This window comes from Oncorhynchus kisutch, linkage group LG4, assembly GCF_002021735.2.
Source record: "Oncorhynchus kisutch isolate 150728-3 linkage group LG4, Okis_V2, whole genome shotgun sequence".
NCBI lineage: Eukaryota > Metazoa > Chordata > Actinopteri > Salmoniformes > Salmonidae > Oncorhynchus > Oncorhynchus kisutch.
This window is the reverse complement of record NC_034177.2, coordinates 23,502,190-23,646,368: the sequence shown is the minus strand read 5'-3', so window position 1 is coordinate 23,646,368 and position 144,179 is coordinate 23,502,190. Positions and strand designations below refer to the sequence as shown.

At 42.3% G+C, this 144,179-nt stretch overlaps 5 protein-coding genes, 3 long non-coding RNA genes and 1 pseudogene across 14 annotated transcripts; 3 read left to right on the top strand and 6 right to left on the bottom strand.

Annotated features, from left to right (window-relative positions):
- Positions 1 to 773: 773 nt before the first annotated feature.
- Positions 774 to 32,486, bottom strand: LOC109888560 (fatty acid 2-hydroxylase-like). Its single transcript, XM_031822684.1, has 7 exons — positions 32,090 to 32,486; positions 12,010 to 12,087; positions 5,942 to 6,084; positions 5,396 to 5,496; positions 4,708 to 4,880; positions 4,331 to 4,583; positions 774 to 1,566 (listed from the first exon to the last, which is right to left on the bottom strand). Exons 1-7 carry the CDS (start codon positions 32,369 to 32,371, stop codon positions 1,418 to 1,420), a joined length of 1,179 nt encoding a protein of 392 aa, XP_031678544.1. The 5' UTR covers positions 32,372 to 32,486; the 3' UTR covers positions 774 to 1,417.
- Positions 32,487 to 43,532: 11,046 nt separating this feature from the next.
- On the bottom strand, positions 43,533 to 47,949 carry LOC116373973 (uncharacterized). The gene is made up of 2 exons (XR_004209681.1): positions 45,036 to 47,949; positions 43,533 to 43,978 (listed from the first exon to the last, which is right to left on the bottom strand). It is a non-coding gene; the product is annotated as an uncharacterized LOC116373973 (long non-coding RNA).
- Positions 47,950 to 60,860: 12,911 nt separating this feature from the next.
- On the bottom strand, positions 60,861 to 86,406 carry LOC109889262 (casein kinase II subunit alpha'). Its single transcript, XM_020480569.2, has 12 exons — positions 85,313 to 86,406; positions 66,761 to 66,872; positions 66,408 to 66,509; positions 65,573 to 65,623; positions 65,231 to 65,290; positions 64,592 to 64,675; positions 64,120 to 64,230; positions 63,857 to 63,958; positions 63,499 to 63,599; positions 61,622 to 61,770; positions 61,433 to 61,515; positions 60,861 to 61,191 (listed from the first exon to the last, which is right to left on the bottom strand). The coding sequence occupies exons 1-11, from the start codon at positions 85,414 to 85,416 to the stop codon at positions 61,439 to 61,441; spliced, it is 1,053 nt and encodes a 350-aa protein (XP_020336158.1). The 5' UTR covers positions 85,417 to 86,406; the 3' UTR covers positions 60,861 to 61,191; positions 61,433 to 61,438.
- Positions 86,407 to 87,781: 1,375 nt separating this feature from the next.
- On the top strand, positions 87,782 to 94,168 carry cfap263 (cilia and flagella associated protein 263). 2 transcript variants are annotated; one of them, XM_020480566.2, is made up of 8 exons: positions 87,782 to 88,001; positions 88,131 to 88,269; positions 89,159 to 89,320; positions 91,404 to 91,559; positions 91,753 to 91,989; positions 93,386 to 93,493; positions 93,628 to 93,783; positions 94,051 to 94,168. In XM_020480566.2, exons 1-8 carry the CDS (start codon positions 87,871 to 87,873, stop codon positions 94,126 to 94,128), a joined length of 1,167 nt encoding a protein of 388 aa, XP_020336155.1. In that variant the 5' UTR covers positions 87,782 to 87,870; the 3' UTR covers positions 94,129 to 94,168. The 2 variants fall into 2 exon arrangements, with proteins under 2 accessions (XP_020336155.1, XP_031678542.1); XM_031822682.1 differs by lacking the exons at positions 87,782 to 88,001; positions 88,131 to 88,269 and adding an exon at positions 88,856 to 88,991.
- A 4,771-nt stretch (positions 94,169 to 98,939) lies between these two features.
- Positions 98,940 to 107,740, bottom strand: LOC109889259 (zinc finger protein 319-like). Of its 5 annotated transcripts, none has more exons than XM_020480563.2 (3): positions 107,376 to 107,740; positions 104,673 to 104,705; positions 98,940 to 104,445 (listed from the first exon to the last, which is right to left on the bottom strand). In XM_020480563.2, exon 3 carries the CDS (start codon positions 104,400 to 104,402, stop codon positions 102,597 to 102,599), a length of 1,806 nt encoding a protein of 601 aa, XP_020336152.1. In that variant the 5' UTR covers positions 104,403 to 104,445; positions 104,673 to 104,705; positions 107,376 to 107,740; the 3' UTR covers positions 98,940 to 102,596. The 5 variants fall into 5 exon arrangements, with proteins under 5 accessions (XP_020336152.1, XP_020336154.1, XP_020336151.1 ...); XM_020480565.2 differs by having other exon boundaries at positions 107,450 to 107,717; XM_020480562.2 differs by lacking the exon at positions 107,376 to 107,740 and adding an exon at positions 106,746 to 106,900.
- A 13-nt stretch (positions 107,741 to 107,753) lies between these two features.
- On the top strand, positions 107,754 to 120,234 carry LOC109889258 (uncharacterized). 2 transcript variants are annotated; one of them, XR_002255257.2, is made up of 6 exons: positions 107,754 to 108,608; positions 108,783 to 108,950; positions 109,067 to 109,246; positions 109,423 to 110,599; positions 113,350 to 113,433; positions 119,162 to 119,710. It is a non-coding gene; the product is annotated as an uncharacterized LOC109889258 (long non-coding RNA). The 2 variants fall into 2 exon arrangements; XR_004209679.1 differs by having other exon boundaries at positions 109,067 to 110,599; positions 119,162 to 120,234.
- LOC109889256 (group XV phospholipase A2-like) lies at positions 119,796 to 125,444 on the bottom strand. Its single transcript, XM_020480560.2, has 6 exons — positions 125,119 to 125,444; positions 124,066 to 124,222; positions 121,959 to 122,077; positions 121,741 to 121,839; positions 121,174 to 121,398; positions 119,796 to 121,021 (listed from the first exon to the last, which is right to left on the bottom strand). Exons 1-6 carry the CDS (start codon positions 125,264 to 125,266, stop codon positions 120,510 to 120,512), a joined length of 1,260 nt encoding a protein of 419 aa, XP_020336149.1. The 5' UTR covers positions 125,267 to 125,444; the 3' UTR covers positions 119,796 to 120,509.
- Positions 122,876 to 128,911, top strand: LOC116373971 (uncharacterized). Its single transcript, XR_004209680.1, has 4 exons — positions 122,876 to 123,169; positions 125,605 to 125,688; positions 126,969 to 127,382; positions 127,481 to 128,911. It is a non-coding gene; the product is annotated as an uncharacterized LOC116373971 (long non-coding RNA).
- A 205-nt stretch (positions 128,912 to 129,116) lies between these two features.
- LOC109888559 (phosphatidylcholine-sterol acyltransferase-like) lies at positions 129,117 to 133,439 on the bottom strand (annotated as a pseudogene).
- Between the last annotated feature and the right edge of the window lie 10,740 nt (positions 133,440 to 144,179).

Genomic DNA, 144,179 nt, shown 5'->3' with positions numbered 1-144,179 from the left:
TTCGGCTTGCAAGCATCACTCTTTTTCCTCCAAACATAACAATGGTCATTATGGCCAAACAGCTCTATTTTTGTTTCATCAGACCAGAGGACATTTCTCCAAAAAGTACAATCTTTGTCCCCATGTGCAGTTGCAAACCATAGTCTAGATTATTTTTATGGCGGTTTTGGAACAGTGGCTTCTTCCTTGCTGAGCAGCCTTTCAGGTTATGTCGATATAGGACTCGTTTTACTGTGGATATATACTTTGTATCTGTTTCACCCAGCATCTTCACAAGGTACTTTGCTGTTGTTCTGCGATTGATTTGCACTTTTCGCACCAAAGTACGTTCATTTCTAGGAGACAGAACACGCCTCCTTCCTGAGCGGTATGACGGCTGTGTGGTCCCATGGTGTTTATACTTGCGTACTATTGTTTGTACAGATGAGTGTGGTACCTTCAATTTTTTGGGGGGGCTGATTTCTTTTGATTTTCCCATGAAGTCAAGCAAAGAGGCACTGAGTTTGAAGGTAGGCCTTGAAATACATCCACAGGTACACCTCCATTTGACTCGAATGATGTCAATTAGCCTATCAGAAGCTTCTAAAGCCATGACATCAATCTCTAGAATTTTCCAAGCTGTTTAAAAGGCACAGTCAATTTAGTGTATGTAAACGTCTGTATCACACTTCCAGTGGGTCAGTGAATTATAAGTGAAATAATCTGTCTATAAACAATTGTTGGAAAAATGACTTGTGGCATGCACAAAGTAGGTGTCCTAATTGACTTGCCAAAACTATAGTTTGTTAACAATACATTTGTGGAGTGGTTGAAAAACAAGTTAATGACCCCAACGTAAGTGTATGTAAACTTACAACTTCAACTGTATATAAGGACAACTATAATCTCTAACTTTCACCCTCCTAAAAATCACTCTTTATCCTCTCTTCCACATTCACACTCCCTCTCTCACTTATTCGAGGTCCAGAGCCTGCTGGTTTTCTGTTCTACCTGATAATGAATTTACCCCACCTGGCGTCCCAGGTCTAAATCAGTCCCTTATTAGAGGGGAACAATGAAAAACCCAGTGGAACTGACTTCAAGGTCCAGAGTTGAGTTTGATGGCTATACGGTCTCTGGCGGGATGTTGACTGTTATATCCTGTGACTGCATGTATCATCCTCCTTACTACATTATAGTCATACAATCTTCATTTGATAATGTTGTCGATTATAAACAAAACATACAGAATCACCCCAAACCTCCATCTCTCCAGTTCTGAAAAGATACCTTTCTTCTCTGACTGACAGGTAGAACATATTGGAGAAGTGTGTGTTGTTTTGTTGTGTTTTGTTCGAAGCAGCCAGAGCCAGCCAGAGACAAAGACAAGGACAGACAGACAGACTATAGGGACAGGCTGGGGTCAAAGGGTGTGGCGTCATTGAAGGGGTTGATTGACAGGTCTAAGAGGGATGGGTGAAGGTCGTCCCCCAGTGGAGAGTAGAGTAAGTTGGGTCTTCTGAAAGGTCTGTTCAGGGATCAGTGTGTTGAACGGATAGTCCCACAATGTGGTGCTGATTCCAAAGCCTGCAGAGGGAAACCAATTTATGCCATCAGTGAGAGGACAGAGTCAGAAATATTTTTGCACACATACAGGAATCCAGGTATAATATTTATGAGAATCATACACAAAGCTGAACTACAGGAAATTACAGAGACATATGGACAGTCTGAGGTAATATAATCAGTGCCTGACTTGGGCAGGAGCTCAGCGGAGATGAGTACCAGCACCTCAAAATGTTCTACTGCTTGAGATCCTGCTCCTGTTCTAGAATATTAGCTCAAAAGTACCAGCACCTATTTCAGTCCAAGACAAGCACTGAATATAATACTTGATCTTGTTCGTCCCCCATCCTCTTTATCAGAAGTCACTGTAACAGAAGTATGGTGATACAAAGCTATTCAAATCAAATTGCATTGGTCACATACACATTTTTAGCAGATGATATTGCGGGTGTAGAAAAATGCTTGTGTTCCTAGCTCCAACAGTGCAGACCGCACCACCCTCTGGAGAGCCCTGCGGTTGCGGGCAGTGCAGTTTCCGTACCAGGCGGTGATAAAGCCCGACAAGATGCTCGCAATTGTGCATCTGTAAACGTTTGTGGGGGTTTTTGGTGACAAGCCAAATTTCTTCAGCCTCCTGAGGTTGAAGAGGATCTGTTGCACCTTCTTCACCACACTGTGTGGGCGGACCATTCCAGTTTGTCAGTGATGTGTACGCCAAGGAACTTGAAGCTTTCCACTTTCTCCATTGCATCCCCGTCGATGTGGATAGGGGCATTCTCCCTCTGCTATCTCCTGAAGTCCACGATACATTCTTTGTTTTGTTGATGTTGAGGGAGAGGTTATTTTCCTGGACCACTCCACCAGCGCCCTCACCTCCTCCCTGTAGGCCGTCTCATCATTGTTGATAATCAGGCCTACTACTGTTGTAGTAGGTGATTGAGTTGGAGGCGTGCCTCAGTCATGGGTGAACAGGGAGTACAGGAGGGGGCTGAGCACACACCCTTGTGAGGCCCCTGTGTTGAGGATCAGCAAAGTGGAGATGTTGTTTCCTACCTTCACCACCTGGAGGCGGCCCGTCAGGAAGTCAAGGACCCAGTTGCACAGGGCGGGATTCAGACCCAGGGCCCCAAGCTTAATGATGAGCTTGGAGGGTACACCCGTATTGAAGGCTGAGCTATAGTCAATGAACAGCATTCTTACATAGGTATTCCTGTTGTCCAGATGGGGTAGGGCAGTGTGCAGAGCGATGGAGATCGCATCGTCTGTGGATCTATTGGGGTGGTAAGCAAATTGAAGTGGGTCTAGGGTGTCAGGTAAGGTAGAGGGCATATGATCCTTAACTAGCCTCTCAAAGCACTTCATGATGACAGAAGTGAGTGCTATGGGGAAATAGTCATTTAGTTCAGTTACCTTTGCTTTATTGGGTACAGGAACAATGTTGACATTTTGAAGAAAGTGGGGACAGCAGACTGGGATAGGGAGAGATTGAATATGTCCGTAAACACTCCATTCAGCTGGTCAGTGAGGATGCGGCTAGGGATGCCGTCTGGGCCGGCAGCCTTGCGAGCGTTAACACGCTTAAATGTCTTTCTCACGTCGGCCACGGAGGACGAGAGCCCACAGTCCATGGGAGCGGGCCGCACCGGTGGCACTGTGTTCTCCTCAAAGCAGGCGAAGTAGGTGTTTAGCTTGTCCGGGAGCAAGACGTCGTTGTCCACGATGTGGCAAGTTTTCCCTTTGTAATCCAGGATTGTCTGTAGACCCTGCCACATACGTCTCGCGTCCGAGCCGTTGAATTGCGACTTCACTTTGTCTCTGTACTGATGTTTTGTTTTGCCTGTTTGAGGGAATAACTACACTGTTTGTATTCAACCATATTCCCAGTCACCTTGCCATGCTTAAATGCGGTGGGTCGCGCCTTCAGTTTTGTGCGAATGCTGCAATTTATCTGTGGTGTCTGGTTTGGGTAGGTTTTAATAGTCACAGTGGGAACAACATCCCCTACACACTTCCTGATGAACTCAGTCACCGTGTCCACGTCATTGTTAATCTCAGAGGCTACCTGGAACATATCCCAGTCCATTTGATTAAAACATCCTTGAAGCATGGATTCCGATTGGTCAGACCAGCTTTGAATAGACCTTAGCATGGGTACTTCCTGTTTGCGTCAGACTTTCTCTATGTTATCAGAACCACACCATCTGTAGTTAATCATGAAACATACACCACCGCCCTTCTTCCTGGAGAGTTCTTTATTCCTGTCTGTGCGATGTACTGAGAACCCAGGTGGCTGTATGGCTGGGGACAGTATATCCCAAGAGAGCCATGATTCAGTGAAACAGAGTATATTACAGTCCCTGATGTCCCTCTGGAAGGAGATACTCGCCCTGAGCTCATCTACTTTATTGTCCAGAGACTGAAGATTAGCGAGTAATATACTCGGAAGCAGTGGACGGTGTGCCCGCCTCCTGAGTTGGACAAGAAGTCTGTTCCTAACAACTCTTCTCCGCCGGCGGCGTCTTAGAGCAGCCTCTGGGTTAAGTTCAATTGCTCTAGGGGTACGAACAAAGGATCCAATTCGGGAAAGTCGTATTCCTGAACGTAATGCTGGTGCATGCATTACCATCGCTCTGATATCTTTCTGGCTGTATGTAATAACACAAAAAAAAACATTCTGTGTGAATAATGTACGAAATAACAGACACAACAAAATACTGCAAAGTTGCTTATGAGCTAGAAGCAGAGCGGTCATGTCTGTCGGCGCCATCTTATTGGTCCTCCTCACCTGCTCTTTGGTTTTCAAAGTGGTGCTTGACGTGGTATGCCTTGAGGCTGTACAGGTAGGAGTTTTTCTGGGGGGAGCCGTAGTGAAGGTAGTAATGGATCATGTCGTACACCACGTACCCAAACAGCCCCCCCACAAACAGGGACACCCCTAAGGCCTCAGGGAAGGACTTGGTCAGCAGCAGGTAGAAGCTGCCTATCACCACTGAGGCCAGGCAAGGAGGAAAGACTAGGCGGGAGCCATCGTAGGGAGACTGGAGGGGAGAAATCACCATGGTGTTAGTATAGGAGCACATATCAGTTAAAAAAAAGACGATACATTTGAAATGTTAGTGAACAATACTCTGGAACTCTCTTCTGTTTATGTCCGTGTCTCACCTTATGATGCTGTCCGTGCAGCAGGAAGTGAATGGTGATGAGGTAATAGTTGTGGGCGGGCGGGCGCATGTGAAAGACGAAGCGATGGACGCAATATTCGATGAAGGTCCACGTGACCATGCCCATCACAAAGATGAGCGGAAAGCTGTACTTGTGCACCAGGACAGAATAGTCTGCAGAGGCAGTGGATGGGACAGATACAGGCTTAAACAGGAATCACATTTCTACTAGACTGTACATGGGAACAAGCATGAATTTGCTGGACAGATGAATTAACAAATAAATGTGGCCGGAATCAACTACTTCTATTATTTCTTATTTGTCATGTTTTTTATTTTATTAGTTATCCTATTTTGAGTTTGAATACTGCACTGTTGGATAGGGCTTGCATGTTAATCATTTTACTGTACAAAATTTGTTTTAAATAGTCTACTATTTGAAAGTATTTTCAAATACTTATTTCCAAATACATTATTTCAAATAACAACTGCATGGGTGTATTTAAGTATTTGTATAAATACTGTGTATTTGACTATTTTCAAATACATGCCAATACTTTACATGTGTATTTCCAAATATTGAACTACTTACATTTTCAATTTTTTTTATTTTTACAAATACTTACTTCCAAATACTTACTACCCTAAATAGTATTTTAACCCAGATTTGATGATTGTGTCTTTGTTACCTGTGCTGGCGAATAGTCTGGTTGTCTCCTGAGCCAAGGTGGTGTAGCAGTACCAACTGAGATAGAACACCAGTGGCATCCACACAGCAGGGACCATATACCTACACGCAGACAATCATATGGACTTATCAAACAGCAGTTTCTGAGGTAACATGCAAGTGTTAGGGTGGCAGGTAACAAGGTAGCAAGGGCGGCAGGTATCCTAGCGGTTAAGCTCGTTGGGCCAGTAACCAAAAGGTCGTTGGTTCAAATCCCCTAGCAGACTAAATGAAAAAAAATCTGCAGATGTGCCCTTGAGCACACAACCCTAATTGCTCCTGAAAGTCACTCTGAATAAGAGTGTCTGCTAAATTATGTAAATGTAAGTGCTTTCCTACATTGTATGGGCTGGTTTTCCTGACAGCGATTAAGCCTAGTCTGGACTAAAAAGAATGCTTAAAGGGAATGTTTGGGACCTCCCCAGAGTTTAAGAGGCTCAATTGAAAATGCCTTTAAGTCCAGGACTTAATCTGTGTCTGGGATGCATGTACATATCATCTCTCTTACCAGGATGTCTTGGTGCTGGCCTCCATGAACTTGTTCCCAAACAGGCGAATGGGCCGATTCACAGGCTGGTGCACCCAGGTCTCGTATTTCTCTCCCAGGTTGCCCACCTGCCAAGCCAGGGGCTTCCGCCAGTCCACCAGGTCCTGCAGGCATAGCAGGGAAGACACAGCTCAGGTTACAACACTGCACATACAGTAGCTTAAGCCTTACAGCACACAACAGTTAATTACAAGATGTCTATAGAGTGTCATAACCTCATCAGTACTGCTTCTGCCTAAAACCTTCAATTGTCAAAGGACATATTGTTCTTGTAGAATCTAGATACATGGAAATTGGACTCTAAAACGTATTTCAGTCATAGCTTTAGTGTGATCAATCAGTCTGGGCCCTTCTGTAGGTGTTGTAATTGTCCAGCAGGTGGCGGTAGAGAAACATATGGCCAGAGGAAGGAGTTATCCCAATTTCTGTGAAGGATCTGCAGATTGTATCTCTGTCCATACCTTTTACTAAATGTCTCCTTCACCATGACCTTAGATCAAGACTAGGCAGACAGATTAGCTTGTTCTCAGAGTCATGGTCTCTTATACATTATCATAGATTATAGGGCGGGTACTATATTAACTAGACCACAGAGCCATGCATGGAATAGCTTTTTGCTATAGTTGACAATATTGGATGAATTGAGGCAAACAGAAATCTAAAATCATTCACTGGGGACGTCGATTGTCTTGGAGAGTTGGTTAAAAGTGGAGAATGGTTCTCAAAACATACCTGAAACCCCAAAAGATAACAATGAGTGACAAGTGTCATTGTATTCAGGACACATATTCCCTCCACTGTGTAAGTATGTATGGCTGAATGAGCTAGGAGGAGACAAGCTGCACTAGGTACAGTGCCTTCAGAAAGTATTCACACCCCTAGACTTTTTCCCAGGTTGTTGTGTTACAGCCTGAATTTAAAATGGATTGATTTTACATTTTGTGTCACTGGCCTACACAAAATACCCCATAACGTCAAAGTGGAATTATGTTTATAGATATTTTTACAAATTAATAAAGAGTGAAAAGCTGAAATGTCTTGGATCAATAAGTATTCATAAAGTTGCATTAACTCACTGTGTGCAATAATAGTGTTTACATTTTGTTTATGACTACCTACCCCACGCATACAATTATCTGCAAGGTTCCTCAGTCCAGCAGTGAATTTCAAACACAGATTCAACCACAAAGATCAAGGAGGTTTTCTAATGCTACACAAAGAAGATCACTTATTGGTAAAAGGTTTGTTTTTTTAAGTAGATATTAAATATCCCTTTGAGCATGATGCAGAAATTAATTATAATTTGGTTGGTGTATCAATACATCCAGTCACTAAAGATGCAGGTGTCCTTCCTAACTCAGTTGACGGAGAGGAAGGAAACCACTCAGGATTTTCACCATGAGGCCAATGTTGACTTTAAAACAGTTACAGAGTTTAATGGCTGTGATAGGAGAAAACTGAGGATGGATCAACAACATTGTAGTTTCTCCACAATAGTACCATAAAAACGAGTGAAAAGAAGGAAGCCTGTACAGAATAAAAAATATTCCAAAATATGCATCCTGTTTGCAATAAGGCAAAATGTGGCAAAGAAATTAACTTTATGTCCTGAACACAAAGTGTTATGATTGGGGCAAATCCAATACAACACATCACTGAGTACCACTATTCATATTTTCAAGCATGGTGGTGGCTGCATCATGTTATGGGTATGCTTGTGTCCAGAAAGGACTATGGAGTATTTTTAGCATAAAAATAAATGGAATAGAGCTAAGCAAAGACAAAATCCTAGAGGAAAAGCTGTTTCAGTCTGCTGTCCAACAGACAAATTCACCTTTCAGCAGGACAATAACCTAAAACACAAGGCCAAATATACACTGGAGTTGCTTACCAAGACAACATTAAATGTTCCTGAGTGGCCTAGTTACATATTTGATTGAAAATCTATGGCAAGAAATGTCTGTCTAGCAATGATCCAGGGGTATGAATACTTTCTGAAGGCACTGCATGTGATAATCAATGTCAAGCCTTATGCCATCACCCAATGTATCAAAATGACAAACACACACAGAGCTGGCCCTCACACACACACAGGTGGCCCTCACACACACACACAAACAGGTGGCTATCACACACACACACAGGTGGCCCTCACACACACACACACAAACAGGTGGCCCTCACACACACAGGTGGCCCTCTCACACACACATACACACACACACACACACACACACAGGTGGCCCTCACACACATACACACACACACACACACAGGTGGCCCTCACACACACATACACACACACAGGTGGCCCACACACACACATACACACACACAGGTGGCCCACACACACACACACACACACACACACACACACACACACACACACACACAGGTGGCCCACACACACACACACACACACACACAGGTGGCCCTCACACACACACACACACAGGTGGCCCTCACACACACACACACAGGTGGCCCTCACACACACACACACAGGTGGCCCTCACACACACACACACAGGTGGCCCTCACACACACACACACACACACACAGGTGGCCCTCACACACACACACTCAGGTGGCCCTCACACACACACACTCAGGTGGCCCTCACACACACACACAGGTGGCCCTCACACACACACACACACACACACACAGGTGGCCCTCACACACACACACACACACGGCCCTCTCACACACACACACAGGTGGCCCTCTCACACACACACACACACACACACACACAGGTGGCCCTCACACACACACACACACACACACACACAGGTGGCCCTCACACACACACACACAGGTGGCCCTCACACACACACACACACACACAGGTGGCCCTCACACACACACACACACACACAGGTGGCCCTCACACACACACACAGGTGGCCCTCACACACACACACACACACACAGGTGGCCCTCACACACACACACACACACACAGGTGGCCCTCACACACACACACACACACACACAGGTGGCCCTCACACACACACACACACACACACACAGGTGGCCCTCACACACACACACACACACAGGTGGCCCTCACACACACACACACACACACAGGTGGCCCTCACACACACACACACACACACACACGTGGCCCTCACACACACACACACAGGTGGCCCTCACACACACACACACAGGTGGCCCTCACACACACACACACAGGTGGCCCTCACACACACACACAGGTGGCCCTCACACACACACACACAGGTGGCCCTCACACACACACACACACATACACACACGTGGCCCTCACACACACACACAGGTGGCCCTCACACACACACACACACACACACACAGGTGGCCCTCACACACACACACACACACACACACAGGTGGCCCTCACACACACACACACACACAGGTGGCCCTCACACACACACACACACAGGTGGCCCTCACACACACACAGGTGGCCCTCACACACACACACACAGGTGGCCCTCACACACACACACAGGTGGCCCTCACACACACACACACACACACGTGGCCCTCACACACACACACACACACACACACACGTGGCCCTCACACACACACACACACAGGTGGCCCTCACACACACACACACACACACAGGTGGCCCTCACACCACACACACACACACCACACACACACACACACACACACACACACACACACCACACACAACACACACACACAGGTGGCCCTCACACACACACACACACACACACACACACACACACACACACACACAGGTGGCCCTCACACACACACACACACACACACACAGGTGGCCCTCACACACACACACACACACAGGTGGCCCTCACACACACACACACAGGTGGCCCTCACACACACACACACAGGTGGCCCTCACACAGACACACACACAGGTGGCCCTCACACACACACACACACAGGTGGCCCTCACACACACACACACACACACAGGTGGCCCTCACACACACACACAGGTGGCCCTCACACACACACACACACACACAGGTGGCCCTCACACACACACACACACACACAGGTGGCCCTCACACACACACACACACACACACACACAGGTGGCCCTCACACACACACACACACACAGGTGGCCCTCACACACACACACACACACACAGGTGGCCCTCACACACACACACACACACACACGTGGCCCTCACACACACACACACAGGTGGCCCTCACACACACACACACAGGTGGCCCTCACACACACACACACAGGTGGCCCTCACACACACACACACAGGTGGCCCTCACACACACACACACACGTGGCCCTCACACACACACACACACATACACACACGTGGCCCTCACACACACACACAGGTGGCCCTCACACACACACACACACACACACACAGGTGGCCCTCACACACACACACACACACACACACAGGTGGCCCTCACACACACACACACACACAGGTGGCCCTCACACACACACACACACAGGTGGCCCTCACACACACACAGGTGGCCCTCACACACACACACACAGGTGGCCCTCACACACACACACAGGTGGCCCTCACACACACACACACACACACGTGGCCCTCACACACACACACACACGTGGCCCTCACACACACACACACACAGGTGGCCCTCACACACACACACACACACACAGGTGGCCCTCACACACACACACACACACACACACACACACACACACACACACACACACACACACACAGGTGGCCCTCACACACACACACACACACACACACACACACACACACACACAGGTGGCCCTCACACACACACACACACACACACACAGGTGGCCCTCACACACACACACACACACAGGTGGCCCTCACACACACACACACAGGTGGCCCTCACACACACACACACACAGGTGGCCCTCACACAGACACACACACAGGTGGCCCTCACACACACACACACACAGGTGGCCCTCACACACACACACACACACAGGTGGCCCTCACACACACACACACAGGTGGCCCTCACACACACACACACAGGTGGCCCTCACACACACACACACACAGGTGGCCCTCACACACACACACACACACACACACAGGTGGCCCTCACACACACACACACACACACAGGTGGCCCTCACACACACACACACAGGTGGCCCTCACACACACACACACAGGTGGCCCTCACACACACACACACAGGTGGCCCTCACACACACACACACAGGTGGCCCTCACACACACACACAGGTGGCCCTCACACACACACACAGGTGGCCCTCTGTTGCAAAGCAAAGGTGACTGGCTGCTATCCACTAGTCAATCCCAAAATATTCCTAAAGCCTGAGGAAGACTGCCCCTGTTCTGTCATTGAAAACATAGCAATATCTCCTCTGAGATATGGCACTTTTACACTATGACATCACTCTGTGCATACCATTTGCTGTCTATCTCTACTGAACACTGATAAACCTGCCACATTGTCGATCTACTATAGACTGCCAGAAATGCCCACGAAACCACTCCCACACGGTCTCCAATGAGTAGCTGTGAAAATTGGTGACCACACAGTTTTTAGCAAAGCTGGGTGAATGACCGTAAAAGTGGTCACCTCTCGATCTTCTCCCTCTGTGTGTCAATGCAGGAGTGTACTGTAGCTCACAGGCCTCAGTTGAGGAGCGCTGAACTCAAGGGCCTTGGACCAGACACAGGTAGAAAACCCTGCCTACCTGCAGCAATGAGAGCTCTGCTCTGTAGGAGACGCAGTGCCACAATGTTGGGCCAATGACAGTCTCAAATACAATACGGCTCTGGCATCTGAGCTCTACTTTGACTTGTAGTTAAACCCCAGAACATCCCCTGATTAGATCACCAGGCTGGCTGGCTGGTCTGATGCAGTGGTTGGGTTTTAATGCTTAGACAGATCTAGATGATGTCCCTTAACCGGAAGAAAAAAGACTAAGATCAGGCTTTCTTTCTGATTCTCTCTCTCCCACTCTCTTTCTCTGGTTGTGTTTTTCTCTCACCGTGTCCAGGTTGACTTGACTGCATTTGCTAATGGGTGAAGTCTCCTCATCCACTGTCTTCTTCCTCTCCCTCGCCGTCTGTGGAACAACAGGAGACAATGAAAGGGATTGTGAGCTCCAAATCCAATTGCAAACATGGTCAGGATATCCATTAAGGCAACCTATTCACAATATAATGTTACCATGGGGATATAATGTGGTTAAGATTTGTCTGTGGCTAATCATGGCAGGTTATTTGTTTCTGCACATCCTCATGGCTATACTTCAGATTATTATTATTATTCACTCTTCAAAGTTGTAATAATAGAATGCACAAAGTGCAATTTAAAAAGTGCACCATTAGTTCCTCTTGTCATGTTAGACATTGCATGCCTTAGAGAGCCACTTAGAACTTGTCAGAAGTGTCCAGATCAACAAGCCCATTTATTTATTTTTAATTTAACCAGGCAAGTCAGTTAAGAACAAATACTTATTTACAATGCCGGCCTACCCCGGCCAAACCCGGACGACGCTGGGTCAATTGTGCGCCACTCTATGGGACTCTAAATCACGGCCGGATGTGATACAGCCTGGATTCGAACCAAGGACTGTAGTGACACCTCTTGCACTGAGATGCAGTGCCTTAGACCGATGTGCCACTCGGGAGCCATGTCAGTTAAGGTTTTATTATTTACGTTTTTTTAGGGGCACGGGATGTTCCAGCCAGAGTTTTTTTTAAAGTTTGGAAACCCCTGCCTTAGAGTACCACAGTATGAGTCATAATACCCATAAAACCTGGAGGTCAAACAGGGGAACGATTCCAATCATTTTCCCACCATAAATTCTTCCCAAACAGGGATTTTGGAAACAACCATGGCGTAACATTTTGATAACCGTGTAAATCTCTCTAGGACAAGGCGACTTTTATCAATACAGCCAACTGTATTTACCCCCCAAAAGTACATGCAAATTAGCTGCTAATGTGGCTGTCATAGAGAACTACAAATGCCAAGAGGATCTGGAAGAGACTGCCGAATCCAGGCAAAGTTAGAATCTCTGGATTAACTATCTAATGTTAGCTAAATGTAGTAATTAGTAACAATATTTTTAGCAATTTTTTTCTTGTGCAAGTTTAAAATTGACACAATACCTGTTAGCAAAGGTACTACTGTATCAACTAGAGATTATGTGCAGGGGCTTGCAGTCATTTCTAGTTTTGAATGTCTACTTTCACACTAACATTTTCGAATCTGGAGAGTAAATAGAGGCGAATATATTGAGAAGTCACCTTGTCCTAGAGAGATTTACATGGTTATCAATACTTCACACCAGAGTAAGCCTACACCAAACACAGACCTTGTTTAAAGTGCTTATAAAATCCACTATGGGAAAAATTAATGGTGGAAAAACATTTGGAACCATTTCCCTGTTTGACCACTAGGTATTATAACGCCTCCACTGTGGGGCTCTAATCAGCCCCATTCAGCGATACGACACACTTCAAATTCAAATACTCCGGCTTCATGCAGCATTTTCCATAGGAATATGTAGATGACGTCAGCGCAATCATTATCTCCTGGTTTCAATGTCCATATTTTTATGTTTAAGGGCACATTACATGAATGTGTGGGTTGGTACTCAGGACCAGGGAATCTCCTCAAAGTGGAGTACTATTAGCTGATCATCTATATTCTAGGATGTCCTAAAAACTAAGTGGGTGAAAATTACAGAGAGGTGAGGGATAACTAGATCCTTGGATAGCCAGGCTGTCAAGCTTGGTGATATGTGACATGAGGAGTTTGTACAATTAATACGACCAGGCAGTGAGGCATGCCTCAGCTTGTTACACAATGACATGCGTTTAAAAGTGTTGACTATTTAAAACAAAGCAACAAAGTACAGTATATTGTTGTGTCTTTGGCTATGCCGGATTAAGTGATATGACATGCTATTCTATAAAATCCTTTCTCCGTAATTAATATTACCTGATTGAGCTAATCATGTTAATGTAACGAAATAATATTTATAGAGCTGTTATCTTCCAAATAAACTCTTTAAAGACCTAGTAATATTTTACATCAATAGCAGTCAATATTAATAGTCACCTTATTTCAGTCTCATCTGAAAGTTGTAAATTCTTGGTTATCGTCACGAACCCTGGCTAACAAGTTGAATCAGCAATACAAAATTGGGTTTAATTATGTATTTACTAAATACCTAACTAATCACACAGATTTACATATACACAGAATGAATCATACCTTGATTACAAATTACGTCATAAAGGAATGACAGCTGGTTATACAAAGAAAAGGGCGATTGGTTTGAGTGAAAGAGCGGGAAGACTGAGGAACAAAGGGAGAAGCGATGTCTCTTTCTTAAATACAGTATCCTATGCATTCTAAATTACCGCCCATTTGGAAAAGGAAAATGCAATAAATATTTACTCTGAGCTGTGCTTCGGTAGGTTGGTGGTAGATGGAAGGCCGTGTTGCCCAACCAAGTCCTTTGAAGAATGTCTCTGGTGGTAAATTATATACGTTGTAGAAACGTTGTTGTGTGGTAGATGGGATACTCTGTCTGTTCTTTCCTAGCCCACATTTGCAGCTGCTGTTGCTAACTCAATGGCTAGGATGTATCACTTGTGTAGTGAATAAAAGTTCAAAGTTCATACCATTCGCAACCAAAGCTCATGCTGAGGTTCACTTAGTTCTGTAGTTGACATGTTAGTCCTTTTAACACAGAGGCTGCAGACCTCACGTACTTGGAACAGGAGGTTATATTGTCGTCAAGGCTTTATATAGTGGAGCGAGAAGGGTGTGTTTGAAAAGTTTTATAACCCAGGTCTCTTCACAGGGGCGGGCGACTGATTGAGCAGAGCCCTAACCTTAAGAAAACCCAAATCTCTCATTTGCAAGCTAAAATTAAATGTAATCTCTTCACCAATACTTTTATATTCAAACATTTAAATTGAACAACAATTCCAATAACTACAATGTGCAGACTTTCCACTGTAGAGTTTATGTCATCCTATCATTGATGAGAATGTCTCATATGACAACCGAACTGACATCATATTCATTAAGTACCACCACATTAATTCAATTGGTCGGATTACCAGAATATAGTTCATTTCCCCCCCCCCCCCCCCCCACCTTCTGATGTTCCCAGAATCTCTATGTTAACCAAGGGTCACATCAGTAGGGTAGAGAGGAAGAGGTATTTATGACGGTCATAAACCTACCCCCAGGCCAACGTCATGACAATATGAAACAACTGAACATGCCATCATTTACTATTCAACAATTACTTTTGAATTCTTCATTCATTCATTCTTGTAAAATGTCAGGTGAATATGCCAATAAGAAACCCATGCTCATTTCTGAAGGTAAATGACATACAGTAGCTCAAGTTATGAGTGTGTTACGAGATGGTTTCACTTACCCTCTAATAATAATACATTCTATAGTCAATTTAATTTAAGAACAGGTAGCCAATGGAGATCAGCAAGGATGGGGTGATATGGGCAGACTTTTTTGTTTGTGTCAGAATCCTTGCGGCACTGTTTTGGATGTAGTTTATGAATCGAATTTTCAGGCAAGCCCCCCCAAGTACTGCATTCCCATAATCAATTCTGGAGAAAATTAATGCATGGATTAGCTTTTCACCGATGTGGTGAGAGAGAGACTTAGGCGGGAGATGTTATTTTTTCACCTGAAGAACGTTTTTCAGACGTGATCAATGTGGCAATTAAAAGGAGACCGCAGGGTCAAATTTCACCTTCAAATGAAGGGGATGACTTGGCCATCTATGACAGGGCGGATGCTGCAGGAGTTGGTGATCTGCTGGGGGGGGGGGGGGGGGGGGGTCTTGCTGCTATTGATTTGGGGGAAGTTGTTCTGCATCCAAGATTTGACCACTTCCAGACAATGTTGACAGAGCAGATATTGTGTCAGGCTTAATGTACACCTGTAGTCTGCTTAGCAGTGGAATTGGACACTGTGTAGTCTGACAATCTGGCCAAGCGGAAGCATGTAGAGCAGGACGAGGATAGGACCTAACATAGAGCCTCAAAACTGGTTAGCACCGAGTTGTGACTGAAGTGTAGTTGCCACTAGGTCCACACTCGGTGGTGGTAATGCAACTTAAAGTTGGTTGCCAACTGAAATATAAAGTCCACAGAAGAAGACAAGGAATACTACTGAAGGAGGAGTGGTTACTAGAAACTATTCATTTCCCCTTTTATCGGTGGATTAAATGTCGGAGTAGAGAACATACTATTGCGTGTGACTCAACATTCTACAAAGATCCAGAAAAAAAATGACATTTAGCATTTCAGTTAAAATAACAACACAATATTTATATGCCAAGACAAATTCACTAGCAACAGCAAGCTATATGTCCATGAATGTTTCATGTGTTTCAACCTGTCCCCAAATTAATATAGTTGGTTCAGAGTATGTTTTAATATTTCAAACAGACTCCTGGAATAGGATGTGTCAAGGGACTTAATGTTTCTGAATTTAATAGTGTGCTTGGTACGGAGCTGAATTGCAGGGGTACTCAGACATTTTCATGGCCAGGTACACCCATCTCATCTACATCCAGGTATGAGGCCGGGACTTCTCCAGTGATGAGGTCTAGTGTATGCTCATGCTTGTGTGTGGAGATGTTAACATGCTGTACCAGATTGAGACAGTCAAGCATGTTCAGGAAGTCAGTAGCAGAGAAACATTTTGATGAATCAATGTGAATGTTGAAATCACCTAGGACAGTGGATCCCAAACTTTTCATAGTCCCGTACCCCTTCAAAACATTCAACCTCCAGCTGCGTACCCCCTCTAGCACCAAGGTCAGCGCACTCTCATAATGTATTTTTTTTGCCATCATTGTAAGCCTGCCACACACACATACACACTATACGATTCATTCTTAGGTTTAATGAATGTATGTGAGTTTTTGTCACAACCCAGCTCGTGGGAAGTGACAAAGAGCTCTTATAGGACCAGGGCACAAATAATAATATATTAATCAATAATCTTGCTCTTTATTTAACCATCTTACATATAAAACCTTATTCGTTCATCAAACATTGTGAATAACTCACCACAAGTTAACGAGAAAGGTGTGCTTGAAAGGATGCACATAACTCTGCAATGTTGGGTTGTATTGGTGAGAGTCTCAGTCTTTTTCCACACAGTCTGTGCCTATATTTAGTTTTCATGCTAGTGAGGGCCGAGAATCCACTCTCACATAGGTACATCTTTGCAAAGGGCATCAGTTTCTTAACAGCGCGATTTGCCAAGGCAGGATACTCTGAGCGCAGCCCAATCCAGAAATCTGGCAGTGGCTTCTGATTCAATTTTCACAGAACCGCTTGTTGCAATTTCGATGAGGCTCTCTTGACTATATTTTTGGCTGTCTTCCATGTCTTCTCCTTGGACCTCCTCAATGTCCACCTCTTGAAAATGAGACTCTGAGGCCTCATCTTCACTGTCATTTTCCAACCTTGTTGAGGATGGCTCCTTGTCAGGTTCATAAAGACTCAAATTTGCCCGGATGGCTACCAATCATTCAACCCTTGTATTGGTCAGCCTGTTGCGTGCTTTGGTGTGTGTGTTTCTTGTTGATCTCTGCACCAGACAGGATGCTCTTGCCAGCATACTTGGGGTCCAACATGAAAGCTGTGGCGTGTATGAGCTTCAGGCAGAAGTCTTCACGCTATTTGATGCATTTCAGAACTGCAGTATCCTCTGCTTGTTGCAACAGTGAAGTGAACATCAGACAGGATGACATTTCCTCCCTTAATCCATGCAATGGCTACTGCTATAGGTTTCAGGCTGTTTACCACTCCCTCCCAAAATACATCATCCAGGAGGATCTTCTTGATGGGGCTGTCCATATCTGCAGACTGCTATGGCCATTTCTTGGAGAGACTCCTTCCCCTCCAGGAGACTGTCAAACATGATGACAACACCACCCCAATGGATGTTGCAGGGCAGCTTCAATGTGGTGCTCTTATTTTTCTCACTTTGCTTGGTGAGGTAGGTTGCTGCTATAACTTCATGACCCTTCACATACCTAACAATTTCCTTGGCTCTCTTGTAGAGTGTATCCATTGTTTTCAGTGCCACAATGTCCTTGAGGAGCAGATTCAATGCATGAGCTGCAGAGCCAATGGGTGTACTGTGAGGGTAGGACTCCTCCACTTTAGACCAAGCAGCCTTCATGTTCGCAGCATTGTCTGTCACCAGTGCAAATACCTTCTGTGGTCCAAGGTCATTGATGACTGTCTTCAGCTCATCTGCAATGTAGAGACTGGTGTGTCTGTTGTCCCTGCTCTTGTAGAATACTGGTTGAGGGGCAGAGATTATGTAGTTAATTATTCCTTGCCCACAAACATTAGACCACCAATCAGAGATGATTGCAATACAGTCTGCTTGCTCTATGATTTGCTTGACCTTCACTTGAATTCTGTTGAACTCTGCATCCAGAAAATGAGTAGATAAAGCATGCATGGTTGCTGGGGTGTATGCTGGGCGAAGAACATTCAGAAATCTCTTCCAATACACATTGCCTGTGAGCATCAGAGGTGAACCAGTTGCTTACACAGCTCAAGCAAGAAATTCATCAGTATTTCTCTGACTACGTTCCTACATTGTCAAAAAAAACTTCTGATTCCAGGAGGATTTTCCTGTAAAGATTAGAAAATTCGTAAAAACAATTCCATGTACAGATAAATATTTAAGCAGTTAGATTAAAACAACTCCTTCGTAAGAATGTTTTAAAATGAAACATGTATGGAAACAGGTGAATCCGGGAGCGTAATCATAGCCTCAAGTGCATTACCATAACTTTTCCTATTCATGAAAATCGAAAATGAAATGAAATAAATATATTCAAACAAGCTTAGCCTTTTGTTAACAACACTGTCATCTCAGATTTTCTAAATATGCTTTATAGCCAATGCTAGACAAGCATTTGTGTAAGTTTATCATGGCATAATGCTATGCTAGGCTCTGCTGGCAGCAGGCAACATTTTCACGACAATAAGAAAAGCAACCAAAATAAATCATTTACCTTTGAGGAACTTCAGATACTTTCACTCAGGAGACTCCCAGTTAGATAGCAAATGTAAATTTTTTCTCAAAATAATATTTTTGTAGGCGAAAAAGCTCCCGTTTGTTCATCCTGCTTGGCTGAGAAATCGACCGAAAAATACTTCAACTATAACACCCAACTTTTTTCAAAATTTGCTCCATAATATCGACAGAAACATGACAAACGTTGTTTAGGATCCATCCTCAAGGTGTTTTTAACATATGTATTCGATAATATATCCGTTGAGGCAATTGGTTTCTCCTAAGAAGCAATTGGAAAAATGGCTACCTCAGTATTTTACGCAAGATTTTCTCCGGGAGACACCATGTGACCACTCGCTATATATGGTCCCTTACAGCCATTCTCCAATGGAAATGCCTAAAAAGACGTCACAATGCTGTAGACACCTTGGGGAATGCGTGGAAAACGTAAGCTCATTCACAGCCATATAAGGAGTCATTGGCATGAGGCGGTTTCAAAAAATGCGGCACTTCCTGATTGGATTTTTATCTGGGTTCTGCCTGTAACATCAGTTCTGTGGCACTCACAAACAATATCTTTGCAGTTTTGGAAACGTCAGAGTGTTTTCTTTCCAAAGCTGTCAATTATATGCATAGTAGAGAATCTTTTCGTTACAAAATATCTTGTTTAAAACGGGAACGTTTTTCATCCAAAAATTAAAATAGCGCCCCCTATATCCAAGAGGTTATTAACACTCCTCAGTTAGCAGGGTCAAGTAAGCTAAAACCCACATGGTATCAAAAAACTAACTAGCAGAAATTGTTAACAAGTTAGAATTGATTTAAAAACACACTTTGCTGTAGGCTACTATTTAACAAAAAAATTGTGTATGTCATAAAATATATTCACCCCACCCAGTATTGTAATTAAAAAACTTACCAGAAAGCATGTAGTCCTTGGCTCAGACAGTGAAGTAGTGTGGGCTCAATAGCATCTCAGTCTGCAAGATCTTGAAAATCAGCTTCACATGTGATGGAAGAATGCACTGTGCATGCAGAGGTTTGCAATTCCATTGAATTGGGGATAGTTTAACCAAAATATGTCACAAGACCTAGAATTGCCTTGTGTATCCCACAAATAAGCCTCAATGTTATAAGCTAACTTCAATGAATTTAAGCAAAATTAACTTCCCATGGAAAATGTCCTGAAAAATTCCGGAAATTTACCAGAAAGTTTCAGATCCTTTGCAACCCTAAATCAGGACACAATCTCAACTATCACACAAACAGACTAATAGTTATGCTAAGTCCAGGCTGTTGTGAAAGATTATGGATGGATAGCTTGTTGTATAAAGGAGCAATAAGAGAACGCAGGGAGTTTCTTAGAACAGTATCAAGCAGATTATTCAAGTGTTTGCAAACAGTTGCTGGGTTGGGCTGTTTAGTCATTTCCAATGGATACAGGTTCAAAGTTTACACTCACACTATTGGAGTCCTTGAGCTGAGCAGTTTGTTAACAAGAGGAGACAAGACAAATTCAGTGTTACTCAAATACATGAGTACTTGAAAAAGATCATAAACATCTACCTCAAGATATTAATCACATCTAAGCATATCTGAGGAGCAATGAGGACCCAGTCAAAGACTCTATTAAGCATATCATTATATCACATTAAAAAAAGGTGTCCCCCAGACGACATCAATAGTTGTCGTCTGGGGGTCATGTGACTCATCTTGGTTAATTGTTAACCATCACTATTATATATGTGCCAGGGTAAACAGTCAGACGGCTACATAGTTGAGAGCAATAAGCCACACACACACACCCTTAATTGAGTGTTAACTAAAACATTATACATCTCATTCAGTGGAGGCTCCTTAGAGGTGGTCCATCCTACTCAAGAAATGTCAGAATTGTTTTAATAATGAAAACATAAAGTTGTCATTTTTAGATGAAACTATGCTAAATATACTGCTCAAAAAAATAAAGGGAACACCAAGTCAATCACACTTCTGTGAAATCAAACTGTCCACTTAGGAAGCAACACTGATTGACAATAAATGTCACATGCTGTTGTGCAAATGGAATAGACAACAGGTGGAAATTATAGGCAATTAGCAAGACATCCCCCAATAAAGGAGTGGTTCTGCAGGTAGTGACCAAAGACCACTTCTCAGTTGCTATGCTTCCTGGCTGATGTTTTGGTCACTTTTGAATGCTGGCGGTGCTTTCACTCTAGTGGTAGCATGAGACGGAGTCTACAACCCACACAAGTAGCTCAGGTAGTGCAGCTCATCCAGGATGGCACATCAATGCGAGCTGTGGCAAGAAGGTTTGCTGTGTCTGTCAGCGTAGTGTCCAGAGCATGGAGGCGCTACCAGGAGACAGGCCAGTACATCAGGAGACATGGAGGAGGCCATAGGAGGGCAACAACCCAGCAGCAGGACCGCTATGTCCGCCTTTGTGCAAGGAGGAGCAGGAGGAGCACTGCTAGAGCCCTGAAAAATGACCTCCAGCAGCCCTCAAATGTGCATGTGTCTGCTCAAATGGTCAGAAACAGACTCCATGGCGGTGGTATGAGGGCCCGATGTCCACAGGTGGGGGTTGTGCTTACAGCCCAACACCGTGCAGGACATTTGGCATTTGCCAGAGAACACCAAGATTGCCAAAATCCCCACTGGCGCACTGTGCTCTTCACAGATGAAAGCAGGTTCACACTGAGCACATGTGACAGACGTGACAGAGTCTGGAGACGCTGTGGAGAATGTTCTGCTGCCTGCAACATCCTCCAGCATGACCGGTTTGGGGGTGGGTCAGTCATGGTGTGGGGTGGCATTTCTTTGGGGGGGCCGCACAGCCCTCCATGTGCTCGCCAGAGGTAGCCTGACTGCCATTAGGTACCGAGATGAGATCCTCAGACCCCTTGTGAGACCATATGCTGGTGCGGTTGGCCCTGGGTTCCTCCTAATGCAAGACAATGCTAGACCTCATGTGGCTGGAGTGTGTCAGCATTTCCTGCAAGAGGAAGGCATTGATGCTATGGACTGGCCCGCCCGTTCCCCAGACCTGAATCCAATTGAGCACATCTGAGACATCATGTATCGCTCCATCCACCAACGCCACGTTGCACCACAGACTGTCCAGGAGTTGGCAGATGCTTTAGTCCAGGTCTGGGAGGAGATCCCTCAAGAGACCATCCGCCACCTCATGAGGAGCATGCCCAGGTGTTGTAGGGAGGTCATACAGGCACGTGGAGGCCACACACACTACTGAGACTCGTTTTGACTTGTTTTAAGGACATTACATCAAAGTTGGATCAGCCTGTAGTGTGGTTTTCCACTTTAATTCTGAGTGTGACTCCAAATCCAGACCTCCATGGGTTGATAAATTTGATTTCCATTGATAATTTGTGTGATTTTGTTGTCAGCACATTCAACTATGTAAAGTAAAAAGTATTTAATAAGAATATTTCATTCATTCAGATCTAGGATGTGTTATTTTAGTGTTCCCTTTATTTTTTTGAGCAGTGTATATTCACGTCACCAAATTACTGATTAAAACATACTGTTTTGCAATGAAGGTCTACAGCACTCTCTAGGGTAGCACCATGGTGTAGCCAGAGGAAAGTTAGTTTCCGCCCTCCTCTGGGTACATTGACTTCAATACAAAACCTAGAGGCTCATGGTTCTCAACCCCTTCAATAGACTTACACAGTAATTATGATGACTTCCGGAAATGTCGTCCAACCTCTGAGCTCTTGCAGCAAGAATTGACATGTTGTCCATGCAATCAAAAGGATCAGAGAATGAATCAGTACTGAAAGCATAAGCTACAGCTAACTGGCACTGGAGTGCTTAAACTGTGGTCAGTAGTTGACTCAAAGAGAAAGAAAGAACAGTTTAATTAATTTCTTAAAAAATATGTTTTCATTAAAAAAAAAATAATCTTAGTTTACATTTCACTTACTTAGCTAGCTAATGCAACTATTTTAGCCTAAACAACAACCTGACTCAAACAGAGAGGATGCTATTTATGTTAGCTAACTGGCTATCCAACACCGCAACTCTTCCAACTCAAGGTAAGCTTTCGGTTTTATTAATTTATTGCCACCAGGGCCCGCCGGTGTAACTGCTAGCTATACACTGTACTGCATGATTGTACACATGGATTGGTTTGTGGGTTTACTAACACGTGAACGTAAACTCACCCCATTCCGTACAAATGTGCGCAACCGCAACATTCAAATGAAAACTAATGGGACTGTAGCGACTGTGTTGACTTCAAAATCTGGGGTATGAACTACGTTTCTATTCAAGCATTGATCGACATGGTAATAGCTCTATAGTATTGGCTCTATAAAAACTGACCCTCCGTTACATCGTGAAGTGTCATGCCGTAACGTACAGCACGCATAAAGCAACTATTTCTGTCTTACAATCGCTCTCCACCAGGTGTAGCACTTCTCTCATCGTTTAAAAACAAGAAATGGACAGTGACAGGGGTAAGGGGATACCTAGTCATTTTTTTGCGTCATCACTGCATGTGATCATCATTCTCAAAGCCGCGGTTTACTTCTGAAGATCACTTTAGCACCGCCCTCAAAATCCGATTCAAATTCGACACAAACCTTCAACTCTTTATAGTGTTTTATTTACATTTTAGAGGCAATAAGGTGATAAGTTGGACAGATCGAGTGAAAAAAAAGCTATTTTCCCCACACAACATCTCTCCTTCTCACTATCACGCATTAGTTTCGCTTCCCCGCCCGCCATTTTTAAAAAGACCTGACGGAGCTCATTGCCTTGTTGAATTATGCAGAAACGGGCAGTGTATAGGTCATCTAATTGATTATGTTGGAAAGGGGAGAAATTGTGCTTTACAATGGTATTGACATTACATTTGATCTGGAAGTATTTCGTTTTTGGGGTGCTAAAATAAGGTCAGTTGTACGGACCAAGGCGATGTACAAAAGTGAGTGAGTTTACATTAGTTCTAGTAGCTATGTTGACTATGACGTTAGCTAATATGATGACAATGATGTAGGTTATGTAGCGGTGATGTATGAACATTTGGCTTGGAGTTTTTTTCCCACCTGTTCACAAACAGCTGTTGTGTAGTGCACTGAAGTCCACAAGTAAAGGGAAAAGGTGAGAGGAGGAGAGTGTGTTGATGTCAGAAGGAACTAGACAACGAGCAAAGTGACGATGCTGTATGTGCCTGCTATGAAAGTCAACTGTGTGTGAAGGTGATCAGGGGTGTGTTCATTCAGCCGATTCTGTTGCAAAATGAAAATCGTAATGAAACGGGATGGACCAACCTGAACTTGTCCAATGGAAACTCTAGTTTAAGTTGCAAAACAGAACATTTTTCAACTGTTTGTACTAATGATCACACCCCAGATCAGCTAGATGCAAGCAAGAGTTTACAAGGCGGTATTGAATGCCTCACTGTCGGTCACCTTGATTACTCCGATTTGTCTCAACCTGTGCACCGACGTTATAAACTTTAATTTCTAGGCTAGGTTGTAAAATGGCACCAACCGCCACTGACCTCATTGTCAGATAAGTCTCATTCACATCAGTTGAAATGGCTCTGTTGAAATGTGTATGAGCAGGCTCTCTCGCTTTCTCAACCCAGGGCCTATTGGGTATGAAACTACCACCTTGTCACATCTCGGCTGCAAATTGCTAATTGCAGCAAGTGGGTAATGAAGAAATTAAGGTTGACTTAATTACACAATTAAAGTAACTTACGGCACATGCATTCAAGTGACAACAGTCACCGTGCACAAATGTCACCTCAGCTGTTTATTAAAGTGTAAAAACAGTCCCAGGCAGGGTGTTTCAAATTTTAGGAATTTGTCTGCCATATAACAATGATTCCATTTAGGGGAGTAAGATGTCTTTATAAAAGTGTGACTTTTCCTTGTGGAAGACATTGTGGAGAGAAACAGTAACAGGGTATGGTGGTGTGAGCCCTCTCCCTCTCCTCAAACACACCGAGGTTTAAGTTAGGATAGCAGGATAACTCAGCTCCTCTCACTAATACATCCAGTCAAACCTGACTGGCAAGAAATCAAGATAATTTGTGTGCGTGTTGTTTGTGAATGAGAGTCATCTTTCTTTCAGTTGGGTGGATAGGGATGGTACTACAAGCAGAGAGAGAAACTGTAGCTGGATACGTTTGGGACTTGGTATCATGTTACTACATGTACAGTTAGACAAGATACTGACATTATTTTCCCACAATATCCCAGAAAAGCCCTTATAGATTTCAAACACGATATGGACATGGTGACCAGTGAGTTGAGCTAGATTCAGTCTGAGCAGCAGGCAACCACTGAAAATCTCTTGCGGGGGAAACTGGGAAGACTCTTCAGTATACAGATTCATATTTAGTAGGTAGAAAATTCAAAGCTCACAGATTGGGAAAGACAGGTGTAAGGGTATCTCCACATATACCAACATGGTCTCAGCATTTCGTATTATTCTGTACGTAAATCCGAGACACTCCATTTAGTATGATATGTTAGATTTTGTATGGTATGTATTCATTTGTGGATGTCAATCATTAAAGTTGTATGTTACTAATTACAATTTGTATGATATGTTACAGATTACAATCAAGGTTAGCTAGGTGGCTCGGTTTCTAACATTAGCTATCTGGCTAACATTAGCTAGACTTGGGGTTACAGTTACAGTTAGGAGTTAGGTTAAAGGGTTAACGGAAGGATTTGCTAATATGCAAAGTAATTGCAAAGCAGCAAAAAAGTAATAAAAGTTGTTGCTAATTACAAAAAAAAAATCTAAAGTTGTCCGTGATGAGATTCAAACACACAACCTTTCGGTTGCTAGACATTCACGTTATACGTCTACCCATCCACACCAACCAACTCCTTTTCATTTTTTCTTTAAGTAACCAACCATAATTTATCATACTACATTTCAGTGTCCCGGGTTTAAGTTTATTATGTTACATCTAGTCTGTATATACATTTTAGCACACATGAACATCATAAATGACCAGGACAATTTTTACCTTTATTTAACCAGGCAAGTCAGTTAAGAACACATTCTTATTTTCAATGACGGCCTGGGAACAGTGGGTTAACTGCCTGTTCAGGGGCAGAACAACAGATTTGTACCTTGTCAGCTCCGGGGTTTGAACTCGCAACCTTCCGGTTACTAGTCCAACGCTCTAACCACTAGGCTACGCTGCCACCCCATGCTGACATGGGCCTTTGCAGACCTAAATAACACTAACATCAGGAAGTAGGCATAGAAAGATGATTTTATATGTTCTTCGTGCTTTTAGCTCAGCATAAGATGTTAGTCTCTTAACTGATACAATAGGTTTGAGGAAGGCGGCTCCCCCCCACTGGGCAAAAACTGGTCATTCCAACAACAAAAATGTAATGTGATTTGTTCAACACTTTTTCAGTTACTACATGACTCCATGTGTGTTATTTCATAGTTTTTATGTCTTCACTACTAATTCTACAATGTAGAAATTAGTAAGAAATAAAGAAAAACCACTGAATGAGTAGGTTTGTCCAAACTTTTGAATGGTACTGTATATTTATTATTTTCATGAGTAAGACACGTAGTTTGGACACTTGTGAAGTTACACATGTACATTTTAGATGTGGTCACCCTAATTCCATCAGAGAAAACATTGCTACTGCAACATGCTAACACCATATTTTCACATGTGAGGAGAAAAACATTATTTCAACCCCACATGTGAATCTCCAATTCCACATGTGAAAGTGAGATTTTCACAGATGGAGTTCTTACATCTGAACCTGCAAATTAGATTTTCACATGTGTACTTGTAAAAAAAACATTCACATGTGTACTTGTAAAAAAAACATTCACATGTGGAATTGCATTTGAAACTGAATATCAGATTTTAACAAGTGAAAGTTAACATGTGAAACAGCCTGTCAATTGAAACTAAACCCGATGGTTTGAATTGAAGTGAGAAAATCAGACTTTCACAGTGAGATGAACATGGTTGAAATGACATACTAAGGCATAACTAATGACGAGCACAAGGGAACAGTTCCAAGTGTTTAACTGTGGTTAAAACCCCCATGCAGTTATTCTTTTTTTTAATCATCACTGTATGTCTCAAATCACTGTGTGTTTGTTTAATGAAAATAACTAAAAAGTATATTGTTTTATCATTTATTTCCCTGACCCTCCTTTGAGCATTTCAAGGGCCAATCTGACCATATAGGCATTAGCAAACAAATTTGAAGATATTTACATACACCGCCCTGATTGCCTGATAGGATAGTTGAGAGCCCACCCCCTTACCCAGATTAACAGTCATTGGTCTATTATAAATCAGATGACATTGTGACATCATGATGTGGGCTGAAAGTTCCATCCCACTTGAACAGGCTGAAATTCAAGGCATTTTTTTTTCAAACCGCTCTTACACACAAAAAAAAATATATACATTTCAGAGTGTTATTTTAACCTCATAGTTTGGAAATATAAAAAAACAGGAAAAGCAAGTGTTCAATTGCACTGCCCCTGTAAATTGCAGTCTGGACACAGACATGCCAAACGTAGTCAATAAGCTCCTCCTTAAAGGCAGAAGAAAATAGAGCCCGGTGTGTAACTGTGGTAAACGGGATCAAGACAGTGACACAGTGTTTAACTGTGGTAAAACGGGATCAAGACAGTGACACAGTGTTTAACTGTGGAAAACTGGATCAAGACAGTGACACAGTGTTTAACTGTGGTAAAACGGGATCAAGACAGTGACACAGTGTTTAACTGTGGTTAACAGGATCAAGGCAGTGACAGTGTTTAACTGTGGTAAAACGGGATCAAGACAGTGACACAGTGTGTAACTGTGGTTAACAGGATCAAGGCAGTGACAGTGTGTAACTGTGGTTAACAGGATCAAGACAGTGACAGTGTTTAACTGTGGTAAACGGGATCAAGACAGTGACACAGTGTTTAACTGTGGTAAACGGGATCAAGACAGTGACACAGTGTTTAACTGTGGTAAAACGGGATCAAGACAGTGACACAGTGTTTAACTGTGGTAAAACGGGATCAAGACAGTGACACAGTGTTTAACTGTGGTAAAACGGGATCAAGACAGTGACACAGTGTTTAACTGTGGTAAAACGGGATCAAGACAGTGACACAGTGTTTAACTGTGGTAAAACGGGATCAAGACAGTGACACAGTGTTTAACTGTGGTAAAACGGGATCAAGACAGTGACACAGTGTTTAACTGTGGTAAAACGGGATCAAGACAGTGACAAAACCACATGCCCCCCCTTTGCCCACACTAGGTACTGGAGGAGAGATAATCTGTTTTATCCTATCTTCATTTTCTGGTAGACATTGTTTTCAACTCCGTCTCCAACTAAACCTGCATGTCGCCTACCACCATTAGAGTGATGGAAAGTTTCTCTCAAATTCGCTGACTATGTTATGGGTCATACAGTACTCTGCTTGCATAGTGGGTCAAATCTGACTCAGACAGACAGGATTGACCAGTTTTAAAATACAAACACAGTGAGATTCTGAAAGGAATTGCCTTTCTGACAAAACCTTTGTTGCAAGTAATACACACAAAACATTTTTTTTTTTATAAATAAAAATAATTTAAAAAACACACACCATCTTTCGCTCTTTTGATTATGTTGTCATGGTAACATGCCTGAGAGTCTTTTTCTACTTTGACAACGCTCTTTAAAATGTCATCAACTCCGCACTGATAACTTTGGCTTAAATAAACTCCGCAAAAAATAACCGTCCTCTCACTGTCAACTGCGTTTATTTTCAGCAAACTTAACGTGTAAATATTTATGAACATAACAAGATTCAACAACTGAGTAACAGACATGGGAGTAACAGAAATTGAATGTGTCCCTGTCTCCCTGTCTTAGGCGTCTCACAGTACGGACATTGCAATGTATTTCCCTGGCCACATCTGCAGTCCTCATGCCTCCTTGCAGCATGCCTAAGCCATGTTCACGCAGATGAGCAGGGACCCTGGGCATCTTTCTTTTGGTGTTTTTCAGAGTCAGTAGAAAGGCCTCTTCAGTGTCCTAAGTTTTCATAACTGTGAACTTAATTGCCTACCGTCTGTAAGCTGTTAGTGTCTTAATGACCGTTCCACAGGTGCATGTTCATTAATTGTTTATGGTTCACTGAACAAGCATAGGAAACAGTGTTTAAACCCTTTACAATGAAGATCTGTGAAGTTATTTGGATTTTTACGAATTATCTTTGAAAGACAGGGTCCTGGAAAAAGGACGTTTTTTTCTGAGTTTAGTTCAGTGTTGTACACCAGTGGAGTCCGGTGGGAGGAGCTATAGGAGGACGGGCTCATTGTAATGGCTGGAATGGAATAAAAGGAAAGAACTCAAACGTGTGGTTTCCATATGTTTGATACCATTCCAATAATTCCATTCCAACCGTTACCTCCAGCCCGTCCTCCTATAGCTCCTCCCACCAGCCTCCACTGGCTTGTATGCAGTCTACAGACACTAAGATACAACGTAAACACTATACAGAAGATACAACGTCAATCCTATGGGTCCTGGTTAAAAGTAGTGCATTATATAGGGAATAGGGTGCCATTTACTTCCTTCAACAAAGTAGTGAATTATATAGGGAATAGGGTGCCATTTACTTCCTTCAACAAAGTAGTGAATTATATAGGGAATAGGGTGCCATTTACTTCCTTCAACAAAGTAGTGAATTATATAGGGAATAGGGTGCCATTTACTTCCTTCAACAAAGTAGTGAATTATATAGGGAATAGGGTGCCATTTACTTCCTTCAACAAAGTAGTGAATTATATAGGGAATAGGGAGCCATTTGGCTCCTTCTCCATGAGATCAGACCCAGGACATGAAATCATTGATCGTTCCAAATGGATGTTTTAATAGACTGTCTGTTATGATAGCAACAAATCTCTGTTCTACAGAACAGGAACCACCCCCTTTCAAAAATGTTCACCTTTTGTTGCCTTCGAGCCTGAAATGAAAACTAAAAATCTGACTTTTTCACGGCTTTATTTACACACATTAACCCACAATAGCCAAGTGAAAAGAATGTAACCTAAAAAAAAACTTCAGCAGATGAATTAAAGTAAAACACATTATTTGGATAAGTGAACACCCCACCTTACAATTGCAATTACAAACTTGCTGAGGTATAACCAACCAAAATTGAACTTTTTGGCCTGAACGAAAACGATGTCTGGCGAAAACCCAATAAATCTTTCCACCCAAAGAACACCGTGCCTACAGTAAAGCACACCGTGCCTACAGTAAAGCACACCGTGCCTACAGTAAAGGACACCGTGCCTACAGTAAAGGACACCGTGCCTACAGTAAAGGACACCGTGCCTACAGTAAAGCACACCGTGCCTACAGTAAAGCACACCGTGCCTACAGTAAAGCACATCGTGCCTACAGTAAAGGACACCGTGCCTACAGTAAAGGACACCGTGCCTACAGTAAAGGACACCGTGCCTACAGTAAAGGACACCGTGCCTACAGTAAAGCACACCGTGCCTACAGTAAAGCACACCGTGCCTACAGTAAAGAACACCGTGCCTACAGTAAAGGACACCGTGCCTACAGTAAAGCACACTGTGCCTACAGTAAAGCACACCGTGCCTACAGTAAAGCACAGTGGTGGCGGCATCCTGTTGTGGTGGTGTTTCTCTTCAGAAGTGACTGGACCACTTGTCAGGATAGAAGGGGAAATGGACAGTGCAAAATGCAGACAGATTCTTGAGGAGAACCTGCAGCCATATTCCAGGAAGTTGAAAATGGGAAGATATTTCACGTTTCAGCATGATAATGACCCAAAGCAACTGTACAGTGGCTGAAGGACAAGAAGGTGAATGTCCTTGAGTGGCCTAGTCAGAGCCCGAACGAATCGAGAATCTGTGGAATGACTTGAAGAGTGCAGTCCATGAGCTGTCACTGTGCAATTTGACTGAGCTTGAATAATTCTGCAAGGAAGAATGGGCACATATTGCACAGTCTGGGTGTGCACAGTTAGTAGAGATGTATTCAAAGAGACTCATGGCTGTAATTCAAGCAAAAGGTGATTCCACCAAGGTTTAACTCAGGGGGGTGTTCACTTATCCAAGTAGGGTATTTTAATATTTGAATTGTAAATCATTTGAGGGTTTTTTTCTCACTTGGATATTGTGGCTTACTGTTTTGTAAATAAAGCTGGGGGGAAAAAAGTTGCATTTTGTGTTTTCATTTGAGGCTGTAAGGCAACAAAATGTGAACATTTTGAATGGGGTTGGTGACTTTCTATGCCCACTGTATATGGGCATAGTATATTCCTTCACATTCTTAACAACAATATTGTTGTGCCATCATGTCCTAATGCCTCCACATTAGAGAGTATGATGAATGACAAACTTAGCCTCTCCTCTATTTATTCAGGTTCAACGGGCAGCCAATAGAAAGCAATTGCGGCTGGCAGAGCAAGCCAGGCAATTTTATCCTTCAAGAAAAGCCCAAGTATCCAAAGTTGCCCCTGCCAAGAGTGAGACAAGTGGAGCCACACAGAGCTATCTTATTCCTCACAGAAGAAAACTAGGGGGAATTAAAGAAATGCAACAGGCCAAACATCAAGCGACAATACAAATAAATATATATATATATATATATATTTGTAACTCAGAAAATGCACTTATTTTTGTGAAAATCCACTCCTATAAAATACTGTCTTTACTCATCTAATGTACTGTAAGTTCGATCAACATTCATGTTTACAAAACACATGCATGTGGTTTACAAATAGGGGAAATGAGAGAATGATAGATGCAAATAGGAAATGCGTCTCAAAGCAGATGTGAAAATCACACCTACATGTGCAGCAAGTTCCGTTTTACCATGAGAAAATGAAGCATATCCTACTTTACTGTAGTCTACTTTCAGTCACAGACAATAAACTATGCTTGAGTTAAAAGTATCTGAGATATACTTGTTATTCTTTTTGAAGGCTTTTCATTGGCATATAGGCTGCACCTGTATTTCATCGGCACTACCGTCTGTGTCCAGCTCTCCGATGTAGTACTGTTCCATCCACCGCCTTGCGTTCTCCGAGTGCCGGTGTGGGGGTCCCGCCATCTCCATCTTGATATCATTCCCTGACCGGCTTAATATTAGAGCCTCTCCACCCGGGTGAATACGAAGGAATCCCGTCACATCATAAATTCTCGTCCCCGTTAATACCCAACATGAGTTTTTGGTGGAATGATTGGCTACCTCCTTCTCAGAGAAAAACCGAGTTGATTCCGATGGAGACATTTCGATGTTGAAGTATGCACAAAAAAATAACTAAAGGAATGGGTCAAGCCCCCTTGGCATGCCGACTGACCGCGTACTGACTTCTAGCTCATCTCAGCACTGACTGATTTTACCCGATCAACTCATTTACATATCATGAATTATTCACTGCTCAAGACTGTTCTAAACTCAGCATTTGATCTACCTGTTGCGCGCTAGCTTTTTACCTCCAATGTTTACAGCTCTAATATAATTATTCCAACGTTAATTAGGGGTTGAAGCCAGCGTAGCTGGGTGAAACGCTATTGTATTTGTTGGGGTTCAAGCAGAATATCTGGTGAAACCATATTGCATTTGTTGGCGTTCATTATTATACATCTTCTGCCAAGGAAAGCTGACATGAACATTCCTGTAAAATCATTTCTATGATGATGCAAAATCGCATGATGGTAAAGGGCCATTGGCCTTATCCTCTCATGCAAATGCCATGCCAATTGGCTGTATGGTGGTGCTATAACAAGCAATTGAAAATGCTAACTTTGAAAGGTCACGCCCCACCCGGTGTGACATATAGTCCAGAAATTCGGCCCTTCTCCTCCACAATGAAATAATTTGCCTCAAGGACCTATAAGGTCTGCCATGACGGATTTTCCACGAATTTTTATTTTGTGAAAACTACATCATATGCTACTCCTCTAGCACCGAATGACCGATCTGCAAGAATCTGCAAGAAACTTGATATGTGGCATCTATGGACCAAGCTCTCTCAACGCATTTTCCAGACTATTACCTCGAACAACATGTCCGCTACTGACCAATAAAAATGAACGTGGGTGTGGTCTGGCACATAAACACATAAATTAGACATGAATATTCATATTGTAACAAAACGGGTTATATCGAAATGCTGTCAAGACTCAACAAATGCAAGCACATTCAGATCATCCACACGGTGGCGCTATAAATTAGACATATTTATATATCTTGACGGTTTGACTCAGAATGCTGGAATTTGTCACACATGCTCAGAGATATGAGTTCAGTAAAACTGTAAACGTATGCTTAAGTTTGGCCGCATGGTGGCACTGTTGGGCAGGAAAAACGGCCAGTATGTTTGAGTTATGGTAAATGGTGTACATTTTTCTACATTTTTAAACATCATCTTCTCAGAAACCACTAAACCGATCTCTCAAAAACTTGTATTACAGTATAAATTGCAAGATCTTTAACTGCATTGTAAATTAAGTTGATATCTTTAACGTTATGGCCCTAATCCAGAAGCTAGTTCAGAAGCTAGTTAGCTCCTTTACTGGCAAATCGTTAGTATCCAGCTAACCACGGTTTGTGGTCATCAGCTATCCTTTAGCTCGAAAATCTATCGCCAGTTCTGTACGGCGCAGCGCGGCTCGGAACGGAACATACCGGACCAATTTTTCTCTCCATGTCCCTGGATTTCGACTGCTCTCTGGACATTCATACCCGGATCTCACAGCTAGCTAGCTGCTATCCGTGTGACTATCGGCCTTCGTCGATTCCGGAGCAAACATCAATTATTCCGGAGCTAGCAAGCTCCGTCAATCACTCCTGAGTTCCATCAATCACACCTGGGCTGCAGTCACCTATCCGGACCCGTTTTACTGCTTTCGCGGAGCCCCACCGGGCCTTCACAACTGGACTGCCGACGTTATCTACCCGAAGGAGTTATTTGGCTGGCTCCTCCGTCGCGACGTTACCTGAACGCCCATCTGCGGCCTGCTAACCGTTAGCTGTCTTACCGGCTGCTATCTGAATAGACAATCGGACATTTTTTTTTAAATATATTTATTTTTATTTTTTTATTTTTTTATTATTATTATTATTATGTTTTCTTCTTGGGCCTCTATAACTATATCTATTGTTTTTATTTTTGTTGTTGTTGTGTGATTTGGATTAATCCCCTCTACCACACGGAACCCCACTAATCTACTGACGCAAGAGGTAGCTAACAACAGACCTCCATCCTATGCTAGCCTGCTACCGATGCCCTGGCTAGCTGTCTAAATCACCAACCAACATCTCCACTCACCGGACCCTTTTGATCACTCGACTAAGCATGCCTCTCCTCAATGTCAATATGTCTTGTCCATTTCTGTTCTGGTTAGTGTTTATTGGCTTATTTCACTGTAGAGCCTCTAGTCCTGCTCACTATACCTTATCCAACCTATTAGTTCCACCACCCACACATGCAATGACATCTCCTGGTTTCAACGATGTTTCTAGAGACAATATCTCTCTCTTCATCACTCAATACCTAGGTTTACCTCCACTGTATTCACATCCTACCATACATTTGTCTGTACATTATACCTTGATGCTATTTTATCGCCCCCAGAAACCTCCTTTTACTCTATGTTCCAGACGTTCTAGACGACCAATTCTCATAGCTTTTAGCCGTACCCTTATTCTACTCCTCCTATGTTCCTCTGGCGATGTAGAGGTGAATCCAGGCCCTGCAGTGCCTAGCTCCACTCCTATTCCCCAGGCGCTCTCTTTTGACGACTTCTGTAACCGTAATAGCCTTGGTTTCATGCATGTTAACATTAGAAGCCTCCTCCCTAAGTTTGTTCTATTCACTGCTTTAGCACACTCTGCCAACCCGGATGTTCTAGCTGTGTCTGAATCCTGGCTTAGGAAGACCACCAAAAACTCAGACATTTTAATTCCAAACTACAACATTTTCAGACAAGATAGAACTGCCAAAGGGGGCGGTGTTGCAATCTACTGCAAAGATAGCCTGCAGAGTTCTGTCCTACTATCCAGGTCTGTACCCAAACAATTTGAACTTCTACTTTTAAAAATCCACCTCTCTAAAAACAAGTCTCTCACTGTTGCCGCCTGCTATAGACCACCCTCTGCCCCCAGCTGTGCTCTGGACACCATATGTGAACTGATTGCCCCCCATCTATCTTCAGAGTTCGTGCTGCTAGGCGACCTAAACTGGAACATGCTTAACACCCCAGCCATCCTACAATCTAAACTTGATGCCCTCAATCTCACACAAATTATCAATGAACCTACCAGGTACCTCCCCAAAACCTTAAACACGGGCACCCTCATAGATATCATCCTAACCAACTTCCCCTCTAAATACACCTCTGCTGTCTTCAACCAAGATCTCAGCGATCACTGCCTCATTGCCTGCATCCGTAATGGGTCAGCGGTCAAACGACCGCCACTCATCACTGTAAAACGCTCCCTGAAACACTTCTGCGAGCAGGCCTTTCTAATCGACCTGGCCGGGGTATCCTGGAAGGATATTGATCTCATCCCGTCAGTAGAGGATGCCTGGATATTTTTTAAAAATGCCTTCCAAACCATCCTAAATAAACATGCCCCATTCAAGAAATTTAGAACCAGGAACAGATATAGCCCTTGGTTCTCCCCAGACCTGACTGCCCTTAACCAACACAAAAACATCCTATGGCGTTCTGCATTAGCATCGAACAGCCCCCGTGATATGCAGCTGTTCAGGGAAGCTAGAAATCATTATACACAGGCAGTTAGAAAAGCCAAGGCTAGCTTTTTCAAGCAGAAATTTGCTTCCTGCAACACTAACTCAAAAAAGTTCTGGGACACTGTAAAGTCCATGGAGAATAAGAACACCTCCTCCCAGCTGCCCACTGCACTGAAGATAGGAAACACTGTCACCACTGATAAATCCACCATAATTGAGAATTTCAATAAGCATTTTTCTACGGCTGGCCATGCTTTCCACCTGGCTACTCCTACCCCGGACAACAGCACTGCACCCCCAACAGCAACTCGCCCAAGCCTTCCCCATTTCTCCTTCTCCCAAATCCATTCAGCTGATGTTCTGAAAGAGCTGCAAAATCTGGACCCCTACAAATCAGCCGGGCTAGACAATCTGGACCCTTTCTTTCTAAAATTATCTGCCGAAATTGTTGCCACCCCTATTACTAGCCTGTTCAACCTCTCTTTCGTGTCGTCTGAGATTCCCAAAGATTGGAAAGCAGCTGCGGTCATCCCCCTCTTCAAAGGGGGGGACACTCTTGACCCAAACTGCTACAGACCTATATCTATCCTACCGTGCCTTTCTAAGGTCTTCGAAAGCCAAGTCAACAAACAGATTACCGACCATTTCGAATCTCACCATACCTTCTCTGCTATGCAATCTGGTTTCAGAGCTGGTCATGGGTGCACCTCAGCCACGCTCAAGGTCCTAAACGATATCTTAACCGCCATCGATAAGAAACATTACTGTGCAGCCGTATTCATTGATCTGGCCAAGGCTTTCGACTCTGTCAATCACCATATCCTCATCGGCAGACTCGACAGCCTTGGTTTCTCAAATGATTGCCTCGCCTGGTTCACCAACTACTTCTCTGATAGAGTTCAGTGTGTCAAATCGGAGGGTCTGCTGTCCGGACCTCTGGCAGTCTCTATGGGGGTGCCACAGGGTTCAATTCTTGGACCGACTCTCTTCTCTGTATACATCAATGAGGTCGCTCTTGCTGCTGGTGAGTCCCTGATCCACCTCTACGCAGACGACACCATTCTGTATACTTCCGGCCCTTCTCTGGACACTGTGTTAACAACCCTCCAGGCAAGCTTCAATGCCATACAACTCTCCTTCCGTGGCCTCCAATTGCTCTTGAATGCAAGTAAAACTAAATGCATGCTCTTCAACCGATCGCTGCCTGCACCTACCCGCCTGTCCAACATCACTACTCTGGACGGCTCTGACTTAGAATACGTGGACAACTACAAATACTTAGGTGTCTGGTTAGATTGTAAACTCTCCTTCCAGACCCATATCAAACATCTCCAATCCAAAGTTAAATCTAGAATTGGCTTCCTATTTCGCAACAAAGCATCCTTCACTCATGCTGCCAAACATACCCTTGTAAAACTGACCATCCTACCAATCCTCGACTTTGGCGATGTCATTTACAAAATAGCCTCCAATACCCTACTCAACAAATTGGATGCAGTCTATCACAGTGCAATCCGTTTTATCACCAAAGCCCCATATACTACCCACCATTGCGACCTGTATGCTCTCGTTGGCTGGCCCTCGCTTCATACTCGTCGCCAAACCCACTGGCTCCATGTCATCTACAAGACACTGCTAGGTAAAGTCCCCCCTTATCTCAGCTCGCTGGTCACCATAGCATCTCCCACCTGTAGCACACGCTCCAGCAGGTATATCTCTCTAGTCACCCCCAAAACCAATTCTTTCTTTGGCCGCCTCTCCTTCCAGTTCTCTGCTGCCAATGACTGGAACGAACTACAAAAATCTCTGAAACTGGAAACACTTATCTCCCTCACTAGCTTTAAGCACCAACTGTCAGAGCAGCTCACAGATTACTGCACCTGTACATAGCCCACCTATAATTTAGCCCAAACAACTACCTCTTTCCCAACTGTATTTAATTTTTATTTATTTATTTATTTTGCTCCTTTGCACCCCATTATTTTTTATTTCTACTTTGCACATTCTTCCATTGCAAAACTACCATTCCAGTATTTTACTTGCTATATTGTATTTACTTTGCCATCTTGGCCTTTTTTGCCTTTACCTCCCTTCTCACCTCATTTGCTCACATTGTATATAGACTTGTTTATACTGCATTATTGACTGTATGTTTGTTTTTACTCCATGTGTAACTCTGTGTCGTTTTATCTGTCGAACTGCTTTGCTTTATCTTGGCCAGGTCGCAATTGTAAATGAGAACTTGTTCTCAACTTGCCTACCTGGTTAAATAAAGGTAAAATAAAAAAAATAAATGTGAGCAATTGAAGTTGAGTAAGTTTGGGCCTGACAATTCAAGTCATTCTTGGAGGGCAGTGGTGTAGTGGAGAGTATGTGCAGGCATGTGGCCCTTATACCCACTTATACTGAACAAATACAAATACAACATGTAAAGTGTTGGTCCCATGTTTCCTGAGCTGAAAAAAAGATCCCAGAAATGTTCCATTCACACAAAAAGCTTATTTCTCTCAAATGTTGTGCACAAATTTGTTTAAATCCCTGTTCATGAACATTTCTCATTTACCAAGATAATCCATCCACCTGACAGGTGTGGCACATCAAGAAGCTGATTAAACAGCATGATCATTGCACAGGTGCACCTTGTGCTGGGGACAATAAAAGGCCACTCTAAAATGTGCAGTTTTTTTCACACAACACAAAGCCACAGATGTCTCAGGTTTTGAGGGATTGTATAATTGGCATGTTGATTGAAGGAATGTCAACCAGAGCTGTTGCCAGAGAATTTAATGTTAATTTCTATACCATAAGCCAGCCACGGACCTTCACCTGGGAGATCGTCTGAGACCAGCCACCCGGACAGCTGTTGAAACTGAGGAGTATTTCTGTCTGTAATAAAGCCCTTTTGTTGGGAAAAACTCATTCTAATTGGCTGGGCCTGGCTCTCAAGTGCCCTCCCAGGCCCACCCATGGCTGCCCCCATTTCCAGTCGTGTGAAATCCATAGATTAGGGCCTAATTCATTTATTTCAATTGACTGATTTCCTTATATGAACTGTAACTCAGTAAAATAATTTAAATGTATATTTTGTCCAGTATATTTTTCAGTGTGCACTGTGTACTCAGTTCTTAATCCCCATGACGCGTATCAAAGTAGTGTACTTCCTGCTGAATGTGGAACGAGGGAGAGCTTGTTTAGTTTACTGTGCCCTCTGTTCCATGCCAGCCAACCTTAGGCACATTCTCACTGGGTGTAAAACAAGCCTCACCCAAGGACGCTACACTTGGCGTCACAACCAAGTCCTTAAAAACCTTGCGTCCGCCCTGGAGGACAAGCGAGCTGCCACCAACTCCCTACCACCCCCAGCAGCATCACACCCCTTACGGACAAACTTTGTCCGCGAAGCGTGGCTCGACACCATTAGAGCGAGACCAGCTGCGCTTGGCCTGCGACTGGAAAATGCTAGCTGACATTGGCCGGCAACTTGTGTTTCCTCCGGAGATTGCAACCACCACCCTAAGACCTGACATGGTGCTCTGGTCCCGTTCGCTCAAGAAGGTCTTCATCATTGAGCTCACAGTACCCTGGGAGGACTCAGTAGATGAGGCTTATGAGCGAAAGCATCTGCGCTATGCCGATCTAGCTGCCGAAGCACGGCATCATGGCTGGAACACAGAAGTCCGACCAGTGGAGGTGGGCTGCAGAGGTTTTGTGGCAACATCTACAACCAGACTGCTTAGAGACCTTGGAATTAAGGACCAGAGCCAGCGTTCGGCAATCAAAGCTGTATCGGAGGCGGCAGAAGGCAGCAGTCAGTGGCTCTGGATGAAGAGGAAAGACCCCAGCTGGGCCCCGAAGTGAGAGGGCCAGGAGGTATGCGGTCAACAATGCTTGACTCAGGGAGGAGGACGCCCCTGCCATGCATAGTCCCATGGGATGTTGGCTATCATCAACAAGGCAACTCCTATGACTAATTGGGAATGGGACGCAAGCGTAGGATTGATCACCCTGTCGCTGGCCGCCTTTGGGGAGGGTGTAATAGTGTGAAAGGCCGAAACACCCTAGGAACCAAAGGTACACTACTGACGATGCGCTCCCCAAATTTCACCAGGCTCACTGTTCATTAACTCTTGGAAGTGCTTGCACAAAGGATAGTAACATCTCATCCTGTGTTCTTGGAATCAGTTGTATTGGAAAGTATTTAAAGTCTCTGAAAAATGATTCTATTGAACATGCTTTGTTAGTAGCTAGCTACCTTTTGAGTTTGGATACCGTGACATGTTTGTAATGCTTAGAGAAGATCTCATGTCAAGTGTTATTGAAGTGTTGTGGTTGCAGGTTCACATGCCTCATCTAAGCCTATTATTTTGGGGTGTTGCTATAGGCCACAGTCAGTATCTAAATAAAGTGTGTGAAATGTATGTGGTGTAAGTGTATGTGGTGTAAGTGGGCAAACTTAGCCAGGAAATGCCAACAACGAACAGTGAGCCATCGTATTCATGCAAAAAATATCAAATAATGAAAGAAAAACATTGTAAGTTTGAATTTTGTAAAGTTAGTGTGGGAGAAGTGGAAAAATTATTGTTATCAATCTATAATGGCAAATGGCATCGATCATTTAGATGGAAAGCTACTGAGGATGATATGACCACTCCTATCTGTCACATCTTTAATCTGAGTCTAGAGGAAGGAGTTTGTCCTCAGGCATGGAGGGAAGTCAGTCATTCCGCTACCCAAGAGTGGTAAAGCGGCCTTTACTGGTTCTAAGCACACTGTTGGAAAAAATTGTGTTTGACCAAATACAATGCTATTTTTCTGTAAACAAATTGACAACAGACTTTCAGCATGCTTATAGAGAAGGGCACTCAACATGTACTGCACAGACACAAATGACTGATGATTGGTTCAAATAAAATGATAATAAAAAGGGTGTAGGAGCTATACTGTTAGATTTCAGTGCAGCCTTTAATATTATTGGCCATAACCTCTTGTGGAGAAAGCGTAGGTTTTATGGCTTTTCAACCTCTGCCATATCGTGGATTCAGAGCAATCTATCTAATATAATTCAGGGGGTTTTCTTTAATGGAAGCCTCTCTAATGTCAAACATGTAGGATGTTGTGTACCACAAGGCAGCTCACTATGCCCTCTACTATTTTATATTTTTACCAATGACCTGCCACTGGCATTAAACACAGCCTGTGTGTCCATGTATGCTGATGACTCAACCATATACACTACCAGTCAAAAGTTTGGACACACCTACTCATTCAAGGGTTTTTCTTTATTTTTACTATGTTCTACAATGTGTAATAATATTGAAGACATCAAAACTATGAAATAACACATATGGAATCATAAAAGTGTTAAACAAATCCAGATGCATTTTAGATTTTAGATTCTTGAAAGTAGCAACCCTTTGCCTTGATGACAGCTTTGCACACTCTTGGAATTCTCCCAACCAGCTTCATGAGGAATGCTTTTCCAACAGTCTTTAGGGAGTTCCCACATATGCTGAGCACTTGTTGGCTGCTTTTCCTTCACTCTGCGGTCCAACTCATCCCAAGCCATCTCAATTGGGTGAGGTCAGGTGATTGTGGAAGCCAGGTCATCTGATGCAGCACTCCATCACTCTCCTTGGTCAAATAGCCCTTACGGAAGCCTGGAGATGTATTTGGGGTCGCTGTCCTGTTGAGAAACAAATGATAGTCCCGCTTAGCACATACCAGATGGGATGGCTTATTGCTGCAGAATGCTGTGGTAGCCATGCTGGTTAAGTGTGCCTCGAATTCTAAATAAATCACAGACAGTGTCACCAGCAAAGCACCCCCACACCATCTACCCAGGGCTTCAAAGTGGGAACCACACATGCAGATATCATCAGTTCACCTACTCTGCGTCTCACAAAGACACAGCGGTTGGAAACAAAAATCTCAAATTTAGACTCATCAGACCAAAGGACAGATTTCCACCGGTCTAATGTCCATTGCTCGTGTTTCTTGACCCAAGCAAGTCTCTTCTTCTTATTGCTGTCATTTAGTAGTGGTTTCTTTGCAGCAAATCGACCATGAATGCCTGATTCACGCAGAGTCCTCTGAACAGTTGATGTTGAGATGTGTCTGTTACTTGAACTCTGTGAAGCATTTATTTGGGCTGCAATCTGAGGTGCAGTTAACTCTAATTAACTTGTCCTCTGCAGCAGAGGTAACTTTGGGACTTCCTTTCCTGTGGCGGTCCTCATGACAGCCAGTTTCATCATAGCACTTGATGGTTTTTGCAACTGTGTTGGAGGAAACTTGCAAAGTTCTTGACATTTTCCGCATTGACTGACCTTCATGTCTTAAAGTAATGATGGACTGTTGTTTATCTTTGCTTATTTGAGCTGTTCTTTGAAATGCAAATGACATTGACAGCTACATGCATCCATAGATAGTACCAGCGAACCGTAGTAATTTGGAAACATTTGTGAACGTAACCAAGACTAAGGAGATTATTGTGGACTACAGGAAAAGGAGGACCGAGCACGTCCCCATTCTCATCGACGGGGCTGTAGTGGAGCAGGATGAGAGCTTCAAGTTCCTTGGTGTCCACATTAACAACAAACGAGAACGGTCCAAACATTCTAAGACAGTCGTGAAGAGGGCACGACAAAGCCTATTCCCCCTCAGGAAACTAAAAAGATTTGGCATGGGTCCTGAGATCCTTAAAAGGTTCTACAGCTGCAACATCAAGAGCATTGGTTGCATCACTGCCTGGTACGGCAATTGCTCGGTATCTGACCGCAATGCACTACAGAGGGTAGTGTGTACGGCCAAGTACATCACTGGGGCTAAGCTGCCTGCCATCCAGGACCTCTACAACAGGTGGTGTCAGAGGAAGGCCCACCCCAGTAATAGACTGTTCTCACTACTATCTCATGGCAAGCAGTACTGGAGTGCCAAGTCTAGGACAAAAAGGCTTCTCAACAGTTTTTACCCCCAGGCCATAATAAAATGGCTACCCAGACTATTTGCATTGTGTGCCCCCCCCCCCCTCCCCCACCCCTCTTTTACGCTGCTGCTACTCTTTGTTTATCATATATGCACAGTCACTTTAACAATACATTCATGTACATACTACCTCAATTGGGCCGGCCAATCAGTGCTCCCGCACATTGGCTAACCGGGCTATCTGCATTGTGTCCCGCCACCCATCACCCACCACCCCCTCTTTTACGTTACTACTAGTCTCTGTTCATCATATATGATCATATATGCATAGTCACTTTAACCATATCTACATGTACATACTACCTCAATCAGCCTGACTAACCGGTGTCTGTATGTAGCCTCACTACTGTATATAGTCTGTCTTTTTACTGTTGTTTTATTTCTTTACTTACCTATTGTTCACCTGATACCTTTTTTGCACTGTTGGTTAGAGCCTGTAAGTAAGTATTTCACTGTAAGGTCTACCTGTTGTATTTGGCACACGTAACAAATAAACTTTGATTTGATTTGAATACGGACTAAAAAAAACTTCATAACCAGGTGTTGACGTAATTTCACATTATTTAATAATAATAATAAATTATTACATTAATAATATGTATTTTTTTTCTTATAAAAAAAGAACAATACAGACATTATTGAATAAAGCATACTTCAAATTTCCATAAAGGCAGTCAGCTACAGTACACTTGACAGGTGACACCACTACACTGTTCCATCTCAAAGCAGCATAACAAACCACTGAGAGTGCGATTGACTTTGTTCTTCTTAGGAATGCAGATTGTGAACCCTGGGTGACCCTCAGTTGTAATTCCTTGATTCCTCATGTCCTCTCTCTTTTCCTCCTTCTCAAAATGCATTAGAGGAGAAGATCCAATGTCCCTACCTTCAGACCTTCTCCACCAATGCATTTCTAGAAGGAGACAAGGAAATGGACACACGGGATCAAGGAAAGACAAAAGGAGAACCACCACTTGTGTTCGTGGGAGGGGCGGTAGAGGGCGGGTTCACCTGGGGGCGTGTGGGAGAGGGGCGGGCCGTTGCAGGATAAATGTTACCCCACCTGACGAGTGTTGAGACGGCTCCACCTCTTTGATGTCCATGGCTGGCTTTAGAGCTCCTCTGCTTTCTCAAAGTCCCCCTCCTCATAGCTGGAGGAAAGAGAGGGAGGAGGCAGGAGAGGAAGATGGACAGAGAAGAGAGAAAATAAGGATCATAAAGAGATATGGGGACAAGCTCATAGTACTGTATATACTGTATGAACAATAAGACTGCGTTTGTGTGTGTGTGTGTGTGTGTTTGTGTTAAACCGTTCGAGTCACACAAAATGGAATATAATGTTGCGGATAAGTTAAGAATGACCCAATTTCATGTGACAAACATCTAAGACCAGCGTCACTGTAATCATTTCCATTTAAAAATATGACATATTTGGGTATTTTTGGGGCCTTTGTTCATGTTCTGTTTGACACCCCCATTTGCACAACGTTGGGGTAGGTTGGTTGGGGTAGGTTTTGCGAAAGCATGTGAAAATGCAAAAAAAACCTGTCTGTACACTTCTATAGCATGCCATTTACATCAAAAATACAGATTTGGTTGTAAAAAAAAGTTTACTTCTCCTTTCAAAATAAACTTAAAAAAAATGTTTCGTCTAGGACTTGTCTTAATGGTTAATATGCAACAGCCCTCTGGTGGCTTTGTTGGAAACTTTCCATCTCCTCAACCTACTCTGTGTTTGTAGAGCTTTGTTAGAAACTTTCCATATCCTCTACCTACTCTGTGTTTGTAGAGCTTTGTTAGAAACTTTCCATCTCCTCAACCTACTCTGTGTTTATAGAGCTTTGTTAGAAACTTTCCATCTCCTCAACCTACTCTGTGTTTGTAGAGCTTTGTTAGAAACTTTCCATCTCCTCAACCTACTCTGTGTTTGTAGAGCTTTGTTAGAAACGTTCCATCTCTTCAACCTACTTTGTGTTTGTGGAGCTTTGTTAGAAACTTTCCATCTACTCAACCTACTCTGTGTTTATAGAGCTTTGTTAGAAACTTTCCATCTCTTCAACCTACTCTGTGTTTGTAGAGCTTTGTTAGAAACTTTCCATCTCCTCAACCTACTCTGTGTTTGTAGAGCTTTGTTAGAAACTTTCCATCTCTTCAACCTACTTTGTGTTTGTGGAGCTTTGTTAGAAACTTTCCATCTCCTCAACCTACTGTGTGTTTGTGGAGCTTGGCCAGGTGTTTGAGGATGTAGGCCAGGGAGGGGTGGTCAGGGGACAGGGCTCTCATCCTTATGTCCAGGGCTCTCTCATACATGTCCTCTGCAGTCTTGTACTCCCTCCTCTCTGTGTGTAGGGCAGCTAGATTGTTGAGGGACTGGGCACAGTTCTGGTAGTCCGGCCCCAACTTACACTGACGCATCTCCAGAGAATGGGTCAGGCACACTTTGGCTGCCCTGGAAAACACAGCAGAGATGGACATAGAACGTTGTCCTCTATTTAGGGGATTTTGAGCGGTTCTAGGCCGGTTCCGACCAACATTTGTGTGTACAGAGCGCTCTGTGAGGGGTGCAACATTAATTGCTGTGCACTCCTTGACAGTTCTGATTGTCACGCTTCGCATTCCGTTCTTGCAGTTTATGAAATCTGACACCTAATTTGCATAGGGAGCAACACGTCACATTTTCTGGCCTATCCAGACAAAGGTTTGAAATCCCCTGTCTGTGAACCTCGCAGCTCGGCTTACAATATGGCATATGAAACAGGAGACTCTTGTGATTAAAGCAGTCTCATCTCGCTGTGATACTCTGATGGATTTAGAGATCTCAACATGAAAAAATACTAAATAATGTCATAGAATTTAAATAAGACTACTTTCTCTTGGTCACAGAGGGACGAAATCACCTTGTGCTTAAAACTGAAGTTGTAACTAGTCAGCAGGCATTTGAATGGCATCTGGGCAGAAAATACTCTGTCATTAGTTATATGAAATGTTGCCAATTTTGTACTGTCACTAAATATGATCATATTTGTTTCAAAGTTAGAAGAAAGGTAAAATATTATAATCCATTTTAAAATAAGGCTGTAACGTAACAAAATGTGGAAAAAGTGAAGGGGTCTGAATACTTTCCGAATGCACTGTAACTTACTGTATGTGTCCTTACCTTTATCTATGCCAAGTTCACTGATGATGTGAGGCCCCAAACAATTGCCTGAGTTGCCTAATAATAAGTCTCTACTGCGTGGTGTGGTCATACTGGGGATCTTCTCACAGTCCAGACAGGGCCCACTGCTTCTGAAGTGGTAGCATGGTTTACAGCTGCACAGTGCACACGCTTGGTGAAACAGCGAGACACATACTCCATCTCTACAACACAACACCCCACTAGACACACACACGTCATGACTATTCCATTTTCACAATGATCTTTTTGATTCTAAAAGGAGCTGTGAAAACTAATTATAAACATGGAGGGGGCATAGCACTCTGAAAACTCATCCATGCAGTCAGTTTCATAACAATTCAAGAGTCTCCCAGTAGGTGGCAGAAGAAGAGGAGAGGATCGGAAGCTGTTTCCTCACCCATACAGAAATAGGATCGGTGGGTCCCCCACGGGTCAGTTGAGCTAACATAGGCTAATGCGATTAGCATGAGGTTGTAATTAGCAAGGAAATTTCCCAGAACATAGACATATCTGACATTGGCAGAAAGCTTAAATTCTTGTTAATCTAACTACACTGTCTAAAAGGGGCGAAAAGTGGTGGATCCTTAAGAGGTTCATTTAAGCCAGTTTCCTACAGAAGGATTCAAATATCCTGCAGCAACAGGAAATGTGAATTATTATGTGGATTATAATTATTGGACATATTTGTAAGGTTTGATAGATTTGTTTGTATGGTAAAATCAAGTCTGAAATTTCAAAGTGGAAATTACAAACTTCAGAAGTCTTTTTAAACCTCAAATACACTACAAGTTTTACATTTCCTGCATTTCAGGAAAGCTCTCCCGCAACATGGCGATCAAATTAAGATCCTACATCTGTAGATACATATGATACATTGGAAAGAGCAGGTGTCCCATTTGTCAATGTAACGTGTGTGCGTGTGTGTGTGTGCGTCCACCTCTGAGCTGTCTCTGCTAAGCCCAGCATCCTTTCCCACATCACTGGTACCAGAAGAGCAGGGGACCACACTGCCTGTGCTGGGCCCAGCAGCATCCTAGTTGTGAATGAATAAACACAATTATTTGATAAAGAAGAAAGATTAGTGAATAAATGCCTAATAGATGGCCCTTGATGGCCCCATACTGGATGGCCGCCGTTTTGCAAGCTCCAACCCAATTTAGCTATTTTGTGATTCTTTCATCAATTATTTTGACTTATTTTCACTAAATGTATCCGCTATCATTTCTTACAACCGACAAGAACTTTTGAACATCAGATCGGCAGTTACTTACTTCAATTCCGGGTTCAACTTCGACGTTGACTCATCTGCCCTGGATTCTTTCTTTAATTCCAATCCAATTTTCGGGCTACCCAAGAGGAAACGCTGGTGTTACAGAGGCAAGAAAGGGGGGAACCTGGTGAGATTAAGGCAAAGGGAAAACCGGCCACCTCTTCCCTCATCACTTTATAATAAGATGAATGCCCTCCGATCGTGGATTTGCTATGAATGGGACTCTCGAAACAGCAATATTCTCTGCTTTTCTGAAAAAATGCTCTCGGATTTGATACCCCCCATGGCTATCCAATTTGATGGATTCTCCAGTCCCAATGCGGACCTGACAGTGGAGTCAGGGAAATCAAGAGGGGAGGGGTTTGCCTCTTGACTCGAGCACGGTTGAAGCACGACCCATCTACCTCCAGAGGGCGTTTTCAGCTGTTATTGTGACTGTCGTATACATTCCACCTCAGGACAAGAAGAATAACAAGCTGCCACTTAATGAACTATACAAGGCTAAACAAAGAGGAAGACATACTTATTCTGGTTGCCAGTGATTTTAATTCCGCATCATTAACCTTTTACTCCTGAGCTCCCAAGTGGCGCAGTGGTCTAATGCACTGCATCTCAGTGCAAGACGTGTTACTACAGTCCCTGGTTTGAATCCAGACAGTATCACATCTGGCCGTGATTGGGAGTCCCATAGTGCGGCGCACAGTTGGTCCAGTTTGGTTGGGGTAGGCAGTCATTGTGAAATAAGAATTAGTTCTTAACTGACTAGCCTAGTTCAATTGACAGGTCTCTCAGCCAATTAAATAGGTGGGACTTTCCAGCCTTCAGTGCAGTGCCTATGTAATGTAAGCCAATGCCAGAGTCACTTGTTACTACAGCTCATAAACTCACTTGATGGGCTGAAAAGACTGTGAATTAAGAAGCATTGTACACTGCTCAAAAAAATAAAGGGAACACTTAAACAACACAATGTAACTCCAAGTCAATCACACTTCTGTGAAATCAAACTGTCCACTTAGGAAGCAACACTGATTGACAATAAATGTCACATACTGTTGTGCAAATGGAATAGACAACAGGTGGGAATTATAGGCAATTATAGGAAATTATAGGCAACACTCCTTTATTAGACACCCCCAATAAAGGAGTGGTTCTGCAGGTAGTGACCACAGACCACTTCTCAGTTCCTATGCTCCCTGGCTGATGTTTTGGTCACTTTTGAATGCTGGCGGTGCTTTCACTCTAGTGGTAGCATGAGACGGAGTCTACAACCCACACAAGTGGCTCAGGTAGTGCAGCTCATCCAGGATGGCACATCAATGCGAGCTGTGGCAAGAAGGTTTGCTGTGTCTGTCAGCATAGTGTCCAGAGCATGGAGGCGCTACCAGGAGACAGGCCAGTACATCAGGAGACATGGAGGAGGCCGTAGGAGGGCAACAACCCAGCAGCAGGACCGTTACCTCCGCCTTTGTGCAAGGAGGAGCAGGAGGAGCACTGCCAGAGCTCTGCAAAATTACCTCCAGCAGGCCACAAATGTGCATGTGTCTGCTCAAACGGTCAGAAACAGACTCCATGAGGGTGGTATGAGGGCCCGACGTCCACAAGTGGGGGTTGTGCTTACAGCCCAACACCGTGCAGGACGTTTGGCATTTGTCAGAGAACACCAAGATTGGCAAAATCCCCACTGGCGCCCTGTGCTCTTCACAGATGAAAGCAGGTTCACACTGAGCACATGTGACAGACGTGACAGAGTCTGGGGATGCCGTGGAGAACGTTCTGCTGCCTGCAACATCCTCCAGCATGACCGGTTTGGCGGTGGGTCAGTCATGGTGTGGGGTGGCATTTCATTGGGGGGCCGCACAGCCCTCCATGTGCTCGCCAGAGGTAGCCTGACTGCCATTATGTACCGAGATGAGATCCTCAGACCCCTTGTGAGACCATATGCTGGTGCGGTTGGCCCTGGGTTCCTCCTAATGCAAGACAATGCTAGGCCTCATGTGGCTGGAGTGTGTCAGCAGTTCCTGCAAGAGGAAGGCATTGATGCTATGGACGGGCCCGCCCGTTCCCCAGACCTGACACCAATTGAGCACATCTGGGACATCATGTCTCGCACCATCCACCAACGCCACATTGCACCACAGACTGTCCAGGAGTTGGTGGATGCTTTAGTCCAGGTCTGGGAGGAGATCCCTCAGGAGACCATCCGCCACCTCATCAGGAGCATGCCCAGGCATTGCGTGAACCAGGCATTGTAGGGTTGGTCATACAGGCACGTGGAGGCCACACACACTACTGAGCCTAATTTTGACTTGTTTTAAGGACATTACATCAAAGTTGGATCAGCCTGTAGTGTGGTTTTCCACTTTAATTCTGAGTGTGACTCCAAATCCAGACCTCCATGAGTTGATACATTTGATTTCCATTGATTATTTTTGTGTGATTTTGTTGTCAGCACATTCAAATATGTAAAGAAAAAAGTATTTCATAAGAATATTTCATTCATTCAGATCTAGGATGTGTTATTTTAGTGTTCCCTTTATTTTTTTGAGCAGTGTATATACAGAGGCTCAGTGGAATCGCACCCCTGGTCACAGAGTAATGACAGAGTCCTCTGATGTGGTCTAAGTCAAGAATGAGTGCCAGGGGCCCATTCAAACCATTAAAGTATGACACAAAGTGCACCTGCTACTAAGCTTCTCCCTCATCATTCCCAGAATTACACTTCAATTCACACCCCTCTGCTTCTGAATTTACCCCCAGGGACAAAAGCCTTCTTAATAATTAAAAGCTTTGTGGTGCTGATTTTCTGAAACATGAGACATCCTCTTTGCTGTGTTCTGTGTGTGGAGTGTGGGTGCATAAAGAGCAGTGAGCTCACTGGGTGATGTCAGAAGTGGGCAGGTCTGTTTTGTATTGACTGGAATGTAACTGGCCCTGCCCTATTCAGCATCACTGTCTCAGAAAGCTATAAGAAGGTGGCATGTCCGCAGAGTGGCTCAACGTTACCTTCTTAGCTGAACTACAGCACTTTGAACAGATCAAGCAGTCTCTCCATCTCAGTCCATGGCAACTGTAGTACCTGTGAGTATTTATTTATGTGTTTGGGTCATAATAGTGGTTTGTGAAAATGTGGAGAATTTATGAACGATCCTCAACAGAACTGGATCAGCAGAAAAGTTTTTATGAAATGATGGTTATTATGTTAAATAGACAAAGGGAAATAAATATGAAATGTTGGACAGGAGCCTCAGTTGATAAACTCCTATGTGTCACTGTACCCATGGAGGGGCTTCAGTTCAGCTGTGTGTCTGTAGCAGACTAGGTTATCTGGTAGTCAGAGTGAGGATGTTCAGCCAATGTTCTCCATGAAGATCAGGTGTCAAGTAAAATAATCTGTTTGTCTGGAGTCTCACTGTGAGGTAGAAAGAAGGATCCAGTCTGTGTGTGAGTGCTGGTCTTGGGTTTCTGATGGAGAGGGGGATTTTTTTCTCAACTTCTCAAACTGTTTACTGAAATTCTGGACAGAGACAAAACAGTTTGCATTGTGTGAAAATGAGGAAATGAATGAAACAATGTTCACTGTGTAAAACTAAAATGAACAGAATTGTTTTTATTTTTGTGCTTTTGAAAACAAGTTTTGAATGATTAGGGTCCTAATTAGTTTTTATTTTGGCACTTAAATCCACAAAATAGACTTGACATTGTGTTGCTTCAGAATGCTGAGCAAAAACCTGTATTTTTCTGTCCCCATGTCTCCTCCAGTTTGCTTCCTGTTATGGAAACAGCACTCTCCATCAGCCTCTCCAACTCTTTGGGAAGGGCCCCAAGTGTGGTTACATGTCCCTCATCGCCTACCGCGGCCCTCGTAATGACCCCCACCCGCGTCTGGCATGCAATACCCCTAAGTTGACCCTACGTCAGATCTACAGAATGCTGTGTGTGATGCGTTATGAGGCTGCTGCTGCAGCCAACAAGAGGTGAGGCCAAATCCCACTGCTGTACTACAGTGCAACATCTCTCTGGATGCACTGTTATCAGTCTTATTTCTCTTCAAGTCCTGTGTGTGTAGGTAGCATATACAGTGCATTCGAAAATTATTCAGATCCCTTGACTTTCTTCACATTTTGTTACGTCACAGCATTATACTAAAATGTATTAAATTGTTTTTTCCCCCTCAACAATATACACACAATACCCTATAATGACAAAGCAGTCAACAATATACACACAATACCCTATAATGACAAAGCAGTCAACAATATACACACAATACCCTATAATGACAAAGCAGTCAACAATATACACACAATACCCTATAATGACAAAGCAGTCAACAATATACACACAATACCCCATAATGACAAAGCAGTCAACAATATACACACAATACCCCATAATGACAAAGCAGTCAACAATATACACACAATACCCCATAATGACAAAGCAGAAACAGGTTTTTCACATTTTTAGCAACGTTATTGAAAATTAAAAGCTGAAATATCACATTTACATACTGTAAGTATTCAGACCCTTTACTCAGTACTTTGTTAAAGCACATTTGGCAGCGATTACAGCCTCAGGTCTTCTTGGGTATGACGCTACAAGCTTGGCACACCTGTATTTGGGGAGTTTCTCCCATTCTTCTCTGCAGATCCTCTCAAGCAATGTCAAGTTGGATGGGGAGGGTCACTGCACAGCTATTTTCTGGTCTCTCCAGAGGTGATTGAGATGGGGAGGTGTCATACACGACGCTTGGCATTCAGGCCAAAGAGTTCAATCTTGGTTTCCTAAGACCAGAAAATCTTGTTTCTCATGGTCTGAGAGTCTTTAGGTGCCTTTTGGCAAACTCCAAGCAGGCAGTCATGTGCCTTTTACTGAGGAGTGGATTCCGTCTGGCCACTCTACCATAAAGGCCTGATTGGTGGAGTGCTGCAGAGATGGTTGTTCTTCTGGAAGGTTCTCCCATCTCCACAGAGGATCTCTGGAGCTCCTTCAGAGTAACCATCGGGTTCTTGGTCACCTGCCTGGCCAAGGCCTTTCTCCCCCTATTGCTCAGTTTGACCTGGCGGGCCGCTCTAGGAAGAGTCTTGGTGTTTCCAGGCTTCTTCCATTTAAGAATGATGGAGGCCACTGTGTTCTTGGAGACTTTTAATGCTGCAGAAATGTTTTGGTAACCTTCCCCAGATCTGTGCCTCGACACAATTCTGTCTCGGAGCTCTACGGACAATTCCTTCGACCGTATGGCTTGGTTTTTGCTCTGACATGCACTGTAAACTGTGGGACCTTATATAGTAGTTGTGTGCCTTTCCAGATCATGTCCAATCAATTGAATTTACCACAGCTGGACTCCAATCAAGTTGTAGAAACATTTCAAGGATGATCAATGGAAACAGGATGTACGTGAGCTCAATTTCGAGTCTCTTAGCAAAGGTCTGAATACTTATGTAAATAAGGTTTTTATGTTTAAAAAATATATATACATTTGCTAAAATGATTCAAAAATGTTTTTTCTTTGTCATTATGGGGTATTGTGTGTAGATTGAGGAAGAAAAATATTTATTGAATCCATTTTAGAATAAGGCTGTAACGTAACAAAATGTGGATTAAAAGGGTCTGAATACTTTCCGAATGCACTGTATCATCTAGCACTGTCAAAATGTGCTATATTCGGGGTAGGTGATACACTCTCAGAAAAAAAGGTTCTACCTAGAACCAAAAAGGGTTCTACTATGGGGACAGCCAGAGAACCCTTTTGGAACCCTTTTTTATAAGAGTGTGGTTGTTTTGTAAGTTGTTTTGTCAATTGAATGATAAAACAATCACCTTCTGAATATTTTAGAGGATGTAGATGTTAAATTATTACCTCCATTTATAGATCTCTGCCTCATGGTCAAACTCTTTGTGTTTCAGGAAGCAAGCATCTTCTCCTCCGCCACCTGGTTCTCCGACCAAGTCAGACAGGAGATGTCTGCCTTCCTGCTTTCGTCGCAGACGTATTACTCCTAACATTAAAAGATTTGGATGATAATGGCACCTTAAGAGTCCCCCCCCCCCCCCCATTGGGAGCTACGATTCATTTGGGGATGAGCCCCCTTTACGTCTCCACACAAACCAGTACATAGTGGCACAGACACCATGTCTCCCCCATGCTTCCTTTGTTGATGGGAGGGAGGACACTCCTGAGAGACAGCACACCTGTATTTTTTCCATCTGGAGTGGTCAGAAGTGGAGTAGTGACTGATAGATTTAGCTTCATGTTAGGGCCCAGTGGGCAATGATTCACCATTGATACAGAAAATCTACTATTTTTTCCTTTCTGTATGGCAACCACAGCGATTTTATTTTGTCTTATATATGTAATTTCAGCAGGTGAGACTATGCTCACTGGAAGGTCCAACAGTAAATAAACCTGTGGAAAGTTACCACCGGTCAGGAAAGGGGACTTCACTTTTTCATGTTCCTCTGTTGTGGGCTGGGGGGGTTAGGTGTTGGGTTGTTGTCTTTTTTAGGTGTGTTGAAATCTGGGTGTACATTGCTAAATGAAAGGTGTAATTGACTTACATTTGCACTGTGAAGATTTAATAAAGCTTTGACTCTTTAGATCAACTTAACTCCTTGTCTGTTGTATTTTGCTGTTGTGATGTTACAGGTTTGTGTTTCTGTGTACATTTGATCAAATAGATTTCTGTCCATCGAAGTGTATGCTCTGGGTTACATAGACACTGTATTTACAAAGTAACACACATAGTACTATCACCTGTATACTTGTGTCATACATCATTTAAAGCATTTGCCATTCATTCCAGATGGAGGTAAGTAATTACCATAATACAGTAATTATTGGCTGGGGGGAGGTTTTACTGACTTACTTCTCAATCTTGTTCCACCCCATGTCAGATCTTTTAGTATCTGCTTCTAGTTCCTGCCTCCAGGTGTTTTTTCGGTGCACTGTTTTTCGTTTTCCTTGCAGGTTCCAGGATAGAGCTGGAGGGAAGTTCAGACATAATCATGAGAAAAACATGATGAATTGTTATGCTGTTGAGGTTTCATTGTTTAATTGAGAACATGAATCCAGAAGACTCACATGAATGATCCTCTTTCGCACAGAGGCAGAGAGACAGAAAGAAAGGGGAAGAATAGGTAACAATTAGACACACCAGACAGTAGGCACTTAAAATAATAAAATAGACTGGACACTTTAAAATAGGCTACAACGCTACGCTAGACACTTAAAACAATAAAAAGACACTGGGCCCTTAAAAACAACACTAAACACCTAAAATAAGCCCTCCTATCAATTCCAAATGATTAATATGGTTGTCAAATGACATAGAAAACCCCGCTCACAGTCCCTGCTGTAAACACAGATTCCTGTTCTCTCTCTTGACTACTGCCATGCTGACCGGTCCACAGCTGACCAGACCCGGGCCCCAGCTGATCTGACAAGGCCCCTGCTGAAACATTGATGGGGAGAGATGTTGTCTGAACGTGAGGAGCAGAGGAGTCAGGTTGTAGGACAGGAAACTCGCTCTCAGGTTTCATCTTGAGGAGGAAGTGGATATTTCAGTCATGCTACCCTGGGATTACACACGTGCATCTCCTTTAAGCTGCTACTGTGCGTGCAGGTGCATGGAGCAAACACCTTGTCCTTCACTCAGGGTCAATTCTCATAGAAATGGTGATCATAGCTAACTCATTCAGAAACATGGAACAGTAGGATTTTACACTAAAACACAACTCCATAGTCCAGCCACCACCGCCTTGCACAGAATGGTGAACAGGGCTCTGAGGTTGGGCTACACACTCATAACCAAAAACAAGACGTGATGCAGCTGCACATGCAAAATCAAAAATAGGTCCCAATGGCATAGCTAAACATACACAGATGTAGGATCTTAATTTGAACCAGTTTGCTACAGTAGGAAAATAATCATGCAGCAAAAGGAAATGTGAATTATTATGTGGAATATAATTAATGGACAAGTTCTCCTGCAACAGGGTGATCAAAATCCTTCATCTGTAGAGTCAAAAGCAAACCCCTATGGTGCAGACACTGGATACACAATCAATAACAACGCATCTCAACAAAAGGTTCTTCTAAAGTTAGGTCTGCGCAGGAGGGCTCCATGTTGTTACTGATAGAAACACACATTTAGCTCAGTGGCTGTTTGGCTCCAGCACCAGTCTCCGGTTCCTTTGGTGGAGACATACTAATTAAATGGTCAATGGACCCCCTATATAAGTCAATGTAGTTTGCTACATTTGAGTTATTTAGCAGACCCTCTTATCCAGAGAGACTTACAGGAGCAATTAGGGTTAAGTGCCTTGCTCTAAGGCACATCGACAGATGTATCACCTAGACAGCTAGGGAATTTGAACCAGCAACCTTTTGATTACTGGCCCAACCCCTTAAATGCTAGGGTACCTGCCACCACATAAGCCTTGCTCTGCAACTCGGGGTGTGAGAGACAACCCACTAGGCACAGACATCAATTCAACGTCTATTCCACGTTGGTTCAACATAATTTAATTGAAATGATGTGGAAACAAAGTTAATTCAACCAGCGTATGCCCAGTGGGAACAAGTTGATGTATGTGGTCTGAGAAGGACACCAGATCTGTACTGTACTATACACGCACATCTTCTCCATCTCACCAAATGTTCTTCCTCCTGTATTCTGACATTGAGGTCAAACAAATTAAGGAGCCAATTAGTGTGACCTGGTACTGTCTCACCACAAAGTGTACTGCATGGTGTCCATAACACTTACCAAGGTTACACAAGAATACCATTAGCCTACATGTATCAGCTAAGCTTGCCTCATTATTACAGATGTACAAAGAATCAGGGGCTCTGATTCAGATAGGTGGACATTTTGGCAGAGGATAAGTGTTGTGGAGAAACCGCATCAGTTCCTGAGTTGATCACAGACACTTGTGAGCAAAAGTGAAGGACATTGCATTAGGTCACATGCCCTCCCAGTAATCCCATTCACAAGAGCTCCTCCTGTGGAACAGGGATGGGGCTGCGCCTTATGCACTCAGGCGCAGCAAGTGTCCGATGACAAAGCTTTCCAGTAGCACTGCTCTACTTACAGTAAGGGTCACAGCATGAATGCATCTACAGTACCTTCATAAAGTATTCATCCCCTTGACTTATTCCACATTCTGCTGTGTTACAGGCGGAATTCAAAATGGATCAAAAATAAAAACTTCTCACACCTGTGCACTCAATAGCACATGGAAGTGAAAACATGTTTTTAGAAATGTTGGCAAATGTATTGAAAATGAAATACAAAAATATCTAATTTACATAAGTATTCACCAGGGCAGGACTAAGAGATCATAGGCCCGGGAAGTTATTTTTTTATAGGCTACTCTGACAAACTGAGATCAATCTGGTCTTGAATTCAAACAATAGTCCAGGCCATTATAAATATATGTTTTTATTATAGGCTACAGTAGGCTACTAAATAGTTTCCAGTGGCACACGGACTCACCTAATGACGAAGATGAAGCCATAGGCTACTACTCACGGAGATGGCCGGTGCGCTCCTCTTGGCAATAGTCAGTCACTTCTATGGATGATGTCTATGCAGTGGTGTAATGTACTTAAATAGTACTTTAAAGTAGTTTTACTGAAGTAGTTTTTGGGGTACCTATACTTACTATTTTTTTTATTTTTGACTACATTAACTCTACTACATTCCTAAAGAAAATCATATACTTTTTACTCCTTGCATTTTCCCCTGACACCCAAAAATGTCTAATTCTTAGCAGGACAGAAAATGGTCCAATTCAAACACTTACCAAGAGAACATCCCTGGTCATCCCTACTGCATCTGATCTGGTGGACTCCCTAAACACAATTGCTTAGTTTGTAAATTGTCTGAGTGTTGGAGTGTGTCCCTGGCTTAAATATATGTTGAAATAACATTTACTTTTGATACTTAAGTATATTTGAAACCAGATACTTTTAATCTAGTAGTATTTTACTCTGTGGCTTTCACTTTTACTTGTGTCATTTTCTTTTAAGGTATCGTTACTTTTACTCAAGTATGACAATTGGGTACTTTCTCCACCACTGTGTTTATGGCCACAACACAACAAGCTGTATTTTTGGTGAGCATGCTGCCCAAATTGCAGCCTTTCTGACTGTAAGCAAACGGTAACTGCCCAAATGAAGGAAACACTTGAGTAAATTTCACGAAGCTGAACAGATTACTCACTCAGTGAATGAGCACTGATGGTTCACATTGGATTGTCTGTCAAAACATTTTCTCTGTATCTAGGGTGAGTGTGTTTTGGAGCCAAGCCCATTAAGGGTTGTGGTAGCAACTTGGGGTCAAGACAAGACAAGACTTTGTCACATTCCTCAGCAATTAATGGCATAGATGACCCACTGTTAATTGACCACCAGATACTGGGGTTGTTTGTGGTTGTCTCTCTGAATAATTACTGTAAGACTGTCTGAACAACAATAAGTAAGATAAAAATGGAACACACCATAACAGGTAGCCTAGTGGGGCGGCAGGTAGCCTAGTGGTTAGAACGTTGGGCCAGTAACGGAAAGGTTGCTAGATCGAAACCCAAATCTGTCGTTATGCCCCTGAACAAGGCAGTTAACCCACTGTTCCTAGGCCGTCATTGTAAATAAGATTTTGTTCTTAACTGACTTTCCTTGTTAAACAAAGGTTACATAAAAAACAAAGGTTGGCCGTGTGCAGCTGTCCTATCGCCTCTGACCACAGAACTGTTGCAGTCATTTTCTTTGACATGTTGTTAAACCACCGTTCGTCAAACACCCAACACCCAGCAGGCCATACTGCTCATAGCAAATACATTTTCACCCAACACCCAGCAGGCCATACTGCTCATGGCAAATACATTTTCACCCAACACCCAGCAGGCCATACTGCTCATAGCAAATACATTTTCACCCAACACCCAGCAGGCCATACTGCTCATAGCAAATACATTTTCACCCAACACCCAGCAGGCCATACTGCTCATGGCAAATACATTTTCACCCAACACCCAGCAGGCCATACTGCTCATAGCAAATACATTTTCACCCAACACCCAGCAGGCCATACTGCTCATGGCAAATACATTTTCACCCAACACCCAGCAGGCCATACTGCTCATGGCAAATACATTTTCACCCAACACCCAGCAGGCCATACTGCTCATGGCAAATACATTTTCACCCAACACCCAGCAGGCCATACTGCTCATGGCAAATACATTTTCACCCAACACCCAGCAGGCCATACTGCTCATGGCAAATACATTTTCACCCAACACCCAGCAGGCCATACTGCTCATGGCAAATACATTTTCACCCAACACCCAGCAGGCCATACTGCTCATAGCAAATACATTTTCACCCAACACCCAGCAGGCCATACTGCTCATAGCAAATACATTTTCACCCAACACCCAGCAGGCCATACTGCTCATAGCAAATACATTTTCACCCAACACCCAGCAGGCCATACTGCTCATAGCAAATACATTTTCACCCAACACCCAGCAGGCCATACTGCTCATAGCAAATACATTTTCACCCAACACCCAGCAGGCCATACTGCTCATAGCAAATACATTTTCACCCAACACTCAGCAGGCCATACTGCTCATAGCAAATACATTTTCACCCAACACCCAGCAGGCCATACTGCTCATAGCAAATACATTTTCACCCAACACCCAGCAGGCCATACTGCTCATAGCAAATACATTTTCACCCAACACCCAGCAGGCCATACTGCTCATAGCAAATACATTTTCACCCAACACCCAGCAGGCCATACTGCTCATAGCAAATACATTTTCACCCAACACCCAGCAGGCCATACTGCTCATAGCAAATACATTTTCACCCAACACCCAGCAGGCCATACTGCTCATAGCAAATACATTTTCACCCAACACCCAGCAGGCCATACTGCTCATAGCAAATACATTTTCACCCAACACCCAGCAGGCCATACTGCTCATAGCAAATACATTTTCACCCAACACCCAGCAGGCCATACTGCTCATAGCAAATACATTTTCACCCAACACCCAGCAGGCCATACTGCTCATAGCAAATACATTTTCACCCAACACCCAGCAGGCCATACTGCTCATAGCAAATACATTTTCACCCAACACCCAGCAGGCCATACTGCTCATAGCAAATACATTTTCACCCAACACCCAGCAGGCCATACTGCTCATAGCAAATACATTTTCACCCAACACCCAGCAGGCCATACTGCTCATAGCAAATACATTTTCACCCAACACCCAGCAGGCCATACTGCTCATAGCAAATACATTTTCACCCAACACCCAGCAGGCCATACTGCTCATAGCAAATACATTTTCACCCAACACCCAGCAGGCCATACTGCTCATAGCAAATACATTTTCACCCAACACCCAGCAGGCCATACTGCTCATAGCAAATACATTTTCACCCAACACCCAGCAGGCCATACTGCTCATAGCAAATACATTTTCACCCAACACCCAGCAGGCCATACTGCTCATAGCAAATACATTTTCACCCAACACCCAGCAGGCCATACTGCTCATAGCAAATACATTTTCACCCAACACCCAGCAGGCCATACTGCTCATAGCAAATACATTTTCACCCAACACCCAGCAGGCCATACTGCTCATAGCAAATACATTTTCACCCAACACCCAGCAGGCCATACTGCTCATAGCAAATACATTTTCACCCAACACCCAGCAGGCCATACTGCTCATAGCAAATACATTTTCACCCAACACCCAGCAGGCCATACTGCTCATAGCAAATACATTTTCACCCAACACCCAGCAGGCCATACTGCTCATAGCAAATACATTTTCACCCAACACCCAGCAGGCCATACTGCTCATAGCAAATACATTTTCACCCAACACCCAGCAGGCCATACTGCTCATAGCAAATACATTTTCACCCAACACCCAGCAGGCCATACTGCTCATAGCAAATACATTTTCACCCAACACCCAGCAGGCCATACTGCTCATAGCAAATACATTTTCACCCAACACCCAGCAGGCCATACTGCTCATAGCAAATACATTTTCACCCAACACCCAGCAGGCCATACTGCTCATAGCAAATACATTTTCACCCAACACCCAGCAGGCCATACTGCTCATAGCAAATACATTTTCACCCAACACCCAGCAGGCCATACTGCTCATAGCAAATACATTTTCACCCAACACCCAGCAGGCCATACTGCTCATAGCAAATACATTTTCACCCAACACCCAGCAGGCCATACTGCTCATAGCAAATACATTTTCACCCAACACCCAGCAGGCCATACTGCTCATAGCAAATACATTTTCCAAAAATCACACAAACACATCAATCTAAATAAAAATCTTTTATTTTCATGAAGATTATTATCATCATTCTACCTAGAGCAGAGAAACAACCACCATGCCACTTCAGTACTACAGTGTGGAGGCTGAGCTCAAGTCTGCCGAGGGGCTGAATACTGAACACAGACGGACAGACAGACCGAGGGAAGGCGGGGGCAGGCTCACGCTCCTTTTTCATTCTTCATGCTTAGTTTAACGAGGGGGGGGGGGGATAATGACAGGAAAGTATCCTTTTTTTCTAGTCTTTGAAACTTTCTGTTTACCTAATGATAAGAGGAAGGGGGGCAGAGGTGAGACATCAAGCTCATTGGTCTGGCTGCTTCACATGTAACTGGGGCAAGCCAACCATGGACTGACACAGAGGAGGGTGTGAGTGTGTTCATGTATGTGTGTGTGTGTGCCCGTATGAACATCTGAGGGTATTACTGGTCGGCGGTGCTTTGATCCATTGTCACTGTACACTTGAAGAGGTTTCTGCCACAAAGGGGTCAAAATTTGAGGTAACAAATGTTCTTCTGAAAGACAAAAAGGGAAGAGAAATGATACTGTTGATGCTTATTTATCTTAAGAAATCTAAAAGTGATTTAATAAAAAATATTTAAATAGCAGCGTTAACCCAGAGCAATAGAATAATTGAGAACAATGGAACAATTTCAGTGAACCTGCTTGGACACCTGACATGGAGCTAAATTTCTCTCAGACCAAAAGAATGTCAACATTTACAATAAGACCAGTGTTGGTGTTTCTCTCACTCACCTGCTTTCATCGAGCTGTAGTGGATCCACTGGACACCATATTGCCATCCGCATTAGAGAGAGACTGTTCCTTCAGCACAGGATCTTAGTAGAAGAATCATCATGTTAAAGATCATATCCTCAATGCCATAATAACTGGCAATTCACAACAGAGGTGGTCAACAGGAATCGTTCAGGTTGTATTACTCACAGAAGTAGGGGTGCTCCATGGCCTCTGTGGCCGTCAGTCTCTGCTGGTGGTCGTAGCGCAGCAGCTTATCCAGCAGGTCCAGAGCTTCAGGGCTCACCAGGTGCTGGTTGTCTGTCTGGACAAACTGCTCCCAGCGTTTCCGTGTCTGCCTGAGGGGGGAGACAGAGAGCTAACTTACTCTAGGCTGTCACTTCAATACAACAGTATTATTACCTGGGAAAGAATGTTTCATTTTCTGGATCTATAAGGCCACTGTCTGATAAAGATGGTCTAAGTCTATAGTGATTCATCTAACGTAGAATTGGTACTTGAACCATCTGTGGAACTGACCCATCTCTAGGGTTTACACTCAGTTAAGTTAAATACAGTGCCTTCAGAAAGTATTCACACAACTTGACTATTTGCATATTTTGTTGTGTTATAGCCTGAACTAAAAATAAAAAAAATGATGTTTTAAGACATTTGTACAAGTTACTTAAAGATGAAAACTTGAAATGTCTTGATTTAATAAATATTCCACCCCTTTGTTATGGCAAGCCTAAACTTTAGGAGTAAAAATCTGCTTAAAAAGTCACATAATAAGTCACATAATAACTCTGTGCAATTAGTGTTTAACATGATTTTTGAATGACCTCATCTCTGTACCCCACACATACTCTTAGCCTTTAGGGCCCTCAGTCAAGCAGTGAATTTCAAACACAGATTCAACCACAAAGGCCAGGGAGTTTTTTCCAATGTCTTCCAAAAATAGCATCTTTTGGTAGATGGGTAAAAAAAAAGCACACATTGAATATCCCTTTGAGCCTGGTGAAGTTACTAATAACACTTTGTATGGTGTATCAATACACCCAGCCACTACAAAGATACAGGTGTAATTCCTAACTCAGTTGCCAGAGAGGAAGGAAACCGCTCAGGGATTTCACCATGAAGCCAACGGTAACTTTAAAACAGTTACAGAGTTTAATGGCTGTGATAGGAGAAAACTGAGGATGGATCGACAACAATGTAGTTACTCCACAATAGTAACTTAAATAACAGAGTGAAAGGAAGACTGTTCATAAAACAAATATTCTAAAACATGCTTCCTGTTTGCAATAAGGCAGTAAAGTAAAACTGCAAAAAACGTGGCAAAATGTTTTACTTTATGTCCTGAATATTAAGCATTATGTTTGGGGAAAATCTAACACATCACTAAGTAACACTTTTCATATTTTCAAGCATGGTGGTGTCTGCATCATGTTATGGGTATGCTTATCATCAGCAAAGACTAGGAAGTAAAAATATTTGTTTATTAAATGGAATAGAGCTAAGCACTGGCAAACCCCTATAGGAAAATCTGGTTCAGTCTGCTTTCCAACAGACACTGGGAGACAAATAAACAGGTAATTATAATTGTAGGTTATTGCCTTTCAACAGGTAATAACCTAAAATACAAGGCCAAATATACATTGGAGTTGCTTACCAAGATGACATTGAATGTCAATGATCAACAACCAATTTGCCAGCTTGAAGAATAAAACAATTTTAAACATTTGCAAATATTGTACAATACAGGTATGCAAAGCTCCCAAAGACTCACTGCTTTGCTTTGCATACACTGCAAACGGTGATTCTAACATGTATTGACGTAGGGGTGTGAATACTTATGTTAATTCGATATTTATGTTTTTAATTTTCAATAAATTTACTAACATTTATAAAAACTTGTTTTCACTTTGTCATTATGTGGTATTGTGTGAAGATGGGTGAAAAATAATAATATTTAGTCCATTTTGAATTCAGGCTGTAATATAGCAAAATGTGGAATAGGTCAAGGGGTCTGAATACTTTCTGAAGGTACTGTACATGTCTCAATGGCACTCCCTGTTGGTACTCACTGGCCAAGAAGGTCCTTGAAGCGTGGGTCCAGTTCAATGTGGTATTTGCGCAAGTAACCAAAAAGCTCATCTGTCCCCAGGACTTTGGCAATTCGGACCAGCTGAAATAAGAACAGTGTCCATTTTACATATGTGTTTCGGTCTTAGGGAATATTTGTTCATGTACAATCTAATTTGGTAAGTACATGTTATCATCAGGTAGTGAATGTGTTATCTGCTCTAATAGATTGTAGCAGTCAGTGTTATCATATTATGAGAGGTCTAGATGAGGGTGGAATAAGATGGGTTGTAGTGAGATTAAAGGAAATTTGGTAGTGACAACAGAAAGGTTCAGTTCATTGGTAAATGAATTGGATACCTGATCATAATTGTCCTGGCCATGGAAGAAGGGCTCTTTCTGGAAGATCATACTGGCCAGCATGCAGCCCAGACTCCACATGTCCAAACTATAGTCATACATCTGACAGGAAACCACAAAACGCATCAGTTACAGTTATAAATCAATACACAAACAGCTACCAATTACAATTAAATTGGTACACAATAACACTGGAGCACTATTCATTTACAGGATGACCATGTGTCAGTGTGTGTGTTTGCTTGCATGTGCTGGGGATTTACCTGGTAATCCACCAGTAACTCAGGTCCCTTAAAGTAGCGAGATGCTACTCGGACATTGTATTCCTGTGCAGGATGGTAGAATTCTGCAAGTCCCCAGTCTATCAGGCGTAGCTGCAGCACAAAAACACAAACCACATAGTGTTAGAATAGAAACCACACTGACAATGTGGCACACAAGGGATATCGCTGCTACTACTAAAAAGGTTTTGATGTCCTGTATGTGCCCTGATGCCATCTGGTGGCAATGAGAATACTGTATTTGGCAAAGGCTAAATAAGTTATAAACTGCCATTCAATATTGGCAAATAAATAACTGAAGTCACTTCAGACAGATCTCTGACAATTTATGTAAGCTTTGTAGACTTTTCAAACAGCTTAAAAAATTGGACAAGACACATATAACATCATCTGACTCCGAACTTACCAAGGTTCTACATACCTAAGGTTGAAAAAGGTTAAGAGCTCCCCCTACCTTCCTCATCTGGTGGTCAATCATCACATTGTGGGGCTTGACGTCCCGGTGCATAATACCCATACTGTGACAGTAGTCCAGAGCCTGAAAACACAAAAACCAAAATCATGTAAGAGGCAGCAAAATAATGACTAGACACCATAAACTAATCCCACAGTTCGGAAGGTAAAAGGTAGGACTGGGAGTGCATGTGAAAACACACGGTGTAAAACTGCAAGGCTCACCTTTAGTAGTTCATACATGTAAAAACACACGGGGTAAAACTGCAAGGCTCACCTTTAGTAGTTCATACATGTAAAAACACACGGGGTAAAACTGCAAGGCTCACCTTTAGTAGTTCATACATGTAAAACACACGGGGTAAAACGGCAAGGCTCACCTTTAGTAGTTCATACATGTAAAAACACACGGGGTAAAACTGCAAGGCTCACCTTTAGTAGTTCATACATGTAAAAACACACGGGGTAAAACTGCAAGGCTCACCTTTAGTAGTTCATACATGTAAAAACACACGGGGTAAAACTGCAAGGCTCACCTTTAGTAGTTCATACATGTAAAAACACACGGGGTAAAACTGCAAGGCTCACCTTTAGTAGTTCATACATGTAAAAACACACGGGGTAAAACTGCAAGGCTCACCTTTAGTAGTTCATACATGTAAAAACGGATATCAAAATCTGTTAACTTCTGGTAGAGCTCCTGGGGAGAGAAGAAAAGTTTAAGATTTAATTTGCAGAAAGCAAGTATGCGATGCATGCATCCATGATGCAACACACACTGTTTAACTAAACACCTTCAACCAACCATACAGACACACAAACACATTGGGTGCAAAATTCTCTGGACAATGCAATGCTAAGTCATGGCTACCAACATGGTATTTGAAAGTACCAAGCCTTATTGGGTAACATGACCAAGTATCCCCACTCATGACACCATCCCAAACCAGTAAAACCCCATGCCTAGAGGGACTGATTCTACCTTAAAATCTGTGTTATTGATGCATTCAAAGACAAGAGCAGGCGTTCGGGACTGCAGAGAGATGAGAGAGAGTGAGAGAGAGAGAGAGATGAGACAGAACACAGGGGGGGTCAGAGAAATGTGGGAATATTCCAATCTCATTGATAAATCAAACATTAAAAATGACATCAGGCTATGAGCCATATTTACTGGAAAGAAAAGGAAGAGCACACATCATTGTGCAGTGGCTTAACACCCTTCACATCAGAAGCATGAAATAATATAATCACATCCCAATTTTGTCCTGGCTGCTATTGAAATCATGTGTTTTGTAATTAAAGATAAAGCCATGTTAATATTAGCCTTATTAATTCCCATGATCAAAATTCCCATTTCTGTTATTGTAGGTAGCAGCATAGTGAGCATGTGATGAAGAAATTATTTGATGAGGTAATTGTGTCTCCCTTGCATCCATAAACATTCTCAAAATAACCCTGCAAAAATGTGAGAAAGACAGAGTCCTGTTTCGCCTGCTTCTAGATCATTAGTCAGTTAATTTAGTTAGTCTAAGACTTCATATGTGGGTAGATGACTAGTTTGCAGAACTTTCAAAGAGTCAAGTGAACCCCACTAAAAGAATATCAAACACGTTCACCCTCTGTAAAGTTAATTGTACTGATATTATAAAGTGTAAGAATGTTAATTCAACAGCGATTATATGTATAGGAACATTCACAAAAGGATTTCACAATATAAACAAACAAATCTGATCTTTGAAGGGGTAAGGAAGTGGCCATGTAATCAGGTGACTAAGAACTAGCACATGGCTAGAAGAAAGCAGAGCTGTAAGACATACCACAGGGTCTTTCACTGTATCCACCAATCGGATGATGTTGGTTCCCCCTCGCAGATTCTCCAGGATCTTGATTTCCCGCTTGATTTTCTTTTTCTTGACAGGCTAATCAGGGTCATAATAAACAGACATACAATCAGACCAGGATGTAGCCTAAACGTTTGACCATGCAGGATGTAACTTCATTTATAACAACATATAGCCTAACTAATGGTGACAGCATCATCCAGGTTACCTAGATACTTAGATGTTTTCCTGGTTGATTCTTACTTCGACTAGGTGTTTAAAGAAAACAGACCACAAATCCACCTCTACTGGGGCATACAGACAAACAAAGCAGCCCTTGAACAACTTACCTTGAGGATCTTGACCACCACCTTCTCATTGTTGTTGATGTTGATGGCCTCAAACACCTCACTGTACTTCCCCCTGCCGAGCTTCCGCACCAACTGGTAGTCTTCCTGGTTACTAGATGAGAGAGAATAGGGGAACAGATACAGAGAGTATTCATACTCCTTGACTTATTCCACATTTTGTTGTGTCCCCTTCACCCATGTACACACACAACACCCCATAATGACAAAGTGAAAACATGTTTAAAAATGTTTTTGCAAAATAGTTGAAAATGAAATACAGACAGTGGATTCGGAAAGTCTTCAAAATGTTGTTACATTACAGACTTATTCTAAAATGTATTAAATAGTTTTTCCCCCTCAATCTATACACAATACCCCGTAAATGAAAATGAATTTAAAAAACAAAACTGAAATATCACATTTACATAAGTATTCAGAACCTTTACTTTGGCAGCGATTACAGCATCGAGTCTTCTTAGGTATGAAGCTACAAGCTTGGCACACCTGTATTTGGGGAGTTTCTCTCATTCTTCTCTGCAGACCCTCAAGTTCTGTCAGGTTGGATGGGGAGCGTAGCTGCACAGCTATTTTCAGGTCTCTCAAGATATGTTAGATCGGGTTAAAGTCCGGGCTCTGGCTGGGCCGTGAAGGACCGTTGTCTTGGCTGTGTGCTTAGGGTCGTTGTCCTGTTTGAAGGTGAACCGTCACCCCAGTCTGAGGTCTTGAGCTCTCTGGAGCATACCCTCAGCATGATGCTGCCACCACCATGCTTCACCGTTTCCTCCAGACGTGACACTTGGCATTCAGACCAAAGAATTCAAACTTTGTTTAATCAGACAGGATAATCTTGTTTTTCATGGTGTGAGAGTCGTTTATGTGTCTTTTGGCAAACTCCAAGTGGGCTGTCATGTGCCTTTTACTGAGGAGTGGCTTCCGTCTGGCCACTCTACCATAAAGGCCTGATTGATGGAGTAATGCAGAGATGGTTTCCCTTCTGGAAGGTTCTCCCATCTCCACAGAGGAACTCTAGAGCTCTGTCAGAGTGACCATCGGGTTGCTTGACCAAGGCCTCTATGGGGGTGCCACAGGGTTCAATTCTCGGGCCGACTCTCTTCTCTGTATACATCAATGATGTCGCTCCTGCTGCTGGTGAATCTGTAATCCACCTCTACGCAGACGACACCATTCTGTATACTTCTGGACCGTCTTTGGACACTGTGTTAACTAACCTCCAGACGAGCTTCAATGCCATACAACTCTCCTTCCGTGGCCTCCAACTGCTCTTAAAACACAAATAAAACTAAATGCATGCTATTCAACCGATCATTGCCCGCACCTGCCCGCCCATCCAGCATCACTACTCTGGACGGCTCGGACTTAGAATACGTGGATAACTACAAATACCTAGGTGTCTGGTTAGACTGTAAACTCTCCTTCCAGAATCACATTAAGCATCTCCAATCAAAAATTAAATCCAGAATCGGCTTCCTATTTCGCAACAAAGCTTCCTTCACTCATGCTGCCAAACATACCCTCGTAAAACTGACCATCCTACCGATCCTCGACTTCGGCGATGTCATCTATAAAATAGCCTCCAACACTCCACTCAGCAAACTGGATGTCGTCTATCACAGTGCCATCCGTTTTGTCACCAAAGCCACATATACTACCCACCACTGCGACCTGTATGCTCTCGCTGGCCTCGCTTCATACTCGCCGCCAAACCCACTGGCTACAGGTTATCTACAAGTCTCTGCTAGGTAAAGCCCCGCCCTATCTCAGCTCGCTGGTCACAATAGCAGCACCCACTCGTAGCACACGCTCCAGCAGGTATATCTCACTGGTCACCCCCAAAGACAATTCCTCCTTTGGTCGCCTTTCCTTCCAGTTCTCTGCTGCCACTGACTGGAACGAACTGCAAAAATGACTGAAGCTGGAGATTCCCATCTCCCTCACTAGCTTTAAGAACCAGCTGTCAGAGCAGCTCACAGATCACTGCACCTGGTCATAGCCCATCTGTATACAACCCATCTATCTACCTCATTCCCATACTGTATTTATTTATTTAGCTCCTTTTGCACCACAGTATCTCTGCTTGCACATCCATCTTTTGCACATCTACCATTTTAGTGTTTAATTGCCATATCGTAATTACTTCGCCACCATGGCCTATTTATTGCCTTAACTCCCTTATTTGACCTTATTTGCACTCACTGTATATAGACTTTTTCTTTTTTTTCTACTGTATTATTGACTGTATGTTTTATTAATTCCATGTGTAACTCTGTGTTGTTGTATGTGTCAAACTGCTTTGCTTTATCTTGGCCAGGTCGCAGTTGCAAATGAGAACTTGTTCTCAACTAGCTTACCTGGTTAAATAAAGGTAAAATACATTAATTTTTATTTTTAAAAAGGCCCTTCTCCCCCAATTGTTCAGTTTGGCCAGGGGCCAGCTCTATGAAGGTTCTTGGTGGTTCCAAACGTCTTTCATTTAAGAAGGATGGGAGCCACTGTGTTCTTGGGCACCTTCAAAGCTGCATAATTTTGTTTGTACCTTTCCCCAAATCTGCGCCTCGACAAAATTCTGTCTCGGAGCTCTACGGACAATTCCTTCGACCGTATGGCTTGGTTTTTGCTCTGACATGCACTGTAAACTGTGGGACCTTATATAGTAGGTGTGTGCCTTTCAAAATCATATCCAATCAATTGAATTTACAACAGGTTTACCCCAATCAAGTTATAGAAACATCTCAAGGATGATCATTGGAAACAGGATGCACCTGAGCATCATTTTGAGTCTCATAGCAAAGGGTCTGAATACTTATGTGAATAAGGTATTTCTATTTTTTGTTTTTAATAAATTTGCAAACATTTCTAAAAACCTGTTTTCGCTTTGTCATTATGGGGTATTGGTGAGTCTTGCTGGCTATGTCTCTAAGACCTTTCCACATCTGGATTGCGCAATTTGTCCATTATTCAAGTTCTGTCAAATTGGTTGTTGATCATTGCTAGACAACCATTCTCAGGTCTTGCCATAGATTTTCAAGTAGATTTAAGTCCAAACTGTAACTTGGCCACTCAGAAACAGTCACGGTATTCTTGGTAAGCAACTCCAGTGTAGATTTGGCGTTGTGTTTTAGGTTATTGTCTTGCTGAAAGGTGAATTAATCTCCCAGTGTCTGGTGGAAGGCAAACTAAACCAGGTTTTCCTCCAGGATTATGCCTGTGCTTAGCTCCATTCCATTTACTTTTTATCCTGAAAATCTCTAATCTTTAACGATTACTAGCATACCCTTAACATGATGCAGCCACCACTATACTTGAAAATATGGAGAGTGGTACTCAGTAATGTGTTGCATTGGATTTGCCCCAAACATAACACATTGTCTTCAGGACAAAGTTAATTGCTTTTTGCAGTATTACTTTAGTACCTTGTTCCAAACAGGAAGCATGTTTTGGAATATTTGTATTCTGTACAGGTGTCCTTCTTTTCATTCTGTCAATTAGGTTAGTATTGTAGGGTAACTACAATGTTGTCGATCCCATCCTCAGTTCTCTCCTATCACAGCCATTAAACTTTAACTGTTTTAAACTCATGGGGAAATTCCTGGGCGGTTTCCTTCCTCTCCTGCAACTTCGTTAGGAAGGACGCCTGTATCATTGTAGTGACTGGGTGTATTGATACACTACACAAAGTGTAATTCATTAACCTGCCTATGATCAAAGGGATATATTCAATGTCTGCTTTTTAAAAATCTTCTTTGTGATGTATTGGGGGGGGGGGGGGGGGGGACTAGTCTTTATGGTTGAAATTCACTGCTCGACTGAGGACCTTACAGATAATTGTATGTGTTGGGTACAGAGATGGGGTAGTGATTCAAAATATATATTGTATTGTTAGACATAAAATACTGTAAAAACACTAGTAAATCAGCTGCAAGTTATTTTAATTTTGGAAACCTGTTCCAAAGTATTCTCAAACGAATTAGATGTGTGAGTTTGTGTCAAGAACTGCAACGCTGCTAGGTTTTTCACACCTAAAAGTTCTGTGTGCATCAAGAATGGTCCACCACACAAAGGACATCCAGCCAACTTGACAACCGTGGGAAGCATTGGAGTCAACATGGGACAGCATCCTTGTGGAACGCTTTCGAAACCTTGTAGAGTCCATGCGCAACGAAATAAGGCTGTTCTGGGGGGAAAAGGGTGGGGTGCAACTCAATATTAGCAAGGCGTTCCTAATGTTTTGTAAACTCAGTATATGTGACCGTATACAAGCAAGGTAAGAAATTATGTTTTAGTCAAATATATCTGTTTGGACTTAAGTATTGCGGTCAATTTTCAGTCTAAAAATTATTTTTAATCATGTTCTGACCCCCTGACCATCCACTCAAGAAGAAAATCAATTGTGTCAAGGCTGAATCTAGTTGATGATCCTTGGCCCAAAATCATTGCACACAGCAGAAGTCAGCAGAAGTCAAAAAGACATGAGAACAAGTGGGCAAGAACAAGTGGGCAAGACCAAACATTTAATAACATTGATTCTTGAGATACAGGCATTTGGAATATCACACAAAAACATACATTTGAATTAATTCGACATATCACCCAACCCTAACTCAAAGATATCTGCAGAAAGAATGGGGTGTCAGCTAGGACATGGTACCTTGAGTTTGAACAAATCTATTTTGGTTATTGAACTACAGTAAGTGAAGTGGATTTACAACCGGGAAACGGAATTACATCATTGGTCCATGATCAGTACTACACAGAAATGCATAACTATTGATATGAATGTCATTCTCCTCATGTTTCACTGTATTGTACTGTCCTACTGTACTGTACTCTACTCACTGTACAATACTGCAGGGGTTCCCAAAGTTTTTCACTCAGGTCCCCCCTTCCAGCATTGGGGAACATCCCACAAAGGATGATATGAGGAAATGTAGTCTATTTCAGAAGAACAGAAAAGCATACTCTGAGATGTCCTGATCTGGCAATGCCAAATGGCTGTGGGCTACACTAATTAATTCAGCAGACAATATTTGCTTAGAATTCCATGGCATAATTTTATAGTATGAAGAATACAATTGAACAAAGCTGAATAAAAAAGGATATTTCCTCCAAACGATTTGAGGGAGTGCGCACACATTCTGTGTTCAGCTGTTAACAAAGAAATAGGTATTCCTATTAGGGATGCACAATATATCAGTGAACATATTCTAATAAAAATACCAACATCGGTATCGGCCGATATGTGCAAAACCGATGTCAAACCTGACTGCATACCTATATAACGTAGGTACATGATGTAATGACGCCACTTAAAATGTTGCGCTACACGTCAACGCAGAATTCCTAACCTGTGAGGATCGAGCAGTCAACAAGTCGAGTAGTCATTTGAAAGAGTAAGAACATTTCAGCGAGACAACGCAAAGGAGAAATCCATTAAAGCCAAGATAATGGAATTCATTGCCCTTGAAAATCAACCGTTCTCTCTTACATTGTAATAGCGTCTCTGCTATTAGCTTCACGACATACATATTATGGAACGCCGTTTAGGGTCTTTGCATGTCAAAAAAGGTACAGTAGCACTGTCAAAGCTGTACAAAATAAGTCTGCAAATGAGCAAACACCGGCCACGAACGATGTGTTTACAATACCGCGTTGGTAATAAAGCATCACATGTTCGACCACAACTTCTGGGGTAACTAGCTTTAGCTTGGTACCTAGCTAGCACCATTACAACCAGCCTGTAAACAATGACCAGTAGAAACTGCAGTCATTTTCATTGTTCTTAGCAATAATTTAGGAATCCTTGTGGTGGCAGGCAGCCTAGTGGTTAGAGCGTTGGACTAGTAACCGAAAGGTTGCAAGATCAAATCCCACTGTTCCTAGGCTGTCATTGAAAATAAGAATTTATTCTTAACTGACTTTGTTAAATAAAGGTAAAATACATTTTTTTTTTAAGTATTAGCTAAGTTGCCACTTGTTGTTTACCTATTGAAATTGAACTTCAGTAAATGGAAATAAATAGCTAGCCAGCAATTTAACCTTGTTGCCCAAAACTAACGTCATAAGCAGCCAGCTAGCCTCATCTGGCTCGTGAGGCGCGACTAGACCGGGCTAAGTGTTGTGAAGCTAGCCACAATAAGGATTAGGCACAAGAGGAATTTGCGGTTTGCCTTCAAAATAAAAGTATGTAATTGACAGTGATACAAATAGTACAATTATGCCATACTTTTATTTTGAAGGCTAACCGCAAATTCCACTATTGTGGCTAATACTTATACCTACACATAGATGGGTCCAACCACCATTAATCAAATAAGAACGGTTTTATAAATTAGGGTTGTTTAAGATGACAACACCTAGATTATGACGGTTTGCTATGTTTTTGGGGAAGAACATTGTTTGCATCCATGAACAAGGAGGTTTTGAGGTTTTAGATTTCAATACTCTAAATAATGCTTTTAAAATAAATTGGATTTCTGATATTAAGAACCAGAACAGTATTTAGAATATCTTCCCTAAGTATATAATTATTTGACTGTTGGTGGTTTAGAATTTTTGCTTCGATGTAATTTTGATAAAAACCCCAGTAAAGTTGGCCAAATTCCATAAACAGGCAATTCTAGCGTAGATGTTAGCGTATAAACACAATTTTTCCCCTCACAGATACGTTTTATGGAAAAACAAAGATATTTTTAAATCGTATAAATCTTTTTTTCATAACTGGTTTGAGAATAAATTTATTTTGGTTGGTCAGTTACTGAATAAGGATGGGTATCTACTCTCATATGGGGAATTTCTTGATACATTTAAAATTCCAATAACCCAGAAAGAATAGGCAATTGTTTTTGATGCGATTCCAAGGGGGGTAGTATCTCTTTTAAATTCCTCTCTGGTTGATGTAAGTAACATAGATTTACATTAAAATATATTCATTGGCAATATTAACATCAATGATAAATGTAGCTATAAACAGATTAGGAATATTGTTTGTGCTACTACAATTCCCTCAGCAAGATTATTTTGTTCAAATATCTATGGTGATATACAATAGGGGAAAGCATGGAAAATTGCTAACAAATATTGAATCAGTAACAAAGTAAGGGAAGTTTCATTTAAAATGTTTACATAGAATGTATCCTGTGAAACATGTTTTGGAAAGATTCAAGCTGAATATTGAATATAACTGATTTCTGTGGAATGGAGAAGGAGACCATTTTGCATTTGTTTTTTTTGCCTGTATTTATCGTAGAATGTTTTGGATTGACATACAGAATTTCGTTACAAAAAAAAATAGGACCGGTTGTACTATTTAATGGTTTTGATATAATGATTTATTTGAGAAATTCTGACATAGATAAAGATGTAGTATATTTAATCCAATTGCTAATAATACTAGGTAAATTTCACATTCACAAATGCAAATGGTCTAATTCAAAACCTAACTTTTTTCACTTTATAAATGAGTTTAAACAATATGGCACCACTTTAACTAAAATGAAAAACAAAAAGGCAATTAAAACTTATTGTATTATTAATTAATATGATTTGTTTGTTTAGGATTCCTGGCAATGTAAATAATTTGTTTGTATGCTTGTTTGCATGTGACTATTCTTCTTTTGTTTGTTGATATTAGTTAATAAAAAATAAATAACTTAAAAAATGGTTTGCATCCATGATAGCTAGCTTTTTATTTATGACCAGCACTGTAAGTCCGCGAGACAACTTTATAGCATACGTATCTATGAATGTTGTGACGAGTGATAGTGTAATCAATGTGTAATAACTACGTGAAAAATTATGAACGCGTTAAATTATTATGTGACGTGCAGTCAAATTCAGGTCCTGATTGGTCAACAGGCTTATTTGACATGTCAAATAGTGTTATTTGACATGCAAAGACCCAAACGGCGTTCCATAGAAATTCTGTTTGAGAATGAAACGACTGAACTAATGGACAACGAAACAGCACAGCAAGTAAGTGAAAGAAGTTGGTTTGGATTGTTTTACTGGTAATGGGGACCTACGTAAATGCCAACAAGCTAACTTTTTGGTCAGTATGGTTTGTGTATAACCTTTATTTAACTAGGCAAGTCAGTTAAGAACAAATTATTATTTACAATGATGGCCTACCCCGGCCAAACCCGGACGACGCTGGGCCAATTGTGAGCCGCCCTATAGGACTCCTAATCACGGCCGGATATAATACAGCCAGGATTCGAACCAGGGACTGTAGTGACGCCTCTTGCACTGAGATGCAGAGCCTTCGACTGCTGTGTCCGTTGTGCGTTAACTATTTAACTGTACTAGAATGCTTAAAATGCCGCTAAAATTCTAAATATCGGTTATCAGTATATGGGTTTTTTTTCGCAAGGAAAATATTGGATATTGGCCAAAAATGTAATATTGGTGCATCACTAATTCCTATATGATTAATTTAGAGTTAATATAACTTTAGTTGTTCCACAAACATTGGGCTATGTTTTTATTTTTAATACATTGTCAGTCTACATGATGCGACTAATGAGGATTTGAAAATAAGTCACTTGAAAGGCATGAGCTCTGCTTAGTTTTTTGCACAGGCTGTACACACTATATCAGTCACTCATTCACAATTTGACAAGCACTTGATGATGCCTAGAATTTAACGGCGGCATCCCGTTTGTGTGCAGTAATGCATCCTAAAAGAATCCATGCCGTTTGCAGCCAGTGGCCGTTATGCCCCTTCCCCTGAGTGCTGCACGCTCCAACACATGATCAGGTCTTTCTCACAGGCTACAAGTGAAAACAGACACATCGGGGATGCAACTGTGCGTGTCCTTATCATATTCCGAGGTGCATATTGAAGATATTGGAAGAACTGTCCACATTTTCTTTTCATCAGCTAACAAGATGAGTAGGCCTAACGAACAGCAAAAGCACTAGCCTATGTCAACCTACTATCCCCCATAGTACAAAGGTCAACCTATTCTACTCTGTGCGAGAAATACATATTCCAAACATAGTATGGGACAGTTGTGGAATGAGATAGACTCCAAATGAATACAACCACTAGCATAAAAAAAAAAACTTTTATGCAATGTGGCTTACACAACAGATCAGAACATTTAGCTTAACATTTTGATAAACTATTAGGCTATATCTTCACATTATAAGCTCAGCAATGCGCACATGGTAGTAGGCTATAAACGCAAATGTTCCATTAGCGGAAAAAAACATTATCAAAAGTGACTGCAAATGTAATTATGCATGTAATTATGCTTTCATTATAAAGGTGCATTTTTATGGTGAAAATTATCTTCCCCAAATTTGAAACTCACGTGCCGCTCATGTATTCCAGTTAATCTGCTTTACAAGGCGTGTTGAGCCCAACGTGCTTAATTTTAAGAAGTTATTTGGCCACTTTAGATGTGATACAAAGCTTATTAAAACATATAGGCCTATGGGCTAGGCTACATGAGGTGTGCGGCTATGATTCAAAAAAGTAGTAAGAAAAGGCTTTGTTTCTTATGCTGGGCATCATTCACAAGTGATAAGCAATATTGTCACCCATATTCTTGATTACATTTTGCATTTACATATACTAAATAATATATGTGTGAAATTTGTTTTGATTAAGAATGGAACATTATCATGCACCTGTATCGAAACAGGGGCAACGGGGAAAAATAAGTCATCTATGCACTTAAATAGCGAATGGAGGACGCTTTTCCCCGTGGTTAATTTTCATGCCAACCAGGTAGGTTATACTCCTGCTGTAAATATAAGCAATGTGCTTAATGTTAGGAAAGTTAAGAAATAAACAGAGTAGGCCTAGCCTGTAGAAAGCGAATCCTCCTCTTTGTAGTAGAGGCCATCACTCGGTTTTCTTGCGCAATTGCATAGCCTATTGAAATGTTGCGCAACATGAGCTCAAGGGCTCTGATTAAGTATTTGATTAGATTTTAAAAAAAACAACATTTGTATGGATGTCAGGGTGATTAGAGTGACAATAGAGTGTTGAGTAACAGACAGTTAGCAAGTTTGGTAGGCTACTAATGACCATCAGCACCATCAGAGCTTGGAGAAGCCTAATTACCTTGACAGAACAGTCGTGTGAAATTTGGCTGCTTTCATGACTCGTGACTGCCGGAGTGGCGATAATATGGTCACTGCAACAGCCCTCCTCATGTGTAGGTGTTTGTAAGAGCTGGAAGATGTGACATTAACTGGAGAATTAGAGAAAGGCAGAGCGAGGGAGAGGTTTCCAGACTGTTAAAACAGTCTTGGTTTGACCATAAGACAACAGAAAGACAAAGAAAACTGCTATGAGCTGAACATAACAATATGCCAGTGGAAGGGAGGACAGTAAGCAGGTGAACCAACTGTGGTTTGTAACTATTGTGATTTCCCATTGTAGCCAATTCAGCTGCAGTAATTCCGTCACAGATTTTTTGGGTAATTCTGTTACCAATTTGATAACGGAATTTTGAGTTTTAATCACTTAATAATTCATAAACAAAATATATATCAGTAAAAATCAATATAACTAATTGGTAGGTCTACTATTACTTGTTACGGAATGGCGCCGGAGGGGATGGCTGCCATTTTACGGGACCCTAACCAATTTGTTTGTAACTTATTTTGTACATAATATTGATGCTACCGTCTCTTATGACCGAAAATAGCTTCTGGATATCAGAACAGCGATTACTCACCTAGAGCTGGACAAAGATTTTCTTTAATGAGTCGGACGCGAAGGACATAATGTTGCTCCCAGACAAGTCCCAAATCCTGTAATTCGCATGAAGAAAATAAGGAAATACAGGGGGTGGAGATCAGGGTGCCTTGTGAGAATTCGTCGGCGAGTGGGTAATCCGCCTCTACCATCCGTTCTATTAGACAACTTGCAATCACTGAAGAATAAACTGGATGAGCTCCCGTTTGAGACTATCCTACCAACGGGACATTAACAACTGTAATATCTTATCATTTACAGAGTCGTGGCTGAACGATGACACGGATAATATACAGCTGGCCGGGGTTTCCGTACATCGGCAGGACAGAACAGCTACAGTGGGGAGAATAAGTATTTGATTTGCAGGGTTTCCAATTTTGCAGGTTTTCCAACTTACAAAGCATGTAGGTGTCTGTAATTTTTTATCAAAGGTACACTTCAACTGTGAGAGACGGAATCTAAAACAAAACTCCAGAAAATCACATTGTATGATCTTTATGTAATTAATTTGCATTTTATTGCATGACATAAGTATTTGACCACCTACCAACCAGTAGGAATTCCAGCTCTCACAGACCTGTTAGTTTTTCTTTAAGAAGCCCTCCTGTTCTCCACTCATTACCTGTATTAACTGCACCTGTTTGAACTCGTTACCTGTATAAAAGACACCTGTCCACACACTCAATCAAACAGACTCCAACCTCTCCACAATGGCCAAGACCAGAGAGCTGTGTACGGACATCAGGGATCAAATTGTAGACCTGCACAAGGCTGGGATGGGCTACAGGACAATAGGCAAGGAGCTTGGTGAGAAGGCAACAACTGTTGGCGCAATTATTAGAAAATGGAAGAAGTTCTAGATGACGGTCAATCACCCTCAGGCTGGTGCTCCATGCAAAATCTCACCTCGTGGGGCATCAATGATCATGAGGAAGGTGAGGGATCAGCTCAGAACTACACGGCAGGACCTGGTCAATGACCTGAAGAGAGCTGGGACCACAGTCTCAAAGAAAACCATTAGTAACACACTACGCCATCATGGATTAAAATCCTGCAGCGCACGCAAGGTCCTCCTGCTCCAGCCAGCGCATGTCCAGGCCCGTCTGAAGTTTGCCAATGACCATCTGGATGATCCAGAGGAGGAATGGGAGAAGGTCATGTGGTCTGATGAGACAAAAATAGAGCTTTTTGGTCTAAACTGCACTCGCCGTGTTTGGAGGAAGAAGAAGGATTAGTACAACCCCAAGAACACCATCAGTGGCCGTGAAGCATGGAGGTGGAAACATCATTCCTTGGGGATGCTTTTCTGCAAAGGGGACAGGACGACTGCACCGTATTGAGGGGAGGATGGATGGGGCCATGTATCGCGAGATCTTGGCCAACAACCTCCTTCCCTCAGTAAGAGCATTGAAGATGGGTCGTGGCTGGGTCTTCCAGCATGACAACGACCTGAAACACACAGCCAGGGCAACTAAGGTGTGGCTCCGTAAGAAGCATCTCAAGGTCCTGGAATGGCCTATCCAGTCTCCAGACCTGAACCCAATAGAAAATCTTTGGAGGGAGCAAAAAGTCCGTATTGCCCAGCGACAGCCCCGAAACCTGAAGGATCTGGAGAAGGTCTGTATGGAGGAGTGGGCCAAAATCCCTGCTGCAGTGTGTGCAAACCTGGTCAAGAACTACAGGAAACGTATGATCTCTGTAATTGCAAACAAAGGTTTTTGTACCAAATATTAAGGTCTGCTTTTCTGATGTATCAAATACTTATGTCATGCAATAAAATGCAAATGAATTACTTAAAAATCATACAATGTGATTTTCTGGATTTTTGTTTAAGGTCCACTTAAATTGAAGTGTACCTATGATAAAAAATTACAGACATTTACATGCTTTGTAAGTAGGAAAACCTGCAAAATCAGTAGTGTATCAAATACTTGTTCTCCCCACTGTATGTCTGATAAAACAAGGGGTAAGGGTGTGTGTCTATTTGTCAATAACAGCTGGTGCGCAATGTCTAATATTAAGGTAGTCTCGAGGTATTGCTAGCCGGCGGTAGAATACCTCATGATAAGCTATCTATATTTTTTTGTAGCCATCTATTTACCACCACAAACCGACACTGGCACTAAGACCACACTCAACGAGCTGTATGAGGCCATAAGAAAACGCTCATCGAGAAGCGGCGCTTCTAGTGGCCGAGGACTTTAATGCAGGCAAATTTAAATCCGTTTTACCTCATTTCTACCAGCATGTCACATGGGCAAGCAGAGGATATTAAAAATATATATATATTTTTTTTTTTTTTACTCTAGACCATCTTTACTCCACACACAATTTTTTAAACCTTTATGTAACTAGGCATGTCAGTTAAGAACAAATTCTTATTTTCAATGAAGGCCTAGGAACAGTGGGTTAACTGCCTTGTTCAGGGGCAGAATGACAGATTTTTACCTGGTCAGCTCGGGGATTTGTTCTTGCAACCTTTCGGTTAGTAGTCCAACGCTCTAACCACTAGGCTACCTGCCCGACCTATTTGGCAAATCTGTCCATAATTTTGTCCTCCTGATTCCTGCTTACAAGCAAAAATTAAATCAGGAAGTACCAGTGACTCGCTCAATAGGGAAGTGGTCAGATGACGCGGATGCTACGCTACGGGACTGTTTTGCTAGCACAGACTGGAATATATTCCAGGATTCATCCAATGGCATTAAGGAGTATATCAGCTCAGTCACCGGCTTCATCAATAAGTGCATCGACGATGTCGTCCTCACAGTGACCGACATACATATCCCAACCAGAAACCATGGATTACAGGCAACAGTTAAAAGGCTAGAGCTGTCGCTTTCAAGGAGCGGGACACTAATCCAGATACTTACAAGAAATCACGCTACGCAATTTCTCACTGTCAACGATGGGAGAGCCTATAGGGAGGAGGTCAGAGGCCTTGACAGTGTGGTGCCAGGACAACAACCTGTCCCTCAACGTGAGCAAGACAAAGGAAATGATCGAACAGGAAAAGGAGGGCCGAACACGTCCTCATTCACATTGACGGGGCTGTAGTGGAGCGGGTAGAAAGTTTCACTTCCTTGGTGTCCACATCACCAACAAACTATCACAACTTCCGGCGCCGACAGAGATGGCCGCCTCGCTTCGCGTTCCTAGAAAACTATGCAGTTTTTAGTTTTTTTACGTGTTATTTCTTACATTAGTACCCCAGGTCATCTTAGGTTTCATTACATACAGTCGAGAATAACTACTGAATATAAGAGCAGCGTCAACTCACCATCAGTACGACCCACAATATGACTTTCGCGAAGCGGATCCTGTGTTCTGCCTTTCACCCAGGACAACGGAATGGATCCCAGCCGGCGACCCAAAAAAACGACTTCGTAAAAGAGGGAAACGAAGCGGTCTTCTGGTCAGACTCCGGAGACAGTGCACATCGTGCACCACTCCCCAGTATACTTCTCGCCAATGTCCAGTCTCTTGACAACAAGGTTGATGAAATCCGAGCAAGGGTAGCATTCCAGAGGGACAACAGAGACTGTAACGTTCTTTGCTTCACGGAAACATGGCTCACTGGAGAGACGCTATCGGAGTCGGTGCAGCCAGCTGGTTTCTCCACGCATCGCGCCGACAGACTCAAACATCTTTCTGGTAAGAAGAGGGGCGGGGGCGTATGCCTTATGGCTAACGAGACGTGGTGTGGTCACAAAAACATACAGGAACTCAAGTCCTTCTATTCACCTGATTTAGAATTCCTCACAATCAAATGTCGACCGCATTATCTACCAAGGGAATTCTCTTCGATTATAATCACAGCCGTATATATTCCCCCCCAAGCAGACACATCGATGGCTCTGAACGAACTTTATTTTACTCTTTGCAAACTGGAATCGATACATCCTGAGGCTGCATTCATTGTAGCTGGGGATTTTAACAAGGCTAATCTGAAAACAAGACTCCCTAAATTGTATCAGCATATCGATTGCGCAACCAGGGCTGGCAAAACCTTGGATCATTGCTATTCTAACTTCCGCGACGCATATAAGGCCCTGCCCCGCCCTCCTTTCGGAAAAGCTGACCACGACTCAATTTTGTTGATCCCTGCCTACAGACAGAAACTAAAACAAGAAGCTCCCACGCTGAGGTCTGTTCAACGCTGGTCCGACCAATCTGATTCCACACTCCAAGACTGCTTCCATCACGTGGACTGGGATATGTTTCGTATTGCGTCAGACAACAACATTGACGAATACGCTGATTCGGTGTGCGAGTTCATTAGAAAGTGCGTTGAAGATGTCGTTCCCATAGCAACGATTAAAACATTCCCAAACAATTCGCGTGAAACTGAAAGCGCGAATCACTGCTTTTAATCAGGGAAAGGTGACCGGAAACATGACCGAATACAAACAGTGTATCTATTCCCTCCGCAAGGCAATCAAACAAGCTAAGCGTCAGTATAGAGACAAAGTAGAATCTCAATTCAACAGGATCAGACACAAGAGGTATGTGGCAGGGTCTACAGTCAATCACGGATTACAAAAAGAAAACCAGCCCCGTCACGGACCAGGATGTCTTCCTCCCAGGCAGACTAAATAACTTTTTTGCCCGCTTTGAGGACAATACAGTGCCACTGACACGGCCTGCAACCAAAACATGCGGCCTCTCCTTCACTGCAGCCGAGGTGAGTAAAACATTTAAACGTGTTAACCCTCGCAAGGCTGCAGGCCCAGACGGCATCCCCAGCCGCGCCCTCAGAGCATGCGCAGACCAGCTGGCTGGTGTGTTTACGGACATATTCAATCAATCCCTATCCCAGTCTGCTGTTCCCACATGCTTCAAGAGGGCCACCATTGTTCCTGTTCCCAAGAAAGCTACGGTAACTGAGCTAAACGACTACCGCCCCGTAGCACTCACTTCCGTCATCATGAAGTGCTTTGAGAGACTAGTCAAGGACCATATCACCTCCACCCTACCTGACACCCTAGAGTCTAGGGCCTAGACCCACTCCAATTTGCTTACCGCCCAAATAGGTCCACAGACGATGCAATCTCAACCACACTGCACACTGCCCTAACCCATCTGGACAAGAGGAATACCTATGTGAGAATGCTGTACATCGACTACAGCTCGGCATTTAACACCATAGTACCCTCCAAGCTCGTCATCAAGCTCGAGACCCTGGGTCTCGACCCCGCCCTGTGCAACTGGGTACTGGACTTCCTGACGGTCCGCCCCCAGGTGGTGAGGGTAGGCAACAACATCTCCACCCCGCTGATCCTCAACACTGGGGCCCCACAAGGGTGCGTTCTGAGCCCTCTCCTGTACTCCCTGTTCACCCACGACTGCGTGGCCACGCACGCCTCCAACTCAATCATCAAGTTTGCGGACGACACAACAGTGGTAGGCTTGATTACCAACAACGACGAGACGGCTTACAGGGAGGAGGTGAGGGCCCTCGGAGTGTGATGTCAGGAAAATAACCTCACACTCAACGTCAACAAAACTAAGGAGATGATTGTGGACTTCAGGAAACAGCAGAGGGAACACCCCCCTATCCACATCGATGGAACAGTAGTGGAGAGGGTAGCAAGTTTTAAGTTCCTCGGCATACACATCACAGACAAACTGAATTGGTCCACCAACACAGACAGCATCGTGAAGAAGGCGCAGTAGCGCCTCTTCAACCTCAGGAGGCTGAAGAAATTTGGCTTGTCACCAAAAGCACTCACAAACTTCTACAGATGCACAATCGAGAGCATCCTGGCGGGCTGTATCACCGCCTGGTACGGCAACTGCTCCGCCCACAACCGTAAGGCTCTCCAGATGGTAGTGAGTTCTGCACAACGCATCACCGGGGGCAAACCTCCTGCCCTCCAGGACACCTACACCACCCGATGTTACAGGAAGGCCATAAAGATCATCAAGGACAACAACCACCCGAGCCACTGCCTGTTCACCCCGCTATCATCCAGAAGGCGAGGTCAGTACAGGTACATCAAAGCTGGGACCGAGAGACTGAAAAACAGCTTCTATCTCAAGGCCATCAGACTGTTAAACAGCCACCACTAACATTGAGTGGCTGCTGCCAACACACTGACTCAACTCCAGCCACTTTAATAAATGGGAATTGATGGGAAATTATGTAAAATATATCACTAGCCACTTTAAACAATGCTATCTAATATAATGTTTACATACCCTACATTATTAATCTCATATGTATACGTATATACTGTACTCTATATCATCTACTGCATCTTTATGTAATACATGTATCACTAGCCACTTTAACTATGCCACTTTGTTTACATACTCATCTCATATGTATATACTGTACTTGATACCATCTACTGTATCTTGCCTATGCCGCTCTGTACCATCACTCATTCATATATCTTTATGTACATATTCTTTATCCCCCTACACTTGTGTGTATAAGACAGTAGTTTTGGAATTGTTAGTTAGATTACTTGTTGGTTATTACTGCATTGTTGGAACTAGAAGCACAAGCATTTCGCTACACTCGCATTAACATCTGCTAACCATGTGTATGTGACAAATAAAATTTGATTTGACCCTGGTCCAAACACACCAAGAAAGTTGTGAAGAGGGCACGACAATGCCTCTAGTCACCCAAGTCATAAACTGCTCTCTATGCAACCGCATGGTAAGCGGTAACAGAGTGCCAAGTCTAGGTCCAAATGGCTCTTTAACAGCTTCTACTCCCAAGCCATAAGGATGCTGAACACCTACCTACATGGACAAATGACCTCAACTAACCTGTACCTCCACACATTGACTCGGTACCAGTATGCCATAATTGTTATTTTGTGGTATTTATTTGATTTTTTACCATAGTTTATTTTGTAAATATTTTCTTGGTAAGGTCTACTCTATATCCGTTGTATTCAGCAAGTGACAAATAAAATTTGATTTTAACCTTCATTATCCTCCTATTATCCTATTTGGAAATATCTTAAAGATATGTGGGTTTTTGGTAACGGAATTTCAAGGCACAAGGCAATATTTCATAAACTTACAGAAGGTAAACAATTTCTCTAAAACTAAAGTGTTGATATTAGTTGGCAGGGGTGTTTATGACAACATTGTGTTTTGATGCATTTCTGATACCTTTTAAGACTTTTTCTCGTAGATGAATTCTATGACCCATTTTCCATCTTTTTATCCAGACAAGTGTATCTATCTATGCCTTTAATTTCTACAAAACATATTTAGCTTTCATTTGACAACAAATTTGATATGCCCCTACGAAGTTCACATGTTGCTTATGTGGAAATATCGAAAAGTAGAACATAGGAAGTAGCTACAGTAGTAAAATTCACAAGCGTCATTCGGTACTGCCTTGTCAGCGTCAACTGCTCGATCTCGCAGATTGATGACTTTCCCATCCCAATCAAGAGTGACATAACCATGCACGTTCCCGACAAAACTTTAGGTCTCCAAAAATACATATTATTCTCCAAATTAGGTCGTTTTCAAAATACGCCTTATTGAGAATAAATTATTATTATGATATATAATATATCAATATTGCATCCGCCCACAAAGAGCCAAAAGCAATCGAACAATATTATGGCCATTGGAACATAATCCAGTAAATAGTAAAAGATTATGTGTCGTTGTTGTAGTAGCTGGAAATCGCTGAGTATTTAGACATACAATAAAACAAAAGACAAATAGAATACACGTATCGACATCAACAGTGTTATCATACGGTTGATAAAGCATTTGCCAATAAAATACTAAATAGTGCATTATGATGTTTTAATATCTTGGTCTTGAATATATAAACATCTCACCTCCAGCTAGGCACGTGGGCTTCATAGTCCCAATATTCCCTGCTCTTCAAAGTGTTGACATCGGCGTACACCCGAGATTTACTGCCGGCCGCCGGGCCGGGCATTGCGAGCACCTGAGCACCGTCTGTGTGGAGGATTCGATTTCCAGAGCTCTATTGCTGGCAACACAGACCACCGTATTCGTGTCGGAGTCCGAGGTCTCGCACTGTCCGAGTAGGAGGCGTCCTATTATCTGATATCTTCCCCACGAGAGATGACCAGTGTGCTGCGTGCAGTTACCACTGAGCAACGATCGTTGCACAGATTGCCAGAAGCAGCTAAACCTAATTGGGCTCCAAGGTTGATGGGGAGGAAAGGGGCCGTCAGATATAGCTAGTGTTAACTAAGACGGCTGGGAGGAGAATTAAAATGAAGTGTTGAGGTAGAAAGGAAAAATCACGAACTGGTACTATTTACGTAAAATAAGTTTAAACATTGTATTAAAACTGACCAAAACATTGACCGAGATGCCAGGCTTTGGGGAGTTTATGAATGAAATGATTGCGGGTTAAACCCCCGAGGGCCTTAAATCCCGAATCCGATGCAGGGATCCTTCAAGAATAGTCTTGCGATGGCCCTCCCAAGTCAACAATCTTCTAGCGCTGTGGATGGATGTGATGAGGAGGAATTGAATGGGCAAATTGGGTTTTACAGCTCACCCCTAGCTACTGGGTATTGCCTAGTAGCTACAGCCGGTTAGAGAGGGGGTGGAGTAGAAATCGATGTTGTTAGCTAGTATGCTAACGCAGAGAGAATTGCACCACCATTGAGCGCCGGTGCAGTGCACCCTCGCCGGGGCGCGTAGCATGTGAAAGCGGAGGGAACGCCGCTTCAAAATCCCTTGAAAAGCCCGTTGGAGGTCGGGTTTTGAGGCTTTCTTTTAGAAACGCCCCGGTCCTTATTCCGAACCGCAGGGAACCGGATTGCGATATAAGGCGCACCCGGAAACGAACATCATCTAGATACGCTTGTGGAATGGCCATATCAAAGACAGTACAGTATGAAGATAGGCTAAAACTGCTTCTCGAATTTAAATCCCCGATCACGTTTGTAGGCGATGTCAGGGCGACGTTGGCTAGCAAAGCTCATGCGTAGAGACACGTATAGGCTCTAATGGTCGTCTCGCGCCAAACTGCGCGTGTGCACACAGTCGTATCAAAGACACTCTTTGATATAAAGACAAAAATGAAAACGTTTGGTTGTCACTTTCACGAGGTTGGAGTGGTAACATGTTCATCTACTTTAGACATTGACTCGAATCTAGGTTGTGCATTTAGAATTCGATAAAAAAAAACAAAGGAAGACATTTTCACTTCTCTCATTGACTTCAAATCCCAGACCCTGGCCTGTTTGTTCTGTTTCGCAAACGTTCCCGGAAGTCTCGCGATGTTGCACTTCTACGTTTAGAAACTCTGTGGCCACATGGCTCCAGGTTCAGCCAAGGCTGCAGCGCCTTCTAGTGTGTAGGGTATACAAATGCATTGGAAACAATTGTTCCATCGCTCACCACGTTCACATCCAGTTTTTATGCGATGAAAATCATACACTTTTTTTTTTTAAATCGGTGGAAACAGGTAGTTTCTGTAAAATTGTATAAATGGCAACAGATCATTTGTTCATTTGACATGGTGGGGTCTATTTGTGTCGGTAAAATTAATTATGTGATGGAAACGCCTTTATGCGCAAATATTAATATAATAGCCATCATATCAAAGTACATTTGGAGTCACGCGATTGGTGTGTGGTCCTCCCACTATGACCATGCAGTTATTAGTCTACAGATTAAATACAATTATGATTAACTTCACGGGGTGGTGAAAGTGCACGGTTATCTTGATGCTCCTTTCCAAAAAATATCGAAAGTCTTATTCTTGTGACGTGATGATAGTTGCTTGACTGCCGTTTGACAAACTCAAATATTATCGCTGTTATCCATAATAATCTTATCATGCAGACTAGCCAACCCGCACTGTATCTGCAAACTGTAGGCCTGAGCCAGCTGCCGAAACCCGAGTAGGCAGTATACTATTTAACGCAACAGTTTTTGTGACAAAACTAACCGTAGAGTTGAACATATTGTAACGACCCTGGGTTTATATGTGCGGAAATCGACTCTGCCGCACGTGCACGCTTTTGCGGCACAGTCAATAGCGCGTCGGACCTCTGGCTTGAAGGTCGAGGGTTCGAGACCTGCTCCCTGCCTGTTTCATTACTATGATGGAAAAACATTGAACTTTAGATTTTTTTTGTCTGTACTTTAAAACTTTAGCGAAATTGTTTTATGTGCACTACCTCATCATGCACTTACTTTAATCTGCAACAAATCTGTTTGGTGGAAACACCACTGGTGGGAAAATACGTGTGTTTTCTTTATGCAGATTTGAGAATATTTGCATGAAAATCGATCGCTGATTGGATGGAAACATATCTACTATATATATATTTATATAATTGGCACAGATTTTCTCAAATCTGCAACAATTTCCTTTTAGTCACGTAATTTAGAACTCTATCCGTCCATGTCTGGTCTGAGCAGACGCAGCAACCGCCTTCCCACCTGTTTGTTTACCTTAGCAACCATGGCAGAGACGGTTCAAGATGTTTCTGAAGCAGATAAGCGACATCTCGTTGAACTCGTCAAAGAACTCAGGTATAAAGATATTTTTCAGTTTCAACACTTCTTAACTCTTGTCTTAACTCATAGATTTGCTACATAGAGTAGCAATTTGTGGCCGCAAAAAAAACAAAAGGCCTTGTCCCTCACTGCCTCTTTTTCCAGACGCTCCAATGCGGTGCTACGGGCAGAAACTGATATGTATGAGCGGTATATAAGCCGCTTGGACCCCAGGGACTTGGTTCCTCAGCCTTTATCAGATTCTCTGGGGGCAGCTGCAGCATCACAGTTGGAGATTGGAGGGGTATGAGAAAGCATCTTGCACAACTTCCACAAACTTAATGTGTTGAATGAAATGGATTTCCCTACCCTATATGTTCTTTGACCTCTCGTGATTGACTCATGCACCATAGTCTCGTCGTCCACTATAACCTCGTAGGTTTAACATGCTGACCAGACCGGACACGTCGCGTGCGCGAGCGTCGCAAAAATAAATTTAGAAATCCATGTTATTCAAATATTCCACCCGCACTGCTCGCGCGTGCCAACGAGCGTCTGAGTCGCCAAGGGCTAACGCGGATCCCAAACCGGCTGCACGCGTGCACTATCGTGCATAAATGTATTTTGTCCCCCTACACCAAACGCGATCAGGACATGCAGGTTAAAATATCAAAACAAATTCTGAACCAATGATATTAATTTGGGGACAGGTCGAAAAGCATGAAACATGTATGGCAATTTAGCTAGTTAGCTTGCACTTGCTAGAAAATGTGTCCTATTTAGCTAGCTTGCTGTTGCTAGCTAATTTGTCCTGGGATATAAACACTGAGTTGTTATTTTACCTGAACTGCACAAGGTCCTCTACTCCGACAAATTAATCCACACAAAAACGGCCAACCGAATCGTTTCTAGTCATTTCTCCTCCTTCCAGGCTTTTTCATCTTTGAACTTATATGGTGATCTCATCTAAACTTCTATTGTATTACCATGACAACCAGCAACAAAGTTCGTCTTTCAATCACCCACGTGAGTATAACCAATGAGGAGATGGCACGTGGGTACCTGCTTCTATAAACCAATGAGGAGATGGTTGGCTAAGGCTTGGGTGGGAAATACAAAGTGTGTGTGTTATTACCATAGAAAAATAAGGGTTTTTACTGCATATTTGAATGCTTGTATTTCTATGGCTTTAGGGCCGTGGGAGAAAGATGAAAACACGGACAACGGCTCTGGAGCAGTTACAACGTCTGACATTGGAGCAAAAGTGTGACGTGGCACAGAGAGAGTTAGATGAAACCAAGGAGGACCTGGAGAAACTGAAAGAGAGCTCAGAAAGAGTGCTCCACAACTATAAGGTAAACATAATATACAAACAGAGAGAGAATGGATAGAGAAAGACTCTTCTGGATCTGTGTAACCTGCAGAGGAATCTGTGATTTGGTTTAGTTGTGGTCTATGTAGTTAAGATGCACTGAACCCAGAACCCATTCAGATTTCTGGCATTATTACAGTACCAGTCAAAAGTTTAGACACACCTACTCATTCCAGGATTTGTCTTTATTTTTTACTATTTTCTACATTGTAGAATAACAGTGAAGACATCAAACTATAAAATAACACATGGAATCATGTAGTAACCCATTTTTTAAATAAACAAATCCAAAAATATTTAATATTTGAGATTCTTCAAAGTAGCCACCTTTTGCCTTGATGACAGTTTTGCACACTCTTGGCATTCTCTCAACCAGCTTTGTGAGGTAGTCACCTGGAATGCATTTCAATTAACAGGTGTGCCTTGTTAAAAGTTCATTTGTGGAATTTCTTTCCTTCTTTATGCATTTGAGCCAATCAGTTGTGTTGTGACAAGTTAGGGGTGGTATACAGAAGATAGCCTAATTTGGTAGGATACCTAGTCTATATTATGGCAAGAACAGCTCAAATAAGCAAAGAGAAACGACAGTCCATCATTACTTTAAGACATGAAGGTCAGTCAATCCGGAAAATTTCAAGAACTTTGAAAGTTTTGTTGTGGAAATTCTTACACAGGGACACTCAAAGTCAATCATAAATGAATCATTGTTTATTATCAGAGCGCTGGAGAGGTTCCAACAAATCCGATGCGCCATAGTAAATGTCTGTTAGGAGCTCTGCTGCGGCAGTCCCAGCAGTTGTCTTATATACAGCTATATACAGACAAGTTATATTTGCATAATTTATTTGCATAATCCATTCAGCATTACCGTTTTTCATTCATGTGACCTACCAATACTGGTTCATAACATGTGACAGACCACGAGGCTTCTTCTCTCTAAGCTGAGACCTTGAAACTGAGATCTTTCGTTCTCAAAACAAGGTCTGGGCATACTGCAAAATTGCAGATACTGATTCGTTCAATCACTCACTTGCATGAACACAGAAATTGCTTATTAGAAAAGCACATGTATAACATTTCCATCACAGTTTCTTCAAGTGCAGTCTCAAAAACCATCAAGCACTATGATGAAACTGGCTCTCATGAGGACCGCCACAGGAAAGGAATACTCAAGAGTTACCTCTGCTGCAGTAGTTCCTTTGAGTTACCAGCCTCAGAAATAGCAGCAAAGAGACATGCTTGGGCCAAGAAACACGAGCAATGGACATTAGACTGGTGGAAATCTGTCCTTTGGTCTGATGAGTCCTAATTTGAGGATTTTGGTTTCAACCGGCGTGACTTTGTGAAATGCAGAGTAAGTGAACGCATGATCTCTGCATGTGTGGTTCCCACCGTGAAGCATGGAGGAGGTGGTGTGATGGTGCTTTGCTGGTGACACTGTCAGTGATTTATTTAGAATTCAAGGCACACTTAACCAGCATGGTTACCACAGCATTCTGCATCGATACACCATCACATCTGGTTTGCGCTAAGTGTGACTATAATTTATTTTTCAACAGAACAATGACCCAGCACACCTCCAGGATGTGTAAGGGCTATTTGACCAAGAAGGAGAGTGATGGAGTGCTGCATAAGATGACCTGGCATCCACAATCACCCGACCTCAACCGAATTGAGATGGTTTGGGATGAGTTGGACTGCAGAGTGAAAAGCTGCCAACAAATGCTCAGCATATGTGGGAACTCCTTCAAGACTGTTGGAAAAGCATTCCCAGTGAAGCTGTTTGAGAGAATGCCAAGAGTGTGCAAAGCTGTCCTCAAGGCAAAACGTGGCTACTTTGAAGAATCTTCAACATAAATTATATTTTGGTTTGCTTAACACTTTTTTGTTTACTACATGATTCCATATGTTTTATTTCATAGTTTTGATGTCTTCACTATTATTCTACAATGTAGAAAATAAAGAAAAACCCTTGAATGAGTAGGTGTGTCCAAAACTTTGACTGGTACTGTACATTGTACCAAAAGCTTGATAACCAATCATTTCTGGGCCCTTCTCCATATTAGGCAACTCTGGAGGAAGCAGATATTCGACTTGTGGAGGTCAAGAAAGCAAGTTATGAGTTTGACCGTGATGTCGCTAAGGTGTTGAGGGAGAAGAGAGGTGTCATGATGGGTGCAGAGAAGGTCATTCGTTATTTTGAGGACAGGATGAGAGCAAAGGTAAGCAAGCTGCATGTCAGGCAGGGTGGTCAGGTCAGATCTTAAATCACATTTGGTTCCTGACTTGAATTACAAATCTTGGAAGTAATGCAAGCTTCAATATCAGCATTCACTGTTACCGACTGCTGCCCTGTTTCTCTGACCTCATCACCTATTTGTCTCATCCTGCTGCTACCTTTACATCATCCTACAGGACACACTGGTTGAGAAGTTGCGGTTGAAGAATGCAGCTCTCCATGTGCAGAAGAGGAAGTTGCAGTTACAGCTACGGCAGAAAGAGGAAATGGGTGAAGCCCTGCACGAGGTGGATTTCCAGCAGCTGAAGATCGAGAACAGCCAGTATCTCGAACGCATTGATGAAAGAAACCAGGACCTTCTGCGCCTAAAACTCCTGGCAGGAAACACCCTACAGGTTCTCAACTCCTACAAGGTTTGATTCCTATTCAAACACTATTGTATGTACAGTGGGGCAAAAAAGTATTTAGTCAGCCACCAATTGTGCATGTTCTCCCACTTAAAAAGATGAGAGGCCTGTAATTTTCATCATAGGTACACTTCAACTATGACAGACAAAATGAGAAGAAAAAAATCCAGAAAATCACATTGTAGGATTTTTAATGAATTTATTTGCAAATTATTGTGGAAAATAAGTATTTGGTCACCTACAAACAAGCAAGATTTTTGGCTCTCACAGACCTGTAACTTATTTAAGAGGCTCCTCTGTCCTCCACTCGTTACCTGTATTAATGGCATCTGTTTGAACTTGTTATCAGTATAAAAGACACCTGTCCACAACCTCAAACAGTCGCACTCCAAACTCCACTATGGCCAAGCCCAAAGAGCTGTCAAAGGACATCAGAAACAAAATTGTAGACCTGCACCAGGCTGGGAAGACTGAATCTGCAATAGGTAAGCAGCTTGGTTTGAATAAATAAACTGTGGGAGCAATTATTAGGAAATGGAAGACATACAAGACCACTGATAATCTCCCTCGATCTGGGGCTCCACGCAAGATCTCACCCCGTGGGGTCAAAATGATCACAAGAACGGTGAGCAAAAATCCCAGAACCACACGGGGTGACCTAGTGAATGACCTGCAGAGAGCTGGGACCAAAGTAACAAAGCCTACCATCAGTAACACACTACGCCGCCAGGGACTCAAATCCTGCAGTGCCAGACGTGTCCCCCTGCTTAAGCCAGTACATGTCCAGGCCCGTCTGAAGTTTGCTAGAGAGCATTTGGATGATCCAGAAGAAGATTGGGAGAATGTCATATGGTCAGATAAAACCACAATATAACTTTTTGGTAAAAACTCAACTCGTTGTGTTTGGAGGACAAAGAATACTGAGTTGCATCCAAAGAACACCATACCTACTGTGAAGCATGGGGGTGGAAACATCATGCTTTGGGGCTGTTTTTCTGCAAAGGGGCCAGGACGACTGATCCGTGTAAAGGAAAGAATGAATGGGGCCATGTATCGTGAGGTTTTGAGTGAAAACCTCCTTCCATCAGCAAGGGCATTGAAGATGAAACGTGGCTGGGTCTTTCAGCATGACAATGATCCCAAACACACCACAAATACTTTTTTGCCCGACTGTACATCTCTTTTCTTGTGCAGGGGTGTGATCAGGTTCAGGAGAGTGGAATTATATATTCCTGGTTGGGGAATCTGAACTTGAGAGGTAGATCCCTTGAGATAAACTGATAAAACTCTAGGCTTATTTTCATCACCCAGGCCCAACTAAGGTACTTGACCTTTGTTGTGTTAGTACGTACGTGGGGGTTTGGGACTTTGATAAGGAAATGTGTTGTTTTTCCCATTGTAGAAGAAGTTGCAGAGCATGACATGTGAGTCAAAGCTGCTTAGTAGTGACATCACCTCCCGTAAGGAGATGCTGGTGAAGATCGAGGAGGAGACACTGCAAGCAGAAGAGGTCAATTTAACATTCACCTGTTTAGTTTTTAACCAAAATCATACGATTCTTGTAGCCAACTATTCAGCTATGTTTGCAACACTGCTGGTGGGTAGGCTAATAAATATCCCCCTCTTTGTGTCCTTCTTGGGCAGGAGCATGCCAAGGCAGAGACTCTTAACAGGAAGCTGCGAGGCCAGCTGGCAGATTTCCGTGTTCCCCACGTGCTGCAATACATCACAGCTAAGGCCTCCCATAGCCAGCTCGAGCAGAGTGTCCGAGCCTGGGAGCGAAAAGTTGAGATATCTGAGGTGAGAGTCAAAGTTGTAGGTTAGATATAACTTTACTTACGAAGGGTACCTACAGAAGGTAAGTACATACTTCATAACACATTGATAATAATATTTTCATGTTGTTTTGTAATTGGCTTCTGTTCTGCTTATGAATTCGTAAATGTTACGAAGTCCTTACATAGGTACCCTTTTTAAGTAACGTTATCATGTTGGGTAAGGGACATGCAGTTCTGAAATTATCATTATAGAACCAGAAAGTTCCTGATTTCCATGCCATCCATACAGATGGCTCTGAAGACACACACCAAGACCTGGAACAAGCTGAAGGAAGCTGCAGGAGCAGGACCAGTCACAGCCCGGTGAATCCGCACATGCTTCCTAATAAATACATTCTCTGCAAATATTCAATCATCCAAAGCAGTCAAAAATCCATCAGTCTCTTTTGTAAACTAGCGGAGATATGCCCTTATAAAGTAACTCATGTGTTTTAGCTGTTTTTAACTTTCAGTATATGGAACATTTGTAGAATGGTTGAACAATCATGTTTTAAGTCACAATTGAACTTATCGCTTGTAGTAGGGTGATTAAGCTGATAAATCGTTCATTTTTTGATAAAAACCCAAAATATGTACCCTGAAAAGATTTCAATATGGAGCCACCCCAGATTTGACCTCTGTGGGGTGTGGCAGCCATTTTTTTAAATGGCCCCCAACTAACAACATTTTACAATTCAGAAGGACTGCTTTGAGGTAAAGGCACCAAATTTGTCATAGACCCTAGATTTATGGTCCCTGAAAAGATTTCAATATGGAGCCACCACAGATTTGGCCCCTGGGGGCTGTGGAGGCCATCTTACAAAATGGTTGCCAATGGTAACACTATGGTAGCCTTAGATACCCTTAAAATATTTAGATGTGGCGCCACTGCAGATTTGGCCCTGGCAGCCATCTTACTAAATGTCCCCAGACTGTACCACTATTTTGGTGGTGATTGTTGATCCGAGAGACCTCCAAAACCATCATTAGGGGTTCACAGCAATGTTGTGAAACCTATTGTTATTCTTAGATTTTAAAACATTCCATGACGTGGTCAAATAACTTATACATAGATTGGCAACTTTTTTTCTAATTTGACACACAGAAACTAGAGGCAATAAGTAACTTGGTCAAAATGAATGGCACCGATTGGCCTAAACTTTGGATGTGGGCATCTTTCCTCATGCTGAACAAATTTGGCTCAAGAACCCATCAGGATAGATTTTCCTCCATCTTAGAACTATGAACTATGTCCAAATAACACCAAATTCGTAGGCCCATGGTACATCTCTTTACTTTATTTGAGAAAAGCTATGGGATTGGTTAATAAGATATGGCGGAGTTATTGATAAATCCAGAAATCTGATTTTATGTGTTCTTTTCAATCCTTTGTACATCCACTTCACAATGGCCTATTAACTTGAACCTTCATTTTAGGGTCATCAGAGACATTACCATGATGAACCATGTTACTTTTGGCATTGATATCTTAAAAAATAAGGAAACTATCCTGAACAAAAATATAAAAACGCAACATGTAACATTTTACTGAGTTACAGTTCACATAAGAAAATCAATCAATTGAAATAAATTTATTAGGCCCTAATCTATGGACTTCACATGACCGGGCAGGGGCATGGGTGGGCCTTGGAGGGCATAGGCCCACCTAATGGGGAGCCAGGCCCTGACAATCAGAATTAGTTTTTCCACACAAAAGGGCTTTATTACAGATAGAAATGCTCCTCAGTTTCATCAGCTGTCGAGGTGGCTGGCCTTAAGACAATCCCACAGGTGAAGAAGCCGGATGTGGAGGTCCTTGGCTGGCGTGGTTTCAATTCGTCTGCGGTTGTGAGGCCGGTTGGACTTACTTTCAACTTCTCTAAAATGATGTTGGAGGTAGCTTATGGTAGAGAATTTAACATTCAATTCTCTGGCAACAGCTCTGGTGGACATTCCTGCAGTCAGCATGTAAATTGCATGCTCCCTCAAAACCTGAGACATCTGTGGCATTTTATCTGTTATTTTACCAGGTAAATTGACTGAGAACACATTCTCAGTTGCAGCAACGACCTGGGGAATAGTTACAGGGGAGAGGAGGGGGATTATTAGGTGACCGTGATGGTTTGATGGCCAGATTGGGAATTTAGCCAGGTCACCAGGGTTAACACCCCTACTCTTACGATAAGTGCCATGGGATCTTTAATGACCGCAGAGTCAGGACACCCGTTTAATGTCCCATCCAAAAGACGGCACCCTACACAGGGCAGTGTCCCCAATCACTGCCCTCGGGCATTGGGATATTTTTTTAGAAAAGAGTGCCTCCTACTAGCCCCCCAACACCACTTCCAATCCAGGGACTGAACAGGACCAACCCTGCTTAGCTTCAGAAGCAAGCCAGCAGTGGTATGCTGCTGGCATTGTGCTGTGTGACAAAACTACACATTTTAGAGTGGCCTTTTAATGCCCCATGCACAAGGTGCACCTGTGTAATGATCATGCTATTTAATCAGCTTCTTGATATGCCACACCTGTCAGGTGGATGGATTATCTTGGCAAAGGCAAAATGCTCACTAACAGGGATGTAAACAAATTTGTGCACAAAAATAAGCTTTTTGTGAGTATGGAAAAATTCAGGGATCTTTTATTTCATCTCATGAAACATGGGACCAACACTTTACATGTTGCGTTTATATTTTTGTTCAGTATATTAACAATTCAGTTGTTGTTGTTTTTTACAATGTAACACTATTGCTTAAAATAATCTTGTCATGGAATAAGTCTGATTCACTCCAAATTTGGTCTCATCACAATGGTTCATGAAGAGTTTGAAAAAATAATGTTGATGCATTCAAAGACGGCCAAACTATACAAGTAGATGAATATTAGCACATTTTTTATTTAGACTCATGAATGCACATAAAGGAAGATAGTTCCTACATAATAGTGCTTGCTTTGTTATATAACTGGTCTTGTGTCCTTTGTTATCCTGGGAACCCCATTCATTTCTGCTTGCAGCTATATTTTAAGATAATTACAGTGCATTCGGAAAGTATTCAGACCCCTTGACTTTTTCCATATTTTGTTACGTTACAGCCTTATTCTAAAATATATCAAATAATTTTCCCCCCTCAATCTACACACAATACCCCATAATGACAAAGTGAAAACAGGTTTGTAGAAATGATTGCCAATTTATATTTAAAAAGTAAAAAACAACATGAATACCTTATATTTACATAAGTATTCAGACCCTTTCCTATGAGACTTGAAATTGAGCTCAGTCGCATCCTTAAGATGTTTTTACAACTTGATTGGACTCCTTTAGTAAATTCAATTGATTGGACATGTTTTGAAAAGGCACACAGAAATAGAAAGCATCAACTGAATGTTAAATGTCAGGTATTTTAATTGTATTGTCTACTTGTTGAATGTTTGTGAAGTCTTTATTTGTGGATGTTTGTAATGTCTTGTTAATTGGTGTTGGACCCCAGGAAGATTAGCTAGCGTCACGGTGTTAGCTAATGGGGATCCTAATAAAAATTACAACCTGGACTATATAAGGTTCCACAGTTGACAGTGCACATCAGAGCAAAAACCAAGCCACGAGGTCAAAGAAATTGTCCATAGAGCTCAGAGACAGGATTGTGTTGAGGCACAGATCTGGGGAAGGACACCAAAACATTTATGCAGCATTGAAAGTCGAAGAAAATAGTGGCCTTCATCATTCTTGAATGGAAGAAGTTTGGAACCACCAATACTCTTCCTAGAGCTGAGCAATTGGGGGAGAAGGGCCTTGGTCAGGCAGGTGACCAAGAACCCAATGGTTACTCTGATAGAGCTCCAGAGTTCCTCTGTGGAGATGGGAGAACCTTCCAGAAGGACAACCAAAGTTTCTAAAAACCTGTTTTTGCTTTGTCATTATGGGGTATTGTGTGGTATTGACGAGGGGGAAAAAACGATTTAATCAATTTTAGAAAAAGGCTGTAAAGTAACAAAATGTGGAAAAAGTCAAGGGGTCTGAATACTTTCCTGAATACACTGTATTATTGGATCAGTGGAGCGAAACAGAATATCAAAAGAGATCAGCACAGAATCAAAAGCACTGTAACTAAGCAGCTAACTTACTATTGTCTACTAAACAAAATCTTGTGGCTTTGGACCCGACCAGACAGCTTGTATTCAATTGTATGCTGTACAATGTACATCAACCAATGCCATATATAAACCAATAGCAGGTATGTTACCAAAACATTGGGAGATGTACACAAGAATCTCTAAACTAAAACATACAGTACATCTTGCCTAATTGGGGTAAAATGAATTTAAGAATGCTGCCAGATCTTTTCATTGTACATACATTCATCTCTGTACTAAATTTGTTGTGTTTCTCTAACAAAAAAGCCATCAAAACTGTAAAGTATTACCGATAGTGGCCATTTTGTGAGATGCCAACACAGCCCCAGGGGCCAAATCTGTAGTGGCTCCATATCTAAGCCTAAGTCTTATATTTGGAGCCTTTCTCTTGAAAAAGTCATTGTAAAATATTGGTACTGTTAGGCAATAATTTTCAAAGATGGCTGCCACAGCCCCCAGGGGCCAAATCTGTGGTGGCTCCGCATCAAAATATTTTCAGGCTACGTAAATCTACTTCTCTACCAAATGCAGTTCTCAAATAGTCCTTCTGAACTGTAAAATAGTTAGTCGGCAGCCATGTTGTGAGATGGCCCAAATCTGGGGTGACTCAATATCTAAATCTTTTCAGCTCTGGCTCTGAATGCTTGAGTAACATTTTGCAGCATAACCACTCTACTGTTGACAGACTATATAAACAAATAGCATCTGACCAAATTATGCAAGATTTTGGTTCTGGGTTAACAGAGATTACAATTAACTACATGAGTGTTATATTTGTACATTACATCAATGGTAAGTGCAGTGAATTTCTTCTGGGCGGCATAAAGGACATGTTACAGTCTATATTTAAGCAAGCATTACACACCCTATTACAAATTAGAAAATTTGATTTCAGTGAATGTACACATCTTGTTATATTGTTTAACTACCTAATCTACATATTTAAAAACCCTGAAAGAATACATGCCAGTCCCCTCTGCAATTAAAACATACATGACACCCCCCCTCTTTATAAAAAGTTTATTTGTTAGTGCTGTGTGTAATGAATGCTACATACAGATATTTTAGCATGAATGTACACATACTGTACATTGTCACAAATATTTTTTCACATAACAATTTGAAAAAAAGCTATGTGGAATAAGTGCCATCTGAAGCACTAATACCTAGGAAAGATTACAGGAACTAACACAGCAGGCATGCACAGAACAGAGAAAGCAGGGTCAATTGGGGCTAACTGTTATACACTTCACCAGATGACAAGTCATGTCAATCACAGTCCTAATGACCCTTCCATCAAGCAAACATTTCCTCCCATTACATCCTAAAGGGCCCTGTTACCTTCTCCCAAGAATGGAAATATTCATATAGATTAAAATAATTTTTTAAAATGTATATAAACTAAACATATACAGTACTTTTCTTTTTAATTCAAGTCGCAACTGCTTTTTGATGTGGTCTTAATGCCAGATGAAAGACGAATGACAAACTGTTAGCCCACCTCAGGTGACGATGGAGGAAACAAAAAACACAGCACAGTACAAGAAACAGAGCAACAACATTGAGGCAGTCAGTTCTGAAGTAGAATGGGTTTCTAAATAACCCTGACCCCAGTTTAACAGTCTACTGAAACTGATTATAAAAAAATAACCTTCCTCAAAGTTAGCATTACCTTATCATAAAATTGTTTTTCAATACTGCACTCAAACCACAACCAAATACATCCCCTTGAAATACTTCCTTTGAAAAAAAGACCCCCCCCCCCCACACACACACAAAAAAAACACTGAGCCACATTGATTTGCCCTCAAAGTTGACACAGATTTTTGCCTTATTAGTTGTCTTACCACTTACAGACTATAAAGAGTCAATCCATAACTTTTGCAATCAAGCTTAAGCAGCCCATTTTGGTAAGGATGCGATAAAAAAAATAATGCTATAAAATCCAGAAGTTAAAATGATCTACACAAATCTACTGCAGATAAGTTTGACATAACTGGGGTTAAACTATACAGACCTGACAAAATTCTACGCCAGATGTATGTTTTATACAATCCACTTCACAGCCAGGATTCCATTTTCACAGACATGATTCAACAATCATTCATCAAATAAACACAAAGGAGCACCAGGGGTCAGAATCCTTGTAGGGCTTAGAGACAGAATGTTCTCCTTGGAAACTTGCAACATATACCACTATCATAACTATGACTTGAAAATATGAAAAACAATTAAAGTCCTCATATGATAAAAAGTTGTAACATACAAAACAGCCAATGCAGTTTTAGAAACAATAGTTATGCAACTTCTGTAACCAAACTGGTAAACATACTCACATACATATTGTACTGTAAGAGGAAGCTTGATCAGGTTTTAGACATTTTCAGCAGATACTCTTCACTGATCTCTGTAGGAATATGAAATGTATGTGTGAAATATATATTTCTATATACCAGTGAGATGTCTTGATACTTCAGCTTGTTAATCTCCACACCTTTGGGATTTGCTGCAGTACAATGGTTTTTTGGTACAAACTATAGTTGCCACAATGATGGCCACATATACGTCCACATACAGTCACAAACTTTTGTAATATTTCACAATAGCACAAAAACAATTTAAAAAATAAACCACTTCTAGTTGGAGTTGATTCGTGTACATAAAAAAAATGATAAAAATACTTAAGCAAAGAGTAGAGGTGTATGATTTTATTGTATATGCATCAGAGGTTGGAACCAAAATTATTTTCCAATTGTTTCGTTCTGAAGAACAGAACCATTATTTTTTACATTATGTTGCACTGTTCCCACCAGCCAAATTAATGTTTTGAACCGGTTCTACCCAAGAAAGTAATGATTTATATCATTCCTTTTTAAACCGCTACATTTAGCTCAACATTAAATTACTTCACCAATCAGTGAGGATAGAGCAGCTTGCTATGGCACTGGCAAGCAATAGTTGTTGACATCTACTGCATGTGTAAACAAGTGTAGGGTGCGAGATGAGATTGAAATTTTCCAGGTGGGGAAAGATCGAGAGAGGTTGGAGGAGGAGGCTTGAAGTGCTGGGCATCTTGTGATGACATGCATTATCTGAACTAGGCCCACAGAATTATACCTACGGAGGAGCGGCTTCTATGAAGGAACTTTGAATGTCTTTGAACTTGAAAAGAGTTGGCTTAAAGTTGGACGAGAGCTAGCTAACAAACTTGTGTGTGTGCAGAGCGGCATCAGAATTCAAATAAAAAACACATCTTACCTTTTTGTAGTCAATAAATCCAATGAGAAATGTGATAAGGATACCATAGTCAACCAGAATTGATAAAGTTAATCCATTCTTCTCTAATAAAAAATCTCTACATTTCTGAATCACGCATGTAACGTCAGTAGGCTACAGTGCTTCGGAGGGGGAGGGACAGGTAAACTACACACGCACACAAACATTTTCTGAGTGACAGAGTGAGGGCTTTGCATAGGCGCATTGTTGCGTTTGTGGGACTGTAAAAAAAATATCTGGAATGTAAAATAACATTATTACCCAGTTCCCGTGCTTTTAAAATAACGGTTCTGTTCCAGAACAGTATAGATCACTTCCGTTCACGGTTCTGATCATAATTTTTGTTTTAGTGATATTTCTGGTTCTGTTCCCTGAACCGGTTCCATTTCCTGATATGCATACACTGCTACTACAGTGATTAGGTTGTGGAAAAGTAACCAATACACAATCATTTCAACCCTCCACCCACCAAACAAAACATTTTATATCAGAGTTGATACAGCGTCATTGATTCCAAAATAAAAAAAAGCAAGAGGCCATCAGTAGACTGTAGCAGCTGCTGAAACTTAGCAATCATAAAAGTCTTGAGTATCCTGGGTAAGAGAATGGAACATTAATGCATGCAGGATCTCTGTAGATGCATTCTAGAGTGACAACCACTGTTGGCAAGAGAATAGTTCTGGGTCATGGTGCAACACACCAGTCAAGCAGGTCATCACAAGGGGAACTGGTCCACATCGCCTTTTTTTCTTTTTAATCTATAAGGTAATTTATGTACAAATGCAAAGCTTTTCATATACAGAAATGTAGGCGAATGTGGTGATTTACATGTATTTTTTCCCCACTTGCAAGGAAGTTGATTCAAGAAGGTAAGGATAGATAAGAGTAAATGACCTGGGCTAGAACATCCACCCTAGTGTTTGAAGTGAAAGACATATCCTTGTTGGTGTCTCCTCTGTCCTTCAGACAGTAGCTCTAAAGCAGTGACACTTGGCAGTGACTTCTATTTTTTGTTTTTAACAATTATAAATTGTATGAGTTTCTTAGGATGGGGAAGTGGACTGGTATCAGTTTTCAGATGGGAAGTGAGGGTATGGATTTTATATGCTGGGGGCAAATTAAGAGTAGGCAGGGACATTTGCTATGGACTCGATAAGAAGTGGCACAGAGTAACCTACCATCGGGTAACCCTCCCTTTAGATTTGTGCTGGACTGTGTGCTCCTGCAAGGCTCCCAGGTCTCCAAAGCATTTGAACTGGGTATCTCTGGAAAGCACCAGAGTGTGCACTCCAGAGATGCCCAGTTCAAGTGTGTTAAGCTGGGTGCTGCAAATTAATGGTAGACAGGGACGTTTGCTATGAACTTGTACAGAGCGGAGGGGCGTGACTATATGCAAGGTGGCACAGGGTAACCCCCTCCTTCAGCTGTGTGCTGGACTGTGTGCTCCTGCAAAGCTCCCAGGTCTCCAAAGCGCTCTCCACACCAAACACACTTGAACTGGGCATCTCTGGAATGCACACTCTGATGCTTGGCCAGGTGCTCCCGTTGCTTGAAGCCTTTATCACAGCTAGCACACTTATAGGGCTTCTCCCCGGTGTGGACACGCTTGTGCCTATTCAGGTCAGATGAGTACTTGAAGCGCTTCTCGCATTCGGGACACTTTAAGGGCTTCTCTCGGGACGGGTCGCAGCGGTGCTGCACGAACTCTGAGGATGACAGGAAGCGGCGGTCACATAGGGAGCACTTTAGGGGCTTCTCTTGACAGTGCGAGTTCTGATGTCGCTGCAGTGTCGAACTCTTCTTGTATCCCTTGCCGCACACGTCACATTTGTAAGGCTTGTCTGTCTCCCTAGATGAAGAGGACGACTCACCGCATTTGTGGCGCAGCAGCTCTCCTGACTGACTGAATTCCTTCTGGCAGGATGCACACTTGAACAGGTTCTCCATGCCGTGGACGTGCTGGTGGTACAGCAGATGGGATGGCTGCAAGAAGCCTTTGTCACAAAGGTTGCACTTGAAGGGGCGGTCGGATGGGTTTTTGTGCGTGCGCCTATGGCGCACCAGCGCATACTGCTGTTTGAAACTCATCTGGCACTCCTCACAGTGGAAGGGACGCTCCTCAGAGTGAGTGCGCTCATGCTGCCGCAGGTCTGATGGACGCTTGAAGCCCTTTCCACAGGTTGCACAGCGGAAGGGGCGTGCCCCTTGTGGGTGGCATGGATGATGCAGCAGCTCCGAAGACTCCTTGAAGTGCAGTTCACACAGGTTGCACTTAAACAGGTGCTCTCCGGAATGGGCGTACATGTGGCGCACCAGGTGGGAGCGGTGCTTGAAGCTCTTGTCACACACAGCACATTTGTATGGGCGCTCAGAGCTGTGGGTGCGCTGGTGATGGGCCAGGTGAGAGGACTGGCTGAAGCTCTTGTCACACGTGTCACACTTGAAGGGCTTCTCTCCAGTGTGCACACGCTCATGGCGGGCCAGCTCTGACAGGTGCCTGAAACCCTTCTGACAGACGGAACACTTGTAGGGCCTGTCACGGGCCGATGGAAATGTAATTGAGGAAGAGGATCCCACTGCCACACTCCCACTGGAAGAGGCTCCATCAGCAGACGGCTGCTGAGGGTTGGTGGCAGAGGAGGAAGGTGTGGTGTTCCCAGAGGAACCCGGTCGATAGGTCTTCTCACAGATGGAGCATTTCATGGGGTTGGTGCTGTTGTGCGAGGTGTGGTGCTGTGCCAGCGAGGTGAGCAGGGAGAAGCCCATCTTACACACACCACACACAAAGGGCTTCTGCTCCACCTGCACACACTGGTGCTCCAGCAGATCAGTGGCCTGGTGGAAGATCTTCATGCACTGGGTGCATTGGAAGGAGCGGTCCTGGCTCACCATACACTGGTGCTCATGTGGGTTGGCCAGGTGGGAGATGTCGTGGCCGCATGCTCCACACTTGTGACCGCCCTCGCCCCCTACCTGCAGAGAGGGCTGCTGTACCTGGGTAGGGTGTTGCTGCTGGCTGTGCTGCTGGCTGTGCTGCTGGCCATGCTGGTGCTGCTGCTGCTGCTGCAGAGCGGGGTCAGGCTGCAGGACGATACCATAGACGGCGCAGCCCAACGCATTCTCTGCCCCCGGTGGTATGGTGTGCACCACTGGAGGGGGAGCAACAGCATGCTGCTGCCACGCCTCACTCATCCTGGCTCTTGTGTAGGGATTCAGTTTTGTATCGTAGTGGGGGCTTTTATGAAGAAAAATCAAAGGTACATTGATTGGTGGACGGGTGGGTAGGGTGGAAAGTCAGTAATTTAGTCTGCCATTTCGGTGGAGAACATCACTAAATATAAAAATATATACATATAAAAAAGGGCTTGTTTTTAGGATGCAATAGATTGGGTGTCTGAAAATTATATGCAGAGGAAGAACACCTGCTGCAAAGACATTTAAATTTAGAAAAATTTAACCCACTGTCTCCATGAGTCTTCAGTCCTCTTCTGATGACTGCAGAAAAAGGGAACAATTATTATTAAACTATTCACTAGTACTGTGTGCGGTATGGCATCCTAGAAGAAGTGCAATATCTCAGTTTCAGAAACTTTCCCTGAGACAACAGAATAATTATCAGAGCCCAAAAAGATAGACTTAAAAATAAAATAAAAATGTATTTAACTAGGCAAGTCAGTTAAGAACAAATTTTTTTTTACAATGATGGCCTAGGAAAAGTGGGTTAACTGCCTTGTTCAGGGGCAGAATGACAGACTTTTACCTTGTCAGCTCGATGATTCGATCGAGCAACCTTTCAGTTTACTAGTCCAACACTCTAACCACTAGCCTACCTGCCGCCCCAGACTTCAGAGGAAGCAGGTCAGAAAACACTGCTACTACTATATCCTTCCATCAGATTAAAAGCAGCTGTAGAGGGCTACTTCATTCCTGCTTACTTGTCTAATGATCCATCATCACAAACACACAACAAGATAGCCATATCCAAACAATCAAAACCCCTTATTTTCAACCTGGTCTCATAGACTAGACATAACATAGTAAAATGTAAATCCGCTACACTCAAATTACTATGATATGTTAGGTTTGGTATGGTTACATAAGACAGGTTACTTCAGGCAAAAACTAAAGGAGGATGATTGGTCTGGGAGGATGGGTGGGCATATAAAACGTCTGGCAACCCAAAGGCGGCATGTTCGAATCTCATCTCGGACAACTTTACTTACTACTTTGTACCCAGCTAGCACAGTGGATCTGGGCCAATTCCAGATGAGAGTCGGGGCACTCAGCTGAGAGTCAGAGTCTGGGCCACCTTCAGCAGTATTACTTATGGCTAGGATGCGGGGATTGAGCTTGGGCTGATTCCGGTGTGAGTTATCTGGCCCAAATATATTACTTGGGGCTCGGGACAATTCCAGTGAGTTATCTGGCCCAAATGTTTTACTTGGGGCTCGGCCGATCGGGGCTGCTCCCTGGCAGATGATTACACAGGCTGCTATACATAATGAACATTTCATTATTTATTTAATTTCCCCCCTCATTGTTTCTGTGATTAAAAAAATACAATTAACATTTAAATTAAATTCTTTAAGAGTCCTGTGTAGCATTTTGATACTTTTTGCAAGGCAATTGATAAGCATTAAAAACTTTGTGGCTGGAACTTCCCGAGTGGCGCAGCGGTCTAAGACACTGCATCGTAGTGCAAACTGCGTTTCTAAAGACGCTGGTTCGAGACCCTTCCCGGCCGTGACCATTAGACCCACGAGGGGGCGCACAATTGTCCCAGCGTCGGCACGAGGTAGGGGAGGGATGGCCTTGTCCCATTGCGCTGTAGAGACTCCTGTGGCAGGCTAGGCGCATGCACGCTGACACGGTCACCAGGTGTGTGGTGTTTCCACCGAGACAAAAATTTTTTTTTTTGTATGTATAAAATATATAATAGTAATATTTAAAATGACTAAATTGGGTAATTTTGTATACATTAATTAAAATTTGCATTGGGGCGATTCTGGTAAGATGCCGGCAAAGTTGGTAGACGGAAATGGCTCAATGTACTTGATCCGATTCTGGGCAGTCATTCATTTTGATTCCGGACAGAGTCCGACACCCAATTCCGGGTCGATGCAATCAGTTCCTGCTCCCCGGAAGAGGGCGCTTCTGGGCCGATTCCTCACTACTTAGCATGTTAACCCTTGTTAACCCTTCATCCGGCAGGTAGCCTAGTGGTTAGAGCGTTGGGCCAGTAACTGAAAGGTTGCTGGATTGAAACCCCGAGCTGACGTTCTGCCCCTTAACAAGACTGTTACCCGGTATGCCATCATTGTAAATAAGAATTTGTTCTTAAGTTCTTAACTGACTTGCCTAGTTAAATAAATGTAAAAAAATAAAAACCTAACCCCTAGCCTAGCTAAAATTAGCCACCTAGCTAACGTATCATACCTATTTACAAATTCGTAACATATTTTACAAATTGGAATTCGTAACATATGAATTGTTATTTGTAACATCATACTTGGACATCCACAAATTAATACATACCATACGAAACATATCATACTAAATGGAGGGAAACAAGTTAAATGTACTATATTCCGTCTTCCACTGAGTCCAGGTTGTTATTTATATGTATTATAGGGAGACAGACAATATTTAAACTGGTGCGTCCGAGTACATCAGGCTATTTTTCAAAACATTCTATCGGGTGAGCACTAATGTCTAGTAATGCTCTTAACGTTACTCCTTTCAGAATATGTCAATCATATTGGTTTGGGTTGATTTACGATCGGTGTTCCCCAAGATTACACTATTGGTGACATGCATATTCAAATCATCCACAGCGTGCGCAATCAATAAGCATCCATTTGGTCGGTGTTTGCGCACGAATGTAAACCGAAGAAAAACAACTCGATTTACCTAGCTAGTTACGCCATTGCATTTTCCACACGAGAGAGAAAAGCAAACGGCCCATAATTTGTTAACGGAGCCAGGCGGCAGTCGCTGTCTCATTTTGCAGAAGCATAGCTGCATACATCTGTATGGCGAGCTAGCTAACGTTGCGTTTGCTTGTAATGTTGCGATTGGAAAATATTCAGCTATTGTATTAAACTGATCTATAGACGCAGTAAATAAATGAGTAACATATTTGGGACATTATTGCTGGTAACATACCTTTAACGTTTTGCGGAGTTTTTTGTAGCGTCTGACGATTTTGACAGAAAAAGTATTCGTAGGCCCAATAATACCTCCTTTCATATCCGCATTCAGCCTCGGTCAGTCGAATATCTGTCCGCTCTCTTGTCAAGCGGGTTTGGCACCAGGGCCGAAAAATTCAGAGCCTTTGTGTCGTTCTAAATGACCCAACTAAATGTGTAATATTCTATTTTGCCCAGAATGGTTAACTTTGTCAACGCCCAGAGAATGTGATCACTAGGCCATACTCCTCCCGCTTAAAAATGAGATTTATGTTTTTAAATAAAACGCTAGCTAGCTAACTGACTAGCCTTAGAGTTCCTTCCCAGGCACGGGAACATGAATAATCAAGGTTTAATTGGCACGCTCACATACACCCGGAACCTGCAACGAATAGCTTTTATCTTTCATCAATGAATATCTTTTTATAGCTATGCATTACAGTAATATTGTTGTGTATTTTCGCAAATAATGTTATTGATTGTAAGTAAGGCAAAGCTATATAAATGTGTGGTGCCTTGCTATGTTTTGTAACCCATGAAGATGCTGATATGAAGAGGTCGTTTCAGATAATCACTTGTGTTCTGATAATCACGTTTAAATAAAAATATACCACACAAGCAGCTACTTAAAGTATACTACCATTATGTAAATTCTGATTAAATATAGTCTACTGTGAAAATGTTTTCAGAACGTCACTGAATATGGAACCAATTTGAACGGTACTTTGTTTCAGGGGGACATAAATGACCACAGCAACGGTTTGTTTTTATCGGAAGTATATCGCAAGCCTGCGCAATCCGTTCATTGGTCCGTGCTTCTATAACTTCAATGTTCTACTAACAAAAAAACTGTTAGAATTGTAAGTGTATGTATGTCCCTTAAGGTCCTTGTGTAATTGTAATGTGATATTGTACACCCAAGCGCGATTGTCCATTGTATATAATCTATGTATACTTGTGTTCCCTCAAAAAAAAAAAATGTAAATGTTCCCATTTCTTATTTTTATGACAGAAATCAAGAAAGTTTATTTATGAATTTGTAATTGAAAGGTTTACATATTAGAATGTTAGTCAGTTACAGTAACAGCTCTGAAGAGGAAATAGAAAATGTGCTATTAGAGGATGTAACAAAAAGGCTACGATACTGGCACAGAGATGACAACTCATTAAGGAAGAAGCACAAATCAGAGGAACACACCACCAAAACAAGGTAGCATCCTTTCCCGAACATTGTTTAAACTATTCTTTGTTATCAATTAGATATACTAGTTTGAGCAATTTCATAGTAGGCTGTCTCATTGATTTAACTTGCATTGTCCTAAATTATTTCATACATGTGTATCTGCAATCACAATCCCATCTCAGCAAGTGTCTGTGTGCATAGGGGGGAAGATGACTCCAAGTCCAGACTGCCTCTTCCTGGCATTGTGCTGGACATGTTTACAGAGGAAGATGATGACCCACAGACTGGACAACATACAACATGGTGGACGGATTCGCTCTTTCAAACATGAGAGGAGAGGAAACTGGACCACTTAAGTGTACTTTCCACGTAAATGCCTTATCTTCAGAGCTGCATACACTCACATCACATGCACAATGTTTTTGTCTTGAAGAGTTGTTTGCTCTCTGTCTTAACATTCCACTACTTCTTATGTCCCTCCTTAGACATCCCAGAGGAAGGGTTCTTGGAGCTGCTTGATGAGATGACTAAAGTAGCAGGATCCCATGACATCTCCCTCACTCATACAGACGAGTTTCACCTCAGTCTAAGACAGTGGTTCTGAGGCATCACTGGATCCAGCCTTTCATACAGTCCCTCAGAACAGGCTTGGCACATGGCAGGAGGTCTGCTATAGTACAACCAACATTTATGTTTTGTCCCTTTTGTTTGTGGAATTGGTGTTACTATTCTCTGTTATATTTTGGTAAGAGGATGCATGTCACCAGAGGTATACTGGCAGGAAACAAATACTCTGCTAAATAGTCTGAATGAGGTAAAGTGATTGCAATCTTTTTTATAGGTTAATTTCTTTGGCTGAGAAGCTGAACGTCTACTCTAATGATGATACAACCAGGTATAGTAGGATCTCTTATCACGATGAGTGAGACAGGCCTCCTGCCATGTGCCAAGCCTGTTCCGGGCATGCCCCCATTCACATCGACGCGGCTGTAGTGTAGCGGTTCGAGAGCTTCAAGTTCCTCAGTGTCCACATCATTAAGGATCTATCATGGGCCAAACACACCAACACAGTCGTGAAGAGGGCATGACAACTTCGCTTTCTCCTCAGGAAGCTGGAAAAATTTAGCATGGGCTCTCAGATCCTCATAAAGTTCTACAGCTGCACCATTGAGAGCATCATGACTGGCTGCACCACCACTTGTTATGGCAACTGCTTGGCATCCGAAGCACAAATGGTCTAGTACATCACTGGGGCTGTGCTCCCTACCATACAGGACCTTTATACCAGGCTGTGTCAGAGGAAGGCCCTAAAAATTGTCAGACTCCAGCCACCCGTCATAGACTGTTTTCTCTGCTACCTCTCGGCAAGCAGTACCGGAGCGCCAAATCTGGGTCCAAGAGGCTCCTGATCAGTTTCTAGCCCAAAGCCATAAGACTGCTGAACAGTTCATCAAATGGCTACCTGGACTATTTGCATTTCACTGGCTCTACTCACACATACTACACTGACATTCCAACACACACTACATACACTCACACAGACATGCATATTGACACCACTCACACAGACACACTTTCACAATCTTCACATACGCAGCTGGTACTCTGTTTATTATCTATCCTGATTGCCCAGTCACTTTTACCCCTACCTACATGTAAATATTACCTCAACTACCTCATACCCCTGCACATTGACTCAGTACTGGTACTCCTTGTATACAGCCTTGTTATTTTGTCACTATTTCCTTTTATACTTAGCAAATTTAGGTTACTTTAACTCTGCATTGTTGGGAAGGGGCTTGTCAGTAAGCATTTCACGGTAGTCAACACCTATTTTTATTTTCTTGATTTGACAGCATGATCATGTACAAGATCATAGTCTTACGATCTAGTATTCTGCTCTCCCCTACAGGACATTACTGGCTATGGAAGTCGCCACAGGACAGGCTCAGCTACAAGAGCTTATGAAAGCAGTGGACGGCACCATGGAGGAGTTCACCCTTGACACTTTTTACAAGGTCTGAACACAAAACCATATAGCGTATTACAAATACACTATTCAATTCCAACCCATCACTGTTCTCTTTCACCAATTTCTTCTGACACCTCATGTAGGCTGTCATTGTAAATACAAATGTGTTCTTAACTGACTTACCTAGTTAAATAAAGGTAATAATAAATAGAAATGACATCTCCCAAACATTGTTCTTATCTTATAGCCCTCTCTTTTGTTAGGTGCACTGGTTTTATGTCGCTGCAGGAGCATGTTTCAGACGCTAGTAGCGCATGAAAACGGTTCGGTCCTAGAATTTGTTACTTTCGGTACTTATGTCAATTGTGTCTCACGGAACAAGTCTGTCCATCAGCACAGCCGATGTCCCCCACTGAGTGCACCGTGCCTGCTCCACATACTCATTGCTAACCTGCACTGGGAGTCTGGGATGGATCATGTTTATCTCCCCGTCATGCTGCGAAGAAGTTAACACACTTGAATAATGCGACACGGCATGTAGAAATGTTGAAACTGTAACTTACTGTTCGCAAAACAATGTCCATACAGGCTACAATAACTTTACAATGCAATAAGTTACCGGTAGCTTCCAGCTTTGTAGGCTAACTTCCTTGCTAGTTTTCAGCTGCAACTAACATCAATGCACAACCCAAGTACTTTGTTTGTGATGCAAAACATGCTAATATCAAAGCTTGTTGCCACCAAAAACGCTATTCATTCACTTAATTGATCTTTCCCTCAGCCAAAGTTTCTATTACCTCAGCGAACTGAGGGCTCTGTTGCGGTAGGTTCCTTGTTCCTTGTCAATCATTGGCTTATTGGTGAAATCAGCAATCAGACAATATCTTTAAGTAAATCAATCAAACCTTTATTAATGCAATTGCAGACAGAAGTTGACAACGGAAACATAGCACGCATGTTTCCGAGTAAGTTCTTCAAAATAAAAAGTCCAAGTTGCTTTAATATATGCTTGCAGTCAACCCCTAGTGATATAACTGCCTACGTCAACACCTTCTACTCATGAGACGAAGCCCATGTATATACAGTTATACAAACGTGCAGGAGAGAACAATAGTATATTGTTTTCTAAGGGCTCAGCAGTAATTTTCCACTCCCGTGTGGCTTACAGTGGTATTTCTGACTTGACTCTTATCTCTTCCACTCCCCTGCTGGGTTCTGTGTCTATGAATCTCTTTTAGCCTTGAGGTGCTTTCTCAGACACCCTGTTTTGACTGCAATAACTCACACATCTCTCAGACCGTTTCTTATAAGAGGCAGAGACTAGAAAAGAACTGTTGAACAGTATTAAAGCTTATAATGCATATTACTAATCTGTGGTCCAGGACCCTATAAAATGTAGTGGGGGGATGGGGGGGTCTTATAGCCCTTCCCCTTCTATTAATACAACATAAGCATAATCAATTATTATAATACGTCAATCATTTGGTGCAGCCCCTATCATGACCCTAAGGTGACCCCATCAGCTCCGACCAATAATTTATATATACACTAGATGTTGGAGCCACCGTTCCTTCATCCTGGCACTCTCTCACCATTGTAAAAGCTATAGAAATGCATTTATTCATTTGTTTCTGCGATGTTTATTCTATTACAGACACCTTAATGCATACTTTTAAATTATTATGCGTACTATACAAATAAAAATTATATAAAAACATTTCTTTGTGTATTTGTTTTATATTACTAATGTTACTGTCCCCACGACAACAACACGATACTTAAATACATGTCATTTTTTCCTCGAAACATTTTATTGAAGTACTGTAGAATGCCATTCATTCCTATGGAGGACTGCCAATATTGCCAACCGCTGGCGTCAAAGCACCTCAATGACCAATACATAGTAGCATCAGCAATCGAGGGTTTATATACATCATTGGCTCCGACATGCCGAACCCCTCTGTGAATTTTATTTTATTTTAATTTTACCTTTATTTTACTAGGCAAGTCAGTTAAGAACAAATTCTTATTTTCAATGACGGCCTAGGAACAGTGGGTTAACTGCCTGTTCAGGGGCAGAACGACAGATTTGTACCTTGTCAGCTCGGGGATTTGAACTTGCAACCTTTCGGTTACTAGTCCAACGCTCTAACCACTAGGCTACCCTGCCGCCCCAATGACGTCATTACTGGTTAAAGCGACAGCCCACTTTAATAAAATAAGCAACTTCTATACAAATGTTATTGATCAGTACAATAAAATAAGTTCCACATGGAAGGGAAACAGATTGTCATCTGTAGCCCCATGAAATTAGCCAAAAGAAGCTCAATATGTCAATGCATGCACACACTCCTATTAAATATGCATTAACTGTATTGTGAATAGACCTAGGGTACATCTTGATTTACCCAGTTTATCAATAGAGATTTACTATTCAAATAAATGATTACCATTATGTTGGTTGATTGTATAATTGGTTCATTAATGCATACATGGCTGTCTCAAGAAAATTCTGACGTAAATCATTTAAAATGTAATGATAATGAAATCAAAAGATGCCCAAACGATTGAACAGAGTGATAGCTGAGTTTATCTGTCTGGATCAAATGCCATTCTATGACTTCGGCTATTATAATGTTTTTTGCTGTGGTATCGAGTATCGTGATACTAAACCTGGTGTCAAAGTAAAACTTCTGGTATCGTGACAACACTACTGTTTAGCAAAGAATGGTTAATAAACCGTTATACTGTTGTATGAGATTAAGAGTGAATACTGAACTTTAACTTTTCTTCTAGAATCCTTCCTTCCATGTAAGTCTGACCTGGTGTGTTGGTGACTGCACGGAACACATTCGCAAAGAGTGTCTGCAGGAGTTGCAGGTATGACCTCTTCCTATTTGTTTATTCTGTCTAATTGTCTGTTAATTTGGTAATCTAATTTATTGATAGCATCCATGGCTGTGAAACCCATCACAGAAAGCTGGATCCTTCACCTGTGACTTGATAGATGCAAATTGGTCATAAGCTCTGGTCATAATACCATGTACATTGGTTTATATACCTCACATTTCATCATAAATGTCTCTCCTCCTCTCAGATACAATGGCAATATAGTTCACAAGCCTTCTCACATTGTCTGCCACCTGTTAAACAATCTACTACAAGCCCAAGGTCTCTCCCCTCCCTGGGTAGGGACAGAATGTCCTGTAAGGAACACAGTATTCCAGCCGGTCTGACGATAGCTCCATTCATTTCTAACAAGGAACAGAAAGTCCTTGTTCTAATTCTTGACTAAAACTACACATATTATATTCAGTATTATGATTATAATAAGATTCATACATTCATACAGTAACATAGTAGTATTCTGTTTAGTTATAGTTCTAAGTTAAATGTATACATAATTTAGTCATTATTCATAAAAATCCCATAACACAACTTAAGATAAAGCAACTGAGGATGGTAGCGGACTACACTAGATATCCAAAAATATGTAGACACATATTGGCAGTAGAATGGCCTTACTGAAGAACTCAGTAACCTTCAATGTTGCACCCTCATAGGATGCCACCTTTCCAACAAGTCAGTTTGTCAAATGTCTGCCCTGCTAGAGCTGCCCCGGTCAACTGTAAGTGTTATTGTGAAGTGGAAATATCTAGGAGCAACAACGGCTCAGCCACGAAGTGGTAGACCACACAAGCTCGAAGAACGGGACCACCGAGTGCATAAAATCGTCTGTCCTCGGTTGCAACACTCACTAATAATTTTGCTCTTTATTTAGCCATCTTACATATAAACTTGATTTTTTTAATCAAAAATTTAGAATAACTCACCACAGGTTAATTAGAAGGGTGTGCTTGAAAGGATGCACATAACTCTGCAATGTTGGGTTGTATTGGAGAGTCTGCCTTAAATCATTTTCCACACACAATCTGTACCTGTATTTAGTTTTTATGCTAGTGGGGGCTCAGAATTAGGGCTGGGCAGTATACTGTATTTTACTATATACCGGTATTGATGCACAGACCGGTTTGGGTTTTTACTTTACCTTCTATAATGGTATTTTAATGTTTGGTTTGTTAAATGTGTTACGCCGTGTGTAACTCCATGTCACTTTATACACAGACCTAGTCCCACCCCGTCACTCAATGTGTTGTTGCTTTACCACGAGACACTTTTGTTCAGTCTGCATGGTCAATGCAGCTCATGCAACAATGTTGATGACAACGATGTTGTTTACACTTTGATCTTAATATAAATCCACAAGCGTTCTATGATTACAATATTAGTTTGTATTTCTTACATCTGCAAACAGCTAGTTTGTATTTTCTTAGCAGGTTAAGCTAAATTGTGTTAGTACTTTTATAAACTAGCGATTAGCATTAGTGGCTAAGTCAGTGCTAACGTAGCTAGCTAATACAGCCTGATACCAGTCAAGGTGGAGGCCTAAATCAGCATGTTGTTTATGCAAAAGTATCTTCTAAATCGAAGAATGAATATGTTGGCTACATGAATAAATATTGAATGTAGCCAAAGATTATAGGGTCCCCTAGGAAACACTGATCACCACTTTGGTTCCTACCCTGCCACAATTACTCGTCCATGGCATTTCCATTCGTTGTCATGTCAAACACTGTATTCAAAGTGCCTACTATTATTTATATTCTAACTATAGAATTAGAATAAACATTCTATTTCCATGATTCCAAAAGTTAACCCAAGTGTTTTGATCTAAATCGCAATTGCAACTTTTGGTTAAAAACAAGGCCTAGTTCCCCCCCCCCCCCATATCGTGGCAGTGTGTAAATAATCTCAAACGAATGCAGGAAATTTTAGGTTGAAGTTGAATTGAACAGTATAAAACAATTCTAATGGAGAAAGACACATTGAAATCATTTAGAAAATATGTGTTGCCACCCTAGGGTCACACACTACTCATAAAGCAAATGTAGAACTTTTATGAATCAAAAACATAAAATATCGTCAAATACCATAATACCATCAAAAATGTGAAAAATACTATATGATATTTTGGCCATATCTCCCAGCCCTACCGAGAATCCACTCTCACATAGGTACGTGGTTGCAAAGGGCATCAGTGTCTTAACAGCATGATTTGCCAAGGCAGGATACTTTGAGCGCAGACCAATCCAGAAATCTGGCAGTGGCTTCTGATTCAATAAAATTTTCACAGAACCACTTGTTGCAATTTCGATGAGGTTCAGATAACGTGGACTGGGGCAGGGCATGAAAGGGATAACAAATCCAGTTGTTTGTGTAATCCTTTTCAGGAAAGTACCTAAGTAATTGTGCAACCAACTCACTCAGGTGCTTCGCTATATCACATTTGACATTGTTCGTAAACTTGAGTTCATTTCCACACATACAAATCGTACAATGATGGAAAGACCTGTGTTGTTCTTGTTAATGCAGACAGAGAAGAGCTCCGACTTCTTAATCATAGCCTAAATGTTGTCCCGCACATTGAATGTAGTTGCGAAGAGTCCCTATAATCCTAGATTCAGATCATTCAGGCGAAAAAAAAAATAAACATTGTCATCATGCAAACGGTCAGACAAGTGAAAAATTATGGTCAGTAAAGGAAACTTTAAGCTCGTCTCTCAATACTGTGCACCTTGATAACCAGCGCACTTCTGTATGTTGTAAAAGTGTTACATGCGCGCTGCCCATATCATTGCATAGTGCAGAAAATACACGAGAGTTCAGGGGCCTTGCTTTAACAAAGTTAACCATTTTCACTGCAGTGTCCAAAACGTATTTCAAGCTGTCAGGCCTTCCCTTGGCCACAAGAGCCTCTCGGTGGATGCTGCAGTGTACCCAAGGGGTGTCGGGAACGACTGCTTGCACGCGCGTTATCACTCCACTCATATCTCCGTCATGGCTTTTGCGCCATTAGTACAGATACCAACACATCTCAAAGTCCATTTGATGTCACAAAGCTGTCCAGTACTTTAAAAATATCCTCTCCTGTTGTCCGGGTTTCCAGAAGAGGATGTCTTCCTTAATTGATCCCCCATAAACGTAATGGACATATACCGGGAGCTGTTGACTGCGAAGCAGTAATTGTTTCAAAACATCTCCTGCCATGTCACTGATGCGTCATGAAACAGTGTTGTTTGATGAAGGCACAGACACATGCATACGCACACATTGTGATATTGTTGTATGGTGGTATTGAACATCTTGTTTTGTGGATATGTGGTGGTGTAGGTGTTATGATGTACTGTTTTATCTTTAGCTCATTCAGTACAAACAGTTCAGTTTTATCTTTTGTTTTAAATGTAATGTGGGAGCTTTGGTGTGTTTGGACCCCAGGAAGAGTAGCTGTTGCTGCGAAAACCTGTTTCGCTTTGTCATTATGGGGTATTGTATGTAGATTGATGAGGGTATTGTTTTTATTCAATCCATTTTAGAATAAAGCTGTAACTTAATAAAATGTAGAATAAGTCAAGGGGTCTGAGTATTTTCAGAATTCATTGTATAGATTGTATGTATGTCTCCGTCCTGTCTGTTTTAAATGTACAGTTGAAGTCGGAAGTTTATATACACTTAGATTGGAGTCATTAAAACTCATTTTTCAACCACTCCACAAATTTCTTGTTAACAAACTATTGTTTTGGCATGTCGGTTAGGACATCATTTTCCCAACAATTGTTTACAGACAGATTATTTCACTTATTCACTGTATCACAATTCCAGTGGGTCAGAAGTTTACATACACTAAGTTGACCGTGCCTTTTAAACAGCTTGGAAAAGCTTCTGATGGGCTAATTGACATCATTTGAGTCAATTGGAGGTGTACCTGTGGATGTATTTCAACGCCTACCTTCAAACTCAGTACCTCTTTGCTTGACATCATGGGAAAATCAAAAGAAATCAGCCAAGACCTGTAGACCTCCACAAGTCTGGTTCATCCTTGGGAGCAATTTCCAAACGCCTAAAGGTACCACTTTCATCTGTACAAACAATAGTACGCAAGTATAAACACCATGGGACCACGCAGCCGTCATACCTCTCAGGAAGGAGACGCGTTCTGTCTCCTAGAGATGAACGTACTTTGGTGAGAAAAGTGCAAATCAATCCCAGAACAACAGCAAAGGACCTTGTTAAGATGCTGGCGGAAACGGGTACCAAAGTATCTATATCCACAGTAAAACGAGTCCTATATTGACATAACCTGAAAGACCGCTGAGGAAGGAAGAAGCCACTGCTCCAAAACCGCCATAAAAAAGCCAGACTACAGTTTGCAACTGCACATGGGGACAAGATCGTACTTTTTGGAGAAATGTCTGATGAAACAAAAATAGAACTGTTTGGCCATAATGACCATTGTTCTGTTTGGAGGAAAAATGGAGGCTTGCAAGCCGAAGAACACCATCCCAACCGTGAAGCACAGGGATGGTAGCATCATGTTGTGGGAGTGTTTTGCTGCAGGAGGGACTGTTACACTTCACAAAATAGATGGCATCATGAGGGTGAAAAATTATGTGGATATATTGAAGCAACATTTCAAGACAGTCAGGAAGTTAAAGCTTGGTCGCAAATGGGTCTTCCAAATTGACAATGACCCCAAGCATACTTCCAAAGTTGTGGCAAAATGGCTTAAGGACAACAAAGTCAAGGTATTGGAGTGGCCATCACAAAGCCCTGACCTCAATCCTATAGAAAATATGTGGGCAGAACTGAAAAAGCGTGTGTGAGCAAGAAGGCCTACAAACCTGACTCAGTTACACCAGCTCTGTCAGGAGGAATGGGCCAAAATTCACCAACTTATTGTGGGAAGCTTGTGGAAGGCTACCTGTAACATTTGACCCAAGATAAACAAAGTAAAGGCAATGCTACCAAATACTAATTGAGTGTATGTAAACTTCTGACCTACTGGGAATGTAATGAAAAAATAAAAGCTGAAATAAATAATTCTCTGCTATTACACTGACAGTTCACATTTTATTCTGACACTTCACATTCTTAAAATAAAGTGGTGATCCTAACTGACCTGACCGGATGAATTTTTCCTAGAATTAATGTCAGAAATTGTGAAAAACTGAGTTTAAATGTATTTGGCTAAGGTGTATGTAAACGTCTGACTTCAACTGTAAATTGTCAAGTATTTATGTAGTCTTTTTTTGTTAAACTCCAGGAAGACTAGCTGTCGCCATTGGCGTCGGCTAATGGGGATCCTATTAAAAAATATGAATATAAGCAATAGGCTAACTTCATGTAGTTTCTGCCATATTGATCTCACCAGCTATCTAATCCTATCAGGGGAATTTATTTATTTGACCTTTATTTAACCAGGTAAGCCAGTTGAGAACAAGTTCTCATTTACAACTGCAACCTGGCCAAGATAAAGCAAAGCAATGCGACAAAAACAACAGTTACACATGGGATAAACAGATATAGTCAATAACACAATAGAAAAATCTATACACTGTGTGCAAATGTAGTAAGATTAGGTGATAAATAGACCATAGTGGCGAAATAATGACAATTTAGCATTAACACTGGAGTGATAGATGTTAATGTGCAAGTAAATGAAACAGCCCCAGTGTCTCAGAGACTAAAGTCTTGTTCTCTCCCCCGTTAGGGTTTGGTTGACTCCCATGAGGATGGAGCCTTCCTGTTGAGACTGGACTGTCAAGAGTTGCAACGTTAGTCTGGGAACAAGACCTTTTCGCTACACTGACAACCAGTTCTCGTTCATTCTGTGGTCAACTGTAATGTTGTGAAACCTGAAAAATGTTCATAATTGACCTACAGAATGAAACAGTTGTCAACTAAAGCTTTTGTTAGATTAAGCTTTACAGGCCTAAATCCATTTTTAAAGTGGTACTTGTGAACTAGAAGGATAGAATTCATTAATGAACCTTTTTGATTAAAGAGGATATAATAATCCTGAACTAACACTCCAGACGACAGGACCCAATGACTTATGGCGCAATCACTCGTGGCTTTCTGAGGAGTTCAGAAACCCTGATTAAGTGTTGCAGGTGCATATGGTAGGTCCTGTTTGATCCGTGAAAGTACTGAAGTAGATGTGTTAAGACATCTGAGGGGAAGAGGTAGGCTCTTTCGCCAGACAATGGGCGCGCTGCACGCATGCTCCACGGCAGCTGTGAGACTAGGGAAGAGGAACCTCTGAGGCTGATGAAACAGAGTTCCAATTTTTCACTCCCTCTTACTTTAACAGAGCTCCCACAGAAGGCCAGCTTAATGCAATGTTCAACATTACATTTTACTTAATAGTCACAGGGCAGCACACAAACATATCATGATAGTACCATCAATAACATATTGGTCAAGCCCAACCATAGCGCAATGGCACAGTTACAATCAAGCTGATCGGACAGCAATCTAGCCTTGACAAAAGGACCTGAATTTATGCATTAATCACAGCTCAATACTGGACATACTGCTACTTCTGAGGATCACATTAAACAGTTAACCTGGTTTGATTTAGATTGGAAGTGTTACATTTTTTAAAATAATAGCTGACATGTTTAGGAACAAAATTACAGGCATTACCGTCATTTATTTCTTTATGTTATACATACAGAATATGAACCGGTATACTATACATACGGTGACCTACAGAACAAAACCAAATGTAACGCTTTGTAACAGCAGAAAAGGTCTGAATAAAAAAAATGAATACGAAAGTTATTATTTCTGTGTTCACATGGCTAATGTGTACAGTAAAATCACTGATGTTAATGGTACAAATACTACTGACTTATTGTAGCTATGCCCCCAATGCTTTACATATAATATGGTAAAATCTGTATGTAAAATCACAACGCGTTTTGGTTTAGCACAACAGGAAACAATCTGGTAATCTGAGTTAAATGGATTGGAAAAGATCTTATCGTTCATCTTCTTTGTACTATCACAGTTTTTCATGTTTGTGACTCTTAAGATCAGATCTAGTTGGTCGCTCAAGGGCCAAAAAGGACAGTCTTGATGTAGGCGACCGTCGTAAAGTTAAGCAGCATTGCCACATGCTCATTCCCTTCCAGCTCAAGCATATGGACAGGCTGATTCTGGTGACCTATCCAACGCTTGCACTGGGTGGCACTCAGCAGGTTGACTGTCCCATCCCCATCTCCAAGAATCAGTGTGGGGTCTGTATCAGGAAAGTTGGTGTAGAGGAAACCCTCCGCTGTGGGAACTCCACTGCCGTACAGACAGTGTATGGCCACCCCAGGGGGCTCCAGTGCACTGACCAGTGGCGCAGTGTCTTGACGCATCTCCCAGCCGTCTTCGAAATCAATATCCTTGAAGAAGCGCTGGTAGTCCTTGACGGTGTAGTTGGTGGTGGGTGTTTGGATCAGGACCTGGTCAGCGGGCCAGGAATGTGCGTATGGGAACAGCCATGTGGTTGAGACTGCAGAGCGCTGCTGTGAGCGGATTTTTAGTGAACTGATGACTGGAATACGGTTATTATCACCTATAAGGAAAGACCCAATATAAACCACTGCAATAGTTAATATAAAGTACATAGTTGCTAGCCATTATGATTGGTATGCAGCCCACAGTAACTCCACTATTGTGTCTGACTCCTATGTAACTTCATGCCAAAAAGCCTACACAGACTCTTACCAGAAGCCACAACTCTCATGGTTTTGGCCACTCCAGCCCAAGGAGCACCCAGGGACACAAAGGCCTTGATGTAGCGATCCTTCCAGGCCTGGGGCTGATGGTTTAGGAAATACAAGGTGTACATGTTCCCCATGCTGTGGGCAATCAGTACAACTGAACATCCAGCCTTCTCTGCCATCTCTTCAATCATCTGTTGCAGACTCAAAAAGTAGGCCTTGTTCTCATCTGTCAAAATCATATAAAAGCAAGGGAGAAAACTTGCATGAGACTGGTCATTCTAAACTACTGCGATTCCTAGAACAATATTTTAAAGCAAACAATACATCTAAAAGGTCTAAATTGACTGTTTCTGTATTAAAATGTTGATCATAATTCCAATGACTAGATACAAATTAATACAACTTACAGGCTAAAATCTACCCAACAACACTATAAAGGTTGGTGGCAATAACACATAGCTAGCTCCTAACACAAGGACATGCAATTCATCCAAAGACCTGTTGCCAACAAGCTCGGTTCATCAGACCGCAAATGTAACAGAATGCAATGGACTGTAAGGCTACTTACTTGGAGCCTTACGCCAGTCATACGGAGCCCCTCGAACATCATCATCTCTTGTATATCCCCATTCTACCAGCGACTGCACTATGGTGACAAAATACATGCCTGCAATACACACAGTAGTAGCTTAGTCAAACCCACACACAAGCAACGACTGAGATACTAACACTATTAGAAAGACCATGGAATAAATACTTTAGGCACGCTACGATGGGCCCACTCACCAACATCGCGCTTGCTGGGGTCAAGGTATTCCAGAGAAAAGGTCTGTCCAAAGCCAGGCACCCTGACATCTACCCCCGGAGGAGCTTCTGTCAGCCTTGTTGTGCGGTTGTAAATCAGTCTTATCCACAGACAGATGCCAGAATATTAGAAAAGTTCGTTACAGTATACATTCTAAGTATTATGAAGATAACATTGGATAGAACTGGAAACTTTCACTTCACTTAATTCATGAGTTGTTCCTGAAATAAACCCACAGCACACTGACATGTGGTTATTTTGGTTAGAGACCCCACAAGCAACACCGGTTTCAATTAATTTCAGTATAGAGGGCTGCACCTGCGGGTCCCTACAGAGATCATTGTGGAACGGTCAGCATTCTTTATGCTGTGGTTGGGAGCGGGTGGTCAGACAGAATCTGTTGTCCCACAGATTATTTGGAAATGGACGTCTTTCTGCCTTGTGAATTCTGAGCATGGCTAACGCATACAAGTTAAGTAGCCTACCTCTCCTCTACTAGTTGGGCGTGCGAGATCAAGTGCACCTAGTATACAGTGCTTTCAGAAAGTATTCAGACCCCTTTACTTTTTCCACATTTTGTTACGTTACAGCCTTATTCTAAAATGGATTAAATAAATACATTGTGCAATTTACAAACAATACCCCATTAATGACAAAGTGAAAACATGGCTAGATAGTTTTGCTAATTCATTACAAATAACAGATACCTTATTTACATAAGTATTCAGACCCTTTGCCATGAGACTCAAAATTGAGCTCAGGTGCATCCTGTTTCCATTGATCATCCTTGAGGTGTTTCTACAACTTGGAGTCCACCTGTGGCAAATTCAATTAATTAGACATGATTTGGAAAGGCACACACCTGTCTATATAAGGTCCCACAGTTGACAGTGCATGCCAGAGCAAAAACCAAGCCATGAGGTCGAAGGAAATGAGCTCTGAGACAGGATTTTTGTAGGGGTACAGATGAAAACCTGCTCAGGACCTCAGCTTGAAGGTTCACCTTCCAACAGGGCAACGCAGGAGTGGCTTTGGGACAAGTCTGAATGTTCTTGAGTGGCCCAGCCAGAGCCCGGACTTGAACCCAATCGAACATGGAGAGACCTGAAAATCGCTGTACAGAAACACTCCCCAGCAAATCTGACAGAGCTTCAGAGGATCTGCAGAGGAATGAGAGCAACTCCAAATACAGGTGTGCCAATGAATTTTTATAATAAGGCTAACATAAAATATGGGAAAAGTCAAGGGATCAGAATACTTTCCGAATGCACTGCATGTGTGGTCTCAATGAAATCGAATAGGCTGCCTACGCATGTATAGAATCATGTTAGTTATCTTTCCTAGTAAATTAAATATGATTAGACTAGTGTCTAAAATGTTTAATGAAAGTGGAGGGTGCTCAACCAACGTGAGTTGAGGTGCAATCAATTTGATCATTGAAGAAAGGCAACCATGGTAAGCGAGCGTTGCGCCTTGTCATTTTCAATAAATATTGATTACCCATTTATCTGCAACTCGGTCCTGGTATTTTGTATTCTGTATGTAAACCCGGGACACTCCATTTAGGATGTTACAAATTAATACATACCATAAAATGTCCAACCATTTTGTATTTGCTAAATGTACTATAGTGTTACGAAATTGCAAAAAGTAGGTTAAATTGTAGTTAAGTGGTTAAAATTAGCTTAGGGTTAAGTTGAGTAGTTTAAACGTTTAGGGGAAGGGTTAGCTAAATGTGCTAAGGTTAGATGAGTAGCTAAAACGTAGTTAGTTTCTAATTAGATAAAATGTCTGAGATTTGAACTCGCAACTGGTTGTGCACTACACCTTAAATACACTAAGCTCAGACTAATTGTTGAAAACATTGATTAAAGGGGATTCAAAGGTCAATTTGTACAATGGTCAGAAGAACCTATTCAACCTAGGCTACAGAAACAGTTCTAGCACATGCCTACTCAGCCAGCTACTTAGTAGTATTAAACTAGTATTTTATTAAGTTGCCAGTAGTAGAGATGTTATCAGTAGCTTTCTACCGAGCTCATTAACCAACACCCTGCTTTTCCTCCTCACATAAAACTAAGTGCTAACCTTATGTTATCGATCCAGCAGTCGATGGCCACCGGCACCAGCAGTTCCAGGTTGAGCCATAATGTGAAATAGACATCAGTCTTCTTGTAACATATGTAGTGAACCACGCTGGGCTTGTCCAGCTTGGCCTCCAACTGATTCCCTAGGTCTCCAGGAACTGTGGGACAATACAATAGGTTGAGGATGTCCAATCAGACTGACCAAAGGCAGAACACTATCAATTGAGTGTGATACAATCAATGAGTTAACATTTAACTAATGACAACTCAGTTTGTGGGGTCTTTAGAATGGCGAGATTAGTGTTTACTCCGGCTGAACTTCAATTTCAACATGTGAGGCAGTGACGACATACAACCTTGAGTGACTGAGGCAACCACAAGTTAAAAGCCGTAACCAGAAGAGACCTTAGGGCAAACTTCACTGATTACTATCACTGCCATGTATGGCGACAAACAAATAGCCTACTGCTAGGGTTGTAACTTGCCAAACAGAAGATACCCTTTGTTGGAACACAGAACAGACTAATTTCTAGGCTTGCAATATGTAAGAAACAGCATTAGGGAATTTAAAAGTTAAATAGTAAGATGCATTACAGCGCGTGGGGAAACATGTTGGCAAACAAAGTGTCGGTCACATTTTGTTTCATTTTGTAGTCATATGACCAGTCGCTCGAACCTAGCGTGCCTGAATCACTCTGCTCATGAGTAAACAATCAGAGACCGAACTGCATTGTAAAATTGGAGTAATAAATGTAATGTGCACAGGGATAGATTGACTAAGTTAACGACGGTATGTAATATTAGCTAGTTTTACCGCTCTCTAATCAAGCAAATAAACTATGCCTTGCTGTTCGAGGGACATCTCAAAACAAATCTGATGCTGAGTAACAGGCTAGTTAGCAGAAACTCTTGACCTAACGTTACCTGTCTGACGTTAGCCAAGAAGCTGGCGAGGCAATCTGTTACACAATCTGTTGCACAGTATTGACTACATAAAAATAGGTGCGCTATCTAGCTAACGTTAGCTTCAACAAATATAACAATTGCCACTTACTTAGGACTACGGGAGGTCTTTCCGATCGACATGACTTGCCCGTGAGACAATTCTCAAATGTTCTGCCGTTGATGTATGGTGCCAAAAACAACAAACACAGCTGAAAGAGCACTGGGATAGTCAAACCACAGGATACCATTTCTCCCATTCATAACGCTGTTTCCCCTGATGAGGAAATGTGGGTGTTTATCAACACGAATAAATCCCTTTGCTGACACACATTTCATAACATGAAAACAAAACTGCGCAGATGTTGAAAGCAGGGGTGCAACAGATAATTTATCAATCTATTGACCTTCTTCTATGGTATTATGACGGTCCGCAAACAACACTAAATGTGCATGCCGCCACCTACTGGATGGGATGAAAACAGTTTAACTTGAACGCACAATTGGGACAAGGGAAAGGTGAAAAAAATATACAGTACTTCTAATATTTAAAAGTAAACCACTATACTCCTTCAGTCAGATTCAAATGTGTTTTCAGATCACTACACCGGCTCAGATACCTGGGAGGGGCAACCTCTTCATTCAGTATTCCCTGTAACACTTGGGCTGTAAAGTCCAAATGGTGAGTAAGGCTGAGCAAGGGCCAGTGATAACTGTTGATTGGCATGGATATTGGATCACTACACACATGATACCCACAGGCTGAGAACAAGATATAGCTCAAAGTAATAGTCGGATTGCCCCAAAAATTGTTGTGCACAATCAAGACCTCAAGTGGAAGAAATGTATTGATTTTGTGACCACTTGACTGTTCCTCTAGCGCCACCATCAGGCCTTTTCATTTTGTTTTCCATTTCCACTTTTACAGCTGCTTATCTTCCAGTTGGTATATATACTTAGTTCAATCTGCTGCTGATTTTGTTTGTTATATCATTCAAATATGATCATGTTAATTTATTTTAATTGAAGAGGTTAATATAAGAGAGGTTTATATAAGCTATATTTATTTTAAGTTATTCATTAATGTTAAGAGAATTTTCCATTCAAGATTTTTACCATTTAAAATTACATTTAGACTGTAAAAGATTCCCTTGGGCACATTTCATATCAAGGGTATCAATCTTGCATCAAATAATGAATTTCACTGTATGCAGAATGTTGCGTGCATGTCTGCACAGTGTTATATTTTCACAGCTCAATGTCAGTAAATATTGGACTACAAGAGCCTGCAAAGGTAGAGTTATTTAAAGCTTTGAATGGGCCGATTGGGTTCTGGAGGTGTGTGGCTACAGCAATTGCGCAGGGTTGATGTGACCTGTGGTGGTGGGGCCCAATGTGATATCTTTTCATGAGTCCCAAAATCCCTGGCGGCTCCCCTGGCTGTGGGACATCCCTATCAACCATCAGTTAAAACCTTACTATAAACGGAGTAGTTTGGCTCCTGGGTGCTGATTGGCTGAAAGCCATGGTATACTACATTTATGACTCAAAATGACTTGTTTACTGTTCTAATTATGTTGGTAACCAGTTTATAATGGCAATAAGGCACCTTGGGGGTTTGTACTATATGGCCAATATACCACAGCTAAGGCCTGTATACAGGCACTCCGCATTGGGTGGTGCATTAGAACAGCGATTAGCTGTGGTATATTGGCCATATACCACACCCCTCAGGTCATAAGAGGCGGTAGTAGCAACATTATGTACAAAATAAGTTACTAACAAAATAGCACGGTTAGTTAAGAGCCCATAAAACGGCAGCCACATCCTCCGGCCTCCTACATATTTATCAACACTGCTATGGTGATACATGCTAAGGCCAATAATGCATTGGTAACTGTTACTGCTGTGCTAACTTTATTCACTCTCTCCCTCTCTTCCCCCACTCTCCCCACCTCTCAGCAGAGTGTCTGTACAGGAAGCAGCTCTGTCTTTCTCCCTGAGCCTCTGTTCATCTGGGTTGTGCTGCAGGACCGCAGCAAGAGAACTATATGCAACATGTAAAGTGTTGGTCCCATGTTTCATGAGCTGACATAAACGATCCCATTGGTGCTGAGGAGTCCCTTTTGTGGGGGATTCGGCGCATGCGACAAATTTAGATTGATGTTGCGTTTATTTTTTGTTCAGTGTAGATGGCTGGCTACTTCTGGGAGATTGTAATAATGAAAACCACATGCTCACTCAAAGCAAAACAAAGCACGGATGCGTTTCAAGAGCCTAAGTTAGTTCTCTCTCTGTCTCACTCTCATGGAAAGTGAGACGGAGACCAAGCTTTCCATGAAGGAGTTTGCTCAGAAGTTTGCCACCTGGCCAAAGGTAGGTTAGCCTTTTTCTTTGTTACAGGGTAATGCATACTACTGAGATGTGCTGCAGCATTTTTGTCAGGTTGCGTGTTAACCCCTTCCTCTCTCTAGAAGTGTTCAGTGACTGCTACAAGAGCAGTGAGAGCCACTTCTTCACCCTTTTTAAGGAAGTCTCCCATGTGGGGCGTAGCAGATGGCCACAGCAGTCGACACCCGCCTCTTCAGCCACCACCAGTAGTGTGAAGTAAAAATGTTTACGTTTTTTGGGGTATCTGTACTTTACGTTACCATTTTCTATTTGACAATTTTTACTTTACTACATTACCAGAAAATGATGTGCATTTTACTCCTTACATTTTCCCTGAAACACAAAAGTACTTGTAACATTTTAAATGCTAATGTAACGGATGTGAAACGGCTAGCTTAGTTAGCGGTGGTGCGCGCTAAATAGCGTTTCAATTGGTGACTTCACTTGCTCTGAGACCTTGAAGTAGTAGTTCCCCTTGCTCTGCAAAGGCTGCGGCTTTTGTGGAGCGATGGGTAATGATGCTTCGTGGGTGACTGTTGTTGATGTGTGCAGAGGGTCCCTGGTTCGTGCCCGGGTATGGGCGAGGGGACGGTCTAAAGTTATACTGTTACACTAAGCATGACAGAAAATGGCCCAATTCACTCACTTATCAATAGAACATCCCTACTGCCTCTGATCTGGCTAAATTCTCTGTTTGTTAATTATGTCTGAGTGATGGCGTGTGCCCCTGACTATCCGTAAATATATTTTTAAAAATTAAACACAAAAATTGTGCCATCTGGTTTGCTTAAAATAAGGATCTTGAAATTATTTATACTTTTGACTTTTACTTTTGATACTGAAGTATATTTCAAACCAAATACTTTTACTAAAGTAGTATTTTACTGGGTGACTCTTATTTTTCTATTAAGGTATCTTTACTTTTACTCAAGTATGACAATAAGGTACTTACTAAACACAGGGCTCAGAGTTCTTTGCATGTGTGTGGTTTGTCATTCCTCTTTATAAAACTAACCAGGCCCTTTGATGTCCAGAGTTTGTGTTGGAACATGGAGGGTTGTTAATTGAAGTTTCTCAGGACTAACTACTACATTTTTCTTGAAATGTTTGTAGAACAATTGTGCCGTCAAACGATTCATACCCCTTGTTTCCACATTTAGCCTTAGTCTGAATTCAAAATGAATTACCTCACAATGACAATGTTGAGCCATCTTCAGTTTTCTCCTATTACAGCCATTAACTTCTGTAACTGTTTTTAAAGTCACCATTGTCCTCATGGTGAAATCCCTGAGTGGTTTCCTTCCTCTCCGGCAACTGAGTTAGGAAGGACACCTGTATCTTTGTAGTGACTGGGTGTATTGATACACCATCCAAAGTGTCATTAATAACTTCACAATGCTCAAAGGGATATTCAATGTCTGCTTTTTTAAATTTTATTTAACCCATTTACGAATGTGTGCCCTTTTTTAACGAGGTATTGGAAAACCTCCCTGGCCTTTGTGGTTGAAATTCATTGCTAGACTGAGGGACCTTACAATTAGCTGTACGTGTGGTGTACAGAGATGAGGTAGTTGTTCAAAAATCATGTTAAACACTATTGCACACAGTGAGTCCACAACTTATTATGTGACTTGTTAAGCACATTTTTACTCTTGAACTTTTTTAGAATTTCCATAACAAAGGGGTTGACTACTTAATGACTCAAGACATTATCTCTTATTAATTAGTAAACATTTTTGAAAAACATTGTCAAAGTGGAACAATGTTATACTTTTTAAATTCAGGCAGTAATACAACAAAATGTGGAAAAAGTCAAAAGGGTGTGAATACTTTGAAGGCACTGTAGATATTAAATGGTAAGTGTTTTGTACTGTTAAACCAGACATTTGGGAGGCTGATCCAACAGGGGCCGGTCTTACATGACAGTGGGGTCAACAGGAAGTTCATCAGTCTCATGGAATTCATAATCCTCTTCCTCATATCTTCCTTCCAGGATACTCTGGACCACGTTGAGCACCTTGCTATTTAATACTATTTCCAAGTGGGGCATGGCCCTGAATTCCTTGACATGGACAGGTTGTGCTTGCTTCCCTATTCAGTGCTTACATGGACCCATGCTAAGACTATCCACTATCATCCATATCAGCATACACATAGTCTATAGGGTCTACATTTGGGAACTGGTCATCATAAATATAGGTAACTGGTGTTGGCAGCCCCACACCATAGAAGCAGTATATCTCAACACCAGGAGGGGGCAGACCTGCGGTCAAGTTTCTGGTGTCTTCCCACATGAACCAGCCATCCTCAAAGTCGATATCTTTGAAGAAGCGTTGGTAGTCCTGGTGGGTATACTTGAATGAGGGTGTGGAGATGAAGGTGTGGTCTGCTGGCCATGCCTCTTCAAATGGAAGCATCCAGGAGTTTGTGGTGGTCATTCGTTGCTCCTCCCGGATCTTGATGTTAGACACCATTGGGATGCCATCATTTTCACCTGCGGAGACAAATTTATATTTTTCAATCTCCAGCCAATGTGTGACTCGCCAAAGTAATCTAAACAAACCAGTCTTACCACCCTTTCAAGAAAATTAAGATGTGGGCATCATCTCAAATAAAACGATTTTGCAATATGTAGTGATTTACTGTCAATGTGATCTGTGGGACAATAAGAGGTACTTCAGCACGGTTTCAGATTGTTTTAGGTTATGTTTCTATTATGGGTGATGTTTCAATCTGTCCACCGGATTGTGACCGAGTACCTGATGCTAGCACGCGAAGGGGTTTGACTGCCCCACCCCAGGGTGCACAGAGAGAAATGAAGCCTTTGATGTACTGGTCTTTCCAAACCTGGGTCTGCTGATATAAGAAGTAGAGGACATAAATGCTTCCCATGCTGTGTCCCAGGAGGTAAATTGGTTGTTGATACTCCTCATACATATCCTCAACCAGCTTCTTCAGTCGTGCAAAGTATTCATCCTGCTCATCTGGTTAGTAGAGACAAATAGACAGTCACATGATGTGTAACCATGTTTACACAAACAATGAATGAGTTGTACTTTTAATTTTGCTGACAGGAAATTGATTGTCAGTTGGATGGTTTGTGTTTGTGTCCATGATGTTACTTGGAGCTATCCTCCAGTCGTATGGTGCTGCTCGGATGGTCTCATTGCGGACATATCCAATGTTGACCAAATGAGTAACCATAGTATGAAAATAACCTGGTAAGACAAATTGAATGAAATCATAATTAAAAAGAAGGCCTCGTTATGGTTATTCTCACCTGCCAGCTTGTTGGTGTCTAAGAACTCAACACTATATGTTTGTCCAAAACCAGGCACTCTCACTGTCACCCCTGCAGAATTGGAGGTCTTGCCAGTTGTCCTGTTCTATTCTGTAGCAGGAAATATGCAGTATGTACAGAATGTTATTGCATAAGGAAATGATCCCAACCACTAAAACAGTCAAAAAATCATGAAAATAGAGTTGTGGTTATATGCTGCTCTCTTACAGTGCATCATTTATTGATACAATTTGCAAATGCTCAAACATTAAGTTGAAATTAATTAATTAATCTAAACAGAATTATGACGTTGAATATGTAGAATATACTAATTCTCCCCCTCACCTTGTATTATCAATCCAACAGTTAATCCCAATTGGCATGAACATATTTAGGTCAATCCAGAGTGTGAAAAAGTCATCAGTCTTTTTGTAGCACATCCAATGCACAAGATGTGGCTTGTCAATCTTGGCCTCAAGTTGGTTTCCTAGGTTCCCTGGCACTGGTCAAAGGTGATAAACCTTTAGAACTTTGTCTCCAACTTGTTCAATCAGCACAGCTTCAATTAAAGTATTTGAAAAAGAGCATACAACAATGGTAGATGAGAAAGAAGGGGATGACAGATTTGTGTGATTTGTCCCATCAAACAGACTCAAGACATTGACCAATCCCATATATAAATATATATATAACACACACGAGTCCCAACCCTAATCCAAGCCCTACCAGTTCCCCAACACAGCACCTCCTAGGACATCATGTGTGGCATTACTGCCCCCACAAAACATTTATTAACCCAACACTTTCGCCTCTCCAGGCAGATATGCTGCTTAGCCCCACAAATGCTGACAAAGGAATACCAGTACGCTCTTCACCCCAGTCCAACTCTCAGCAAATGGCATTAGGAATCCTGTGTGGTTCAGTTGGTTGAGCATGGCGCTTGCAACGCCAGGGTTGTGGGTTTGATTCCCAAAGGGGACTAGTATTCATATAAAAGTAAGTTGCTCTGGTCTACTAAATAATGTAAATATACAGTGCATTTGGAAAGTATTCAGACTCCTTAACCTTAACCACATTTTGTTACGTTAAACCCTTATTAATAAATGTATTAAATTGAAGAAAAAAAACAATTAAACACAATACCCCATTTTTGACAAAAAAAATGGAAATGTCACATTTAGTATTCAGACCCTTTACTCAGTACTTTGTTGAGCAACAATTACAGCCTTGAGTCTTCTTGGGTATGACACTACAAGCTTGGCACACCTATATTTGGGGAGCTTCTCCCATTTTTCTCTTCAAATCCTCTGAAACTCTGTCAGGTTGGATGGGGAGCGTCGCTGCACAGTTATTTTCAGGTCTTTCCAGAGATGTTTGATCGGGTTCAAGTCCTGGCACTAGCTGGGACACTCCAGGACATTCTGAGACTTTTCCTAAAGCCACTCCTGCGTTGTTCTGGCTGTGTGCTTAGGGTCATTGTCCTATTGTAAGGTGAACCTTCGCCCCAGTCTGAGGTCCTGAGTGCTCTGGAGCAGGATTTATTTTTGCTCCATAATCTTTCCCTCGATCCTAACTAGTCTCCCAGTCCCTGCTGCTGAAAAACATCCCCACAGCATGATGCTGCCACCACCATGCTTCACAGTAGAGATGGTGCCAGGTTTCCTCCAGACGTGGCGCTGGGCATTCAGGCTAAAGAGTTCAATCTTGGTTTCATCAGACTAGAGAATCTTGTTTCTCAAGGTCTGAGAGTCTTTAGGTGCCTTTTGGCAAACTCCAAGCGGGCTGTCCTGTACCTTTTACTGAGAAGAGGCTTCTGTCTGGCCCCTCTACCATAAGGCCTGATTTGGTGGAGTTCTGCAGAGATGGTCGTCCTTCTGGAAGGTTCTCCCATCTCCATAGAGAAACTCTGGTGCTCTATCAGAGTGACCACCGGGTTCTTAGTCACCTCCCTGACCAAGGCCCTTCTCCCCCGATTGCTCAGTTTGGCCAGGAGGCCATCTCTAGAAAGAGACTTGGTGGTTCCAAACTTCTTCCATTTAAGAATGATGGAGGCCACTGTGTTATTTGGGTCCTAGGACAATATTACAATCATATAATACATGAACATAATCTAATGACACAATCCCCAATATAGGCTTTTCAGATCACAGCAAACTTAATTATGATCTATTTCTCTATCAAGAAATAGAAACGCTCATCTATAAGAACCGGCGGAGTGCTATTGTTTGCCACTTTGTTTTGAAGTTTGACACTTGATGGGAAGACCACATCGAAGAGCCAAAATCCAGTAGATTGATGTAGCACACGGTGTCCTATAACGAGCACGGTACAGCAGTATGCGTATCCCATTATGTCCAAATCTTTCTTAAAGCTCAGTGTTGTCTTGTCTCACTGGGTCAGAAGGAGAACTGGTCTATTAATCCTGTGCGGGAGAGAGATGGGACGCGAAATCAGAAGGGAGACGTGAGGTTAGTTATTCGTTGTCGGAGCGAAGTGCGTTCAGACAACGAATAACTAACCTCACGTTTTCCCTCTGATTTCGCGTCCCACCTCTTTCCCGCACAGGAGAAATAGAGTCAACATGATAAAGATGCACATATTATGTCCTGCTATAAGCGCATCTGTGTGCTTCTACCGAGTATAAGTAATACTTGTTACAGTAGTTTACCTGCATTTATATGAAAATGTAAACAACACACACATACAGTAGGGGGACAAACACAACGTGTACCAGCTACCTACCTACCTACCTACCTACCCATTGACCTATTGATTGTTGTATAAATTCCATTCCGTCCAGGCTGTTTGCACAATGGTACCAAGGTAAATGATTAACAATCCAACATTTAGAGATGTCAAAATATTAGTTACCAACGAAAAATCTAGGTGAAAAAAAAAACATATAGTTTGCTAAATATCACCAGCATTGTGTTAATCTTGCAATACATGTTTTTGCTTATGTTATATAAATATAATGACAGTCAAACGAGCCAAATGCAGAAGCCAGTTCCTTTACAATGAGCCTTTATTATAACCTTATTATTGTGTTGTCAACGTTTTTTTGTGATATTTATTCCCATGTGATGTAAAAAAAGAAAACGTTTCTGGAAAATGCAGCTATGCTGTCCTTTTTCGGGGAGAGGACCACTGGTTTGGTTACTTTGTTGCTTTATAGACTAGTGGCCAATCCTCAAAAAAAGGGCTTTAGTTTGATATACCCCTACCCGAGGGATAACGAAGTATAACCATGTTTTTCTATCTCTAATGTCTCCCATTTAAGAAATGGATGGTTGGGTAAAAATATTTTACTGAAAAAGTGGTTGGAAAAATGTTTTACTGAAAAAGTGGTTACATTGATAGATATTGTGACACACCCCCTAAACTAAAAAAGTGCATAATAATTCCTGATTGGAGGGGGGGGGTCACATAAGGTCATCTAACCAAATATTGCAAGTTCTGATATTGCTAAATCACTAGAAAAATATTAAAATGTTTATAATAAAACAATAAGAAAAATATTTTTTTTAAATGCAGTTCAGAATTGATAGACACCCTGTTTGTTGTTTTGTGATGTATTGTGTCACACCCTGATTTGTTTCACCTGTCTTTGTGCTTGTGTCGCCCATCTTCCCCATTATCCCCTGTGTATTTCTCTGTCTTTTGCCAGTTCGTCTGGTATGTCTTGTCAGGTCTTACCAGGGTTCTTTCCCGCCTTCCTGTTGCGCTAGTTCTGTTTCCTAGTTTCTCCCGGTTCTGACCATTCTGCCTGCCTGCCGTCCTGTACCTGTCTGACTCTGACCTGATTATGAACCTCTACCTGCCCTGACCCTGAGCCTTCCTGCTGTCCGGTACCTGTCTGACTCTGACCTGATTACGAACCTCTGCCTGCCCTGACCCTGAGCCTTCCTGCTGTCCTGTACCTGTCTGACTCTGACCTGATTATGAACCTCTACCTGCCCTGACCCTGAGCCTTCCTGCTGTCCTGTACCTGTCTGACTCTGACCTGATTATGAACCTCTACCTGCCCTGACCCTGAGCCTTCCTGCTGTCCTGTACCTGTCTGACTCTGACCTGATTATGAACCTCTACCTGCCCTGACCCTGAGCCTTCCTGCTGTCCTGTACCTGTCTGACTCTGACCTGATTATGAACCTCTACCTGCCCTGACCCTGAGCCTTCCTGCTGTCCTGTACCTGTCTGACTCTGACCTGATTATGAACCTCTACCTGCCCTGACCCTGAGCCTTCCTGCTGTCCTGTACCTGTCTGACTCTGACCTGATTACAAACCTCTACCTGCCCTTTGCCTGCCCTGTGTTTCTTAGAAATCATCTGAGAACTGTACTATCCGCCTTCCGTGTTTTCATCTGGGTCATATCCTGAGTCGTGATAGTATTATTGTATTTCTGTGCATCATCACACCCCCTAAACTCAAAGTGCAGAATAATGCCTGCTTTTGTCACTTCTAGGTTAGACTACTGCAATGCTCTATTTTCCGGCTACCCGGATAAAGCACTAAATAAACTTCAGTTAGTGCTAAATACGGCTGCTAGAATCCTGACTAGAACCAAAAAATTTGATCATATTACTCCAGTGCTAGCCTCTCTACACTGGCTTCCTGTCAAAGCAAGGGCTGATTTCAAGGTTTTACTGCTAACCTACAAAGCATTACATGGGCTTGCTCCTACCTATCTCTCTGATTTGGTCCTGCCGTACATACCTATACGTACGCTACGGTCACAAGACGCAGGCCTCCTAATTGTCCCTAGAATTTCTAAGCAAACAGCTGGAGGCAGGGCTTTCTCCTATAGAGCTCCATTTTTATGGAACGGTCTGCCTACCCATGTCAGAGACGCAAACTCGGTCTCAACCTTTAAGTCTTTACTGAAGACTCATCTCTTCAGTGGGTCATATGATTGAGTGTAGTCTGGCCCAGGAGTGGGAAGGTGAACGGAAAGGCTCTGGAGCAACGAACCGCCCTTGCTGTCTCTGCCTGGCCGGTTCCCCTCTTTCCACTGGGATTCTCTGCCTCTAACCCTATTACAGGGGCTGAGTCACTGGCTTGCTGGGGCTCTCTCATGCTGTCCCTGGAGGGGGTGCGTCACCTGAGTGGGTTGATTCACTGTTGTGGTCATCCTGTCTGGGTTGGCGCCCCCCCCCCCCTTGGGTTGTGCCGTGGCGGAGATCTTTGTGGGCTATACTCAGCCTTGTCTCAGGATGGTAAGTTGGTGGTTGAAGATATCCCTCTAGTGGTGTGGGGGCTGTGCTTTGGCAAAGTGGGTGGGGTTATATCCTTCCTGTTTGGCCCTGTCCGGGGGTGTCCTCGGATGGGGCCACAGTGTCTCCTGACCCCTCCTGTCTCAGCCTCCAGTATTTATGCTGCAGTAGTTTATGTGTCGGGGGGCTGGGGTCAGTTTGTTATATCTGGAGTACTTCTCCTGTCCTATTCGGTGTCCTGTGTGAATCTAAGTGTGCGTTCTCTAATTCTCTCCTTCTCTCTTTCTTTCTCTCTCTCGGAGGACCTGAGCCCTAGGACCATGCCCCAGGACTACCTGACATGATGACTCCTTGCTGTCCCCAGTCCACCTGGCCATGCTGCTGTTCCAGTTTCAACTGACCTGAGCCCTAGGACCATGCCCCAGGACTACCTGACATGATGACTCCTTGCTGTCCCCAGTCTACCTGGCCATGCTGCTGCTCCAGTTTCAACTTCCACCTGACTGTGCTGCTGCTCTAGTTTCAACTGTTCTGCCTTATTATTATTCGACCATGCTGGTCATTTATGAACATTGAACATCTTGACCATGTTCTGTTATAATCTCCACCCGGCACAGCCAGAAGAGGACTGGCCACCCCACATAGCCTGGTTCCTCTCTAGGTTTCTTCCTAGGTATTGGCCTTTCTAGGGAGTTTTTCCTAGCCACTGTGCTTCTCCACCTGCATTGCTTGCTGTTTGGGGTTTTAGGCTGGGTTTCTGTACAGCACTTTGAGATATCAGCTGATGTACGAAGGGCTATATAAATAAATTTGATTTGATTTGATTTGATTTGATTTGGATGGAGTGGGGATGGCCCACATAAGCTCATGTAACCAAATATTGCAAGTTGGAATACAAGTATTCAGTTGTCTGCCCTACATAAACTAAAATAATTAAGATCTCTTAATTCATCTTGGAAATATAGACAGAGATATAATAGGTGGAAATATCAACTATGAATATTTACGATGAATGTAAGCTTTACTTTCTGGTAGCTGATTAACCTCCTAGAGTTGCTTGACGTACCAATAGGTAACGTAAAGAAAAATCCACGTAAAAATCTGTCAGGTTAAGTTGTTTTTTTCCATTGAATTCATCTCAATCCACCACATCTGCCTATCACTTCCGCATATGCGGTGAAAGGTGTTAGAGCTAGAGCGGTGTTTGTCAGACCATGAGACATCCCGAAAACATCTGTAGCATCCAAACCATTTGGGCTACAAACTAACCCCATGGTGGAAAGGGGAGATTCTCACGCACATGATGGTGTTCTCCATTTTGATCTACAACCCCCACAAGTCTCACAGGACTTGTCTGAGGTAAACGGTACCGGTTTTAAAAAATGAATGGAAGTACATTATATATACATGAGTATGTGACACCCCTTCCAATTAGCGGATTCGGCTACTTCAGCTACTCCCTTTGCTGACTTGTGTATAAAATCGAGCACACAGCCATGCAATCTCCATCAACAAACATTGGCAGTAGAATAGCCTTACTGAAGAGCTCAGTGACTTTCAACGTGGCAATGTCATAGGATGCCACCTTTCCAACAAGTCAGTTTGTTAAATGTCTGACCTGCTAGAGCTGCCCTGGTCAACTGTAAGTGCTGTTATTGTGAAGTAGAAACATCTAGGAGCAACATCAGCTCAGCCACGAAGTGGTAGTCCACACAAGCTCACAGAAGGGACGGCAGAATACTGAAGCACATAGCGTGTAAAAATCGTCTGTCCTCGGTTGCAACACTCACTACAGAGTTCCAAACTGCCTCTGGAAGCAACATCAGCACAACAACTGTTCGTTGGGAGCTTCATGAAACCGGTTTCCATGGCCAAGTAGCCATACAAAAGCCTAAGATCACCATGCGCAATGCCAAGGGTCGGCTGGAGTGGTGTAAAGCTCTCCGCCATTTTACTGTGGAGCAGTGTAAACCCGTTCTCTGGCATGATGAATCACGCTTCACCTTTTGGCAGTCCGACAGACAAATCTGGGTTCGGCAGATGCCAAGGCATAGTGCCAACTGTAAAATTAGGTGGAGGATGAATAATGGTCTGGGGCTGTTTTTCATGGTTCGGGCTAGGCCCCTTAGTTCCAGTGAAGGGAAAATGCTACAGTGCACAAAGCAAGGTCCATAAAGAAATGTTTTGTCAAGATCGGTGTGGAAGAACTTGACTGGCCCGCACAGAGCCCTGACCTAAACCCCATCGAACACCTTTGGGATGAATTGTAAGACAGGCCTAATCGCCCAACATCAGTGCCCGACCTCACTAATTCTCTTGTGGCTGAATGGAAGCAAGTTGCTGCAGCAATGTTCCAACATCTAGTGGAAAGCCTTCCCAGAAGAGTGGAGGCTTTTATAGCAGCAAAGGTGGGACCAACTCCACATTAACACCAATAATTTTGTAATGAGATGTTCGACGAGCAGTTGTCCACATACTTTTGGTCAAGTAGTGTATGTTGGGAATCCAATATCCCCACCATAATTACTCAAACACCTTTGCCTGTGTATATAAAAGGCAGCAGACTGCCTGGCATGGCAACACCAATATTTCAATTCACAAGCCTCTTTGTGGATCAATGAGGCAACGATAAGGCTCCAATGAAAGGAAAGAGAATACAACCATGGAGTCGGACACCCGCTCCCTCGCTTTACAGCTTGCCCCCACTGTGGAATATAACTTAGCCTACAGAATTGGGCTATAATGTCATCCACTTATCATCAAACTGTTCCTTAATCCCAATTTCCCTATAAGGACATGCCATATATATCAAACAAGAGGCACCTTAGGATGGTCAAACTTAGACAAAGATAAGTGTGATCGTGAATGGTGGCTGGGACATGACTGTGAGATAGTGGCTTGGGGGTAGAAGCTGTGAACCATTCTTGATCAACTCCATTGATCAAATGATTTTGGGTCAGACTCGAATCTTTTGCGCTGCTGCAAAAAAATTGTAGTCAACTGAATGCACAGCTTAGTTCATAGCCGTGGTTACGTGAAACTCCCAAAGTAATCCACCACTCTAATAAATGTAAAGCAATCTCTGTGTGTGTCAACTATAATTTTAGCACCGTTTTGATTGGGACAGCGCCATTGTCCTGCTTTGAGAAAAGCATGGGATCTCGTCTTGACAAAATCCATCAATGTCAGATTATTGTTTTCACTGAATCTCCGTTTGGATACTTGGTTACATTTAGGCTGGGAAGTGTTAGCTAAATTGAGGTGAGTGCTCATGATCATTAGTCTAGCAATTGAAAATGTAAATTGTCTGGTGGTGATTTTATTAATTGTTCAGCAGTCTAATGGCTTGGGGGTAGAAGCTGTTGAGGAGCCTGTTGGTCCTAGACTTGGCGTTAACTTAGGTGACTGGAGTCTCTGACAATTTTATGGACTGAAACCGCCTGGATGGCAGGAAGCTTGGCCCCAGTGATGTACTGGGCCGTTTGCACTACCCTCTGTAGCGCCTTACGGTCAGATGCCGAGCAGTTGCCATACCAGGCGGTGATGCAACTGCTCTCAATGGTGCAGCTGTAGAACCCTTTGAGGATCTGGGGACCCATGCACAATCTTTTCAGTCTCCTGAGGGGGAAAAGGTTTTATCGTGCCCTCTTCACGACTGTCTTGGTATGTTTGGACCATGATAGTTTGTTGGTGATATGGACACCAAGGAACTTGAAACTCTTGACCTGCTCTCGACCTGCTCTCAACAAGCTCTTTGTGTTTGAAGCTGTGTTTAAAATTCACTTCTCGAATGAGGGACCTTACAGATAATTGTGTGGGGTACAGAGATGAGGTGGTCATTCAAAAAATCATGTTAAACATGATTATTGGTCACAGAGTGAGTCCATGTAAAAATGACAAAGAAATATTCCACTTTGACATTATGGGGTATTGTGTATAGGCCAGTAACACAATCTCAATTGAATCCATTTTAAATTCAGGCTGTACAGGTTATGAGCAGCAGGTGGTGGAGTGGTTCAATCGAGACGGGTCCAAGAAAGCTGGGGAGGATGTAGCAGAATGGATCTTCCTGGTGTCTGAGGACAGGATCCAAGTGACATACCAAGGGGAGGATGACCGGATTATTCCTGCTTGGAGAAACTTCAAGCCCAGAGATTCAGGGGATTTCCAGAACCCACACTCCTTCACCCTTCAGATGGCTCCCACCTATCCACCTGGCATCCACCTTTCAGATGTAATCTTCAGGGGCAATAAACAGTAGCTAAACAATCTACAGAATTTACACCTGGCTTAGATCATCTATTTGGTGCCACCAGCAATTTGAGATAAAATGTTCTTCCGTTATGTGGGTTAAGTAACTATGGTGTTTGTCCAATGGTCTTTATGTATGTGCTTTCAGGTAGATCCATTTTAGAAGCCAAGTAAGAATCTGTATGAAATGTTAGTCCATATGATGAAGGAGGAGGAGAATGTGGTACAATCAAGGAGTCTGAGAAAGACTCCTCCGACATGTCTTCAAATTAGAGAAATATCAAAGTAACAAACAGTTAGTATTTTTACTCAGGTGAGGGAAATACTGGGTGTAAGAGAACAAGAAGAGGGCAGTACTGAGCTTTACATCTCCATCTACAACACAGTGAGGAATGAGAGAGCACGCTGTCACTGAGAGGCACTAGTAAGAATTACGCTCACCCTCTCATCACAGAAGGCTGACTGACACTCGGTGCCGCCTTCTTACCCTACAGTATTTCCTCTCTACCTCATGTCATGTCCAGGAGAGGATGGCCAAAGAGGAGCGTCTTCGACAGGCGGTGAAGAAGCTGGACATCTTAGCACCGTTTCAGGCCCAGCTGGGTGACCCAGATAACCTGACCAGACAGGCTGCTATACAGCTGACCTGAAGAAGTGGCTTGTCGATAAGACCAACCCCATACATGCTCGTTTTGAGAGGGTACTTCAAAACATACCATAGTCAGATAAACATAGGATAAAATCTAAAGAACTAAAGGGTTCTTTACAGACAATAACTGTGTCATAAAAATGTGTCGTTGGCAAAAACAAACAAAGATGTAGTATTACTTAGTTCATACATTTATAAAAGATGGTTTTAATTTTGATAGATATGTCTGTATTTTTCTAATGTTGGTCTGTATTGCTGTTATACAGTGTAATGTAATGCATAATATATCTGTAGGAGACCCAGGACCTTCAGTAGAAACAGCAGTGCTGCAGAAAAAACAGCCCACTATGACCAAGGAGGATGAAGATGAATACCTTGCTTACTGCTCTGATGCCATGTGCACAATACATATTCTCGAACTGTGTTTGAGCAGGTAAAGCACTGTAAAGGCTTGATTAATGGTAGAGAATTATTTCACATGAAATCAAATACAAATGTATTTGTCACATGCTTTGTATACAACAGGTGTAGACGAACAGTGAAATGCTTACTTACAGGTCATTTTCCAACAATGCAGAGTTAAATCATTTTTCAAAATAGTGACAAGAGGAATAAATACAGAGTGAACGAATAACAATTTAAAAAATGAACATGGCTATATACAGGGAGTACCAGTCCCAAGGGGTAAGAGGTCATTGAGGTAGCTATGTACAGTGCCTTCAGAAGTATTCACAGCCTTTGTCTTATTCCATATCTTGTTGTGTTACAGCTTGAATTCAACATGGATGAAATGTTCTTACTCATCTACACACAATACCCCCATAATGACAAGGTGAAAACATGTTTTATAAATGTTTGCTAATTTATTGTAAATTAAATACAGAAACATCTCATTGACATAAGTATTTACACCCCTGAGTCAATCATTTGTAGAAGCATCTTTGGCAGCGGTTACAGCTGTGAGTCTTTCTGGGTAAGTCTCTAAGAACTTTCCATACCTGGATTGTGCCACATTTGCCAATTATTATTTTTTAAATTCTTCAAGCGCTGTCAAATTGGTTGTTGATCACTGCTAGATAGCCATTTTCAGGTCTTGCCATATATTTTCAAGTAGATTTAAGTCAAAACTGTAATTCGGTCAGGAACATTCACTGTCTTCTTGGTCAGCCACCCCACAATCTTAGTAAAAAGGGTTCCAATAGGGTTATTCGGATGTCCCCATAGGATAACCCTTTTTTGTTCCAGGTAGAACCCTCTGTAAACGCATTCTACCTGGAACCAAAATGGTTATACCTGCAACCAAAAAGGGTTCTCCTACGGGGACCTTAAGGTTCTAGATAGCATCTTTTTTTCTAAGAGTACAGTGTAGATTTGGCCTTGTGTTTTAAGTTATTGTCTTGCTGAAAGGTGAATTCATCTCCCAGTGTCTGGTGGAAAGCAGACTGAACCAGGTTTTCCTCTAGGATTTTGCCAGCGCTTAGCTCCATGTTGTTAATTTTTTACACTGAAAAACTCCCCAGTCCTGAACAATTCTAGGCATACACATAACATGATGCAACCAGCATTATGCTTGAAAATATGGTGTTACTCAGTAATGTGTTGTATTGAATTTGCCCCAAATACAACACACTTTGTATTCAGGACAAAAAGTTAATTATTTGGCCATTTTTTTTGCAGTTTTACTTGAGTGCCTTGTTGCAAACAGGACGCAGGTTTGGAATATTTTTATTCTGTACAGGCTTCCTTCTTTTCATTCTGTCAATTAGGTTAATATTGTGGAGCAACTACAATGTTTTTGATCCATCCTCAGTTCTCTCTTATCACAGCTATTAAACTCTATAACAGTTTTAAAGTCATCATTGACCCCATGATGAAATCTCTGAGTGGTTTACTTCCTCTCCGTCAACTGAGTCATCTTTGTAGTGACTGAGTGTATGCCAAAACAGCAGCGACTCTTCCTGAGGTTCAGCAAAATTAAGGCAGTTTATACCTTTTTAAAAACATTACAATACATTCACAGATTTCACAACACACTGTGTGCCCTCAGGCCCCTACTCCACCACTACCACATATCTACATTACTAAATCCATGTGTATGTATGTATGTTATCATGTGTGTGTGTGTGTGTGTGTGTGTGTGTGTGTGTGTGTGTGTGTGTGTGTGTGTGTGTGTGTGTGTGTGTGTGTGTGTGTGTGTGTGTGTGTGTGCGCAGGGGCCGGGTTGAGTGCACGTGTGTCTGTGCCAATGTTTGTGTTGCTTCACAGTCCCCGCTGTTCCATAAGGTGTTTTTTTTAATCTGTTTTTCAAGTCTAATTTTACTGCTTGCGTCAGTTACTTGATGTAGAAAATAGTTCAAATCAAATTTCAAATCAAATGTATTTATAAAGCCCTTCTTACATCAGCTGATATCTCAAAGTGCTGTACAGAAACCCAGCCTAAAACCCCAAACAGCAAGCAATGCAGGTGTAGAAGTTCCATGTTGTCATGCCTCTATGTAGTACTGTATGCCTCCCATAGTCTGTTCTGGACTTGGGGACTGTGAAGAGACCTCTTGTGGCATGTCTTATGGGGTATGCATGGGTGTCCGAGCTGTGTGCCAGTAGTTTAGACAGACAGCTCGGTGCATTCAACATGTCAATACCTATCATAAATAAAAGTAGTGATGAAGTCCATCTCTCCTCCACTTTCAGCCAGGAGAGATTTACATGCATATTATTAATATTAGCTCTCTGTGTACATCCAAGGGCCAGCTGTGCTGCCCTGTTCTGAGCAATTGCAAATTTCCTAAGTCCTTTTTTGTGGCACCTGACCACACGACTGAACAGTAGTCAAGGTGCAACAAAACTTGTGCCTGTAGGACCTGCCTTGTTGATAGTGTTGTGAAGAAGGCAGAGCATTGCTTTATTATAGACAGACTTCTCCCCACCTTAGCTGCTACTGCATCAATATGTTTTGACCATGACAGTTTACAATCTAGGGTTACTCCAAGCAGTTTAGTCATGTCAACTTGCTCAATTTCCACATTATTTATTACAAGCTTTAGTTGAGGTTTTTGTTCCAAATACAATGCTTTAAGTTTTGGAAATATTTAGGGCTAACTTATTCCTTGCCACCCATTCTGAAACTAACTGCAGCTCTTTGTTGAGTGTTGCAGTCATTTCAGTCGCTGTAGTAGCTGACGTGTATAGTGTTGAGTCATCCACATACATAGACACTCTGGCTTTACTCAAAGTCAGTGGCATGTAGTTAGTAAAAATGGAAAAAATCAAGGGGCCTGAACAGCTACCCTGGCGAATGACTGATTCTAACTGGATTATATTTGACAGGCTTCCATTAAAGAACACCATCTGTGTTCTGTTAGACAGGTAAATCTTTATCCACATTATA

Excerpts from the sequence above, each read along its gene's own strand:
- LOC109888560 (XM_031822684.1), bottom strand. The coding sequence starts at position 32,371 with ATGTCTCCATCGGAATCAACTCGGTTTTTCTCTGAGAAGGAGGTAGCC. Across the intron at positions 5,497-5,941 it reads GCCAGCACCAAGACATCCTG|GTATATGGTCCCTGCTGTGT; the intron begins GTAAGAGAGATG and ends GTCTGCGTGTAG. Across the intron at positions 4,584-4,707 it reads TGCACGGACAGCATCATAAG|TCTCCCTACGATGGCTCCCG; the intron begins GTGAGACACGGA and ends TCTCCCCTCCAG.
- LOC109889262 (XM_020480569.2), bottom strand. The coding sequence starts at position 85,416 with ATGCCCGGCCCGGCGGCCGGCAGTAAATCTCGGGTGTACGCCGATGTC. Across the intron at positions 64,676-65,230 it reads ACATGTATGAACTACTAAAG|GCTCTGGACTACTGTCACAG; the intron begins GTGAGCCTTGCA and ends TTGTGTTTTCAG. Across the intron at positions 63,959-64,119 it reads AGTTACTGGTGGATTACCAG|ATGTATGACTATAGTTTGGA; the intron begins GTAAATCCCCAG and ends GTTTCCTGTCAG.
- cfap263 (XM_020480566.2), top strand. The coding sequence starts at position 87,871 with ATGTCTGGTCTGAGCAGACGCAGCAACCGCCTTCCCACCTGTTTGTTT. Across the intron at positions 89,321-91,403 it reads GAGTGCTCCACAACTATAAG|GCAACTCTGGAGGAAGCAGA; the intron begins GTAAACATAATA and ends TCTCCATATTAG. Across the intron at positions 93,784-94,050 it reads GAAAAGTTGAGATATCTGAG|ATGGCTCTGAAGACACACAC; the intron begins GTGAGAGTCAAA and ends CCATCCATACAG.
- LOC109889259 (XM_020480562.2), bottom strand. Across the intron at positions 104,446-104,672 it reads ACTGAAGACTCATGGAGACA|CCCCCACTACGATACAAAAC; the intron begins GTGGGTTAAATT and ends TCTTCATAAAAG.
- LOC109889256 (XM_020480560.2), bottom strand. The coding sequence starts at position 125,266 with ATGGGAGAAATGGTATCCTGTGGTTTGACTATCCCAGTGCTCTTTCAG. Across the intron at positions 122,078-124,065 it reads TGCTGGATCGATAACATAAG|ACTGATTTACAACCGCACAA; the intron begins GTTAGCACTTAG and ends TCTGTGGATAAG. Across the intron at positions 121,022-121,173 it reads CATGAGAGTTGTGGCTTCTG|GTGATAATAACCGTATTCCA; the intron begins GTAAGAGTCTGT and ends CTTTCCTTATAG.